General features: G+C 44.5%; 8 protein-coding genes across 18 annotated transcripts; 2 read left to right on the top strand and 6 right to left on the bottom strand.

The window, feature by feature from the left end:
• Positions 1–4,525: 4,525 nt before the first annotated feature.
• LOC125704795 (carboxypeptidase Z-like) lies at positions 4,526–17,294 on the bottom strand. Of its 3 annotated transcripts, none has more exons than XM_048970821.1 (11): positions 17,190–17,294; positions 15,841–15,870; positions 13,506–13,880; positions 12,006–12,221; positions 11,556–11,785; positions 9,790–9,951; positions 9,432–9,590; positions 9,169–9,304; positions 8,934–9,073; positions 8,565–8,664; positions 4,526–7,172 (listed from the first exon to the last, which is right to left on the bottom strand). In XM_048970821.1, the coding sequence occupies exons 1-11, from the start codon at positions 17,194–17,196 to the stop codon at positions 6,823–6,825; spliced, it is 1,905 nt and encodes a 634-aa protein (XP_048826778.1). In that variant the 5' UTR covers positions 17,197–17,294; the 3' UTR covers positions 4,526–6,822. The 3 variants fall into 3 exon arrangements, with proteins under 3 accessions (XP_048826778.1, XP_048826779.1, XP_048826777.1); XM_048970822.1 differs by lacking the exon at positions 17,190–17,294 and adding an exon at positions 16,667–16,986; XM_048970820.1 differs by lacking the exon at positions 17,190–17,294 and adding an exon at positions 16,773–16,986.
• A 556-nt stretch (positions 17,295–17,850) lies between these two features.
• gpr78b (G protein-coupled receptor 78b) lies at positions 17,851–21,342 on the bottom strand. The gene is made up of 3 exons (XM_048970823.1): positions 20,261–21,342; positions 19,842–19,955; positions 17,851–19,217 (listed from the first exon to the last, which is right to left on the bottom strand). Exons 1-3 carry the CDS (start codon positions 20,926–20,928, stop codon positions 18,980–18,982), a joined length of 1,020 nt encoding a protein of 339 aa, XP_048826780.1. The 5' UTR covers positions 20,929–21,342; the 3' UTR covers positions 17,851–18,979.
• A 32,794-nt stretch (positions 21,343–54,136) lies between these two features.
• Positions 54,137–67,388, bottom strand: trmt44 (tRNA methyltransferase 44 homolog). 4 transcript variants are annotated; one of them, XM_048970312.1, is made up of 12 exons: positions 66,759–67,388; positions 66,439–66,556; positions 65,784–66,003; positions 64,372–64,440; positions 63,342–63,449; positions 62,936–63,007; positions 61,226–61,332; positions 60,720–60,903; positions 59,751–60,069; positions 55,799–55,915; positions 54,880–55,140; positions 54,137–54,412 (listed from the first exon to the last, which is right to left on the bottom strand). In XM_048970312.1, the coding sequence occupies exons 1-11, from the start codon at positions 67,114–67,116 to the stop codon at positions 54,905–54,907; spliced, it is 1,908 nt and encodes a 635-aa protein (XP_048826269.1). In that variant the 5' UTR covers positions 67,117–67,388; the 3' UTR covers positions 54,137–54,412; positions 54,880–54,904. The 4 variants fall into 4 exon arrangements, 3 of the variants coding, with proteins under 3 accessions (XP_048826269.1, XP_048826268.1, XP_048826271.1); XM_048970311.1 differs by having other exon boundaries at positions 54,137–55,140; XR_007381185.1 differs by lacking the exons at positions 54,137–54,412; positions 54,880–55,140 and having other exon boundaries at positions 59,186–60,069.
• acox3 (acyl-CoA oxidase 3, pristanoyl) lies at positions 67,214–82,537 on the top strand. Of its 4 annotated transcripts, none has more exons than XM_048970310.1 (18): positions 67,214–67,340; positions 67,919–68,100; positions 68,220–68,453; positions 69,022–69,096; positions 69,686–69,775; positions 70,493–70,636; positions 71,093–71,181; positions 73,144–73,240; positions 73,737–73,919; positions 74,373–74,495; positions 75,518–75,638; positions 76,315–76,437; positions 76,657–76,770; positions 77,977–78,092; positions 78,984–79,158; positions 79,853–79,920; positions 80,210–80,296; positions 81,131–82,537. In XM_048970310.1, exons 2-18 carry the CDS (start codon positions 67,981–67,983, stop codon positions 81,248–81,250), a joined length of 2,079 nt encoding a protein of 692 aa, XP_048826267.1. In that variant the 5' UTR covers positions 67,214–67,340; positions 67,919–67,980; the 3' UTR covers positions 81,251–82,537. The 4 variants fall into 4 exon arrangements, with proteins under 4 accessions (XP_048826267.1, XP_048826266.1, XP_048826265.1 ...); XM_048970309.1 differs by having other exon boundaries at positions 67,286–67,322; XM_048970308.1 differs by having other exon boundaries at positions 67,308–67,351.
• Positions 82,538–85,680: 3,143 nt separating this feature from the next.
• On the bottom strand, positions 85,681–94,964 carry LOC125704889 (serine protease HTRA3-like). Of its 2 annotated transcripts, none has more exons than XM_048971028.1 (9): positions 94,550–94,964; positions 91,517–91,616; positions 91,128–91,345; positions 88,563–88,762; positions 88,276–88,308; positions 88,051–88,165; positions 87,210–87,267; positions 86,890–86,985; positions 85,681–86,277 (listed from the first exon to the last, which is right to left on the bottom strand). In XM_048971028.1, the coding sequence occupies exons 1-9, from the start codon at positions 94,962–94,964 to the stop codon at positions 86,109–86,111; spliced, it is 1,404 nt and encodes a 467-aa protein (XP_048826985.1). In that variant the 3' UTR covers positions 85,681–86,108. The 2 variants fall into 2 exon arrangements, with proteins under 2 accessions (XP_048826985.1, XP_048826986.1); XM_048971029.1 differs by having other exon boundaries at positions 91,517–91,621; positions 94,550–94,710.
• A 1,431-nt stretch (positions 94,965–96,395) lies between these two features.
• LOC125704888 (SH3 domain and tetratricopeptide repeat-containing protein 1) lies at positions 96,396–107,770 on the bottom strand. Of its 2 annotated transcripts, none has more exons than XM_048971025.1 (18): positions 107,489–107,770; positions 107,176–107,391; positions 106,379–106,450; positions 105,408–105,535; positions 104,747–104,852; positions 104,507–104,650; positions 103,869–104,067; positions 103,193–103,269; positions 102,750–102,945; positions 101,825–101,955; positions 101,685–101,726; positions 99,863–101,530; positions 98,833–99,013; positions 98,434–98,588; positions 98,215–98,333; positions 97,615–97,765; positions 97,054–97,250; positions 96,396–96,895 (listed from the first exon to the last, which is right to left on the bottom strand). In XM_048971025.1, the coding sequence occupies exons 2-18, from the start codon at positions 107,330–107,332 to the stop codon at positions 96,641–96,643; spliced, it is 3,978 nt and encodes a 1,325-aa protein (XP_048826982.1). In that variant the 5' UTR covers positions 107,333–107,391; positions 107,489–107,770; the 3' UTR covers positions 96,396–96,640. The 2 variants fall into 2 exon arrangements, with proteins under 2 accessions (XP_048826982.1, XP_048826984.1); XM_048971027.1 differs by having other exon boundaries at positions 107,176–107,352.
• Positions 107,771–110,201: 2,431 nt separating this feature from the next.
• Positions 110,202–116,895, top strand: LOC125704958 (general transcription factor IIE subunit 2-like). The gene is made up of 8 exons (XM_048971142.1): positions 110,202–110,374; positions 110,846–111,019; positions 112,900–112,991; positions 113,460–113,567; positions 114,096–114,278; positions 114,759–114,852; positions 115,128–115,243; positions 115,433–116,895. The coding sequence occupies exons 2-8, from the start codon at positions 110,851–110,853 to the stop codon at positions 115,550–115,552; spliced, it is 882 nt and encodes a 293-aa protein (XP_048827099.1). The 5' UTR covers positions 110,202–110,374; positions 110,846–110,850; the 3' UTR covers positions 115,553–116,895.
• On the bottom strand, positions 116,549–136,315 carry LOC125704959 (RNA-binding protein with multiple splicing-like). The gene is made up of 9 exons (XM_048971143.1): positions 135,911–136,315; positions 128,616–128,693; positions 127,490–127,528; positions 125,933–125,995; positions 123,479–123,629; positions 120,964–121,091; positions 120,752–120,821; positions 119,256–119,357; positions 116,549–118,544 (listed from the first exon to the last, which is right to left on the bottom strand). Exons 1-7 carry the CDS (start codon positions 135,956–135,958, stop codon positions 120,759–120,761), a joined length of 570 nt encoding a protein of 189 aa, XP_048827100.1. The 5' UTR covers positions 135,959–136,315; the 3' UTR covers positions 116,549–118,544; positions 119,256–119,357; positions 120,752–120,758.
• Positions 136,316–141,943: the final 5,628 nt, after the last annotated feature.

Genomic DNA, 141,943 nt, shown 5'->3' with positions numbered 1-141,943 from the left:
CAGAAAGATGACGAAGAGATGAACCTGGAACTGAGGCACGGATACATCAATTTTTACATGAACAGCCAAACATGCAAAGCTGGAGAGATCACACAAAAACAAAATTCACTTTTGGTGTTATAATTCAGTGATGGCCAATGAAAATGAAATGACATTTTATTCTGTATGTGTATGAGCATGTCAAAAACCATGGACCATGACTTCACTCAGCTTATGACATTTATATACAAACATGCATTGGAGACTGAAGTGTTAGCATGTTTTCATTTTATTCATTTCATTCTATTAGCAACTTTTCATTCTATTTTCACTCAATTTGTTTTATAAATAACACAGACTTGTGTTTCCATATATTTTGTGAATGTGCGTCTTTCATATTTGCAGGTCAGTCAGCGTGTGGGATATTTGGTATAGATATGGCAGACTTTTGTGAAGGTTTCCATGTCACACACAGAGGTTTAGCCTGCCTTGGATTTGAGCTACTCTGAGTAAAAAATGCAAATGCGCCAGGCCTCACAGGTAATGGGTGTGTTTGCACAACAAAAGCAGGAGGAGGATGGGGCTGAAGACCTGCGAAAATCACAGCAGGGGTGACAAACACCTTGGGACTCTCAGCAGAGAATAAAAACTCGGTAAATCTAGTGTTAACTGGTAAAATGATGGGTTTCAATACCATCTGCACAGTTTTAACAACATTATATAAAGGACCGATACATAATTTGTTGTAATGTTATACAGTAATTAAAATTACATGTATTTTACATTAATTTCCCTTCTTATCCGGCAGTGTTTTACGCCAAGGGTAACAGTTTCACGGCTGGACCGTGTGCGTATAAAGTGTGCAGTCACCCTGCACAGTTTGTTCAGCCTGTTTGGGACTTGTCTTTGCGTTCTTTTGCATTTTTTCCCCTCTGTCTTGGGCCTCCCAGTCCAAACGTTTGCAGTTACACATGTGTACACAAGAAAAGTCTGGCACACAGCAGCTTAACGTTCATTCTTATCTGAGTGATTTTAAATGAATCTACTTTTCACATTTTCGGTGCTAAGTGCTGAGCGCTACAACATAGGACTCTCGTTGAGTTTCCTGGTGAAAAGCCAGACCTGACTGTGATTGTGATTGATAACTTTTCAGCCCCGCTGTCCGTCATTAGTTTCCCAGCAACCCAAGAGAATTGTAGCAAGACTGAACCAAGTTAGTGTGCAAGGATTTATTACAAAAAGAATCTAATTTCAGCCATATGTGCTTCCTACATTTAGTGCAGTAGTGCAGTATTTTGTTCTATGTTGTATTTTAGAAAAAGTTAAAATTTTGTCGAAAAAAATAATAATAACAAAGGGGGCGGGGATGAATTATTTCCTGTTATCTTTAATATTTTGTGATGCCTTGTAAAATTAGCAAGAGTTTTGTTGCTGATTGTATACATTCTGCGAACCCAACCATACCCAATTCTACTGAATGTATACTAGCCCCCCAATTGAGCCTTTATTCGAGCAAGCCCCCCTGTACTCTGACTTGTGCCTAATAAGCTTCAGGCTCCCTTGTGACTTTACTGGAGGAGCATTTGCAAGAAGAATGGATTCATTTTGAATATATTTATTAAATCTTGTAAAAAGAGAAAATATTAAACTACTTGACAGCTTTTTGTTTCTTTGGTTATAAATTTCAGGAACACATTTTATAGTGCGGCCAGGGAAGACCTTGATCCTAATGCGGAGGCCGTTCTTTGTTGGTGCTGTTGACAGGGAAATGGCCATGGAGGGATTTAAGCAATGGAGAGAAAAGCAGCGCACCACAATCCATCCAGAGAGTACGTCAGGATTTCATGAGCGTGCGGAAAGCTTTAAGCCAAGTGACCAATCAGAGCTCATGCTTTCAGGGCTTAGCCAATCACCCCCCTCCTCTGCTGGACTGTTTCTATAAAGCCAGCCGGCCGCCCCCCGCGCAGCATGAAGCTCTGCACAGTCTGTAGGTCGGAAATGCTGTTCCGTCACTATGTTTCAATATGTCGAAGCACACAAGTAAATCGTTGGTGAGCATATTTCTGCGAGGTGGGAGACGAAAAGATGGCCACAATCGTAGCCCTGCCTTGCTTGTCTTTGCCGATTATAGGGCTGCCGACGCGAAGTCAGTCTAACAAGCTGTCACACGCTCCTGCACGCAGCAGAGGTCGGGAAGGCAGGGAAACTGTGTCGTTCAATGGCACACTTACGGTTCATAAAGCACAGCGAATGGATCCAGAGGAACGCGACATCAGACCCTCCAGGTATGCATTAGCAGATGCTGGGCAGGCAAAATAAATAAAACAAACGGGATTTTTTCGGCTAAAAGGTTTTTTTCTTTCTCTCTTTCTTTTTTTAATTCAAGCGGTAGCACCCTTTAGAGTGGAATAATATCTGTTTTTTATGACTTAATTTTGCTTTTATTCACACTTTATATAACATGCAGTGTATTTAAATAAGTTAAATTTAAAATATAACATTAATAAAATTGACTCGAACCGAGTAAATCAAATGAAGAAAGAGGTTAATTATTATAACTGGTAACAGTGGAACCTTCTTTAAAAGTTGTAATATGGCTATAACAGGGGAGTTTGTTGCCATTTCTTGCTAAGATCTGGGGCTAAGTCTTGTTTACCTGGGGCTTGGCTTTTTATTGAAGAAAGGAATATTGGCATCAGGGCTAAAATACTCGGGACTTGGCTTAAAATGCCCGGGGCTATAGCTCCGAGTGATCGGACCTAACGACGCCCACGGTCTAGAACACATCTCCAAATGGATCTTTTCTTGTTATAAAAATGCATTAGAAACATTGAATGTCTTGCCCTGGTCAAACAAAGGGTATGGTATTGGCCCTGTCTGACAAACGAACATTTTCATGTTGCTATCCTTTTTTTTATACTAATCTTTATTACCTAGTAGGCAAGTTTGGCACAGTCGCCCCTTTGCAAATGCTGAAGACTTTAGACTCTGAGACTCAAAATAAGACGATCTCACACCACTAATAAGGAAAGGCTGTCAACATTGCTTTTGTTGGATTAATCCATCACTGCCTCCTCTCCACGTGGCTCTCTGGAGACCCCTATGCCCCATACATCTCCTCCTCTTCTCCCTCTTGCTATCACACACAAAAAAACGTTACATCACCCCACGATCCGTCAACAAGGGCTTCTCAGCGATTCCACCCAGATTACAAGCACATGTAGGCCAATTTGAATAGAGATCTGCCTACGGATAAATGTTTGTTCCTTTATGGTTGACATTTTACTGACAGTGTAGCCATGATCGCGCAAACCTTCCTACCCAGACAAAGGAGAGAAAAAAAAGCCTGCGTTTTGTTTCTGAAAGCGTTTCATGAAATTTCTGACTAATAAACATTGACTGGGGGGACAATTAAAATCATAATTACTTTAAGGAATAATAATTTTCTACATAGTTGGGAATTGATGATTATTAAACGGTACCGGGCAATTAAGTTAGTTTAAGAAAATGTCCGAATATGCACCTTTTAAACTAAGGTATGACATTTATGTTGCTTTCAGGAAGCGGATAGCAGTTAGGCAGGATTTTTATGTTAATGGGATTATGGCTCCACCTTCTGGTTATTTAGAGTAAGTTCCAGAGCATAATTTTTAATGATTCATGGAGCCTATAGTGTTTGAAAGAGGTGAAGCTCAAACACATTATACTAATGTCATTCAGATACTTATTAATTTTCTTAGCAAATTTGCAAGAAGTTTCTTGATGCAGACTATAGCTGTACAGCGCAGTCCAAACGTTTCTTGAGAGTCCAGTAGATTATTTTTCAATGAAAATTGAAATCTGTGTGACAAAAAGATGTTAACTTTCAGTTTTCATTTTAAGGTGTTTATGTTTGTATTAGGTAAATACTAAATAGTGTAGGAATTCTGGTCCTTTTAATGCCTGAACCCCCCAATTCCAGAGCAGCGTTTCCCTGTCCTTGGGATCACTGGGAAACCTGTCCTTGGGAACCGCAAGACAGTCCACATTTTTGCTCCATACCGGGACCTGGGAGGGAGCAGAAATGTGGATTGTCTGGGAGTCCCCAAGGGGAACCAGAAGTAATTGAACAATTAGTTAGTTTTATTACACAGGTATGTTGTGTAATAAATGTCATTACTTCTAGAATAAAGAACTAGCCAAGATCTGAAGATTCTAGGTCCAATATTTGCAGTTGGAGTTTTTGTGTCTCGTCACGAGGAGCAAAGAAGTGACAGTACAAATGGAGTAGGCCCCCATGCGACTGAAGGATCAGAACAAAATGGTCAGAGACTAATCAAAATATTATAGTATGTTGAAATCAACTGTTATTCGGTACATTGTTAAGTGCTGTGATGACATGGGAACTCTCAAATAATCTGTGCTTTATCAAGTATAGCGAATGAAAGAATAAATGTGTGTAATTCTACTATCAAGAAAAGATTATACCATGAACTGATAGAGTAAACCACAACATGCAAAACCCTCGTTAGCCTTGAGAATTGAAAAGAAAGAGATTTGCAAAAAGTATTGAATGAAAAAGTATTGAAGGATGAAGCACAGAAACATCTCATCAAAGCACATCAAAGAGATTGCAAACAAAACTCATTGGACAAAACTTCTCTCAGCAGGACAATGACCCTAAGTATACAACCAAAAAGTGAAATGTTCTGACTGGCAATCAGCTGACCTCGGTCCAATTGAGAATGAATTTAATATTGCAAATCCGGACTGAGAAAAAACAACCATTAAAGTGGTGGCAGTTCAGGGATGGCAAAGCATCGTCATGGAAATGACCAAACGTCTGGTGACCTCTACAGGTCATGAACTCCTGGACGTCATTGGCTGCTAAGGATTTGCAACCAATTAAAAATAACAACTTAATTTCAGCTCATGTTAATTTATCCAAATATAACACCTTAAATTTTATAGTCATACTGTATAATCAACGCTACAGATGTCAACTGCTGATAATGCTTAAAATGGTAAACTGAAATTGAAACAAATTTTGTCATAATGCAACCGAGGCCTCTATTTAAAATCTCCCTTTATACAGGAAGCATATAAATTATACATTAACTTTAAAAAAATTAATCTCAGATTTGTTTAATGATTAACGAATATTTATTATCGAAAAGCATATTTCTATACACTCTAAAGTTTTAATATTGCTGGGGAACAGTGACCTCTTGTGTTCATTTTAGGACTTTCACTAGTGTGCAGCAATTAAGTCGAATTGATGGTAGGTATTTGTGTGGGTCGTTAAACAAAAGGCTTCTCCGATGTTTGGTAGTTACTCTGTTTATTGATTGGATGGAGAGATGTTATGTCATCAATATATTGCATCTTTTTTCACCTTGAATATTAATCAGGAGCAATGTGGCTTAAAGGCCGTATTGGTTCAGGAAGATAAAAAACGATGCATTTACAAAAATCCATGTTGCTCAGCTGTGGTTGGTTTTACTAACCCAGCCCTGAGTCACACTTCACATGCACTTCGACCAAATGATGCACTAATTGTGGCATCGCTGACGATGCTGACTCCCATGATTTCAGCACACTAGAGTAACACTTAATATGCTTCTTGACAGTTTGTCTCCATTAAAATCCGAAAGGCCAGGTAAAAGCTTTTCTCCTCTGAGTATTTCCCTGGGGGAAGCAGAGGATTACAGTGGCAGGACCCGAGGACAAGCTAGTGCAACGTAGCTGCTCACCAGGCTAATTCCATTATGGCAGAAATCAGATATTGGTGTGACAGGCAGAAAAACCCTTGTTAGCTGAAAACGGAAGTGTGTCATTTTGTGTTAATCGCGTACACTAACTGTTATTAATGCAGTATAGTTATTAGTAAGATTAATTGTAATGTAATAGAAACTTAAACGTTGTTAAAACAACTTTTATGGAATGCCGAGTGGTATCATTTCCTGCATCTTCAGCAAAAGAGAAACATCAGTTTCGTTCTTCAGATCCACACCTTCGTCAGCGTGTTTTAATTACACCATAGTTACTGTGTTCTGAGGCATTTTGGGTAAAAGGTGCAAAAGGCTCAGATTGCTATGGTTTGCTTTGAAACATAAGGGCAGTCAGCAGTACTTACTCAGCGTGAATCTCTCTCATCAATGACACCTGTTTGCCAGACGATGACAGCACAGTAACTTTGGTTAACCACAGAATAAAAACACACTGACACGGACTGGCCAGTCCAATGGGGGAAGACAAAAGATGTTTTCTGGGCTGCATGTGATACACTGGGAATGCAAGGGAACATGTGATTGGTACATGGGTCAGCAATGCAATGGCATCAGTTTTACTTCGTATACATTCTAAGCTTGTGATTGGTGGAGCTTGTTGGTTCTGGCTTGAGGCAGTATGACTCAATCCATTTAACAGGAGGGTGGGAGCGCTTCTGGGGGATGGGGGGGGGGGGGGTCACGTCCTTCGGAGTCACGGTGACTGTAGATAGCGGCTGTTTCTAAATACCAAGAAGAATGCTAAGATCATACTTGGGCTCTCGGCAAGAAAGGTCTTGCTAACTTGCCTTTCAAGAATGAACTTGAGGCGCAGTGAATCATGGGATTGGTCTCGTTCGGCGAGGATGCAACCGATGTGTCCTCGATATATGGGGCGTGGCAGGAATGACATCAGGGGATTCATACCATCCTCTCCACTTCCGATCTTAGTATTGGAACTGGTCTACGGCAATGGAAGATGATGCAAAATGGGTACAAGAGAACACAAGTACGGTCAAGTACGCATATTGAGAAACACTTAGTGACACCAGGTATGGTGGATGCAAAGCTTATGTTATACGGTCCCTCGGGAGGCTTAGTTGTTCCTCAGCAGCCAGTTTGGGGTAGCGCCACCAGTCTGGCTAAAGTAAGACCACCACCACGGCTTCTCGGACCCTCCCTCTCCGCTCTGGTGCGTCTCCGACAGGGTGTAGCGCTCGAACTGGTTGTATGGGTCGAAGCGGTCGTAGGTGTCCGTTAGGGGGATGTCGAGGTCCTCCATGCCCGGCTCCAGGACCACGGGCTTCAGCTGGAAGTCGACGCGGCCAGCCTGCTGCATGCGTGAGGGCAGGAAAACCTTCTTGGTGACCCTGGTGTACCCGGGGGCGTGGGCCGACACAATGTGCACGCCGGGGGCCAGCAGACGCCAGTAGTCACCTTCCTCAGCTGGGTGCAAGCAAAACAACAGGAAGTCCGGCTCACTTCAGGAGGAAGCAGAAGGAAGCCCCAACCTGATATTCAGAAGTGATTCTGCATGAGTTTGAAGTTTATTGACTCAGTTTAACTTATTATAAGTATTTCGTTCTCTCTGGCTGTACACACACTATTCACATTATCCATGCACACACACACACACACACACATTCACACACATAAACACACACATACACACACGCACACACACACAGTCGCGTAATCAAATCTTTTTGGGGACCGCTCATTCATTTCTATGGGAAAAATGCTAACGCTAACTATGACAACCTTAACCCCTACCTTGCCCTAACCATAACCATAAGTATCCAACCAAAAAAAACGAGCTTTTGCATTTTAGTTTTTTCATTGCAGTCACGTATTTTTATAAAATAGAGTTTTCCCAAGGTAAAAAAACAAAAACAAAAAAAAACTGGTATTCATCACATTGTGGGGACATTTGGTCCTCACAAGGTAAGGCATACCTGAACCACACACACACTGCACACACAAACACACACACACACACACATACCGTACTATGCAAAAGTCTTAAGCAGTCGAAGAAAATAATGTTTAAATGATCGTTACATTGGTGTTAATCTATTATAATATGCCTGTCAAAAATGTGTCAGCTCAGCCATTTCAAAACCTCAGCTAAAATCACCCCGGGATTTACAGCAACCACACAAAACACCCAGGAAACTTTGACTCAACCACTAAAACACGTCCTACAGCCATTCAGTCGCTCATTGACTTTTTAAACTACTTCAGTTAAGCAGTTTTCTTTGAGCCATCCAGCAAGGTATCAGTCACTTTTTGGAAACAAGAATAAATTCTTGTTAGTTTTCATTGTGTTATTCTTAATTTGCATCTATTCTAATGTTGAATTGTGTTTTTTCTTTTTTTCGTTCTGAGCAAACAGTTACTACCCAGATAAATAACTTTAAAGATTTCCTGTGAATATCTTAGACTTTTGCAAAGCGCTGTATATTTCATATGTATATTTGACGTAATGTATTATTTGTTATGTATTTTAGCGTGCATTGTGTTTTATGTGAATCTGTAAATTCATTTTCTATGTCCATGAATAAGTGTGAGAGCACTGATAAAGTAAATTCTGCCGGCGATCATTATCTATCATAGACTGAATTAAATCTGGGGGTGACTTTCCGCTGTGTCTGGGAAAGAGCCTGTTGGCCACAAACAGCCCTCAAAGAGAATCGGTTTGTTTTCAGAAACCAAAGCATCTTGGCACAGGTAGAGTCTGAGGCAACACAGAGCTTGGCGTGTCTGGTGGAGAGCACAGCATTCTGTTCCAAACACCCAGGAAATTGTGGACTCGGCTCAGTCACAGTTGGCTCCTACCTGTCGTGATGTCGCGTCTGATTCCTCTCACTGACACTCTGGCTCCTTTGATCCCCTTACCCTTTTGGTCTTTAACTATCCCTTTTATCCCGCGGTGCACCTATGAAATGCAGACAGTTACACGCAGTAGAATCCCTTAGTTGCCTTCAGATCCAAATGCAGTAACAAAAAAAGTAATATATAATTCTTAAAAGATGACTCAAGTTCACTAGAAGCAGTAAGCTTCAGATGGATCACGCCTACCTCATCTATGAAGCAGAACTGGACTCCATATTCACTGAGATGTGACTGAAGTAATGGACCATTCTACTCCATGGAGCTCTGGACAGTTTGCTTTTTCTGGGAAATCAGTGAAAAAAGTAAGCTCACCGACTCCATGAAGCTCAGAAGAGCTTCCTTATTCCGCTTCCACTCATTGTAGAGCTCTTCCTCAGCTGGGAATTTATCGCAGCCCAGCTCCACAGTGATCTCCAAGCAGTTTGTGTGAAGGTAGTTAAAGTCAGACATTCCTGAGGAACAATAACATTTAACAGTTAAAGAAAACACAGAGATGACAAGTTCGAAGGTCTTTGTCGCCCCACAGTCATGGACTAAATCTGCTCACCTCCTGGAAAGCTGTACCACTGGGCACCATTAATGATGCCCCCATTGCTGGCAAAGGTACCCCCACACCTGTCAGTGTTTTTATCGGCCATGTCAGCATGGGCATCAGCGTAAGTTCTGGCCAACTGCTTGAAAACCTGCTCGGAAACAACCGTGCAAACCAATAAATTAAGTTCCAGAACCTTCCACAAACAGCCGAAGTTCTTTAAGACAGTGTTCATTTGTGATTGTCCCATTTTATGACACATCTCTCTCTTAGGTCACCTGCTCATCTGGGGTTGGTGAAAACATCTTTCCCTCCGAAGGGTGTCTAGATAAGTCGAATGGATAGGTGACGACCAGGTCCCCACTGTGGAAACTGGCTGAGATCACAAAGGGGACAGTCCTGATCCATTTCATCACTGCATATGTCTCGGGAGCCACCTGGGATGCACAGCATAAACACAGAAGGTAATTTAGGTCAACCACTGGAACACCGACCACTGGGGTATTAACATGCTTGGAACACTGTACAGTCAGTGAATGTCAACTACTGACGTTCATAACCGGCTACTGGGAAGTATATCCTGCTTGCTCAAGATGTGAAGGGTCACAACACATAAACAGAGATCCCAGTCCGTACCTTACCAAACCAGTAGGAATCTGGAATGGGAATGTGATTACTGCGATATCGGCGGTTTCTCCGGCGACTATAGGCGATGGATGTCAGGTCAGGGAAGTTCCGGTTTAGGTCGATGTTCTGTGCGTTGGTTCGGCCACTGGTCCATCCATCGTACCTCGGGCCCTTTGGGTCACATGGGGGGAGGTATAAAGGTTCACTGTGGTGTATGGCGGGATGCAGGGAGCGGCTGTGATACAGATGAAGGTACATCGAGCACAGAAGGAGATCCACTGATTCCAATTAAGAGATGCTCAAGAATGATCTCCAACACCAGAAAATGCCCTAGGGGTACCTTCGTTGGTCAAGTAGTTAATGCTGGTCACCTTCTATGTCTAGATCTTCCTTTATTGGGCAAGAGTTCCTTAATTACACATACAGCAGACCTACATGACATCTTGCTCCGACATGCTCACAGAAATGGACTTCGCCTTTTTTCATTCTCCTACACTGCATTCACTCTAGCTGCCAGCATGTGCACTGCATTCACTCTAGCTGCCAGCATGTGCACTGCATTCACTCTAGCTGCCAGCATGTGCACTGCATTCACCCTAGCTGCATCGCAGATTCCTGCAGGATTTATTTTTTTTCCCCCAACTGCCAATTTTGGGTAGTTGGGCATTTTCCAAGCACGTGCAGTGACTTGCTGTTGGTCAGTTCTAGAACACGCAATTTCATGTTCTCAAATGCATTCACATAACATTTTAGAATCCAATCTGATTCGTTTTGTTTTCTTGGCGTTACAAAATCTGAATATATGAGGTAGGATCCATCCCATCCACGCACACCTGCGGTTGTACGATTAAATGCTGTCACACTTTGTGCAAACTTGTGCTTAAAGAGACACAGTTCCTCAGAAATGTGTCCAGCCATGTGCTTTGTACGACTTAAATGGATTCTTCAGCTAACTGGGGGGTTTTGCAAGTCATGCTGTTTGTTTGAGCATTTGAATAAATATGGAATCAATTCAAACTGTGCTTTTCTAATGCCGACATCTGAAATGGATGCTCTGGGTCTGAGGGTTTAATAACAGTGTTTAAATCATTGCTCTCAGGCTACATATAAGCTGTGTTTAGTTTTTGGTTTTATGTTAATTTGCAACCGTCCTTTCACGCACAAGACACCTGTTATCTATTTGCCGTCATTGAGCAACAGCTGCTTCAGTGCTATGAGGAAGCGGAAGATGGTGGTTAGTCATATGACGAGGCCAACAGCTTTCCCACTGCCAAATGTACTAGCGGAACGGCACTCTTCATCTTAAACTCCATGAATGTTTAGTATCAGAGGTGGATAGTTCAGGTACAGAAAGTAAAAATCCAGACCAAGATTTTGTTTCAACCAACCAGTTAAGTACTCTATGACTGTCCTTGTCCAGTCTATACAGACCTTTAATCTATTTTTTTTGATCTACAGGTATATTCTAAGTTAATAATGACATTTGTTGGTTAATCAGTTTCTATTTCAGTTACTTAACCAATACTCGACTCAGGTATTAGATCTGCGAATAGCTTAACTGGTTCTCCACTGGATGGCGCCATACGCTTCAAATAAGCGAGGACACAGTCTGGAAATATTAATAATGATAACTGATACTTTGTTGATCTCCTTGGGGAAATTGTCTTTACGCCTCCCTGTGTTGCTCTTTTTCGTAGAGTAAGTTGTCTGCGAAACGGGTGACCAGGCACTGTTAGGGAGCAACCAGAGCAGATTTATGAAAAACGGATATTTACTTCCTGATTTTCTGGATCATTGCTATCCTCTACTTCTGCGGCAGCCAGCTCATAGCCGTCGGGGTTCATGGAGGGCAGGATGTGGATGCGGGTGGTGTTGATGAGCGTCTGGATACGCTCATTGCCCAGCAGGTACTCAGAACACAGGTACTGAGCAAGGTAGATGAGCAGCTCTCTGCCCAGCACCTCGTTCCCATGCATGTTGCCGATGTACTTCACCTCAGGTTCCACTAGGGGGCAGAAATGATGTGGCTGTCAAGGTGAGCGATCAGAAAGTCAGGGACTACAGTTGCAGATGAGACTGAGACAATGTGTCTTAGAATGACAAGGAGACAACTTGCTTATAAATGAATGGAAAGAAGAATGTGTTCAGAAAGCGTGCATGTAACAGCAGTCGCTTACCATAAAAAGGCTTGTACTACAAAGCTGTGGGAATTAAGGGTTACTCACATAGGTCGTGGCCACCTGGGTTTTCTGAAAATTCGATGACCAGAAGGTCCTTTCCCTCGAGGCTTCTTCCGATGCTGTAGGTCCTGGAGATGTGGGAGCACCGTGAGGCCGTCTTCTTCAGCATGTTCACCATCTGGGTGTTGGAGTGGTAGATGAACTGGATGATTGTCGACGGCTCCTCCGGGGCGATATCGGCCAGAGCTACCTCTTGTGTGGCTGTAGGTGATGCCGCAACACATCAGGAGACAAAAAAACCATCCTTAATTGTCTTGCAGAGCTCTGGTTTGGACTCTTATAGGCGACCCATCGGAATGACCAAGATCGAAACTTTTTTCATTTATCCAGCATTTATCCAAGACTACCAAAACTTGCTCAATGCATTTTTTTTTTGTTTTAAGATGAGAACAGCAGTGACCTAAAGTCAGGCTTCCTCATCATATATCACGATACTGAGAACCAAAACTCACTCATCCTCAGGTGATCCATTCCAAATCGAATTTATAAAAACTCACTAAGTCCACAGAAATGGTGTCTGGTTGCAAAACTGCACTGAGCAAGTTTTGGAAATTCGCTCTTCAGTTCCTCCCCATGTTGTGCCTAGCAACCTTGTCACGGACTGAAGTCTTATTTTGAGATAAATAGCTCAAGTCACGAGGAGAGAGGTACAAGGAATGGGAATCAACATTTAGTGTCTGCACCTCCACATTCCAGGGAGCTGCTCTCTCATTAATGTGACAGAGATATATGAGAGCATATGAGAAGTAAACCAGAAGCAGCTGACAACAGACCTCATTAGACCAAAACGTGAGTCACCATGAAACTACTTCAAAGATGGAAATAATTAAAGAGCTGAGGGGCAGCACCAAACATCTGCTCGCTTTTTTCCGCCGTTGCTTTGGGGCCGACTTTGTAATCCTGTTAAAAGTCATCGAACCTGGGCAACGAGCTTATTGGTCATTAATGAGCACAGTTCCGCAAATGGTGGAAATGACATTACGGCTTAAACAAACTTCTCATTTCTGAGAGCAGCGTTGCAGTCGGCCCATGAGCTGCAGCACAGCTGTGATAATAAATAACAGGGCCCAGGAGAGAATCAGATCCTAGTCCACACAAATAATGCCTCTTTAGAATTAAAATGTCCACGGGTGAGGCCCATCTGTGGCTGCTCGGTCTACTTTAAAAAATCGAGAAATACATTCTCCATATGGACGGCGTATGCAATTCAACTCCTGTTATACTGAACAAGTGCAGAAGTCCAATATAATCAACGTGACGTGCCGATTGTAAGATTTCTACTTTTCACATAATACCCAAGCATATTTACATTTTACAAGCTTTTATATGACCCATGTGGAATGTTCATTGGATCATAGCATATCCAATGGTTTTTGTTCGTTAGAAGTCTATCAATGATACCTTAGTCAGTCAACAGCTCCAGAGAGAGAACCCTCAGGTATCATCTAACCCCTGGATGACTCTTCCACACATCGGGCCCCGTACCTCTCAGACCTTCCAGGGGGTCGTAGCACCCTTCCTCATCACTGACGAAAAAGCGGTCGCAGTCCAGGAAATAGGGCCAGGCCATCTGGATGCCTTCGAAGGCGTGGATGCAAGACTTGCGCACTTGCTCGCAGGTGGAGCGGCAGGGCTTGACAGCTCGGTCGTGGTCACAGCGTGGTACCACCACCGAACACGACAGCAGGCGCAGGTCTGGGTTACACTCCCCGCCCAACAGCGAGTTAAACACACTCAGCAGCAGGTACTCTATGCTCGTCTCCACCTCCTGCCGTGAGCGCTGGTCCAGCAGGTTGGGGAAGATGGACTGGGAGTAGGGCATGTCGTCGCAGTATCCCAGCACCATTTCTGCACACCTGGCTTTTTGGGCAAGTGGGCAAACAGAAAGCCGGTTTCAGGTAGTGGGGAAATGCACCCAGGACCAGCTGCAGATACAACAGTATCCGAGCAAGGCCAGCTTCAGATACAGAGGGCAACCACAGCCAGCTTCAGATAGAGAAGGCAACCACAGACAGCTTCAGATAGAGAGGGCAACTGCAGCCAGCTTCAGATAGAGAGGGCAACTACAACCAGCTTCAGATAGAGAGGGCATGCAACTGCAGTCAGCTTCAGATAGAGAAGGCAACCACAGCTTGCTTCAGATAGAGAGGGCAACCACAACCAGCTTCAGATAGAGAGGGCATGCAACTGCAGTCAGCTTCAGATAGAGAGGGCAACCACAGCTTGCTTCAGATAGAGAAGGCAACCACAGCCAGCTTCAGATAGAGAGGGCAACTGCAGCCAGCTTCAGATAGAGAGGGAAACCACAGTCAGCTTCAGATAGACTGTCAGAAAAAAGTGTACAGCCCTGGTACAGTTTTGTTCCCCAAGGTACATACAATATGCGTGTATCCCCAATGGTACAAAAAATGTTCCTCAGAGTCCATTCTTGTACCTTAAATTAGACTAAAATGAACATTTACCTACAGCTTGGGTACAATTTGCAGACCCTTAAAGGTACAAACCCAATGACAAGAAACTAACTCCTCAAAGGAACAGATGGGTACTTTTTCATGAGAGTTTATAGAGACATGCAACCAGAACCATCTTCAGGCAGAGAGGGCAACCAGAGCCAGATTCATGCCCAGGGGAACACACCCAGAGCCAGCTTCAGAGATAGCAACATCCAACCCGAGCCAGCCGCAGATTTAGCAACATCCAACCAGAGCCAGCTTCAGATATAGCAACGTCTAACCAGAGCCAGCTGCTGATTTAGCAACGTCCAACCAGATCCAGCTGCAGATATAGCAACGTCCAACCGGAGCCAGCTTCAGACTCAGGAACATGCTACCTGACATTTTTACTACGAGCATCAGGCCATTCTGTTATTGTTCTAGTGATAAATTCTACTTAATCTTACATAAATTATAATGTTGCAGGTTTGCACTGCAGCCCCCCGTAAGCAGAACAAAATAATAAATTGTGCTTGGCAAAATGTAACTCATTTAAAATTCATAGAAATACTTTGGAAAATTGATACTTAAGCTAAACCATTGCAATTATCCAAAGCATAACTTAAAGAGAGAAAATATATGCTACAATGGCACGCCCCCCCCCCCCCCCCCCACCCCATCCTGCCAGAATCTAGTGGTTCTAGGCCAGTGCTACATGCCCAAGACATAACTGGGACACTCTCTTGGGCTGGAAAGGAGAGGAAGATATTTACTCAAAGACGCCCTGTACTCTTCAGAATCTCCCCCCTTAACAGCGACATCCGCTGAGACAGATCCGGAGGCCTTTAACACGTAGTCTGGCTCAGCTCAGAGGATGATGCAGCAACCAGAGGATCAGTTAGACTGTTAACCAAAAGGCTTTAGTGGATGATTTTCACCCAACCCACTGTCCAGAGAAGCCTTTCTGGTTGTTAGTGATGAGCTGATGCCTGTCTGGAAATTAGCATTTCATATTCACAGAGGTAAGTTTTTCTCTCAGAAAAAAGGGTATAGACGTGTACCTTTGCTTGTTGAAGTACATTTCTGTATCATTGATGGTACATTAATTCTGTTTGTACCTTTGGGATGTTCCTCAGAGTCCCTTTCTGTACCTTTTTACAAAGGTACAGCCCAGTGGCAAGCAAAGGTACACATATTTACCCTGCAGCGGTAGACACTTGCATGCCTGATGAGTGACAGGTAGAAAGTTAAATTAAGAAGTATGTTTAAACTTATGATTCAGAACCTAATTAGATACAAAGCGTATGGAATGTGACAGTCACAGTTCGAACAACAGAAAAAGTGCTATACGGTTCAGTTCGGGGAAAGACAGCAGAAAGAGCACCTACGTTTCTCTTCGGCTGATTCCCTGCATCTCCCTGCAAGACACATCATACACGTTGTTACATTATTACCGTAACTGAGTAAACGCTACATTCAACACTAGATGGCAGCAGTATGATTGCTGTCCTGCTGCTTCATATACAAACACGTGAGCAGCAAGTCGATTTTCAAATCATCAAAGCAATATACTCTGATACAGGGGAAAGGAAACAAAGTAAAAACATTAGAAACTCTTAAAGATTTCTAACGCTCGTTTAGACCTTATGTTTCTAAAATGTATAAAATTCATTAAACACAATGTTCGTCTTTGGCAGCTCATTTTCCACTGTATAACCACTTTGGTTATACATATCTTCCCCTCATGTTTCTTTAGATTAGTTAATACACTCCCTCCCCATTCCTTTCCCACTCCTCAGTTTAGAATATTCCGGTCTTCTGTGAACGAAAATTGTTTCAATATGCAACTAACCGCGTCCTTTCTTTCACAGGAAACAATCCTTGCCCCCAAAGGCTTAATTATTTTCGTTAATGTTATATTCGTCTCAAACTTTGTTGTTATTACAGAATTCAGCAGAACTGCATTTCCTCCCTGCATGTAAATGTAACGTCAAAGTAATACAGTCTGCAGTTAACTAATCAAAAAGTTGTTCAACTAATAAACGTTTATTTATACTACGATTAAAAGGTTAATACAACTGAATGTAACACTGTAAATGTTCACCATATCATAATAACTGTAACGAAAATAACATGTGAACATGCGTCAGTGCAATTCTGTCGTACGTCATGGAAGATTAAATCACGACAATATGTCCTTTAGCTTTGTCTTACCAAAACACTGTAAACATTTGTTGCAATCAGTTCTGGTATTTCAGTCATGAAGTACAACTGCATCCAGAAGACTGTAGTATCCGGCTTAGAATAAATCATACATTACCTAAAATTTCGTCTCCCGGTTCGCACCGTGGAGGAGCGGACCAGACGGATATAGCGAATATATTAAACATGAAAATAATAGAGTTCATTGTGATCCATTTGTATTCCATTTGGATTGTGATGTGGCACGTCTGCGCTCCCCTCGCTTTAATTACAAAGGGAACGCTCCGCTCGCTCTGTTCCTCCAGAAAAGTTACTTTATTACGCGTATTACGGTCACCGATCAAATTACAAAAGAAATTGCTGTACAGGAGAAAAGCAGAACGACAGCGTATTGGCTTATTGCCTATGTATGTATGCATTTAAAAACGGTATATTAGTTAAGCGTTATTCTAATAGTAGGTTACTTGTAAAGCTGTTGGTAAGAAAATTAGAACATATTCTTTTTATTTGATGTACGTTCGCACATTTTGCTTACCTTCCATATTTTATAGGAAAGCATATTAAACAGTTCGTAAACATTTAAGTTTTGCATTCGCGCAAAATATGTGGTTGCGCAGATTAGATTTAGTCCATTTCAGAGCCCCCCCCCCCCCTTTGTTTCCGTGGGATATAGAAACAGTTAATCCAGGCAAGTTATATTAATACTTGTTTTTCGGCGTTCGTAATATTTCTGGTCATGTTGCACCTCACTTTAGAATAAATGACCTTTGGTTTTCAAACTAGTGGCCTATAATTAGCATTTTCCTTTCCCGTTTATGTAAAATGTTTACTTGACATATGCGGGAAATGAATATGCTAATTACACTAAAACCGTCAATGTTAAACATCTAGGAAATTGCATAGATGTTGAGTGATGCATGTAATGTTTAGCGTTTTCTGAAGTGCAGGGTCTGTTTAAAAGGCGCAGTAAGTTCTCCGTAGTAAACCGTGCTACTCTCTCATAATAACCTTCCCAAGAATGAGGAAACGTGGCTCATGTGTTGTTCTGTCTAAAGTAATAGCCACCGACTTCTCAAGTGTCCTCTGGTAGGGGTGCTTCGTCAGAGACAATAAAATAAACACAAATATGTAGGACAAACAATAATTCCAGAACAATGACCACAAAAGAGTGGCCAAAGAATTAAACAGGGTTCACCAAACATCTCTGCCAACTTTATTGCACTAATTTCACAAATGGTTTCACTCACACAAGAGAAAACAGCAGGTACCTTGCAGCGAAATTAACATTCAGTGTTTACTTCTGAACCATCTGCTCCTAAGTTTTTGCTGGGTACGTACAGAAATAAAGCGAATATTTTGGGCATGAAAACATCGACTGTCCGACAGTTATTTATAAACATAATCTGGCACAAGCACAATATAATTTAAAGCACTTAAACAGTATAACTTTCTCCACACAGAGGTTTATTTCTCCCTAATAAAATAATAATTTCAACAAATACGTGATTTTAATGCAGCAAAATAAATTGCCTGGAAGTTTAGTATAAATATTTTATAAACCATTTCTGCAAAATAAACGAGAAGTACAAATGTGTTTGAGATCTGGCAGTGCATTCAGTTTAACACGTAAGCATTATAGTTGTAATAAAAAAAAATGGATTTTGCCTTTGGCCTTTTTTTTGGAACAATTAGCTCTGAAATAATGACAAAGTGCTTTAAGAGCCAGTGAGTGACATACCAGAGTGAACAGCTGCGGAGTCTGCAGAGTCCACAACGGGGGTAGTGGGGGGGGGGGGGGGTAAACTAATTGTTGTAGACATGGGGTTTCCTGCAACACCCCCCCCCCCCCCCCAGTAGAACTTAATGCATCTCTCCATTCCCGTCCCTGGCACCACACTCTTGAAGTCTGCCAAAAAGCTTCGGGCTCTGCCAGCTGTTACCTATGGTGCCACCTAGTGGCGGGCTTCCGTTCGACTCAAGCCAGACCACCACTGACACAGACTCGGTTGAAGAGGAAAATGGGCATCTCCATGTCAATGCTCAGTGCCAGACTAACAGCACAGCTGTGTTTGAGTGGAGTACCAAGGCCATTAGGTATATATACGGTCCTCAAGTTTCTGTATCCATAAAGGCGACGGCAAATTACTCGTACAAATCCACTAGCTGATCCAGTTTGGTCCCTGTGTTTGGCACGGTCTATGGGTCCCAGAGCTGCGCTGACTTTCTCTGTCTGTCGTCATGGTCCCAGGAGGACAGGCACCCCCCCTCCCCTAGCAGCTGCACTTATGTCTGCTTACAGCGTGGCTTTGGACCACACCAGTGAGCTTAGCTGATCCTCTGAAGACAGGAGTCATTCTCTGTATCCAGGGAGCTGTTGTGTCCGGAAGAAGGGTAGAGGTCCCTCTTCAGCACGCGGTTTACGATGTGGATCAGGACCTTCTTGTATTGCTGCCGCAGCAACGAGTATGCAAAGGGGTCCGAGGCAGCTTTGCTGTAAGTCAGGCACTTACTCACGATGCCCCAGTGCCTGTTTATGCCTACAAAGGGCAGCAGCTCTGCCAACCTGAGGGCAAGTGAAGAGAAGGTTGTCAATAGTGATAGTAATAGTTGTAGTGATGGGCATATGAAGCTCCATGAACCATTAGCTATATTTTCTGAGTCCTCTAGATGGTGCTCACTATTCATAAAAGGGCACATAGCATGCCCCAAAGCAAAGCAAGAGCACCATCTAGTGGGGGGCAGAAAATACAGCAAATGGTTCATGAAGCTTCATCTGTCCAGTACTAATGAAATGGACACGGAATGGAGTACTCTTCACGCATTTATCCTGGTGTTACCCTTGTGAGCATCAACATTCATATTTAACATTGCTAGTTTACAAATTTTTACTTGACCTGTGAAAAGCATCACAAGAATGATCTGCGCTCTACCTCTGCCTCGTGAACGCGACTGATACAAGTGATCGTATAGACCTAAGGGGGTTGACTTTCACCTGATGAAAAACTTTACGCATACACAAGAATCTTATTGAACCGGCGTTGTCACTGATATTAATAAATATTCATTATTAGTTTTTTTCAGATTTCAGAGTGATTTTTTTTCTGATCTCTGTGCCTTTCCTTATTTCAATTATGTAACCGTATTAGCAGGTATATGTGAGAGATTAAATATTTCAAAGCACACTTACCTGGTTACGACATAAGGGGCAAAGCAGATGATGAATGACCCAATAAAAATGCTGATCTTCTTTGTTGCCCGCTGTTTCCTCTTCTTCTGCTCCACAAGACAACGTTGTTTGACACTGGAGAGGTTAGGGCACACACATACGCCATTGTAAAGAACAGGTTGCATGATAAATAAATAAATATACAAACAGTTCTGTCAAATCTAAAACGATGACTAATCTTTGATGCTGCTGGCAATTTAACATCTTAAAATATAATTGCGCAAATATTACCGGCAGAGCTATATAATCTCACACAGGGGTTTACCGTACCGACCTTAGTTACATTCCTTCAATATCTGTTTTATGGTAGTTTAGTTTAAAACTACCACCGTGCGTTGGGTATTTTATTCGCGGCAAAATAAGCAAATCAGCATAAATACCTTGGGTGAATATCTACCAGCAAGAAGAGCGTCTGCATGGTTATCACGTCAATCCTTTTGCAGTGAAAGCGTGCCACTTTTAAGACCTTTAGGTATGTGAAGCACAGGGTTAGGAGGGAGAGCATGAAGCTCGTGGCATGGAACACGACGGTGAAGACTGTAAACTTTATCCGCTCGCTTTCTACATTGAGGTGCAAGGTGCAGGAGGCATATACGTGGTGATAATCAAACCAAGAAAAAATCACTGGGATGAGGGAAAAGGTGAGCGAGTGAAGCCACGAGTAGCAGACCATGACTATTGCGTCCTTGTATCGCATTTTACTGGAGTAACTCAGTGGGAAAACCACCGCTATCCACCTGTCTATGCTTAGCGCTGCCATGCTCAGCATGGTGTTCGCAGTCAAAAAAGTCTCCAGAAAGCTCACTGCCTGACAAATACAGTCTCCAAAGGGCTTTTGGTTTCTGATAATCCCCAGTAACGTCGCTGGCATGTTCAAAATCGTGATTAGTATGTTGCAGAAAGACAAATTCATTGTGAAAATGCCCGGCACCTGCCTTCGTATCTCGGTGCTGTACATAAAACATAGCAACACCAGTAAGTTCGACAACAAAGAAACGAGCGCAACCACAAAGATGAATAACACTAAGAGGATTTCTGCCAAGTCCATTTCTCAAGCCAGGATGTCACCAACGTATTATCTGCAGCTGTCGAAATATCCCCATGATCTCCAGCGTGACCCTCCGTCGCTCATCCTCAACACATCTCATTGCTTGCGGGGAAATTTAACTCCTCCAACTCTCGCCTTCGAAGCCGGAGCTGTCCAGCGTGCTGAATCCAAAAGTTGAACGACGACCCGACCATTTCCCCTTCAGACTCAGCGCAGTCTCTTCCACATTTGTTCCCTCTAATTCGCCGGAATCGATTTCATTTTTGAAGGAACTTTTGGTCGTTAGAAATTATGATGATGCACAATATTTTCGCGTCCGCTGCTGCTGTGATTCCTTCTATGTGAAAATCCGAGGTAGAGAACAGATCATGCGCACAAAACACAGCCCGTCTGATACGTGTTCACGAGTGATGGTACAGGACTTGGGGGGAGGGGGAGGGGGTGTCCTTCACCTGATGAAAAACTTTAGCCATGCAGAGCCTGAATAAGTGCAATCATTATTATTATACATTTATTTATATATTTTTTTATTTATTCTTTTGGCCTTCTCTAGCTATCTAGGGTGTAATTAGAGGATGTAACTAAGAATTTACAGAGCAGACGTATCTTGGCATGTCTGCACATCAAGCTGATCTCACTGAAACGGGCGGATCGCCAGGTTTAATCAAGAAAAAAAAATGATAAAAATATCTTTATGCCACATCAAGACACATTCATACTTTGCAAATAACATCGCCTATAATTTAATTTTAAAACAATTAAATTAATACAGTAGTTCAAATAATTTTTCAATTATTATTTCAAATGTTTTCTTGTTCAAAATCTATCTGAGTTGAGCAGGTCTCTTCGTATTTTTGATGAACCCGTCCTGCAAGTGCCCTGCAGTCTGTTTTACTCATGTACAGTAACTGCAGCCATCTGCTTAACTGACAAGGGTGTCCCTCGCGGAACCATAAATCCATTAAACATGTCTGAAATAAACCGTGTAAACACAGAGAAAAAGAACGGCACAGAAAGAGGAAACGGATAAATTTACGGATTCTGAGAACTGAAATACAAGCAGTAAAATACTTATCGGTAATACTTCAGGGCTCCAATATTGTTTATTATTTGCTTATTTATTTATTTCCTCCTCTTTTCAGGTATAAACCATCACGCGCAAATGTTTCACGATGTTCTTGTTGATTCACGTTAGGCCTACATTAAAATATGATTTACCTAATTGCCTTACTCCGATGGTCCACTGGGACAGGCTTGATAATTACAAATGCATTCGATTCTCTCGTTGCCCTGACACTGGGACTTAGGCAGATAGGTTCATTTCCCGAAATTAATTATTCATTGCAGACCCAGAATAACCGGGAATAAAGACGGCTACATGTTTCAGCGCGGTGTTCAAAAGGATGTGGAGAACGGCAATATTCTGGCGACTAAAAGCATCTGACACAGGAAATTAAACTAAATGGAACAGCATTTTCAGCCAAGCCGTGCCAGGCCGTTGAATACAGTACAAAGGCATAAATATTATATGATTAGTAAACAGAAATTTTAGTGAGGGTATGTATCGAAAAACATTAGGGTCCTTGGAGCAGTACGTGACATAGTGATTAAAAACCTGAACACATGAAAAGTTATTTAATGTTACGGAGAAGTTGCGGTGGTCAGTATTTTTGATTTGCTTGGTGACATATCTCAAATACGACCTGATAGATACTACTGGGAATACTTCCTAGGGTAACTAATTACTACTGACAATTAAACACTGCTTTTAGTTTCCTTATTCATTGTTTTAAAGAGCCATCTTTAATAAATAGTATAGATTAACAACCCGCTGTTTCGGGTAAGACTTCTGTTCCCCGTATGGGACTCTCTGTTTTGCATGACTGTTGCATTTACATCGCACCCTGCTGGGACCAGTTCTCCGGCTGGATAAAAGCGAGTATCTTTGTCAGATATTAGCAACCAAGGAAGCCGATCCTCTCGTGCCATCCATCCGTCGCCTGCCTGCATAAATCAGGCAGTCTATTACATGGACTGTCTAACGTATCTTACATATTTTATTAAACAGAAGAGGTTGGGTTGGGGGGGGGGGGGGGGTGCTCTCAGACTGACAAATTTCGTGACAATCCTGTTCTATATTTAGACCATTAAACAGCCTAACGTGAATCTGATCCCAGCTCGTGCCTTGACGAATGGCATATCTCAGCAATAACATTCTGAAGGAGCTGCTAAATCGAGAGCCACACAACCACTGACACGGTCAGCACGTTCCTGTATTGTGTACTTTTTTTTGAATGCGAAAAAAGTGATTTGTGGATTAGCATTTGGCAAAGAACACTTAAATACGGCGTAAAGTAGACCTGTGGCTTTCTCTTAGCATGTCCGCCATTGCTGGCTGTTTTCCTGTATTTACAGTGGCCAGAGTTCAGATCAGCTCAATAGGAAGTTTTCCCTGTTGATTTTGCTTTGTTGTTAGCAGACCAGCTAGTGAAACATTTTGATCTGACTCAGAATGAGTCAATACGTTAATTCCTTCAGCATTGCCCTGTGAGGTTCGGTAACCGCCTCATTGTCCTACAAAATCTCCAATGATTCCTTCAAGAAGTTTCAGACATCCAGTTTTTTTTCTCCGCAAGGTCAGATCAAAGGCTGCTATGGTTACGGTTTCATCCAAAAACTCGCCTTACTGGAAAAAGCTTCGGCTCGTCACTTGAAAGCCTGCCTGTTGAGGCTATAGGGCACCTCTTTAATTTACATGGAGGGAACCGTATCTGATTTATTGTCATCCAGCGAGTCAGGCCGTGTTTGCATGCAGCAGTGCGTGGCTCTGTATTTACACACTGGAGACAGGGCAAGGTCTGTTGATTGGCCCAGAATGTGCTCGCGTTAGGTAAGACTTCACAGCCCCCGCCGCTCCGTAATGAACATGGTAATGAGGCGACTCGGGCCGCGCCTAAGTTTAGGGCTCCCCGGGGTCTGGTGACTCACAGTCTCAGCGAAGATGTCAGCTCTCGGAAGTGGCTGCTCATCACAACACCCTGAGACATCACTGTCTGTTCTGTGTTCCCCTGTTTCATTTCATTATCATGATCAGCTGTATTAAAATGATATGATAGATTAACATTTTATGTATATATTTATATATATATATAACTATATATATAACTATATATATAACTATATATATAACTATATATATATATATATACACACACACACACATGGAAAAAATTAAGAGACCACAGGACAGTTTTTTGTTTTACATGCTAATATAAGGCTCATATGACGGGAATAGAAGTAATCCTGCACACTATAGACCAATCAGTTTAACTTGCATAACTGGAAAAGTAATGGAAGCTATAATCCAAGAGAAAATGGTAGATTACCTGGATTCAAATAGCATTCTGAGGGATAGCCGACATGGATTTAGGAGAGGTAGATCCTGTTTGACTAATTCACTTGAGTTCTTTGAGGAAACTATAAGAGAAATTGATCACAAAAAGGCCTACGATGTGATCTGCTTAGATTTCCAGAAGGCCTTTGATGTTGTCCCCCGCAAACGGCTCTTGCTTAAGTTCAAAGCTGCAGGGATTTTAGGAACTGTAGCAACTTAGATAGAAAACAGATGGGAAGCAGAGAGTAGTTATTAGAGGCACAATGTCACAGTGGGCCTGTGTTCATAGTGGGGTACCGCAGGGTTCAATTTTAGGACCACTATTGTTCCTAATTTACATTAACGATATTGACACAAATACATACAGTAAACTGGTTAAATTTGCAGACGACACCAAGGTGAGTGTTGTAACAAATACTAAAGTAGCAGCACAGAGACTACAACTGGATCTTCATTTAATTAGCGACTGGGCTGATACCTGGCAGATGAAATATGTAAAATAATCCATGCAGGGAGCAGAAATATAAAGAACAGATATTTTATGGGTTCCACTGAAATAAATGTAGCTGATTATGAGACCTCTGAGTGTATGTTGATGCTTCCATGTCCCACTCTCGCCAGTGTGGGGAAGCAATAAAAAAGGCCAATAGGATGTTGGGTTACATCTCTAGGTGTGTGGAGCTTAAGTCAAGGGAAGTGATACTACGATTATATAATTCCTTGGTAAGACCCCACCTAGAATATTGTGTGCAGGTTTAGTCATCATACCTTAAGAAGGACATTGCTGCCTTGGAAAGGGTCCAACATAGGGGTACGAGAATGATTCCTGGTCTTAGAGGAATGTCTTATGAGGACAGGTTAGCTGAGCTGAATCTGTTCAGCCTCGAGCAAAGGAGACTAAGGGGGGACATGATCCAGGTATATAAGATTCTCACAGGTCTGGATGCTGTTCAGCCAAATGGCTGCTTCAATATTAGTTTAAGTACTAGAACTTGTGGCCGTAAGTGGAAATTAGCAGGAGGACATTTTAAAACGAATTTGAGGAAGCACTTCTTTACATAGCGTGTAGTTAGAGTATGGAATAGTCTTCCTGTTGTAGCACAAGCTAAAACCCTGGGTTCCTTTAAATCAGAGCTATATAAGATTTTAACAACTCTGAGTTATTAGTTAAGTTCTCCCCAAACGAACTTGATGGTCCGAATGGCCTCCTCTCGTTTGTACATTTCTTATGTTCTTATGTTCATTTCTCAATTTCTGGTTGTGTGTCTGAGAATAATATATATTTTTCTGCAAACTGCAGCCTGGTTCTTCTCTGTTTCTCATTGATGAAGGGCTTCATCCTTGTTTCATCGGACTTCAGTCCTACTTCCAGGAGCCTGACATGAACTGTCACAGTGCACTTCACACCTGCACTTAATGTTTCCCGTTTCTTTTGAAGGTCACTTGATGTCATCCTACAATTCATGAGAAACTGTCAGATAAGTTAACAGTCATCTCTGGCATTAGAAAGTCACTTCCGCCCTTTACCTGGCTGGTTTCTGGTCATTCTCAGTGTCTCCAGCTTCAGTTTCTTCTTGTGTACCACTGTGTTGGAAATTTGGAACCTAGAAACAAAGCGCTGCTCAGCTTCACCTTCTGCCAGCAGAACTATGATTAAACCAGGATTTAAAAACGCAGATTTATTTAAAAATACAGAGCGGCCTTTAGATTTTTTCCACAGCTGTATATATATATTGGTAACAAGAGGTAACAAGGAGAAATGGATCAATACCAGAATATTAAAAATATCATAATTTTCTCTAATACGTTTAAATATAGATTCAAGTATCAGTATACTATTACCACTATTAGTGGGCACTGCATTAGGTACGTCTGCTTATTGATGCAAACAGCCTGCTACCCCAAAGAGTCAATCCCGGGTGGCCAACTTTGGTCAGCTGGCTGGGGTGAGTTTTTCAAGTCGAGACTTGTCTGCACACGCCTTTACATGTATGTAAGAGTTTAATTATGTTGTGAATAGTCTGTAGGATTTGAAAACTACCCCAGTGCTTTTGTAGCTAATGTTAGATTTATATTGGAATAACATAGATTTGCCGTAAGATTTCTTGCGTGAGAGTAAGTCTGAAAGTGTCACAGCAGATGCATGAGAGCTGGCAACCCTGGTGAATCATGTGACTGCAACCGAATATATACAGTTTGGAGATAGTAGGGATTGACTTTACCACTCGGCGATGTCGCGTTCAGCTCGATGTCGACTAGTCACCGATCATGTGATTTTGACAACAAGGACGCCTCGGAGAATACCAGTTACGAAACATAATAAAATAACTAAACACGAGCTCCACTTCACCTTTATTCACCTTCCCTTTATTATTTTTTCCTCTCGCTTTTCTCTCCTTTCCCCCAAAAAAGATATTCCCTCCTTACGGCAACTCGGAAGGGACACAGCCCACAAGAACCACCAGCACTCTATACAACAACGTTTGTTACAGACTTATTTTTGTACCTCAGTTACATTTAATGCATTTAACCCTTTTACTCCATATTTTTGCCTCGGAAAATACAATCGATAACTTATATGCTTTTGTCACACACAGGAGCGTACCTGGAAATTTTGGGCCCCCTGATGAAATGTCCCCTGATTTTATGTATTTAAGAGTCCCTGTGAAGTGCTCCACCGCTTGAATGTGTCAGGGTGTCTATGTCCCTCCGATACTCCTGGTGTAATATCACCAGTACCTGTGGTTACATCATTTCTCATTCGGTGGAACACGAAAGATCTGTCTGCTGGCCAGATTTAATAATTAATTATATACATTCCACGAGTCGTATAAATAAAATATTATTAAAAGGCTGTGTCCTGTTTTGATCGCGATCGATTCCCCCAGTAGCCAACAAATAATTAACAAAACGACTTGTTTTGGGGTGGCGGTGTAGTTTTGTATGTAACTATGTGCTTATATATCATTAAGGTCACAGTTTCTGCTGTGCAGTGACACAGCAAAGTGGCCAAAAGCTACTACAGGTCCCGCACGAGACGGCTCAAGGACTTGGAACCAGGAATAGGTTCCTGAACTTCGGTAGGAAGGTGCCTTATGTCAGGGAGGAGTAGGCTTACAAGCTAGAGTTTTGTTTTCCGTGTTATACTGTCATTTCGATATTTCTTCTTTCACACTTAAAGGGAAGTTGTAGCATACATGTGTTATTGTTGCATAAATTTTTGCTGCTGATTTGCAGCCTCTTACTGTTTCTATGTGTTTCTGCTACGCATAAACGATTTGTGTGTGAGCTGTCTGTCATCAGCATATGCATTACGTTTTGCTCATGTAGATTGTTGCTTGTTGCCACGCATTCCCTGCCCTTGTGGGTTCGTTAATGTCCTCATCAGCGATTAGTCGCCTTTGAGTCAACTTTCACGATACAACTGTCAACTTTTAAAAAATTCAAGTCATGCAACCCTGAGTAGACATGGGTAAAATGCTCAGTTACTGAGAAGCTAAGCATTAGAACAATTACGGTGATGTGGTGTGGTTGTTGGTGCTGGATATGATGTTACCAGTATTTCACAAACAGCCATTTTCCTGGAATTTCCTTTCACTACATTGATTTAGCAGGCACTTCTGTCCAAAGTGACATACAAGTGAGAGAGCGGGGTCAGCCGGTCCCTAGAGCAGTTGGGGTTAAGGACCTTGTTTTGCAGCACGCCAGTGAAATCACTCTTGTGGTCATAGGATTTGAAATCCAACCCCCCAGAGTCAAACACTGGCTCACTACAGTGTCCAAAGTTAACAGAGAATGTTGGATGAAGAATACACATCCAGTCAGGGACAGTTCTTTGGCTGTAAACACCATGTTACTGACTGAAGTCAGAGGAGAATGGCCTGACTCGTTACAGATAGCACATGCTTCATGACATTCAGTGAGACAATGCAATGCTGCGTATGAGCTGTGCAGTGGGCTGGTCCCTTTGTGCTGGCTTTCACAGGCACTGGATAGTCAAAATGGCAGCTGTTGACTTCATGATCTCTGGATTGGTCATGATGGTGGACAATCTAGATCATCTCAGACCATCTGGGACCATCAGATACAAGATGACGTGACTCAACAATAGCTGCTATCGATGTGTATTGTGTAGAGTTGGCCATGTGTTGTAAATCCTTCATTGCTATACATTCCCTAATCCTTCCTTCCATCCATCCACCCACCCATCCATCCATCCATCCATCCATCCATCTTCCAACCTCTTATCCAATATTGGGTTGCAGGACATTATATAACATTATTATAACAATATATTAAATAGTGATGCACCAATTAGGATATTTCAGGCCAATACCGATTAAAACAGATGCAATATCAATTTTTTTGGAGGTTCCGCTTAAAGAGATTTAAAGGGACACTCAGCCCAAACAAATTGAAAATTAAATGAATTACATTCCAAAGATATGAGGAAGGATCACCAACTAAACCACTACATTTTATAAATGTATATATCTTGTATATTTATGACATTTATAACACAGAAAAGCTGATCATCAAGTGTGATAAACTCCATAATTTTCGATTATTTCCGAGTATGTTTTGATTTCGCACTGCCTGCACTGAATTTTCTTTTAATATCAAACGCTTGCCTTGCTGACAGACTAACGTTATCCGCCTGCACTGCAACCTTCTTTACTGCGACAGATTTCATTTTTCAGAAACTCTGCATACTCTTCACTCCCTCGCTTAAGGCGATCAATCAAATATGTCGTGTCGAAATGTTTATTAGTAGATTGTCCTTATGAAATTTTAGCAGAGCGATGTTCGCAAAATGCATTTCTAGTGTCGTTTTTCCTAACATTAAAAAAAATTCCACACGGCAGACGTTTCTCTAACTATTTAGTATGCCAGGTGTGCAAAGCAATATGGGTTTCCAGTTTATGGGAAACACCGGCAGTAAATACTGGCTCGTTTTTAACCATCTCCTGACGGCCGACTGTTGCTGTATCGGCCAATACCGATAGTTGGCCTATACGGTTGGTGCATCTCTAATATTAAATATTTATAGACAAAAGGTCTTTGCGATATCTGTCAGCGGGACTGACCTATAGCTATCTCTACTACTCTCTCGATGGAGAGATTTGGGTCTTTCATGCTGCTTTTTTCCTGCTGCTGTGTATGCTGCCTTCAGTTAACTCCTGGTCCCCATTTGGGCCCTTTTGACATCTGGTTCTTCTTGCCACAACACTTATCTGGCATATTTGCATTTCTTCCCAAGGCACATCCCGTTCCTTGGTGTTGTGAGGTTGCATCAATGGTTTTTCTGGAGCGCTGGCTGGTATTTGCCTTCTCAACGCCTCCGTCGATGACCTCACAGGCTGCCCTGTGCTAGCTGTTGGTCAGATGCAGTTCTTCTGGGTTCAGGAGCTGACAGACGTTGTTTTCTTTACATTTCTTTCTGAGGCGGGAGGATCCCTGGAGTGAGACTGTCTACTGAGCCCAGTCTGCCTGGGGTGGCCAGATGTGAGAGCTCATTCTGCGTCGGGGTCTACAAAGTCATGTGCGCCGGTCTGCTGCTTGTTGCCCTGCAGATTTTGACATGACAAATTCAGCTAGACAATATTCAATTCATCCATCCATCCATGCATACATACTGTACACACATCTTCTGGCCAGTGTTGCAGAGTGTCTTCCTCTTTATAATATAGGCCTTAAACTGAAGATTTTGGACACTTTTGCATGCACCTTATCCCTCATATGTTTTATGACAAATGTACACAGTTTATTTTAAACATGGTATTGTTGAACAATGATCCCGTGAGAGTAACTTTTTTACGGTAATGATGATGATTACGGTGATGATGAACGCACAGCTATTGCCCACTGTTAGGTTAAGTGATGCATTCAGTCAGACGCCTTACTGGTGAGTGAAACTGACTGAAATGGATTCGGATATATAAACATTTCCAGCTGGAATGGGTGAGCCATGACAGAATTCTTGTGAGTCACATTTCCGTGGCAACCAAGAAGTCCCATGAGATTTCGGCCATCTTTGTTTGACCTTGCGTAGTAATTACAGACTTGCCATATGACCAGCTGCAACTTCTGCTTGGTGTAAATTAAATAATCCTTGCCTTTGAAAAAAGGCTATACATGTAAAGAAACTGTGTGACACTGTTCCTATGGGATGCAGCCATTCTAAAACTACATTTTTATACAGTAGGAGATCATAAACCATGTTAAGGGATGACATCTTAATTCTGAGCCAAAAATTAGATCAGAAACGTCGTTATACCAGATGCAAAAGGCTTTCCTCGTCTTTGGCTGCCAGTAATACTTTCTTATGTTCACAGTCCTGTGTCCCACTGGGCCAAGATAAACAGCACATTCCATCCTTCAGAAGGTCCTACTCTGGTGCCAAGAATGAGGCAGAAGAAAATGTACAGAAGAAAAACTGGCGTCAAAATGTGGAATGTCGTGGGCGGTTTGTTTACCTTATTTGAACTGCTCTCCCTGACAACACTGTAGCCCCGATTCATCACGCAGCCGCGGGTAGATTTAGATTAACGTGGACTGGAAATAGAACATGCAAGCGAGGCTTTAGAGAATGATTGTGATGGAGAAGTTGCTTTGTAACTCTTATATTCATCACTCACTTAGGTTTCGGTTAATGATGCTACATTAGACAATGTTGGAGATGATAAAAATAATTTATATAGGCCCGCGGGCATGCTCTCGATGGATAGCACTGTTCTCTCATACCTCCAGGAGCAGAGGTTTGTGTCCCACCATTACTGTGGGCATACAAAGCTAGTGTTGGAGTTAGCATATCCCCCCACTGCATTGTGGGCTTTCACCAGGTCCTCCTAGACTTGTCATGCGGTTACATTTTGATGAACCCACTGCAAGTGGAATATGAATATAATATGATAAATGAGGAAATAAATAGCTACTCTCACTGCATATGTAAGTAAATATAAGTAATTATGTTAACTAAATAAATACCAGTAATTGGAAAGTAAATAAATAAATGAAAGTTTATTGAGTTAGACAAAGAAAAAACACACTGTATGGTACGTTGTTGAACACTGCATGAGATATGTTACGCTCGTGACCGCTACAGAAACTGGAAGTGTGGCAGGGTGGATGCTGCCATCACCCGGCATCGGTAGAAAGTATCGTACGGCATATCGCTAGCCAGAGAACTAATAAATACTCAAAGTTGGCTACTGAAGGTGCATCGCTAATCGCGCCATTGCGAAGTCATCGTAAAGCGAATCATTCAGCGTAGTCGTCTATAAACTTCTCAGAGTGTGTGACTGACTGACAGAACGACTGTGGGTATGTGTGCCATGTGATAAACTGGTAACTGTGTGTGGTGTCCCGAGCCCTGTGCATTCTGGGATAGGTATATGGCCTGCTGTATACCTGTCCTGGATATTCATTTGAAAGATGGATGAATAGATGTAAGCCCCCTAGGTCAATATGGCATAGGGCCTGAACTGCTGCAATCATTACTTCACACATCCCACACTGGACCCACTTCCCAAGGCCTCTGACCGCAAGCCCGGCTAAGAGGCTCTTTCATCTGGGCATTGTGGGAGGTGACACTGCGCCAACACTGTCTTTAAAGGTACCTACCCAGGGCTTCGAGCAAAGGCAGGCTTTATGTGCTCTGCGGGGGGGACAACAGACTCCTTACCATGAATGCTGGCCTTTTGTTAATTTATTTATGACCCCGATTCTTTGTGTCGCCTTTCTGCGTATTTATTTATTAATCCGAACATAAAAGCCATCGGCCAGGGATGAGGAACATTCTCCGGAATCGTTTTCGCGAGAGGCTTGGTTTTTCACAGACAAAAGCAACATTAGGTAACACACACAAAGCTTTGTTCTCTACTAGGACAAGGACCGTTTCTAGCGAATGTCACACTCTGTCTTCTCTCCAGTTTGCCAGGGGAACGCACCGAGAGTGTTCTTCAGCAGAGGTCCGCAGACCTATTCCCGGGTGGATATTTTTGCTGCTTTAATTGCTGTTTGCATTCTGTTGAAAGGCTGGTCCGCGAGGATTCCCCGCCGAAAGAGATTAACGGCACAGGAGGGAATAGGGAAAAGTCTATTAAAGGTAACGCGGGGGCGTCTTGCGAATGCAGAATTTCGGAGAATGTCCGTCAAAAGCTTTCCTGCAAGGAAAATATTTACAGTAAGGACCGTGGCTTTTGTTGCAGTGAACAGACATGAATAATTAATGGACAGCAGACGGGGTATTGATAGCCATACCTGTGGCTGGGTCATCTACTCTGCCTGTCAGCTCTCCAGGCATGTCACCATTATTTCATTGTCCTTTTTGAAGTTTTCTACCCTCCCCTGCCCCCCTCCCCCGCTGTCAGCAGGCAGACACATTAAGCAACACCTCTGCAGCTGACTTTCCTCCCTCTCTAGAGGGGTTCTGTAGACTTTTCCGGCAGTTCCCTCCATATCGGCAGACAGGAGTCCAAGGACCATCCGGCCCCACTGGAATCTCTCTGTCCCGTTTGCCAAATGACGGACTGACACTGAAACAATGAAGTCAGACGCCTGAGTCTGCTTTCAAGCGCACTGCATACCACCCACCTATATGTGTAATGACCAGTTTACAGTCATAACCATTTATGCAAATGAGGGTTAAGCCGTGGCTAGCAGCAGGTCAAGGGGGCCTGCACAGGCTGCGAGTCACAGCCAATCAGGATCAGTTGACGTGGTCAGATGATTCAGAAAGTGGTTACAGGAGGTTTCGAATCGTGCCCAGTGTCTCAAAGAAACAGAAGCTGTCTGGAACATAGTCATAAAAACATAAAGTTGAGTAAGGCACTCATCCTGAAGGGTTTCGGGGCGATGCACGGAGGCGTACGCACGGCTGAACTGCGGGCCTGGTAAATTGCTTCAGATTATCGCGAATGCCGAGCAACGGAATACTGTAAACAAAAATGAGAGAAACGGTGCCTGTCTGCTGACTCCACGTCCAGGCTGAAGTCCACAGCCTGCAGGAGTGATGTCACCGCGCAACATCTGCTCGGGCCGAACACTGAAATAGCACGAGTCAGATGTACCCGCTGACTTGCTAAAGGAACTGTGATGTATGCTTTGCTGCTAAAAAAAGGTGGCCCTCCATCTTCTGGTAGCTCTGTTTTATTCAGAATTAATTAAAGTCTAATTCCAGCGCAGCTCATTTTCTACATCTGAGTTTGACAGTTTGCCTTGAGAATGGGTGCCCATAACTGCACGTGTGCGGATCGTAACTCACAAACCACTATCAACTACAGCAACAAAGTCTGCAAATAAATTCCCGACAATTAACTGCACTAATAAACTCCAAAGCCAGTTTATTAATGCCCGTCAAAAGATTTATGTAGTACTCAGAGGCCATTCTGTACACAAAAGCTTATTTAAAGGAAAATGACTGCTCGGACACAAGCGTGAACGTCATTACTTATTTAAGGCTACCCTTCAATGGAATCAAATTGTTAAAATTCTGTAATGTGAATAAATGAGGTACTGTAGCAGAGTTGCGAATTGATGATTCTGACTGAGAGACAAAGGCAAACAAAGCTGTAAAAGCTTTTGTTTTCTGCAGCTATATGCAGTGCCTGACAGTGGGACAGCGACATGCCTAACGATGTTCCAGCACTTCTGTATCAGCGTAAACAGGACGGAATCCCTGAGTTAGCATCAGCGCTGTTCTGAGCGCACCGCACTCCGGTATAAATTAATCATCCTGATAGCATTTCAAAGGGAAATGGGATTCTTTCTTTGCCTCTTCACGCCTAGCTGCTCCCGTAATGCAGATGACGAAAGGTGACCTTAAAGAGACCCTCCCCAACCCCCCGCCCCCCACCATCACCCCCCAATGGTCCATCCCGCCCACCCCAGGAAGGATGCTTTAAAGGTCCAGAGGGCCCAGCCTGCCAGTGAACTTCTTTCAGTGGGAATTCAAGCTGTGCTGGCTGTAGGAGGGCAGACCAACGGTATTATGACGCCCTATTTAAATTCTGCAGTGAGAAAAACACTGCAGTAACAAACTGGAAAAAAGAACCACAGAGTATCCGGGACACGCTGTGATTTAGCTGTACAATCATGGACAAAAAATACAGGGGGGTGAGGGGGCTGTAAGCCTCCCCCCAATAATCAAAACCGGCTAATACAACCTCCCCCCCTGCAATATTCATATGTCCCCCTATATGGGCGAAGTTCTCAACTCCCCCAGTGTTCAAACCAAAGTTACACGTTTGGGTACAATGTATCATTACGATGGCTACAGTTACACCTGTAATTCATGTGTGAAAGAATGATACAGTGTGACTTTGATATACAGTGAATTACACCGATAGTTTGAATTAGTATGTTTCATAAACATGCTAGTTTACGATATAAAGGGAAGGCCCCAAGTAAAGATAGCTATCAGTGCATACTTTTTCCAAACACAGCCTAACTGCACATCATGCGTAGTGCATCCATAAATGTTTTGCAGCAGTTCAGAGTAAAAGGTCACATCTGGAGCGCGTCCTGGGATTAAGACTGGAAGCCCCCCCCCCCACCACAGGCTTGGGGGGGGATAATATATCTTCACCTTTAGCGATAAGAGAGAAACAGCACAGCAACATAATCCTCTGGAATGCAGCGAGAAAGAAATCTTGGACTAATAACACATCGTTGCAGCTTAAAAATACACTAACCCCCCCCCCCCCCCCGCCCCCCCCCTCCATGTGCCACACGTCTAAAAAAAAGAAAAAGAATGAGTCATCTGGGACCAAAGCACAGGAAAACATTGTCATCCTTATCTAAAATCTACGCAATGCATTTTCGGGAAGATATTTTTTGAAAACAAAGCTTGGATTATTCATCTTTCACAATGAGACGATGTTCCGGTGAACTTCTGAAAAGCTGAACACGCTCGCTAACTGTTAAAGTGATACCCTAGGGCCGTGTGTGCTTTTGTTAGGGATACCGACCTGTATGACCTGCCCTGTTTTTACAAACCTTCTCCATAGCTCTCACACACTCTGCTCCAAGCCCTAGACACATACTGTAAACAAATATCTATTTATATTATCCAAAGTCATGACAACGCATTTAAATATTCTTAAGGCAATACGATGGATGGTTCCACTCAAGATATGGTTCTTAAAATTATAAAAAAAAGAATTTCTGAAAGTAATTACGATTCTGCGCATGGTTAAAATGCAGGTTAAAAAGGCCATAATAGTGTATACTGTAGCTGTGTTTATTTCTTTGTAATACTTTGTTACATCATTTGAATTGTCTGACATGTTGTTTTTTGTTAAATTACATCTTGTGTAGGATTTTTTTTTTTTTTTTGAAAAATTGGTGATGCTTTGTTCCATGATGAGTAATTACTGCATAAATAGCCCACCGTAGTAAATTATCTGTAAAAAAAATAAGGGAAAAAACTGGCATTTCGCTTTGAAGATAGATACAGCCCCTCAATATTAGCTCCATGTCAAAGAGCTTTCTGTCATTGTACAAAATACCCATAATGACTAAAACACTAGATTGGGCTGTCTTTCCAGATTGCACATATTTTATGTGGGCTGAACTGTTGGGAAGATAAGAGACAATCTGTGCAACTCCACCAGCTTCTTGCATCTTCATCTGTCTGTCACTAACCCTTTCGAGAGAGAAAGGGAGACAGATTACGCCTGGGCCGCAGCGGGACTAATCCAGCACAACACCGTGTTCATAAAGAAAGGCTATTTTTGGCTAAGGAGGAACAAAGCAGGATCATGACTTCCACAGTCTAACTTGAGCGAGGAAGCAAAATATGGGGGTCAGAGGGCAATTTTTTCTTTTGAACTTCATTCGACTTCCTTTTGAAGCTCATTTATTAAGGTCTCTGCAGTGGTGGCTCATCTCACCGTGACCGTGAGTCTCCTATGTGGTGTGTATGGCACACGTGTTCCACCCCCCACCATTTATCTAGCTACCAGAAACCTGCTTGTGTTTAAAAAGCTACCCTAACTGGATTAGACTATTGAAGCGAACTGACAGAAATGTCAAAACCAGGCACCAATCAGAAACAGGGAAAGTCATAAAAAGTTAGCTCTGGTCCAAGCCTGAGCGATGAGGTCACCGGGCTTGAGAGTGCTATTGGCAAAAACGGCCTGGCTATCATCATCACTATCCACGTAACCATAGTGACCAGCGCTGCCAATGAAAATGCAGGCTCGGTTTACCAAACACCAGCTACATCAGCTTGAACTCAAACATGACACAGCAGGATTAAGCTCAGTTCTGTTCAATGAGCTTTTGATTCGGCTGAAAGGATTCCTGTTATCTGCTTCAATATATGCAGCACTAGTTGGAGACATTACCTTACAGCTCATGAATGATTAAAATGTATAGTGTCACTTTTATAGCTACTTAGTACAGTTGGAAGTTCACCTGAGTAGAGGTTCTCAAAGACAGGAGTGTCAAAAGAATGCTTTTCATCTCCTCGGGAGGATAGTGAGATCACTATCACGTCTGCACAGCAAGGATTGAGCCAGAATCCCCCCCCAGTGGCCTTGTTTTGGCAAAAATGCTGGTGAGAGAAGTGTGAACGGCCCCTGTGAGAAAGCTTTCTCGTCTGCCAGCACCTTGGCAAAGATGGGGCTTCATTAGGAAGTGACAGATTGTGCCTTTTGTTGACTCTGCTTGCATTTTACAGCTGCTGGTGTAAATCATTATTAATAAGAAACTTCTTTTGGTGACCAGTGAAACTCTCTGCTTTGGCCTCAGCTGATGAGGGACCCCTCAAATCAGAGCTGAATCGCTCTCTGCCCTTTGATTATTGGTCATTAGAGGGACGTGATTCGATTGGAGGATGAATCCTCGATGAAACAAAGCAAGCTGTGGGGGTCTGTTATCTGTCGAAAATCCTGATCCTGGGACACAGGATAGCTGACCTTCATCGTCAGTTTCCAGATCCATTCATTTATGGCAAAACAGAAGAGCAGACACCTCCCCAAAAGGGGGGAGGTGGGTGACTTAATAGACATTTATTTCCAGTGACCGACTTCTGTTTTGTTTCCACGTGTTTAAAAGGGCAAATGGGTGAGCATGATTTTTGGGCCTCATTGTGTGAATCTGGGTTTGGAGTTCATGCTCCCTGACAGTACGAAGCAATGGGTCTCTGTGTTTGACCAAAACCTCCAGGCCAGTAGCTAACATACAGATAGGAGATGTAATCCAAAGCTTATCATCTGAATTTTTGATATTCTGGTATTGAAGATGTTGAGGTTTAGCAAATTAACTGAAATATTCAACATTAGAAATCTGTCCTGCTGGATGTTACTATAGATAAAGCGCTAGTTGACACTATTAGTTTAGTAAATGTACAGCTACCCTGCTTTGGGCTGATTAAAGACAGGAGAATCGTTCAATTGATATTTCTGAAAAACACCACAGTTAGTTTTTTTATTGCTGGGGACTCTCCCTGGGATAAAGGTAGCACACCCTCCCTCCCCCCAACCCCCATCGTTTGTTTCTGGTGTGTGGGAACCCTGTTAGTTTTGCTTTGTCTCCCCCAGACCCCGGAGACTGTTACGCAATAGCCAGGAGGCATTCCTATGACCTGCTTACCGTGCTGAGTGCCGGGACGTTACATAAGGAAAACAACGCATGAGTCACATATAAGCCAGCGCCCCCCAATACTAGGGACCACAGTGTGCATTGTCTTTATTGTGTCTCCATGTTAACCGTATTGATGTGTCTCCATGTTAACACATGATGCAGTCGTACTTCTAACATTCAGGCTGCAGTGAAACACATTTCACCGCTCACTCTTTTCTGGGCGGAGCAAAACTTCATCCAGACATCATTGCTTTTTCAGTAGGCATTCGCTATTCACCAGCGTTACATAATTCTAATCAGGCAAGTAAGCGAGGTTCCTATAAACCTTCACAGCCCAGAAGACAGCTCTTTAATCTTTAATTAACCACTATGTGCAGAGTTGATTCATCTGTTCGCGGAGAGAGCTATTTCCAGCTGGCAGCACCTGATCTGATGCTGCTAGGTTAGGGACTGTGGGTCCATTTAAAAGCGAAAATAGTTTTAGTTATTCAAAGAAAAATGTTACAAGAATTTCGAAGCTTTGACAGAAGCTATTTGTACTGGCTTTGCAAAGGTAGGCAAGGAAACGAGAGAAGTTAAAAAATTCAGAAAGACGTCTGAATGCGTACAATAAGTACATGTACATATGATACATATATATATATATATATATATATACACACACACACACACACTGTGGCATAGGAACTTGGGGGGAGCTGTTTCCCCCCCAGTATTTAATTGACCTTTAAGGCCCCCCCAGCCCCCCAATAAATAGACTTTTGCATTTAAATGATTAAGTTACACCCCCCCAATATCAAACTATTTCCTATGCCATTGTCTTTTGTCATTACTCTGTTGCATAGACACAACTGTTTTTATTTACATTGATTCACAAATATTTACATTTCTTCCAAACCAACTGCAGCATATTAATTTTGTTGAATTACTTTATTCTTATTGCGGAATGTTGTCCTGCCTTATTTTTCTGTAGCCATTCAATAGCAACAGCATACATCTTCAGTCCAACATGCATGTGGGGGTTCATGTGTGTGCGACTATCTGGTAGTTTTTGGCCTCTGCCAAGGTGCGAGTTGGACATGAGGAGGCGGAGTTGCACTCTGCCAAGGTGCGAGTTGGACATGAGGAGGCGGAGTTGCACTCTGGCAAGGTGTGATTTGGACATCAGCAGGTGGAGCTGCACTCCAGCAAGGTGCGATTTGGACATGAGGAGGATTATAGTACTGAGGAGCTAACACTGTGTTGGCATAAACCTACACGTGAGGTTTAAATATATATGGAGCCCGGTGGAGCCCAGCTCCACCTGCTGATGTCCAAATCGCACCTTGCCAGAGTGCAGCTCCGCCTCCTCATGTCCAAATCACATGTTCTTGCTGTGTGCTGATTGGTCAGTCTCCTATAATCACGCACGTGTCACTAATGTTAATGTGGAACAGCTGGATGAGTCTGTCAATCAAGGAGCCAAAACCAGCCAAAGCACAAGAAGAACTGAACTGTTTAGCCAAAGTACAGGAGCCTTTCGGTTTGAAAGTAGTTAGTAAAATTTGAAGTAGCACAGAGTGTCCCCTCTGACATGGATTAGGTGGTCACCTTTGTCAGGGGCTTGGAGCCCCAAAAAAGTCTTACACTAGAGTCCATCATAAGAAGCTTACACCACTGATGGAGATACACTGTTTTTTATGGACTAATGTCCCTTCCGTCCATAAAACGATTCGGTGCTCTCTCTCACTGTCAGCAATGTCATTCCCTTCAGTGTCCCGCATCCTCCTGATCTTCTCCCTGGGGGGGCGCCAGTTACCCCGAGCTCTGCATGCTCAGTGACCCAAGCCATGTGGCTGCACCAGTCGGTATGTAAAAACTGTAGCCCAGGCGGCAGTGCCCCTACCAGGCTGGCAGTGGTCTTGACGGTAGCTCAGGTTATAACCGTTACTGAGAGGGTCATGCTAACTGTGCTAGCCTGGTACTAACCTGTAGACTTTAGCCTCTGGTATTACTATTACTATTACTATTACTATTGGTAGTACATCACTAATAGATACTGTGACTAGTACAGCTGCAGATTCAGAGTGTGCTATATGGCTGTGACGGGCTTGGCTGGCTGCTGCTTTGTGTCACAGGTGGCATTTTAAATGGAGGGGTGCATCAGTGAATTTTAACAGAGAACACAGGAGTTCCGCGCAACCGGACAGTATAGGGAAGAGTACAGGCAGGTAGCGTGGGCTGGCCCCCGCTGTGCAGCTGTCAGGACCTGCTGCAGGGCACTTTGATCTAAGGCTGACAGACACCCGCCCCACGCCATGCAGCTACCTCTTTCAGGCTGTTTCAGCTCCATTTGCACATGCACCTTCAAACCTCATAAAGACCCACTATTTCACGCTAATCGGCACTAACTCCACCCAGTGCCACTGAAACCTGACGGGGGTTATGGTAAAGGTGGACTCAGCGAACAGCAGGACACTAGATTTTATCTTGAGTAGAAGAAAAAACAACCAACAGTTTTATTTTGTAGGTTCCCATTCAAGTAAATTACTAGGATTACCGCTCAGCATGTGAATCACCTAACCTTATTAGATAATGACTAATGACCCAGTAAATTGCCGGGAAATTCTACCTAGATTGTTACAACAACGCTTTTTTTTCCATTAGTATTTTCCGTGCATTAGAAAAACAAAACAAACAAAAAAAAAAAAAACGCTCAAGATAAACCTTTCAGAAGGTGGTGAATAACCGATCGTTGTTGTCATGGTAACGGCGATAGCTTCTTCCACGTTTTTGAAAGACTGCTCAGGTGCCGATGACATTTAGAGACGCCGCTTTTGACACCCTGCCGTTATTCATGCCCATCTGAAGAGAAATACCTTTAACTAGGCGTGCGCCCAGACCGCCGGCATTGTTGTTTCACTGACAGCAGGAAGGCAGTAACCGGCACAGCGAGTAAACATCACACCTGGTTGTGCTCAATTCAATTTCTCACTCGTTGTTTGTACAGCTCTAATCTTTATGTCTCCATTTGGATTTGGAGTGGCTGGTGGAGTGACAAGCAAACACGGGCTGTTTGAAAAACCCGAAGGTCCTCGAAGCCTGCGTGTTTGCAAATGCTTGGTATGAGCAAGAATGAACAAGCTGAAATGTACGCATGGATTTATTTATCTAAATCTGTGTACAGTGAAGGTTTGCTTTGGACAGAGGGCGTGCGTGACACTGTTTAAGGCTAGGAGGGCCCCTTCTGTGGCAGTGAACAGATGCCGCCTCAAACTGCTCTGCAAGTTCTAGAAAAGAGGACATGGTGTACCGTGAAATGCCAACTACCCAGTAGAATCAGATTTAATGCTCTGCTGAAGATGACCCTTATGGACTCCATAGATGACCCCTATGGACTGATGGTACAGACGAGCAGGCAAGATAAATTACTGTGGAACCAAAACAGTAACCTCTTGTGTGTGAAGGTTTTAGAGTTATTGCCCTCATTCCGCTGAGGAGTGCTGAGTCAGGCACTGGCCCTATTCTGCGTGCTTCCCTGGGGGGTCACCTTGAGCAGGTGTTGGAGGGTACACCTGGAAAATAGAGAGGGGGGGGATAGAGAAAGAGAGGAATGAGAGAGAGAGAGAGAGAAAGAGAGAGAGAGAGAGAGAGCACTCGTTAACAGGTCGTCCAGAGGACAGGCAGTAATTAAGACCAGCCCAAGTGGCTGTTGAAGAGGAGACACTGAATGTGAGACTGAGAAGAATGTTTTGCTTTTTCTGTTCCTTATGGAGTTCTGACTTTTGTGTGCTGCTCTGCTCTGCTGGCAGGTCAAGCGTTACAGTGCTCAAAAACACACAACAGTTAGAGGATCCACCAGTCACCTGAGGGAATTACCGAGGGATAGTCTTTACCTTTACTTGACCCTAATTTTTACAAAAAAGTTGAACACATTACTTATAACCTTTTATATATAATGAAACATATTTCTTCTGTTGAGTTAGAGTCAGGGGTCAAGGTTAGGTTTCTGTGCTGTAATACACTAATGTTCAGATGAGATTATCTGCACCCCTGGCGTTCGCTCATCTCAGTGGTTCGTGTTCTCAGCCACGTTCCCGCCTCAGCACTGCAGCTAGCGGTACTGCTACCAGACAAGCCCTCTGGTGTCTTTATTGATTGAATGCAGTTATAATTGAGGCCCAGAGCCCTAATCACTCACAGGAATAACACAGAATGACGCTCGTATGTTTCTCTGATTGGGCAGGTGTCCTTATAATGTGCACCCATGAAATGAACATCAAGGTAATTAAAGGGTGCGCTCGTGAATCATTGGTAGTTCTGCCTGTCCGTCAATCCACTTTCCCATTTGTAAGTAACCGCCCATCTGAGCTGTCTGGGTCCCTGAAAGCAGAACCGCGCTCCGCTACCGTATATGGAGCCGATTAGCAGGTCCCTGATCGGCGGTATGATTTATGTTGTGTTTTAGTGCTGAGGGACTGGACCAGAATTAAGGTCCTGAGAACATATGCCCAGTTTATGGAATCAGCCAGCTGGGGTGGGTACACACATGACAAGTCAGACATGGGACGGTTGTTTAAAAGAACTAGAGATGAGCTGATATATGCTAAAATTAAAGCTGTGGGTTTGCTCACAGTACCAAGTAAAGCCCATATCTTTAAGGGTCTTTGTGCATCTGATGTCTTAGAGAACTGGTACCCTGGCTTGACTGTATATTGTAATTATCCAGGATGACATGGAGTTGGTGTAACACCATTGTTCCAAGCAGGCTCACTCTCAGACAGATCGGCAGAGCCATGTTCTGAGGTAGATTCACGCTTTGAGAAGAGGAGTATCTCAAGGTCAGGTGTAAGCATTAATCTGAGCTTCAGCGGAGTCTACAGCTCGACACCTGCAAGCCTAGTCCTATTACTCATTACCCTGTACTCAGATACGCAGCTGCTGCCCGGAGGCAATTCCGATTTTAACGGCTTCAACGAATTCGTCTTCAAAGACGTGCACTGCCGTCACGTACAGGTCTCCAGCAGAACACAGACTCAACTGGAATCCATCTTAATTACCTAAGTATATCTATGCTACAGTCTGAAACATCTACTGTATGTCCTGATCACATGCGAGAAAATGTTTGCACTATATATTACAAGGATATATATTACGTTAAGGTTCTCCTAGAATATCTTCCCAAGTATCATGTCTTTCTAATTAATCTGGAAATCGTGCTTGTGGATGCATTCAGGATTCAAGGATTCAAAAGCTTTAATGTCATTTGTATGTGTGCTTCTCACTTGCACTCCAGATTTAAACAACATAAACAACAACAAACAAACAACAGAATAGTGAGGATGGATAAAAAACAAACTATATATACAGTAAACATATAACATACAGTAACGTACAACCATCATAACATATGAGGCATACAACTTTTGATTCTAGTACATGGCAAAAATAATGAAAAGGGATGTGGGATTTTTGTGCTTTTCAGAGGGCTTTTTTATACAGGATCCACGGAAAGCAGAAAGAGTTTATTTCCGTACAAAATCCCAAGGCAGCCGTTCGCATGAACACAGAACACCCAGATGATGCATTTCACAAACGCGCCTTTGACACCGATGCAGGGCTCTCGTCTGCTCGCAGCACGCCGTTAAGTTAAAATGGAAAGGGGTGACAGAGAGCGTTAAATAGTAACCGCAGAATAGTGGCTGAGGAGTATCGAGCGACCCCTTACATCCCCCCCCGTAAGCACATTCCATTACCGCTCACCTACCCTGACGCTAGCCCTCAGGAAGACATCGGTCTCACCACAAAGGACCCCACAAAAGCAAACAAGAAATATTTTCTAACAACCAATTTCTTCTCTGGTTTAGAGCTCAGTTCCCAGAAACTCTTCAAGTCTTATTCATCAAGACAATGTCTTACAACTTTATTTTTCTTTCCAAGTTCGTCCCTCTTGCAGACAGTGAACTGAAGGCCGGATTCATGAAAAATAATATAAGACATTACAGACTGTATTTCACTAAATGAGGACCTCGGATATGAAGAAAAAAAATAAGGAAAACCATGATCATTTCGAAAAATGTGGTCTTAAAATATCCCATAAAGACAATAAAAACAGCCAACGGCTATTACGCGATTACCTGACCTGTTAAATATATTATTTGAGAGTTACATCACTTATAGTATGAGGTCTCGTATAACAAGTAATTGCAGTTTTTACAAGTACAGTCACCAATTGCTGTGTCGGACTGTACCATGCTGCTGCAATACAAAACCAGATGGAGGCCGGTGACAGGAAGAATATAAAAGAAAAAACATAAAGTACTGGGTGGTTCTGGGTAATTAAACAGTATTCGTGTTTTGGCTGCTCTTTTTCCTAAGCCCCGAGCAACTTGGGGGTTTAAAGGAACCCACAAACCTGCGTGGTTTCGCTTCACGTTCTCACACCGTTCATTCTTCACTCCGTCCAGGCCCAGACCGTGTACAGAAGGTGAGGGGGTCCTCACCCATTGTGGTGTGTGGAGGATACTGGGGTGGGAGTCTCTCTAGGTCATAGTAGGTGCCCCGGCCTTGGACTGAACTGGGAAGGTGAAGAAAGCATGAAGAACATGCAGCGAAATGTAAGGTGGGGCAGAGAGACACCTGAAATGGTAAGGAAAGAGAGAGCAAGGGAGAGTGGGAGCGGTGGAAGGAAGGATAGAACAGGAAACAAGGTGAAATAAAAGGTGAACATCTCCCATTACAGCCTCTCTGGTCCACTTCTACCAGGTTGGTATGGACTATACTGTGGGAAATAATGGAATGGAGCAAGTGTGGACTAGCATGTATACTCACTGACCACTTTATTAGGTACACCATGCTAATACCAGGTTGTACCCCCACTTGCATTCAGAGCTGCCTTAATTCTTCATGCCATAGATTCAACAAGGTGTTTGAAACATTCATCAGAAACTTTGGTTCAGTGAACTCATTGTCATGTTCAAGACACCAGTGTAAGATGATATGAGATTTGTGACACGGCACGTTATCTCTTGGCTGGAAGTAGCCATGAGAAGCTAGGTACACTGTGGTCATAAAGGGATATACATGGTCAGCAACAATATTCTGGTAGACTGTGGCATTTAAACTATGCTCAACTGGTACTAAGGGGCCCACAGTGTGCTGTTAAAATTTCGTCCCCACCATTAAACCACCAGCAGCAGCCTGAATTGTTGATACAGGGAATTATATTTCCATATGAATGTCGCAGTAGAAATCGAGACTCATCTAACCGCGGTTTTTCCAGCCTTCCAATGTCCAATTTCGGTGAACCTGTGTCCACTGTAGCCCCAGTTTCTTGTTCTTAGCTTAGGAGTGGCACCCAGTGTGGTCTTCTGCTGCTGTGGCCCATCTGCTTCAAGGTCTGATGTGATGTGCATCAGAGATTTTCTTCTGCATACCTTGGTTGTAACGAGTGTTTCATGCCGTAAGTTTCGGGTACATACTGTAAGTGCTACGTGCCGTAAGTTCGGAAGGATGCCTTACAATTTCTCCGGAAGTCCTGTCATCCTTCGTCCCCCTTTGTCATCCTTCGACATCCCCTCCTTCAACTCCGCCTCTGGACCTGGCCCGCCTCCCTCGCCTTCGGAGTGGTTTCCGGGTCGCCGAAAGCAAAGATGGCCGTTTCGACACTTCAGTGCTCGCTGCTCACCTGCTGACTCGTCCTTTGTTCGCTTCCCCTTTGTATGATTGCTCATGTATGACTGTTTTGTTCCTGGTTTTCGATTCCCGCCTCATCCGTTTTTGTGCCTTCGCCCTGGTCTTCACTGCTTGCTTGGTTTTGGACCGTTCGCCTGTACTTCGATTTCGCCTCCTTTGATACCCCCTTTGCATACCTTCGCTTTGGCTGCATGTGCTTGTTACCACTAGGTGTGTGTAAGGAGTGACAGGAGTGTGTTACATGGTGATTATTGTTTGTTTGATTAGGGAGTTGAGGATTAGACATTGTTCTGTCATTTCCGCTTTGTTTTTGCTTAGCTTAATTTAGATTGGGGCTGCGTGTTCGGTAGACGTGTTTTTGTTTATTCCTTTGACCTCTGTCACTCGCGAAGTCTGTTACACCTAGTGTTTGTACAGTGTCTGTGAATAAATATAAAAAAAAGACAAAAAAGACTCCCTTTGTGTCCCATATTCCCTTCTCCTAGCCCCTGGTTGTCTTGTCCTTCCCATTGCCTCCTCCCTTCCACGCTGTTAGGCTCAAACCCTAGACTGGAGCGTAACACGAGTGGTTATCTGAGTTACTGTTGCCCTTTTCTATAAGCTTGAACCAGTCTGGTCATTCTTCTCTGACCTCTGCCATCAGCATGACGTTTTTGACCATAGAGTTTCCACTGGGGGTATTTTTGCTATTGCAGACCATTCTCTGAAAACCATAGTGATGGTTTTGTGCGGAAAATCCCAGTAGATCAACAGTTTCTGAAAAACTCATACCAGCTTGACTGGCACTAACAACCAAGGTCACTTAAATCACCTTTCTTCCGCATTCTGGTGTTTGATGTGAACATTAACTGAAGTTCCTGCCCTTTTGTGAGGCCAGTGATTGTACATAACCCTGATATAATATTAGAGATAAATCATTTATTTCTTGATCTCATATGAGGGAAGAGTGAACGTGAATATAGTGATTCCTACAAGACAACACAGTGCAATTACAAGACGTTCAGATTTTCATTGAAGGAAAGAGATCTCTTGGTTGATAAAGGCAGTGAAATAATGACAGGCAAGACCCTCAAACCCAAAGCTGTCAAAATCAGAGCTGACCAGGAACATCCGCCGCTGTACGACTGAAAGAGACATGCTACTTCCCAGTAGTCTTATGTCAGGGGTCTTTGCCAAGGACTCCTACTCTGCGTAGTTCAGCATATCTGGGTCACATGCTTAAAGCTCAGAAAATAGAATGCAATGAATGGAAATCAGACTTTTCTCTCACAACCAGAATGCCTTTCAAAACGGGGTCCAGGTCTCCTAGTTCCTTTCACTTGGCTGGAATAATTGTTTCATTGCTAAAAACAGTAAGCATGGCATTCATTTTACAAGAGTATCCGTTACCATGCTGTATGTGTTACGGGTACAAACAGGACAAAACAAGGGCCCCTAATATTTTCCATTCATGCAGGATTTATATAAACCAGACTTCTTCACATTGAGCCTGATCGAGTGACAGCTTTTCCCAAAATCTCCCCGTTTCAGCATTCCCGGTGAGCCCTGCTGAAATTGGCCCCTAAGGGCGGGGTGTTACATGACTGCCATCTGCCCTGGTTCCTCCAGGAGCGAGGCCCATTAGCCACTGGGCCCGAGCATCTCGGAGTGAAAGATGATTACCTCGATGAAAGATGAATGGCTGCCCTGAATCACGATGCCCGTTCCTGGCTCGGCTCGCCGGGTCTGACTGATTTAAGAGCTCTCTTGGCTCAGCCAAGCCAAAGGGGCGGGCCTTCCTGACATACTTACCGGTGCGGATCGCACACCTGCGTGAAGCCAGATCTCGTCGCATTGGAAACCGTAAGCATTTCCACATTAGCCACAAGGACTGAGGATAGTACCTGGGTTCAGGTGTAAGAAAAAAAAACCCAAAAGAAGGTCAGGCAAAGGAATGTTTTCCACAGGCTCCTGTGCAATGCGACGCTCTCCTTTGCCACAGGTGGTAGCTCTGGCTCTCCGTTGACATCCGTCTTCTGCAGAAGCAGCTCAGCATCTCGCCCAGGCTACACTGCCCATCCCAGGATTAACACAGCTGCTTTATAGAATGGATTACCCCAACAATGTTTGTGCAGGGGGCGGCATGGTGGTGCAGTGGTTAGCACTGTTGCCTCACACCTCTGGGACCCAGGTTCGAGTCTCCGCCTGGGTCACATGCGTGTGGAGTTTGCATGTTCTCCCCATGTCGTTGTGGGGTTTCTTCCGGTTTCTCCCCACAGTCCAAAAACATGCTGAGGCTAATTGGACTTGCTAAATTGCCTGTAGGTGTGCATGTGTGAGTGAATGGTGTGTGACTGTGCCCTGCGATGGGCTGGCCCCCCATCCTGGGTTGTTCCCTGCATCGTGCCCATTGCTTCTGGGATAGGCTCTGGACCCCCCCCGACCCAGTAGGATAAGCAGTTTGGAAAATGGATAGATGGATGGATGTTTGTGTACTCTAGATGAACAATCTCTCAGTGTAGATATTTATATATATGTGCAGACATTCATTTCAGCCACAATCCCTGAGACTGTTCTAGAACAACTCATACATACAAACACAATGTGTGTGTGTGTGTGTGTGTACACAGCCTTGTCCTATTCTATTGGTCTAGGACATTTCAAATAAAAACAATGATGTGCATTCATTGGTCATGCTCCGGGGATGAACTCACAGTCTAACCAGGTCGAAAATGCAGCTGTTTGGCATTTTTGCTCACAAACTAAACTAATCTCATTTCTAAGTTTTTAAACAAAATCCCCTTGTTTGTTTTATATTTAATTTTTAGTATGCATAAGAAAGTAAAATTTTATGGTATTCATTCTGGATCATGTCCTTTTATTGAATCTGTGGGTTTGGGGGTGATTTATGCGTGAGCCTCTTTTATAAACCCATATAAGCATATTATAAAAATATGCATTTTGTTTTTTTTCTCCATTTTCTGTCTACTGGATTTTAGTACTGACATTTAATAAAGTTCGGTCAATGTAATAGCGGCCCGGTCGCCCTCGTAAATTCCATTTGAAATCAGGGGAACAGTTAATCTCAAAAGATGATATGTCAAGAAAACGGTCTGGATAACGCACCAGTAGATCAACAACAGGTTTGCTGGGAATGACACTGTGCATGTTGCAGCTACTGAGCCAATCCAAGAGTTGAGCCATAGAGGACACTGTAAACAGTTTAGAAATGTACTTGGAACGTGTTCTGGAATTTCCAGGGTACTTACAAACCCTCAGGACATAACTCCAGCAATGATCCAGTGCTTTAGAAGACAGGGTGGCACCAGTCCTACAGCATCCTGACAGACAGAAGGCACAATACACTTTTAGAAGTGTTTAGGCTGCCGTAAAAGGTTGAAAGAGCTTTCGTTATAAAGTTTTAAGTGCTTGTGGTAAACACTTAAATAAGAATGAATATTTAATTGGTTATGTATTTCATTGGTCCTGGTTTTCATTCTGGCCTGTTAAGGTTTCACAACATTGCACCACAGACTTTTCGTGGCTGAAATATAAAATCCAGTATTCCAGCTATCCATCCATTTTATATAACCGCTTATCCTATTTTGGGGTTCCGGGGGGCTCCATAGCCTATCCCGGAGGCTACAGGCACAAGGCAAAATCCAGTATTATGAAGAATTAAATGTAAGACATTTTCCAGTAGCCCTAAGCAGATTAGCATTAGCGACAGCCTCTTCGCATGCATTTGCTCAGGTGGAGAAATGCTGCGAAACGGACATGCACAGGCAGCGAGCGCTAAAAAGGCAAGGCCCTGCCCGTGCAGTTCCCGATGCGGCTCCGTCACGCTTCCTTCCCCCGTGGGACGCATAAACAAGCTGTGCTTCCTCTCTGGGACTTGCGGACCAACCGCAGCACACGTGGATCACTGACACAGAGACACACGCTGCAGATACGGGGTGGAGAGCCAGGGAGACAGAATCTCCTTAGTCTACAGCAGCATTTTCAGGGCTGCTGCACCCCTCAGGATAAATTATGCATGGCCGTGCTTCTCTCCCTTAGCAGCACTCTCAGTGCCATCGCCAACCGGAGGGTTAATTATGGCTGGCCGCGTTTCCCTCTATCTCATGTTAACGTTCTCAGTGCCGCCACGCTATCAGGGCAGACAATGGCTGGCCACACTCCTCACCACAAGTCAACAACTTGCAGTTTAACCACAGGGCTAAATTAGAGCCTTTTGGGAGTAAAGTTTCCTGACTCAGCCTGGTATAAACTCTGCATGACTCAAGAGTCATTACCCTAGCTGCTGACCAACATCCTCTACCATGAGACAGACATAAATTGGGCCCTGTTTTGGCGAGAGATGCCCGGGCGTCTTGCCAGGCTGTGTTCTTGTCCATTGGCATCTCGCCCTCTTTCCGACAGACAGTCGGGGTAATGGCTATGTTTTGGGCGTGCTCAAAGAGAAATGGTGAGAAAAATATCCCTACTTTACAAACCACCTGTCTAATGATTGTAACTCAACATGGTAGGGAGGGGCTTCTAATTGAACAAGAAATAGTCCTAGGAACTAAAAGCTTTTATTTGGTGTGGTGATAAATGGAAACAAATGTTGGATTGGAAAATTTGGACGTGCAGAGGAGCTACCATGCAATAAACACTCTTCAGCATGTGCTCTTTTTAAATTAAAAGTTGTTTTACACAGACTACACGGGATGTGGCTGTCAGGAGGTCTCAAGGCCTGGTGAAACATGTCAGCTCACATTACTTACTGCTGAAAAGTTGATTCAAGGATATAAATCTTCAACAGGACACTTAGGCTTCCAACTCTGAGTGTTTGTAAAAGGCTGGAGCTGTAATGCACAAGAGGAATCTGCTGAATTCAGCCCGGTGTGGGTACAAAGTGACTCATACAGGCCATAAAAACACAGGAAGGAGAACGAATGTTTGAGTAGACCTCACTTTGGCAGCGCACACACTGGACATGGGCGTACTCTGTTTATTCATGGTAAGCGACGGCCTCACCCTACTTAATATTATATTACGACAGTCTTAAAACGGGGGCCGTATTAAAAGCACTGGGAAGCCATCTGTGAGACTCAGAGAATCACCAAGAAGAGCCGTTCATTTGGATCAGTTAATCCTTCTTCAACCAAATGTAGTTTTTTTGCAAGTGCAAGAACTATATAAGATAGTTGAATCAGTGTAGCATATTTGAAAGACAGCTGCTATCTGTAAACTGTCAGTCACACTTTAGTTGAGGGGGCAGAAGTAATTAGTAAGTCAGTTACTACTCAAGTACAAGTCATGAACAAATATAGTAACTGCATGAAAGATATGATGACTGATTAATGACGGGGCAGTGTGGTGGTGTGGTGGTTAGCACTGCCGCCTCACAGCAAGGTCCTGTGTCGGTCCCGGGTCCTTTCTGTGTGGCGTGTGCACGCTGTCCCAGTTTTCACTGGGGGCTCCAGTTTCCTCCCACGGTACAAAAGCGTGCAGGATAGGTTGATTGACGAGTCTAAATTGTCCCTGTGAGCGCGTGTGTGCGCCCTGTGATGTGTTGGTAGTTGCCCAGGGTTGGTTCCTGCCTGCGCCCATTGTTCCTGGGATAGGCTCTGGTCCCCCCCACAACGTTGAAAGAACATGGGATGATGAAAGAACATGGGATCAGTATAATTAACACTGAGTTTCTGGTTAATTAATACATTAAGTAAGAGTGTACATTTTATGGTGTCCCCTCAAAGCATTACAAAGCTCCTTTTAACATCTTATCTCAAATGCTAAAACTATTTCTTTTGATTTTGCATCAGCATGTTTTGTATTATGCGGGCAAAATGAGTTTTAAAAGATGGAATCTTGCATCTGCCGAACAGCTAGAAGTATACAAACATACCACGGAAACATTATTATGTGGATATTTTGGAAACAAACCAGAAACAGTCAAACTGGTGATTAATGCGGCCATCACTTATTCAAGCTACTCTCTTGAGGCAGTGACCCCTGAGCAAAGAATTTTCAGATTGTAGGTTTTTAATGGTAACCATACCCGAGTGTGGGTTTGTAGTGATATTCACGCCTGAGTGTGTGTTTACAGGGATAATTATATTGTAGGGTGGGTTTGTGGGGATATTTATGCCCGAGTGTAGATTTCTAGGGATAATCACACCAGAGTGTGAGTTTGTGGGGATCATAATGTCTGTGTGTGAGTTTGTGGGGATCATAATGTGTGTGTGTGTGAGTTTGTGGGGATCATAATGTCTGTGTGAGAGTTTGTGGGGATCATAATGTCTGTGTGTGAGTTTGTGGGGATCATAATGTGTGTGTGTGTGAGTTTGTGGGGATCATAATGTCTGTGTGAGAGTTTGTGGGGATCATAATGTCTGTGTGTGAGTTTGTGGGGATCATAATGTCTGTGTGAGAGTTTGTGGGGATCATACTGTCTGTGTGTGAGTTTGTGGGGATCATAATGTTTGAGTATGGTTTTGTGATGTTAACCCTCCACTAATTGTAGACTTGCACATAACATTGGAACTCCCCATTTACATAAATATGTGGCCAGTACAGAGGGATAGCAATAAGGATATGTGACTGGTATAAGGCTGATTAAAAATGATCTGTGCAACCCCCTATGTGTGACAAGCACTTTCCGTGTCATTAGCAGCTATCACTAGTAGAGACAATGTTCATTTAGATTATTTTACCACAGTGCAGTGCCCTAAAAGCACTCATAAGTGAACTGTGAGTTACTCCAGCCTCCTCAACACTGGAAGCCTTGATCACTCGTCCTTCTGCTCTAAGATTTTCTTCAGATGCTCTCTGGATGGCTTTTGCTTTGACCCACATTATGTGCTTAGCGCATTTTTCTTCTGACGGAATTGTTTTTCATTTCCAGGCTGACGAAAGTGCACTCTTAGCTCCACCGTCGTCCACGGAAGGCGGCCGAAGACTCAGCGGAAAGTGCCGGCTTCTTGAAAGCTTTAGCCGCTGTCTACCCCTCCGGGACACATTCGTCACAACCTCTGCCGTTAGGGGACCTTAGTGGCTGCGTAAGTTTAGCTGGATCCCGGCCTGATTGGATCCTGGCAGGGCAGGCTTCTCGCAGGTTCGCTGAGCTTAATGAGGGGCCTGTGACTGAATGAGGATAAATTTTCTCTTTGTTTTTTTCTGACTCAGGGTCACAAAGAAGGGATCCAGTACCTTGTCTCATGTCAGCTTTGCTTTTACATGCATTGACATGAGGAAAACTCATCTCCACTTTGCTGGTTTAATGCGAAACTCACAAATGAAGTCTGCTACGTCATCCTTTCCTGGATTGGTTGAAGGATTCTCCAGAAATTCCTGACTGAATGTGACATTAACACACTCACGTGGTACCAGTATGGTAGCTCAGAGACAAATTTCAAATTCGAATTTCTACAAGTTTTTTTTTCTAGGTCTTCAAAAATGATTGTGAGCAGTCTTGCCAGCAAAGACTGGGAAGAGCAGGCTGTCAATTTTTAACGTGTTCTGGACTCAGTCCCTGAATGCAGATCCGTCTTTCAGCCATACGGACACAGTTAGGAGACCAGCACACAAAGGCTACACAGACAATTGCTCCAGTGAAAGGCAGAGGTATTCTGAAAGCGATGAAGCAATCCTGCCCACCTCCAGCCCCCCACCAAGGTCTTGTGGCTTTTGAGACACCGGACCATGATTGTGACCGGTGGGGACTGCTGGGATAGCGTCCCCCCACCCCCCACAACGGCCCTCACCAAATTATTCATGGAACTAACATTTCGATGAAAGGCAGCACAGTGGGCCCAGTCTCTCCTAACCCTTTTCATGTACACATGTGGGGGGGGGGGTCCCTTTAATTGGTAATGACCCAAACTGGTTGTGGAGAGAGGGCACATTCATCAGGGTGAATGCCACTACCTGCTTAATCCATGTATAAAATTAGCAAAACTGAATCATATGTGAAAAATGCTTTCTTCAGTCATTTGGGCCTTCGGTCAGTCCTAACAGAGATCATTTTAGAAAAGATGCCTTAGTGTGCAGCTGTGGGTTAGGAATCTGCACTTGCTTCTGGAAGGTTGCTGGTTTATGTCCCATGGCTGGCAAAGAAGTCATATGATCATTGAGCCCTTGAGCAAGGCCCTTAACTCTAAAATATATATATATATAAAAAACTGTTCCCGGGGTAGCACTGACCCCGTGCTTCACTCTCTTCACTCTCACCAGCATGTGCTCGTGGCTTATAGGAGATGCAATACAATGGGATAAGATTGAATTTCCTTGTACTTGCTACCTGTACAATGACAACACAAGCATTCTATTGTGGCTATATTTAGCAAGCTTGATGAACCTCTGTGTGTATCAGGTCAGGTGGAGATGTTGAGTCCCAGACATCTTAAGGAAAAGTGTTTTCCAATCCAGTCCTCAGGGACCCACAGACGGTTCACATTTTTGCTCTCTTCCAGGTCCCTGCTTAGCTGGGAGGGAGCAAAAACGTGGACCGTCTGCGGGTCCCTGATGTCCCGACTGGGAAACACTGCCCTAAGGTGATCAACACAGGCCCTGCAGAGGTCCACATTCCTAGGAATACACAGTTGTGCTTTATTATTTAGAATGTTTACACAGAAAGAGAGCCACGCTCTAATAAAGTCAGGAATGTGCCGTTCAGTATATCGTGACCTCCCCTGGTGAAAGCAACTAAAAATAAACACAGCCCCAGACTCAAAGCACCATTTTTCTTCGGTCCATATGGCACCAGCCTGACCTGTCTTAATAACCTCTGTCATTTCCGGAGGACTCAAAAGGGCCGGTTCCACTTGACGGAAGTGTGTACCTCAGCATCTCGGTGTGGTTCTGTTTGAGGGAGCGTTTGGGGTAGAGTCAGTAGACTTAAAAGCACACGAGTCCCAAAGGATATGGATCAAATGAAAAGCTTCCCTTATTTTGAAAAGCGGGTTACATTTAGCTTAATAAACTGATGGACACAAGCAGCTCATTTATCTTAAGATTCCATTTTTTAACATATAATCTCTCGTCTGATCAGAGGTGGAGATCTCCGGTCCAGAGAGTACAAATCCAGACCAAGATTTTGTTTCAACCAACCAGTTGAATATAAAGAGTTACAGTCACATAGTACTCAATTGGTTGGTTGAAACAAAATCTTGGTCTGGATTTGTACTCTCTGGACCTGAGATCTCCACCTCTGCATATGATCTATACCTGCACACAAACTGTACTTCTTCTATGCATATAATGCGACCAGCTGATTCTCAGCCAATAGAACTCAAGGGATAGTGCAATGATTATTATGCAGTTTGTACCCATGAGCCTTTGCATGTCTACCAGTCACATGTCCCTTTTCCTCCATTGGGGGATGCTGGCAGGATGCAGGTCCATCTCTCCATGGGCGTAGGCACAGTTCTCGGGCTCCAGGGGGCAGCCCTGGGGATGGTGGGCATGAAACCAGCACGGTCGGGTCTTCCGTGCCTCAGTAGCTGTCCGCCTGCTTCCGGGTCCAGGTTTGGACCTCCGTGCTCCAGTAGGTACACGCCAGTCACGCACAGACACCCTGCCGCTCTCCACTGAAAGCAGAATGCTGACATTAACGCTGAAAAACCAGCAGATTCCTGTCTCAAACACAAGTACTGTAACTAATTATTAATATTATGCTATCAGTACCACAATATATTTTATCCACCTGAAAAAAAAATTAAAACATGAAAGCTATGCAGAGGCAGACACTGCTTTCACTGAAAGAGAAGCTCGCAAGAACGGGTCAGTGTGCCAGACTCGGAGGCAAACATGATCAGCAAATAATGCCATTGTGCTATGATATGTGAGTTTTGCATAATGGCTTGACTGCAGCGGGTCATGTGACACAGCAGCGGGTCATGTGACACAGCAGCGGGTCATGTGACACTGCCCAGTCACTTCGTCTTAAGTTGACCAAGTGTAAAGGCAAAACAAGAAACTCTGTCACCTCCTGGGTCTTTCACGGCAGTGTGTAATGCTACATGAGAAAATCAGCCCCTACTTTAGCATGATAAAAATTACTTTGTGACCTAATGGCATACAATGCACAAATAAATAATAACATATACATTTATTGACCTGTAAACCAAATGGATGGCCTGAGACTGACCATCTTGTCAAGCTGACTGCTTGTGACACCCGTTTTAACAAACTGCAGTGATTGCATGCGTTTTAGATAAAGAGCCTGAACATGGGGACCTTCTGCACCTGTAAACACTTGGTGGTTGTTCTTCAGCAGTGTCTGCAGCCCTCCGCATTCCTTCTTCAGGGTGAGGAGTTTGTCCTTGTCCAGGAGCTCAGCTACCTCCCTGAGTGTCAGGCTTCCTGCAGGGCACAGAACTGGCTGATGTCACCAAAGACACAAACTGCCTCGCTCAGTTATTACTCACTGAAATCTGATCTCACACTGTAAGAACTCATACGTAGTTTGTGGTTATGCTACATGCTAACTGCGAAAGATCTCACACAGCTACATGCTCACTGTGAAAGATCTCACAGCTACATGCTCACTGTGAAATATCTCACGCAGCTACATGCTCACTGTGGAAGATCTGACACAACTAAATGCTCACTGTGAAAGATCTCACACAGCTACATCCTCACTGTGAAAGATCTCACACAGCTACATCCTCACTGTGAAAGATCTCACACAGTTACATCCTCTCTCTGTAAAATTTCACTGTGTAAGATCTTACACAGCTATATTCTCACGCTGTAAGATCAAACACAGCTACATCCTCTCTCTGTAAAATGTCTCACAGCTACATTCTGACTGTGTAAGATCCTACATAGCTAAATCCTCACCGTGTAAGATCACACACAGCTAGATCCTCACTCTGTAAGACCTCTGATAGCTATATCCTTTATCTGTAAGATGTCACACAGTTATATCCACACTGTGTAAGATCTAACACAGCTACATTATCTCTCTGCATGATCTCATATTTAATGTTTCACTGGCTTTGTTGTTCGAGTCCCTAAAATGGAGTTCTCCAGTGAGTGTTTTTTTCCTTCTTCACAGTTTGGGGATAAAATTAAATTCCTTTCACAGTTAATTACCACATTGGACGGGAAAGCTCGTTTATCTGGAAATCCAATTCAAGCCCTCTGAAGGTCTCCTCCGCCAAAGCCAGCTGTCCCTGAGGAGCCTGCATTAGCGGGCGCCCAATCGTGAGGAAGACGCCCCCCCTCCCCACACACACACTGCCCCCCCCCGCCAGCGGGACGCGGAGCTGCCCTGCACTCAAGCTACAGCGGTGGGAAATTAATTACCGCTTCAAATGTCTATTTTTGACAAGGCGCGTCTTCTCACCGGATCAGCGTCGGCTGAGCACTTAAGTTCGATCTCTGCGATCGATACCAGTATTCAATTGAAGGACGCGCCCATCTGACAAACGTGATATCTGCATTCAGGCAAGCGGGCGACCATTAGCCGTAGCTCAGATCTGGGACTCATACTCCCCAACTGTTTCCTGCATCTCATGACAGGACTAGGGGGAAACCTGACTAAAGTACAAGAGCTACTGAAATTAGCGTTAGTAGAGAAAAATAAACAGACTCTTCGTTACTGAGGGCTACCACTGTTCTAAATAAAGCAATAAAATTAAAAATTCCAGACTGTAAGAAGGCGGTGCATCGTCGGTGATGCCATGCTTCTCAATCTGTCCTGGCATGTGACCTGTGACTAGCCAATAGCATCGATGAAGCCCCGTCCCCCCTCCTACCCTCCCCCCCGAATTCTGCCCCCAATCCGACAGGCCATTCCTTTTCCATCTGATCACACTGACCTGGAGTTGGTGGGAACATTTGGGCCCTGGCCACGTCACCATGGTGACAAGACCTGGCATCCGCATGGCCAGATGCGCCGCGTGAGTCATCTCATCTGACAGGGGGGCTAACTCTTCCACAATCAGACATGCCCCCCACCTCCCGCTCCCCTCATCAAGGCTTATTAAATGCGAGGCTAAAACGGCATCCCTCCTAGGGTAACTCCGGCTCCTTGGGCATTCCCTCACATCTGTCTCGGCCAGCTGCAAAGAGGCACGATTTTTGGGTGTCACTCAGATTCAGAGTTTGCCCAGATTTAAATTTAGATTGAAACATACTGAGCAGGGCTTAACTTATAAGGTGAAAAAAACCCCTCATTTTCACAACATGCCTGTGAATTAACATCCTTGTGAAGCTCAGTGCGGTTTTACAAAGCTAGACACATCTGTTTTAACAATATTTTGCACGCTGCCTACAAAGGCAGAGCACAGAAACTATGCTGAAACTGCGAAAAAGGGGTTTTCGCCTTGCCATCCGTAGTAGGCAGGTAAATGATTTTGTGTTTGCTTCAAAACCAAGCATAGCTGAACTAAGATATTTTGTCAAGAGATAAAACAATCTAAGAGAAATCAATTCTGATAAAAATATGCAGCAACTGTTTTGCCTTCATGGGGCAGCATAGTTTATCATGGCCAGAGCATTGCTTTAACAGGAGCCCTGCTGCACGTGATGCTTCGTGCACGTACAGACGCGAGCACGTGCACACACGTGCGCCCGGTCACACGGGCCAGCGCACACACGCCGGTCAACGTGTCCCGCAGCCTGCGTCCATAAACACGCCAATCCATTACCTCACCGCAAGTCCGACGACACCGGCTACAGCAAACTGGACTCGCCTGACCTTAAAGGACGACGGGCGGCCGATTGGCCGACAGATGCAGGGGGGAAGATCACGTTGCAGAAAAATTAGATCAGGTTTAATCCTGATTTAGCCTGCCAGATCCTGGCAGAAGGCCTGTTAAACGTAACAGCAGATGCCTGCTTGGCAAACAGGGTAATAACAAAAAGCAAAGATGGCAAGTCTTGTACAGAAGGGTTGAGAGCCTAACGGCTGAGAGAGCACGTCCCCTGACATCTACAAGAAGCTAAAAGACGGATTATCTCCTCTGGCTCCTTCTCGGCCTCTACCCCAGGCTCGGTGCTAATGCACGCCTGGCGACACTTAGGAGAAAAAGCAGTCACGCCAATCCAGATTCGTCAAGTAGAGACAAGGAAACCAAGCTCCTAAGTGGCATTCGGGAAGTTCCGAGGTGCTCCCATGTGATTTTCCGTGGGATAACAGAAAATGCGATGGGGGGGTGCTTGGAGGCGGACGGCCAACCTGGGAACAGGGATCTCTGGATATCCTAGATGCGCCGTTTTACCCGAGTCACTCCGGGTTCGGGAAACACTCCGAAGCTGATTCACCGCTGCAGAAGTGAGATACTGAAAGCATCCGGCATTCCCTGCTCACGATCTCCCCCCCCGGCACTGAGAGTCACCTTCCTTTATGGCCCCTAAGGCTTGGCTGCAGGATCCCCCCCCCCCCAATCCAGCAAAAGACGCAGCCACCTTGACTGGCAGCTGCCACGGATGTTCAGAGGTTAGCTCTGTCAGAAGGCGGCCATGCTGCCGCTGTTCTCACATCCTCTAAAAGAGCGCTTCCCAGACGCAAAAACATGGGTTCCTATGCATAATTCAGAACCGAGTACATAATTCATGCAGCCATCCACATCCAGAATGTCATGGTGCGGCGGTTACATTTCTGCATTCCAGCAGACGGCTCACGTTTATACCGGTGGGTCGTCTGCCCCGCTTAAAACGGCGCGATGCAGCGGAATGGCCTGACGAAACGCAGAGCATCTCGACCTATGGTCGATGGCCGCGCAAGAGAAGCAGTTAAGGAGATTGGCTCGCAACCAGGAGGTTAAAGGTTCAAGTCTCGCTGATTCAAATACAATAAAAATGCTGAATGATTAATAAGGGAATAATTACAGAATGAATATTTAATAAATAGGCCCAGAAATAGAGCTTAAATGGGGCCTACAGATCTCCGGCCAGGGCTGCTGTGTGGTCACAATGCGTTCATATAGCAAATCAGGCAGCTGGCCGCCAAGGGCGTGTTCTTAAGGATTCTCAGCCTGTGTAACATCAGCTGCCGTGGCGTCTGTCCAAACTTCAGTCCGCACTTTGTTTCAGATCAACTTGTAAAGTCGCTAAACGTTCATTAAGCTCTTTAGGCCGAGTACTTCGAGAAACAGAGAGAAACGGATCACTTTCCACCAAATGAAGGATATAAATCATGCTACTGCCTTCATGCAGTGAGCTGTAGGATGGCCAGCGCCTCTCTCACCTCCTCCATTCCACGTGTCTCCCCCACTGCCCTCTACAGAGGTCAACGACAGCAGGGCTAATGCCACCTGCGAGACCACGCGCTCAACCAGGTCCCGGGGGAGGCTGGCGCAATTCCTGATGGCTTCTGTCCGCTGCCTGGGCTGGAAGCCCCGCCCCCAGCCCAGACCTTCTCCGTACTCCCCCGGTTCGGGCTGGTCCACTGCTGGAGCATCATTAGCAGAGACTCCTGCTCTGCTACTGATGAAACACGACCTACGAGCCTCAATCTGGGCCTCCTTGTGCTGCTCGTAGCTCCTGGTTCTCCCGATGAGGCAAACCTGACGGGGAGCAACAAAACACTTAGAATTATCTAGGTTGAAAATGACCGTATTCCACCTAAAATGTGTCTCACATGTTTTTTCTTCCACCCCATATTAATCTCATTGGCCAAAAGAAGGAGTGTCACAGGCAGGGCATAGCCTGCAGGCGGCCTCTCCAGGACATCCTGTGCTCTCCAACATGGCCTTTTAAATGTGGGAGCAGAGAGCACAGATATAAGCATAAGTTTACGCTACTACTTAGCATATGTGCTGATGTCGAAAAAAAAGCAATAAAACATAATACAAAACTAGAAGAGGATGCATTTGGGTTTTTAGAATTCGACTGAACTCGGTAGTTTTTCATACAGTGATTGAGGATGATCCTGAGCTGGAGGAAGTGGATTATAGTTTATTTTTAAAACCAAATAAACATTACTGTGTAACAAAAATTGTTTTTTTGGTAGGAACATTCCAAGTTGCGCTTTTGTGGATTTTGACGCAGCAGAAGTGACTGTACTTAAAGGTCCGCTTTCTGCCCTCGATGCAGTTCGCTACATTGGCCAACAGGGCGGAGACTTGTACCAGATGCCCCCCAAGCACACGTCTTTATACTGCAAAACCCTTGACAAAGGATGAGCTTACTGGTTGTTGACAAAGTGCCCTCTTACCCGCTTCGTGGAGGGGATTCTCAGGCAGTCTTCCTCTACCTGGAACCCACACACGGAACCGACCTCGGAGACAAAGTCAATATACTCCCTGTACTGGGAGACCCGGCACCGGCGTCGCTGGTACTTCCCACTGAAGTCGAAGAAGCAGCACGGAATGACAAAGAACCGACAGGAGTAGGAAGACCTGTGAGACAGAACCATTTCACAACACTACATTCAGAATCCTGGACATATCCAACACTATTATAATATATGATTTAAGTCTGAGATATGTTAACATGAAACAAGACCAGAGAGCGTTCGATAATTGCAGAAATGCAGATGCTGCCACGTCTCAGTTACACATCTGAACTCAGCAGCTCCACCTAGTGTCAGAGAACTGGGATATTCTTAAAAACTAAATTTATTACTCTGGGTGAAAGGGAAGAGGGGGGGGGGGGGGGGGAGCCAAGAGATGGACCGGCAGCTGCAGAGAAGGAGCAGAAATGCAGCCCCTGATTACGTGCCTGGAAGATATGACAGGTATCCATGGAGTCAGCTCGTCCGAGTGGTTGCCAATCAGCCAGTCTGCTTCAGGAAACAGGAAGCCGTCACTCGGAATGATTGCACTTTCCTTTAATAGAAGCAGAGAACATAGGGGCCACAGGTGGCTTTTAGCTCTAGACCGCAGACGCCATCACATGCTGCATTATTTACTACACAATGGGCTGCCCATCACTGAGCCCCATTGTAACAATGATTATTCCCCCCCCAGAGACCCAGGATTTAAAATTTTTCCAATCCAGTATAAATCAATTACCCGCATGCCATTACCAAATGGAACATATGAGAAGTATGATGGAAGACGAAAGGTGATCATGTGCTCCACTCCGAAGAGTTTACATTTACATTTATTTATGAGACGCTTTTGTCCAAAGCGACGGACAAGCGAGGCATTACCAACACGGCCAGTGCAGCTAGGCTGAGCTTCCCCTCCATGACTCTATGACCTTTCACATGAACCTTGCATTTGACTTATATGCATAGCAAACCATCCTAAACTATATGCAGCCCTAAAATGTCTTTATCCCAATTTAGGGTTGACCCGCTTCTGCGACTACCTCAATGCAGAGGAGCCAGCGGTACACTTCCTGCTACTGACGTTTCATGCAGCCCACTGCTATTTTACTTACCCAGACATCCATGGGTTTTCCCACGACCTTCTGGCAGGACAGAGTCCATGTGCCTGTTAATACTACACAGGAAGCCTTACCAGCCGGAAGCACTAAGACGCCGGGGCTATATTTTGATGTGGTTCACTCACTCACTGTTCCCTATATAGGAACACTATGAAGTTCATTACAAAGGGAATTAGGTAACACTGCGTAGTTCACGATAAAGGGAATTAGTCAGTGAAAAATAAGGATAAAGGCACTAAATTCCAAGACGCTATATGCATCCTAGCAAACTTTGACAGCTGAACTATGCAAATAGCAACAACGAGGAAATGCAATGGAGATAGCGAAAAAGGATGTGTAAACCTGCCATTTATTCAAAATTATTTGTTATTTTTATTTGTTACTTCACTTTATTGCTTTTATTCTTATGCAAAACCGATCTGTTAGCTTCAGGCTTTGCAGAGATCATTAGCTGCCCCCTTGCACCGTCTCGTTTATATCATGAGTTGTCAGTTGACAATAGACATCACTCTTCCATTATATTATGCAATACAGGGAGCATTATAGTACATATCAGCGATACAGTGCATTGTGGGTAATTCAAAGTGCACTATATAATGAGTCAGATTATCTAGAAAAAAAAAAATCAAACAGCACTACAAAATGTCAGATGCTCTATATAGCGAACTGTTTACGGAATTGGGACCGATTACAAATATAGGCCGTCGTGTGTGATATTCAGCCTCATTTAACACGGGGTTGGGGGCATGATGGAAGCCACAAGTTGCAGCTCTCTGAACATCTGCTGGAGATGAGGAAGTCACCCCCTCCTCAGGCAGTTCCATCCACAGCACTACGCTGTAAATAATAAATGGCTGGAAATCTTGGGAGGCCCATTGACAATGACAGATGTGAGCTGTTACGACAGTTAGTTGCACCAAATAAGTCACCTTGAGTGAACTTATAAAGAGATAAATTCTATCAGTGCATGAATCTATAAAAAAAAAAAAAAAAAGTTTAGCGGCCTTTCAAGTTTCTGCGGTCGGATTAACGCCTCACCTCCAGTTGTGTCTGGGGACCGTACATATCCCAGATCTTCCGTCTCCGGACATCGAGGCCCCTCCCGGGATGCTGGAGCACAGCACACAGACACTGACATCATTTAACCATGGAAGGCCCTTCGACGGCGAAGGGGAGGGTGTCACAAGCAGTACCACTACTCCTCCCTTCGCCCTGCTTAAATGACCACTGGCCTGTGCTACGATCGCGGATAAGTGAATGACCTTCAGCGAACACAGATGGGAAAAGAGCATTTCTTCTGAGGTGTCGGACACCCCCACTGCAAATTCAGCTAGGCAGCGAATGAAATGTATGTCCCACAACGTCATACCTCAGGGTTTATCCACATATGATGACTAAGTGTTATGTACTGAGCCGATGCTCAATGTAAAAGATTAAAACATACCCCTTCATTGCACAGGATGTGAACCAGGAGACCATTGCCACACCCAAGATCCACAAAAGACTGGTTAGACGTTAGGCCCCTCTCAGCCCGCTCCTCTTCCCACAAGACCTGGGCCACGGCGGGAAACAGAAGCCTTAGGAAAGACACTCATCACATCTGTCCGCTTTCGTTTTTTCCAAGGACGGGCCGCCACACCCCCCTCAGTGACTCTTCAGTTGTGGGAACACCCCCAGTGTCATTATCCAAAGGGATACCCATTCAACATGACCTCACACTTTCGCCAAAAACACTTAGCAAGAGAGGAGTTCCTGCGAATTCATTTGCTTTGCTTCACCCTGGGGAACACTGGGGTACCACTTGATAAGTTGCACACAGCACTAAGTTTATGCATTGAAATGCAAAGCAGAAGTAATGTAGTAAAACACCTTAAATAATGAAACCTTGAGCAGATAAACCAACTGTAATGTTTTTTTTCCCTACACAAATCATTAAAAGAACCTTATTTGTCAACAACTGGGGTTATCTTGTATTGTGAAACATAAATCTGGAATTTATGCAAGGGCTGTTGTGTGGAAACTGCATATATCCAAAGCTACTGCACGAAGATGCATACGTTGGTCTAAAAAGTACAAAACCTAGACTCCTATGTAAAAATGCAATATGGTCTGATGAGTCATCTTTCAGTGCTTTTCCTACATATGTACAGAGAAAGCCAACAAACGCCACAGCCCACAATGTCTGTTGGTATGGTTAGCCGTCTCGTGGAAGTCATTAGGTCCGGTGATTGCTGTGTGATCATATATAAAAAAACCTTATTTGTCAACAACCAGCTGAACTAAGAATTATCTGTTGAGCCAGTATACTACCCTAAATTCACCCTAAGTTCCAGATGTACTCTCATTTGCTAAGACTAATTTAAACCTAAATTACTCAAAGGTGCTTAAGGTATTTTGTCCACCCCCTGCATGTGATAAATTCAGCTGCTCTCTTGGCCACATAAAAATAGTAGACCTCAGTCCTTCAAACGTACCAGCAGATATGTCGCAATGGCAACATCTTCATAAACAAACTTCTCAGGATCCGTCACTTCGGGCCAAACCTTGATAAGAAATGAAATATCATAAATCCATGTCGCACACATCACAAAGGAACCTTCTGTCACAGTGTCTGCCACAGAATGTCTTAATGGAATATAAAGCCACAGGGATTAAAATGGATCATGTGCAAGAACAATCATGACTGCGACCCTCACAAGGAGAAGCACAAGGAGAAAATGAGATGAGAAAAATTAATATATAAAGTAAAAGTTTTAAAAAGAGCTCGGCTGAAAGCAGACAGGGCAACTCTTAGGTCACGATATCCAGAAATGTGTACAATGTGTGGGGTCTTCTTTGATCTGGATGAAGTATTGAAATGCAAGTATGGTCTGTATGCCCTCCACTTATTTGAAGGTACAGAACTGTAAATAAGTCTTAGGCAGCCAAAGATAATATTTAAATATTTATGTTATTGTAATAGTCATTGCAAAACCTCCCCTAAAGCCATCCCCATATCCTCAGCAGCCATCAGATACATCCATGTATTTTGTGATTCGAACACTACCCCACTTTGTTTGGCTAATACCTCACTGAGTAATTCAACTTAATTAAATTAATTAATTGAGCTGGTGGTCAAACTTAATAAATACGTGGAATGGCTAGGGTGACCTGAGGAGAGGTTTGGGAACCAGAGCTGTGTGCTTCTAGCAGTCTAACAAGATTTTGGTGATGTTTTGAAGAATAGAAGAAATTCTTAATTTGCATGTGTTCTAATATTAAATTCTGTTTTATTTCTGAGCAGATATACAGTACTAGTCAAAGGTTTGGACACACCAAGCTGTCTACAAAGGAGACTGATAGTGTTGCATCACATGACCTGGCTACCTGACCCAAACACAGTACAAATGGTTTTGGAGGAGTTTGGAAAGCAGCCAATGAGTGCACAGCATATGGGGGATCTCCTTCCGAACAGGTGGAAAAGCATCCCAGGAGGCCACCCCATGAAACTAGCATAGAGGAGAAAGTAGGGTCAGCCAGTCTCTGGGGCCACTGGACTTAAGGGCCTTGCTCAAGGGCCCATTGGTGAGATCACTCTGCTGACCGAGGGACTTGAACCAACAACCTTCTGAGTCCCAACCCACAGAGCTGCCCCAATCAAATTCTTTTTTTTAAATATATTTTTGGACAGTGCATAATCTGTATGTGTTATTTTATAGTTTTTATGTCTTTATGATTATTCTAAAATGTAAAGAATAGTAAACCTTTTAGTAAACATAAACTTTTCTATGGGTAGGTGTGCCCAGTATGTCCGACTGGTACTATAGACGTACTACCTAGATCAATAGCTTTAAACATTTTCTCCGACTGCCTATGACTTCTGCACAGTGCTGTACATTCTCTTCACCTTGACTATCTCCCTGTACTTCGCCTTCAGCTCTTGGTACAGTGGTCCATATTTCTCAATGGGAAGGAGGGACAAGGTGCTCTTGAACTCGCTCGTCTGACTGTCCATGGCCCAGCGCACCAGTCTGGGCAGCAGATCATCACCCAGCCAGGACAAACGGGGGTAGACCACACCATCTGAGAACCAGTCATTCTCCCCCAGGATGGATACAGAGATGGACCTGGAGTATAAAATGGTGGCAGATGATCCCACAGTTAGAGAAATGTGTAACTGACAGGATAGAATTAGAATTCGGTGATCATTGGTCATCGTTGACACACCACAACACACAGTGCACAACAACGAAATCATAACACAACAACGAAAATATGTCCTCGGCATATATGACAATGTGACATAGCAGGGGGCAGCTAATTCAGCACCTTGGGAGCGGTACCTTGCTCAGTGTACCTCAGTGGTGTCTAGCTGGTCGGGGATTCGCACCAGCAATTTTTAAATTACAAGTGCGCTTCTCTAACCATTGCGCCACCACTGGCCACAAAAAAATAGCGCTAGGTAGAGTTCTACATGTTACTATGCAGAGGTACCTAAGAAAGTGGTTACAGTCCGGGTTCGACTATTGTTTTTTCCCTCAACTTTAAGACTGAAAGCTCACCATTCATCGTTATTTACGTTGTTGAGCTGAATCTGATATACATTAGTTTTCCGGAAGAGACAGTCTCCATCTGCACTTTCTTCGAAGGGCAAAAACATCACACGTTTTCTTGGTAAGTCTAAAAACATAAGCGACAGAAGAGTAAAAGGGGGATTATTGGGTAACCAAAGCATTTAAAAGGAGCGGCATGCACTTCATCTTCATGCGACTATGTGATGTACATGTTTTAATGGAATGCTGCTACAGTAATACTTGCTGTCTGGGCCACATACTTATCAGCTAAATTGAAATTATTCCAAAATAAGATGGAGACGACTCACCTTTTAGTATAATTTCTTTATGCATTTGGGTCCCATATGAGTTGACTTTGGGAATGATTGTTCTAACTTCGTAACACCACTGTCCATTTTCAGTATCCAGGGGCTGACTGTGACATTCATCGTCATTGTTCAAATAAAAGATAATGTCTTTTAACTGCTCGAAAGAAACACCCCATAAAACTGACAAAATGTGTTCAAGTTCTGTGCCATTCACTTCTTTATAATCCTCCTCTTTCACGCCACACAGTCGTTTATTCAAAACATGCGGTTTCTTAATCCACACGTCAACGGCAGACCAAAACCTAACTGGCAAAACACAATCGGTGTCGGTAACAGGCAACTCACGAAGTTTCAGCATTATTAACAAATTGATCAAGCATGGATCCGAATGGAAACATTGCGACGCACACTGATGACAAAAGGCAACAAAGCCAAAGCAACCGGGATTGAAACGACAGAAGCCAATCAGGAGCAGTATAATGTGACAAGACCACACCTCCTACCCATCTAAAGCGACTCCCTCTTTCGTCGCATATTCGTGACGACATTTATTGCCAAACCTTGGTACGTGCAAGGCTTTAAGTATTTCAAAAGTGGGTGTTCGTTTTCTTCATTTAATCATCGTCAGGTTCAAATCGACGTGTACAGTATAACAATTCAATAACAGTATTTAAGAATTAATAACAGAAATTGTGCCTTGTTGCAAGTCTGCAGATGTCATTCTCGTCACAATTTCTCCTGTATACTTATAGCCTACCTTGCTGGATAATAATAGCTTTTACGTGGAAATTTAAATACAGTTATATATTTTTTAACGAATTAACAAGAAAATACTTGCTGGCTAGTTTATAACTCGTAGCTGTATCCATGTTACCGATGTCACCTTGCGTATGGACTTTGTTCAGTGTATTGTGTAATATAACCCTTTAAAACTACTGTGTCAGTTGCCTAGAATAATTAACTAGTCTCTGGTGGCAGGTGTATCTAACAGTACGACTTTATTTCGCATTCTTTAGCGTGGGTGAGAACTGTCATCTTTACGCAAACTACAACCATATTCCGAATTGTGTGATTCGAAAAGCAGTTGGAAGTTTCTAGTTTCAGTCACTTCCCTTCGCCTGTAGGTTTAACTGTCTGCTGTTGTCGCTTTCCACTAACAGGGAAAGGGCAAGAAACCGGCTTATTAAAGAGCACCGCCTCAACTTTTGTCCAACCTGAGAAAATGAACCAAAACCTTCCCGATCTTCCTAGCGGACCCCTGGATGTGTATCGGAAAAAGGCATCCTTCAGTTGGAAGGAAATGGTCACCTTTTTGGAGGGAGAAGAAATCATAGCATTCAAAGTAAGATCTGGCATTTTGCGACGTAACTGATTGCGGATTGTCTGTGGTTTGATGTTGAATTAGTGATGTTCAGTTATCCAGAATGGATGCATTGTGGCGGTGTCGCTCTCTGCCGACAGAAACACGTGTTCTCCGTCCTGGAGAGCGACCCCATCTTCGCCCGACACCCGGGTGAGGACCTCTCCTTGGAGAAAATGCGGGAGATGACTTTCCGGCGCTGCAAGCAGCTTTTCAGATACAATCTTCTCACCCGCGAAGAGGCCATGCAGAACCCATGGAGGACCACCGCGCTCAACGACTGTCTGGGCATGTACGACTGGTCTTTGGCGGCCAAGTATTCCCTCAATAAATGGGTGAGATCTCCGTTTTCCTTGGTCATCTAGAGAGCAGTGGAGTTTTCAGAAATGTATCTCTGGGTGTGATATTGGAAAGCGAGATGTACGACAACTCAAGCGCAATAAAATAACGTGAACGGATAATAATTGTGGCTTTAATATCTTCAAGGTCAAGTCTTTAGCCAATGTCACATTGTAGTTAAGGTTACAAACTATCAGTCTGAAGAAGTAAGTACGGTCGATCGCGCTGTCCCTATTAATTTGTATGGCTCAGACCAGAGTCTGCCTGTTTCTGCAAAAGAGTGGAGAACAGGGGGAAAAAAAACAATGATTTCATTTGGATGAACAAGCTGACATTTGCACAGCCTTGGCCAAACTCCAACTTTTTTTTTTTTTTTTTAAATTGTTAGATCAACAACTGTGGCCACAAAGGTTATTTTTCTTTGTGTTTTCTTTTCTATGTGTTTCAAATATGCAACACCAAATAACATTTCACATTTATGTGAAATTTCAGCATTTTACCGTTATCTGGCTATATGTAAGATTGTGCACAGTACAATGGTTTTTCATCATATTTTCCTTTTAGATGTTTGGTGGTACAGTACTCAATTCGGGCTCCAGTAGACATGAAAAATTTGTCCAGGATATTGAGAATATGATGGTAAGTATTTCCTATTTTTCCTGATGACCCAGTTGTGAGTTTTTCTTTGTGATCCTGGAGTTTGTCTGGCCGTTCATTTGCATGCTGTTGCATATCTCTCCCCCTCAGCAATGTACCGGTAGATAACAGAACACAGTACTACTTAGACTGTGCTTGTATAGTGCAGATTTTGGGTCTTGGGTCTAGAGAACTTTTGCGCGTCGGTACGCGTCAGCTGCACATGCACAAGGAATAACTAGCTGATCTTTTGAAATATTAATGCATAAGTATGCGTACTCTGACAAATTTTGCATGTCCTTGGAAGTCTGTGCATGGATAGTAATGACACTCAGAATAGTGTGAAAGATTCACATTTCCATACAGCCTGACATAACTAAAATAATATTAATCAATTAAATCTTTTATTTCTGTTGTCTAAGATGGAAATCGCATAAAAATCTATTAGCGGATAAGTTTTGATACTGGATTGATACTGATTTTCTGCGGGATGTTTATATTTGAAGTACTTTGTTATGTCCTCTAAGATGTCATGTTCTTATGCAGTATGCATGCCCTGACTCTGTACTAAGAAAATATCTGTCTATTCTAGACCTTTGGATGTTTTGCCTTGACTGAGCTGAGTCATGGCAGCAATACAAGAGCAATGAGGACCACAGCCACGTATGAGCCTAAAACTCAGGTTGGTGTGGAGACACAGACACTTGTGTTAACTTGGAGCTGGTATCAGAAGCTAGTGCATGGTGGGAATACAGGGTGATGTGTAGGAAATTGCTATTGAGACATTAGCCCTGGGGGCAGAGATCACGTTAGATTTAATCTCTGATACAGTAAAACCCAATAAAATCAGCATGCGCAATATTTTTGTAACTGAAAAATAGTGTCCAGATGGCTTCGTACGGTATGTCCATTCTACTGAGCACTTTGGTTATCTTGTCTTGGGCACTTTACTGACCCAGTGGGCTGGGTGAGAATGGCCTGGTTCTGGTTGAAGTGAGGAGGTGGCTTCAACCCCTGTACGAAACCACAGATGGTTCTGTTGCAGGGATGATGTGAATTTTCCTCTAGGTGAAAAAAACAAACAATGAACAAAAAACTGCATTCGTTGTATTGAGTTATGTCACAATAGTACAGTACAAGTTCCCCTAAACTATTCAATGTCAAGCACAATATTCTTGTTGTTAACAAGCCTCTTGACAGCGTGCCTTTTGTACATGGTTGATCCTGAGGGAAAAATTGTCATCGCATGGATTTGTGAGTTTTTCTTCCCCAGATTCAGTTGCCCACAATACGGCTTTATGTTTTTCTGTATGTTTTAAGAGCTCTTCCTCTATATGGGAGCAGATCTTTCCTCAAAATGAGGAAACAATGCAGGTAAATATTTGCTTCTTTATTGCAGGAGTTTGTGATCAACTCCCCAGACTTTGAGGCGGCTAAGTTTTGGGTGGGGAACCTGGGGAAGACGGCCACCCACGCTGTGGTGTTCGCTCAGCTGTTCACGCCCGACGGCCAGTGTCATGGCCTGCATTCGTTTGTCGTACAGGTATCCCAGCTACGAGCTCTGGCGGCCCACAGGACAGCAGCTGTGACGTTCAGGGCGAACCTTTTCCGTGATTGTCATTTTGTGGCTTGTTTAGCACTAGGAAGTCTGGATTTTTGACAGGTACTCAGACATCTGTATTGAACTTATTTCTGAACTCTGTTTTGACTGTATGCAATACAAGATGCACGATTCAAAGGTTTTGTTTTCACTCTGTTGCATGCCACATGATTACGCTGGTGACTTCCAAAGCCGATGCAATACAAATATGGAGAAAACAGTATACAAAAGATCTAAACAATATACAAAAAAAGTAAACTACACTGCGACTGGCTCTCAGAGGTCCTTTCCTGGCTGTACATGTGTGGTTGAAGTCATGCCCACATGACTCGGCTGCAAAGGAATGAATGTTGCCAGCGTGATGAAGCATCGAATGTGTACATCTCTGCCCTGGCACAGGTGAGAGATCCCAAGACACTTCTGGCAATGCCTGGCGTGATGGTCGGAGACATCGGCAAAAAGCTCGGGCAGAACGGACTGGACAACGGGTAAGAAATTGAAACAGTGAAGTCCTTGAAACGTCTGTAGGAAGTAGCTCATCCCTCCCACTAGGTGGCAGTGCATCTTCAGGGCAGCTGACTGCTTCAATTTGGGGAGAAAATGGAACGTTTTTTCCTGATTTTCGCATGTATATTCTTTCTATATCAGGTAGTTAAAGGCTGGTAGTATTCAGAATTATAAAGGGTAGAGTCTCCCAAATATTACATATCTATCCACTTTCTATACCCACTTGTTCCATGCAGGGTTGTATGGTCCAGAGCCTATCCTGGAAGCTGTGGGTGCAAGGCAGGGCATAGCCCAGTTTGGGACATCAAGCCATCGCAGGGCGCCATAAATATATTATATTAAGTTAATTTACTCTATATTGTACGCATGCAAGGGGGCGGCATGGTGGTGCAGTGGTTAGCACTGTCGCCTCACACCTCTGGGACCCGGGTTCGAGTCTCCGCCCGGGTCACATGTGTGCGGAGTTTGCATGTTCTCCCCGTGTCGTCGTGGGGTTTCCTCCGGGTACTCCGGTTTCCCCCCACAGTCCAAAAACATGCTGAGGCTAATTGGAGTTGCTGAATTGCCCGTAGGTGTGCATGTGTGAGTGAATGGTGTGTGAGTGTGCCCTGCGATGGGCTGGCCCCCCATCCTGGGTTGTTCCCTGCCTCGTGCCCATTGATTCTGGGATAGGCTCCGGCCCCCCGCGACCCAATAGGATAAGCGGTTTGGAAAATGGATGGATGGATGGATGTACGCATGCAGGAGAAACTGTCCTCTGCATTGTGGAGAAACGCCCAGTTTGTATTTGAATGTGTGGACTGGAGCATTCCAGCACAGCATCAATGTCCTAAGTGCCTGCTGTTAATCTACATGTTGATATTTGATCATAACCTTTACATCCCTGCCCTGTTGGATTCTAATCCACCACATGCTTGTTGCTGAGCTGAATGGTGGGCAAATGCTTCCTGGAAATTGTATCAAGTCACCCTGTACCGACTGTGGATTGTAAGCCAGGAAGTTCAACCTCAAAAATGTGGAGGATAAGACCTCATTGATTTGCAGGGGGAAGCTTTGAAAAATTACGTGTGTGCAGAGGGTCCTATTGCAGAAAGTGATTCTACACATGGAAATGGTGAAATTCTCCTTTAAGAAGCAACACTGTGTAAATCTGTCCAGCTGGAAAGGGCAGGCTACGGAAGTTCAGCATGGAGTCTGAGGGTGAGAGCAGGTATTGTGACCAGTGACGTAACTGATTGCGGATTGTCTGTGGTTTGATGTTGAATTAGTTATGTTCACTTATCCAGAATGGATGCATTGTGGCCAGTGAGGGAATACAGTCAGTTAGGTTAATTGCCGTCTCTGTATTTGCCTGTAGCGTGTGATTGCATGTGTAAGTGTCTGCCCTGTGATGGACTGGCATCCCACCCACAGTGGCAGATACCTTGCGCTCCATGTTGTCTGGGATAATCTGCAGGGTCCCTGTGACCCTGTAATGAAAATGCGGTAAGGAAAGATGGATGGAGAGAGATCCACATCCTTTGCTACACCTCCACGGTGGGAGCAGGATCTCTGGGAATCGACGGACCCAATTTTCAAGTGTCTTTATTCCTTATTTAGCAGCTGCTTAAATGCGGTTTTAGGTAGTTGATCAGAGATCTAGCTTTTGCACCTCCTGTAGTAAATTTATCAGTTTTCCCTCCATTTTTGTCTGTCCCGAGTCTGACCACATGGCACGATATGTCAGATTAATCCCGTTTCAGTTCCCTTTCCATTTTGTTTCAATTAATGTTTGTATTTTAAAAACAGGACAACTGAGCATTCCAGTGTTCATTTGACCTCTGGCCAGCCTTAAGACCTTTCCTCTTTCCAGTCAATTTAAATATTCTAGCTATTTTTAAGCACTTTTGAGGTATTTTTCTGACTGCCATGTTATTGACTTGCTTCCATGGTGAATCCCACAGGTTTGTGCTTTTTCACAATGTTCGAATTCCTCGGGAGAATCTGCTGAACAAGACAGGGGACGTCACCCCCGACGGCCAATACGTCACACCGTTTAAGGTGAGCGTTGATCCGTCTGCTCAGCTGGGTATTCTTTCCCAGCCTGTTACTCACAGACACTTTACCGTTCCATATACGTAGTGTATCTTTTGTAGGAGAGTCGCTCCCATCTATCTTGGTGAAACAGTCCGTCAGTGACGGCGTTCTGGGGTCTCGCTCCAATGACAGGGTGTCAAACATAAACACGGTGTGAAAACAGGCCTCGTCCAAGCCTGCACGCCTGAGCGGCCTGGGAAAAAGCCCTGCAGTGTTTCCACACGTAGTAGGCAGACCTGGACGTCCCCTCTGTCAGTTTATAAATGTCCAGGGTCAGTTTGGGCTGGGGGGCCACAGCAGACGAGGGGGGGGGGGCTCCCAAGAAAACAAACTCATATGGGAAGTGCCAACTACATCTCATGATGTGCCAGAACTTTCCGGAAACCTCTCCATTTGTTTATTTGATGGTTCTGTGTGTGTTTGTTGGGTTTTTTCTATGATTTTTTTTTTTTAATTCCAGGATCGCAGCAAGCGGTTTGGGGCATCTTTGGGGGCGCTGTCGGGGGGCCGGGTGTCCATAACGCGTATGGCGGTGGTCAACCTGAAGCTGGCCCTGACCGTGGCGCTGCGCTTCTCTGCCACCCGCCGCCAGTTTGGCCCCACAGATGACCAGGAGATACCAGTGCTGGAGTACCAGCTGCAGGTGGGCCCAAGCGCTTGGCTCCCTTTAACCTTATGCATCTTGCTTTTATCTTAAATGACGTTAACTTCAGTTTATTTAGTGTTGTTATCTGCTAGCCTTTGCGTCACATGACTTTATATTATGCTCTTTATCCCCTTATATTATGCAGGTTGATACTACTGATGGACATTATCCTAAAGCAATGTTCTGAATCCGGTCCTCAGTGATCTACAGACAGTCCACGTTTTTGCTCCCTCCCGAGCTCGGAGGGAGCAAAAACGTGAACCGACTGTGGGTCCCCGATTGGGAAGCAGTGTCCTAAAGCAATACCATTTAGGCCTCTTCCTTGAAGGGTGAACCGGCTCATTCTTTTAACTTGCAGTTCCGTAATTATTATGCCACCTGCTGGCCAGCCTTAGGAATTGCTTGTATTTCGCTTCATCGGGTGACCTTCTGCTTCTGTTTCTCCTGCAGCAATGGCGCCTCATTCCGTACCTGGCCGCTGTGTATGCGCTGGACCACTTTTCCAAGTCCATCTTCAAGAACATGGTTGAGTTCCAGATTGGTCTCATGATGAAAGATAATAGTGAAAGACAGGTATATGGTGTGGGGGGGTACACACACAGACACACACTTGTATTCACACCTTTGTGGGGACCGTCCATTTATTTCAATGGACCGTAATTCCAACTATGACAACCTTAACCATCATAAGTAACCAAACAAAATACAAGACTTTTGGCATTTTTAGTTATTTGATTGCAGTCATAGATTTTTATTAAATTGATTGAAAAAATGGCCACAACAATGTTAAAATAACAGGTGGGGGGACATTTATATACATGAGACACACACACACACAGAACCCAAATGAATGTTGATTGAATTATTTTAAAATGTTATTGTCATATAGTTTTTACAGGCATATCATGTAATTTTGAAGTAGGTCTGCCGCCACCTCAAACCCCCTACACAATTTAGTTTTCGTTTTTTCCCCTCACCTCCATCCCCCCTGCAATTACTTCACAGCCCACCAGGGGGGGCGTGCCCCACAGTTTGAATACCTGTGTATTAAATATAGATACATACATACACACAGATGCACAAACAAAACTGTGTGGGAGTATTGATAAGGAGAATATATGATCAATTATACACACTATGTATAGGAAGATGTAATATATATTTAAAAATCCATGCATGCATGCATCCATCTATGTATCTTCCAACTGCATATCCAGTACCTGGGGGGCTGGAACATGTCTCACACAAGGGATTATCCAGATGGGAAGCTTCAGAACACACACACACTAATGCACTATGGGTAATTTAGCAAGGCCAGGTCGATTTGAGGATCTTTGGCCTACTAGAAGACCTAGAGGATATCACTGCCAGCTTCAGACAAACTGCAGGGGAAGGATTAACAACAAAAAGAATACAAATAAACGTATAATTGAATTATTATAGTGGAAAATGTAGTATCGCATAATGGGCGATTGGTAAATGTTTTGTGGGTGATGTCCTGGTGAATGATGATGTGTTTAAGAACAGAGAGGCGGGAGATCGCCCATAAGCTGCTGATCACCCCGAGCACATCTCTCTGCCCGTCTGTTTTCCAGGCAGAGCTGGGCCGAGAGATTCACGCCATCTCCTGCTCCAGCAAGCCCCTGGCGTCCTGGACAGCCCAGCGAGGCATTCAGGAGTGCCGAGAGGCCTGCGGCGGCCACGGCTACCTGGCCAGTAGGTGGCGTTTCCTCCTCATGTAAAAAAAACGCATATTTCCAAAAAAAATCCATTTTTAGAGTGTGAAAAAGCTCTTTTTTTTTTTCAGAAGCGGCTGTCCAAAATACACCTAAAATGACGCAATGAGATGCGCTTAGCACCACAAATACAAACCTGTCTTTTCATAGCTGTCAGTAAATGGTTTAATGTGCTAAACATAGAAACTAATCTCACTTTATATTCAAGATTAACACCGATATTAGTTAGCTATCAACGTTAAGTTGTTAAATTTAGTAGTATAAAGCAATTCATTCCAATGACCATCACGAGTACAAATATTAACTAGTACAAACATAAGCATAATTGCTAAATAGATGACTAGTAAAACATCTTTTTATTAGTCAATTAGATGTCAAACGGTATCAGTAGACAAAGGAGAATGGGCGTATTCCATATATAGTAAAAAGTAATCAAAACAATTGTCAAGCTGCCTGATCTCTCTCTCTCTCTCTTTCTCTCACACACACACAGTTTTGAAATGCGGTGTGTAATGAATAAGAGTGGAACTTGTACCTTTACTGAAGATCATGCAAAGTGACAGGTGTCGGGGTCTCTGGTTTAATTGGGACTGTCACCGAAGGAGAGGTGCTCTCCCGAGGCCCGTTGGCTTGACACGGACGCGCTGTGCTTTCAGTAAGTCGTCTCGGGGACATCAGGAGCGACAGTGACCCAAACCTCACCTACGAGGGAGACAACAATGTCCTCCTGCAGCAGACCAGTAACTACCTGCTCAGCTGGGTCAGCGTCGGACATCAGGGTGAGTGTTTCCACCGCGGCAGTCATCACAGCGGTGTAACGGCAGACTCACTGTCAGGTCATCTTTCATCCGCTCAGGATTGGACAGACAGACCGTCAAAGTGATTCTGATTCAGTCACATTTTTGTTCATGAACAATTTTATCGTCGCCTCCTGCTGGTCAGTGTCATTGCTCTCTCTCTTTTTTTTTTTTTTTTTTTTGCATCTCCCCACTGTGCAGAAAAACGGAGGATAGAATCCCCTGTACAGTCTGTGGACTTCCTGGAGAGCTTCAACAGCATCTTGCAAGACAGGTTCACTGCCGCTTCGGAGGAGGACTGCATGGACTCGGCAGGTACTCCTCGTTTTTGCGACACAGCTGCCTCTGAACTTTGCCAGCACGCCTGTCAGAGACGGTGGCATTGGCTTTGCTAGGCTTCAATCCTGCTCCCCCAAACTTTTGTCTTTTATCTGCATTGTCATCTTGCTCTCTGGTGTTGATTTAGCATGTCTGGATATGTGTATACGAACAGAGTTTATATGGCAGTTTGATTTTGAGTTGAGGATCATGGTAGTTTGTGGCCCTTTTGTGGTTCAGGTTAAGGGAGGTCAGCTACCTCTGCTTTTCTGGTGGATTCCGTCAGCTGGTGGAACATCTGTCCCCTTTCCCTCCCAAACGGTGCCATGTCTGTGTGGTTTGGAAAAAGCTGGTTGTCAGCATGGTGCTGTTTTGCTTCTTGGTTTATATTTCCTGTATTTCCTTTGGAGTTTTCAGAATGTCACAGTGTTAGGTAGTTTTAGTGCAGTGTTCAAGAAGAAGTTTTGGCTTTCTGAACCATACTTTCGGTTCTGGAACATTCCATAACTCTTTTTTTCACTATAAACCATGTTAACCAACATACTGTCGGTTGAATGTGAGAAAGAAAATATTATCAGAATATCATTAGCCAAGGTAGTAACTCATCTACCAAGTGAAGATAGTCTATAGACTTAAATGCAGGGGATTGACCAGGGTGATTTCATAAAATCGTGTGACAGGAGCATTTTGTAATTTCTGTTTTCCCTGTCGGTAAAAATGCACACAGACCTTTGTTCAGGTTTCTCCACGGATGTAAAACATCTGCTCCCTTTGTCACAGATGGTGACTCACTCCTGTCGCTTAGCAACAGAGGTCAGGCAGCCCGCCTGCGTTCTGTTATGGCCGTTGCATGGTTCTGCAGTGGCCCCTGCCCACCCCCCCTACCTCACTGGTCACCCGCTGGCTCTGAAAGTAATGCATTGTAGGTCTGACGGGCTGCGCGCTGTGGAATTCTGTGTTTCGGTATGAATGCTGAAAACAAGCTCATTTAAGTGCTGCTCTTTTCATTATAGACTCATTGTAGACATTTTTGTAAATTGTTTACTCTGTAGGTCTTGCCCTCCTTTGGCCAAGCTAACAGGGGTGTAGCTAAGAAACACCCCCATCCAACTTTACCTGCAAGTTTACTTATGCCCCTATAAACTGCCGGGCCCTCTGAATCTGCCAGGGTAATATTACCTCACCCAACTCTTCTTCGCACAGTACCACTGGCGGCCTACAAGTGGCTGGTGTGCTTCCTGCTCAAGGAGAGTCATACCAAGCTGGTCCAGGAGAAGTCATCAGGACTCGGGGACTTTGAGGCGAGGAACAACAGCCAGGTGAATGGAATTAAAAATGTCAACCTCTGGAGCAGAATCCATGCAGTAGCTTTTTGTTATGGTATAACCTTTCCCTCCTCCCAGATGTTCCACCTGTCAGCCTGTCTGCAGTATGTATAGCAGCAAAGCAATATATTTAATCACAAACACATTCGTTTTGCATGTGTGTTTAATAGCTTTAGTAGTTTTAGTCTCTTATTTTTGCCAGTTCAACATGGGCAGAAAGTTGAGGCACAGTACTCCAAGCAGATGGGCCTCCAGGGACCAATCTTGTATACATTGTGGTTTAAGTCCTTCTTGAACTGATGCCTCCTTAGAGCGGCTGAATCTGTGCTGAAACACCATGCTGCACATTAAGGGCAGTAGCTGGGGACCAGACACCTGTGTGTGAACATATCAAAGGCTGAGAGACAGGTCTGCATTTGATCCTCCTCTGGTCCAGCTGCTCCACGAGAGAGGAAACGGTTCCTTTGCTTTTATCTGTGGGATTCCGGGCCCCATCTGGGAATACGGGGAAGGCGGTGGTGCTGGCAGTGGTTCAAAGGTAGCCATGGTGCTTAGCTGAGCCGATTCCCAGGTGTGATGAAAGCCGGCAAGGTCACGCCCACCTGACAGGCCGTGATCCTCCCTCCGCCTCCTCTTTGTGACACATCCCTGTACGTAGGTGCTGCTTTGCCAGCGAAGTCTGCCTTAAACTAGAGTTTTAAGATACAGAGATTTAGTTTGTTTTTTAATTTTTGAAAGTGGTGCCAGCTGGGTTACTGTCTAGTAATTCCATGTGCTTGTGGAACAACCCTCCCCCGACCAGAACGAAAACAACCCAATGTCCACTGCGATGTCTAGTTCCCAGTTTTGAGCCTCATGCCTCATTTGACATCCCTGTTAACGCAGGTGTACTTCTGCCGCTCGTTAGCCCTGGCCTATGTCGAGCACACGGTCCTGCAGCGGTTCCATGACTTCACCCGTGATGCGGAGACTCCGCTCAGCCTTCAGCCCGTGCTGCAGCGCCTGGCCGCGCTCTATGGCCTGTGGAGCCTCATCAACCACATGGGCACTCTGTACCAAGGTACTCTCCTGTCCCTACACTCTGTGCCGAGGTACTCTCCTGTCCCTACACTCTGTGCCGAGGTACTCTCCTGTCCCTACACTCTGTGCCGAGGTACTCTCCTGTCCCTACACTCTGTGCCGAGGTACTCTCCTGTCCCTACACTCTGTGCCGAAGTACTCTCCTATTCCAACCCTCTGTACCGAGGTATTCTCCTATCCCTACACTCTGTGCCGAGGTACTCTCCTGTCCCTACACTCTGTGCCGAGGTACTCTCCTGTCCCTACACTCTGTGCCGAGGTACTCTCCTGTCCCTACACTCTGTGCCGAGGTACTCTCCTGTCCCTACACTCTGTGCCGAGGTACTCTCCTGTCCCTACACTCTGTGCCGAGGTACTCTCCTGTCCCTATACTCTGTGCTGAGGTACTGTCTGCCTATCCCTGCATTCTGCACTGTCCTGCTGTCCATTTATCCCACAATAGTGCCCAAGAATGTCAAAATGAATACCTGCTAATATTCAGAAACTGAACAGATATTTAACAAAATTTAACATGCTCAAAAAAAAAAAATTAACAAAATCAATGGCCTTCATCATATTTTAGGCACCCTAAACATTTTAGTGAGCCAGTTTTGCTTTCAGTGGACTGGAACCTCTTTCTAATAGTATAATTCCATTCTTTTGTTAATTGGCATGCTTTGTGTATGTCTTAACAGGTGGCTACTTATCTGGGAAACAATCGGCTGACTTCATCCAAAATGCCATTCTCAGATTGTGTGCACAGGTTTGAACTCTCCCTCTGTTTGATTTCAGTAATTTTTCTGTGTTGTTGTACATGTTGTGTAAGAAAGTTATTTTGTCTCAAGGTTATGCCTGGCTGTGTGCAGATGTGTTGAATTATTAGTTGTTTTTTCCTTAAATGTTATACGTCCTGTCCTCTCCACCTGGTGGTGCAGCTGTCTCTGGTTATTGAGCATGTATGGGCCCCTGCATTGCCTTCATGTTCATTCGCACATGTTAGCCCAGTTAAAGACTCATACACACCCTATTCTCCTGCTTTTGGTCTCCAACAGTTGAAGGACGATGCTGTTGCTCTAGTGGACGTCATAGCTCCCCCTGACTTCATACTTAACTCGCCTCTCGGGCGTGCCGATGGCGAGGTAAGCATCAGGCCGCCAGGAAATTTGGGGTCAAACGTACAAAAAAAAAAAAGAATGTAAATATACACAAGTACACAAGTATAGTCAAGTGCATGTACTTAATAAAAATCAGCATTTTGGTGCAAAATTCTAGTTATTTTGAATTTGTAGACATTCTTACTGGGAAAACACAAAGCTGAACTCTTCGGATGACTGAAATGGAATTCATGATCAAGGCTGCATCTATTGTAACTAAGTGATAGGCCTTCATATTTATAAGGATTTGAACTGTCCTTATTGTGGAAGAAATTTCACATCACTCCCTGATAGTGCTGAGATCCTGCTGATTGATTTAATGAAAACCACATTCCTTATCTGTTTATTACTATGTACTAAGATGAGCTCCTCTCACAGAAAGATATGTCCTTTTTAAACCATTGTTCCCCAAGCCGGTCCTCAGACAGTCCATGTTTTTGCTCCCTCCCAGCTCCCTGTTGTCATTATAAGGTATTTGTTTGTATTAGGTAAATAGTATTTAAAATTGCAGTCCTTTGCATGTATGACCCCCCCCCCCCAATTCCAGAGCAGTGTTTCTCAATCCTATCCTTGGGGACCCCCAGACAGTCCATGTTTTTGCTTCCTACTGGGAGATGGGAAGGAGCAAAAATGTGGAGTGTGGGAAATGCTGTCTTAGGCAGTAAAGATGGTTATTTCTGGTTCTGTCATTCATGTCAAATATATGATAGGTCTGCTCATGCTTTAGGTGATCATGGAGGATGAAGCTTGTTGCGTACTAATACCACACAATGTGCTGAACTGTATGTCAAGACCTCTATGTTTGCTGTGTGTTTCCAGCTTTACAAGAACCTGTGGTCAACAGTCCTCCAGGGAAATGGGGTCCTAGAACGTCCATCCTGGTGGTCCGAGTTCTGCACCAATAAACCAGTTGTGGGGTCCCTCCATCCCAAGCTGTAAGGGTTGTGGACCCATAACCCTGCAAGTGAAGTCAAATCAACTTCATTTTCAGCAGGTCTACAGATGGGCTTTGATAACAAACCTCACCTCTCCCATACAAGAAGATCTATTTTCATTTCTTCATGAGGCATCAGAGGAACATCATCGCAATGATATATTTAGTTGTTTTCCATTTTGACGCTAATCCTGAGTACTGGGAGCATTGCACCTCCTGAACATAACTGATACCAGCTTCTGGATGTACCCTAAAATCATTTTTATTTACAGTTGCAATGACAGCAATGAAGGTGCCAATATTACCCACTGAATTTATGTTCTATTATTTTGTAATGTAAATATTAATAAATTGTAATGACTATAAAACAGTAGTTTTGCAGAAATACACATTCTGATGTGATTCTATAATTGGTCTTTTTAACATTAAAATAGTTTTAACTTTAACATGAAATTCTGGGCTTATTTTAGTAGCGAGGCTCCTGTAATACTTGAATTGCTGTCAGAGCCTGTCAAAAATTTGACTTTGCAGTTCAAAACAAGTCTGCTAATCATTCCCACTTTACATTATGGTTTCAGCAGGAGGAACGGCACAAATATGGTGAATGTCATTCTCACATTACATCCTTATGACTTACATCCTAATGTAGATGTTTCGTTATAGTTTAGTGTTGTAGTTTGGTCTGTTTGGGTACAGTTTGAACTTGAGATAAATCCTAGAGAACAAAGACCTTTCAAAACTAGATGGCTTCCTGGAAGGATCAACACTCAACCAACTTTTGATGTCAAATTATTTCTTTTAGTCTTTTTTGTACTTGGCTTTGTTCCCTGCATCGTGTTTACGGGGTTATTGCCGCGTGTGTCACCTGTGTGGCACTGGGATAGTCCTGTGTCTGTAGCCTTCGCAGTACTTAGTGGATTCTTTGTCCGCAGCCCTGAGTTTAACAGAGTATTCTCTCTTTTCTGCTGCTGGTAATGTCTCCTCGAAAGAATCGGGGAAACAATTCTGAGTTCGCATTCCAGACATTCATGAGACCCCTGGGGACAGTAAGAAAGTCGGTGTGTTCGTTGGACCAGAATTCTGATGGGGAGGGCGAGGGATTAGTGATCATCTATGTCAATGGCCACTTTTCTCTTAGTGTATATATATGGGGTGCTTGTTTCTGGTGTCAGTATACAGTGTTTAAGCATTTAACCCCTTGGACCCCCTTTATCTTGTAGTGTTACAGTGTGAATTCAGTGATTTTAATTGTAATTATGTCAGAAATCTATATAAAATGTTATATAATGTCACATTGAGGGAAAAATCTTCTTAAATTTCTTTACATATGAAAAACAGGTTGCATAAGGTTGTGCTCCTTTTGCTGTGAAACCTGTAAATAAGCTCTGGTGAAACTTATTGCCTTCAGAAATCACATAATTAGTTTAAGTGTGAAATTAATGTGGCAGAGGAACCCCAAAAATACACCTGTTTCTGGAAATCCCACGGGGAACTTATCTAAAGAAACAGCATCATTAAAATTAAAGAGCTGTCCAAACTTGTCTGGGATACAGTTCTGGAGAAACACCAGTCAGGCTTGGGTTATAAAAAACACAAACTTTTAACATTCCCCTGGGTCATCATTAAATCATTAGGCGTTATTTAAAAATGGGAAGAATATGGCTCAATTATGACTTTCTAGAGACAAACGTCTGCCAAAACTCAGTGACTGGGTAAGGAGGGCATTAATCAGTGAAGCAACCAAGAGGCCAATGGTACGTTTAAGGAAGATGGTGAAATCCACAGCTGACACAGGAGCAACCTTCAGTATGAAATCTTGCTTGGCGTTCACCAAAGGACATGTGGGAGAAACGGCAATCATGTGGAAAGAGGCTCTCTGGCTTGTTGAAACCATAACCGTTGGTGCAAAATGGTACTTGTGGTGGAAAGGCAGCAATGTCCAGAGTAATTATACTGGAAACAAACCTGAGACTGGAGTTGAAGTATATGAACGCTGAATACAGCCAAATCTACCTTGGAGTGGTTTAAACATGTCTTAACATGACTCAGTCAAAGCAAGGACTTCAATATGATCTACAATGTGTAGAAAGACTTGAAAATTAAAGTTCTTCAATGGTCCAACCTGACAGAGTTTGAACAGTTTATCCAAGTATGGTAGCAAAATAACATACAGAAGGAGGAAGAGACTCACCTCAGTGGACTAGTTGCAGCCAAAGGTTTTCGTAATTAGTACGGGAGTGAATACAAATGCAACAAACAAATGTCTGCTTTTTTGTTTAACTTTTGTGTCAAAATAACACCATGATGCCAAAATATTTTTATGTTGTTTATATCAATTGGAAAATTCCTAATTTAATCCAGCTTAATTACAGGTAATAATGCAACAGAATGTGGTCTGGGGTTTGTACAACCATAGCACCATGCCAGCTCCACCTCATGCTTTGCTGAGTGCCCTCATGCCCTGCTGTCAGGTGGGGCTAAATGCTGGAAATGACGGCTCGAGTCAAAAGGCGCGTGGTAATAATGGTTCCTCTGTTTCTGCTTAATTCGGCATGGAACCAGCGGACACTCGCTCAGACAGACGTGGCATATTTCCGGAATTAGAATGGAGGATTTTGTTTGCGGCTGGGACGTAGCCTCGGGAGAGTGCACCCTCTGCTCTCCTAGCCAAAAAAGGACAAGCTAGAATGAGAAGGGATTGTATCTATCACCAGACTCAGCCACTCCCAGGTTAATTCCTTTCACGCTGGTTCCTGCTAGAGGATTCCTTAGGATCAGACGATCAACCTGCTTCACCTCCCCAGCTGTAATGAAACCGACCACCAAGTAACATCGAAAATAACAAAACCGGGAACATTTCTTTAGAGAGCTTGGGTCCCTACAAGCCAGCAGAGCAACATAAAGGCACTGGAGCATAAATCCCACACGTCTGGACCTCTACTAGGGGCATCTGGTGCGATTTTTCCATGAGAAATTACATCATTTGGTGTTTCATTGGTGGTCTTGGAAAAACTCATTCAGGCGCTGATCCAGAATCTCCCATAGCAGTTCTCATACATTGAGATGTAGTGACATATGGAGTACATCGTTTTCACGCCCCTCAAATCATTTAGTGACCATTTCCACGGCTGGGGGAGGGGGTCAGCTGAGCCTGGAAAGTCCCAATCCCTTAGGGGCAGACATGCTTCACCACGGTATAAACATGACGGCAACTTCTCTTTGAGTCTCAATTACCTTGCCCTCTGACTGGACGATCCCATAAACCTCACACCTTAGAGAGACGACCGTTCACTGGGGGAGAAGCAAACGTTAGTCTTTTGGCTTCATTGTGCATATGTCACACCCACTTGCCTGCTTATTGAGAACACTCTGCCCATATGCCTTTTTTTACCACCACTTTTCTAGCTGTAAAGGGAGACATATGTGTAAACTTGCAGTGTGGTAATCATTTTCAGTCATAATGTACAGTACTGTGCAAAGGTCTTAGGCAGTCAAAGGAAACGTTTCAAGCTAGTTATCTGGGTAATAAGTGTATATTTGCTCTGAACAAAAAAACAATTTAATACTTGAAAATTAAGAGTTACACAAAAAAACTATCAAGAATTTCTTCCGTTCTTTAAAAAGTCTCTGATACCTTGTTGGATGGCTAGATGAACGTCGCTTCAGTTCCCAAACCTCTACATTTACATTTCAGATCACTCAATTTGATTAGTCAAAAAAGTCAGTGAGGTATTGATTAGCCGTACGAGGTGAGGTAGTGGTTGAGTCAAAATATACATGGGTGTGTAGGATGTTGGCAGCGAATACCGTGGTGACGCTAGGAGAGGTTTTAAAATGCTTAAGCTGACACACTCCGCCGACGTCATAGTTGTACACCAACATGAAGATCATTCAAACATCATTTTCCTTGTCTAGCCAGGACAGTACAATATATTTGAGAAAAGAGCACTGGCGATAATTCTGCAGACTTTGCAGCGGAAATAGGAATAAGAGTCTGTAAAGGAAGCGATTTGAGTGCATGTCAGACTGTTTAATTTCATGTGGGGGGGAAACCCAGACGTTAATTTATTCATAGATTGTTCCTGGGATTTTACTCTTCTTCCTCCCAGCTGTTTGCTGAAGTTCACGAAGCCAAACTTCTGTCTATAGAGGCCGTATTTCCCTCTGCTGTGGGAAACTGTCAGCTCAGCTTTTAAAGGCTTCATTATGCGTCTTGGCCAATGGGATTAACTCTTAAACTCAAGCTGAACTACAGCCCAGTGCATCTACTGGTTAAACTATTATTTCTGAACCTAACTAATAATAATTTTGAGTTAGAATGCAAGGTATTGAATTTGTATTTTGTCCTATAACCTGCTTTAAAGCAGATTTTTTTTTTGTAGGTAAGCATATGCTCATTGATGTGGGGAGAGTGAACCACAACGATGATCTCAAGTTTATGAGAAAAATCACAACTTTACTTCGTTGTCACATTGTGGGTCATTTTTTTTTCAATTGCAGAGGAAAAGAACATTGTTGGAGTCCTCAATCTGCCTGGCAGAATGTCATTCACATATAAAGCAGCACTTACTGTTTCTGCATCTACAAGGCACTTGTTCATGAATACAAACAGGTGTAAACATTTCCTTTGGATACGTACTATTCTCATGAATAAATATCAAGTTTAATGGCTAGTTTTGCATAACTGGTATAAGTCATATTTTGATGAAAGATGGCAAACATCTACTGTGTACTCTAATGGCTCTCACAGGTGATGGGGGTCGAGCGCTTTTTTGTCGACTTCCTTGACAGTAACTGGGGTGAGCAGTGGGACCGTCAGTGTCTTGCTTTTGCCAATACCGCCAGCCCAAAGCTTCCTGCAGGTCACTGCATTATGACGTCGGGCTCAATGTGGAAGAGCAGGTCGTCGTTGCCACGGCGAACCTCCAGCAGCAGGGCTGTGTTCTCCAGCAGCGCTTCCTGTAAGTCGACGGTGCTCTCCAGCATGCGGCCGTTCAGCTTCACGATGATGTCGCCGTCTTTGATGCCGCCCCTGCGGTAAGTGGGGGAGGGAAAATGATCACCAAACACCCTGTCATCGCCTGTTAGTCTTACCTCCATACCAAAGTACAGATGCTCCCTAGGTTATGATGGTCCGTGTCACGATATTTCAACTTAACCCTGGGTATGATTGTTCAATAAATTACACGAGATATTCAACACTTTATCATAAAATAGGCCTTGGGGTAACTCTCATAACCCTATCGTAACCCAGGTGACACCTGTAGTTTCATAGGGGTTACTGGATTCCTGCAGTCTGTTACATCTATTTAACAGTCAGGGTTATAATTAGTAGCTATAGTATTCCTGTAGCTGTGGAAGGGAGGTTTATTAGGTCTAGGGTGTCAAGCAGGCTTATTGAAGCCACTTTGCTTGGTTATGACTGAACCAACCTGCCAGTTGGTTTTCTCTCCAATGTTGTTCACATGACCTTATATGTGTCCATGCAACAGCATTAATGGACACTAACTTGACTCCTGCTTGGCATCAACTCTGAGTAGATTCAGCACGCTCTGCAAAATGTTACAAGGAGGAAATCTCAAAGGTCGAGAGGAAATCTCAGACCCTGAAGCCCGTCTGATGCTAGACAGCACTCTGCACATACTTCTGAGCCGGGGAATTGGCTACGACTTCATGCACGTAGATGCCACTGCTGATGTCGGGGAAGTCTGTGTTCTGCTGCTTCAGCTCCTCCACCAACCTGCGTGAATCATGGAGAAGAACCGCAGGAGTCACTGCTGACCCAACAAAACCCAAACGTACTCGTGTCCCAATCGACAGACATCCTGTACAGCGGGCTGCACTTACAGTAATTTATCTTTTCAAGAAGGAATGGAAACAAGCTTTTCTTTCTCCACTTCTGCGTGGAAGCTTAGTTCAGCTCCCAAATGAGTAAACCGTTAATATTAATGTCCTTCCACTTACGCTTGGGTGATTGTAAGCATCCGAATCCCAATAAAACGTTTCTTGACCGATCTCACCTCTGCAAAAAAAACAAAAAAACAAATTCACACTTGCCACAGTGAAGAGGCACCACGCCGGTCTCAAACATGAAATACACAGTGGGCAAAGTAAGAGGCTTAGTACAAACCCAGTTCAGACCTAATTACCCAAGAGCCTTACAGTATATTACGTACAGATGCGCATGTCTCAGAGTTTCAGAGAAAGGGCATCTGGGCTGTTGCGTTGGAATATGGGCTTGGTGATTTTTTCTTCTCCTGCTTCTTTCCGTTGGACTGATCCCTGCTAGTCTTTGTTTCCAGGGATCTCGCTAGTGCTGTTTATTTTCCCAATGTTTTTCAGCGCCCCGAAGAAATATACACTAATTAGTTTAAACTGCATGTTCCCATTCATTTTCATTAAAATCAGACTCCTCCCCCCTTCCTGCAAAGGCTTAGTTTCCCTTTTCATAAATCTCTAGAGACACTCCTGCTTGTTTCTCGGTGTAAACAAGAATGCTTGATGTGATTGTGGCCAGTCCACATCAAAGGGAACTTCCGCGGCCTTTATTTAGAGCAGTGTTTCCCAAATCAGTCCTCAGGGACTCCCAGGCGGTCTGCATTTTTGCTCCCTCCCAACTCCCAGGGAACTGGGAGGAAGCAAAAAATGTGGACCATCTGGGGGTCCCCGAGGACCGGTTTGTGAAACACTGATTTAGAGTGTCTGTAATCAGGAATTAGAAGGTTCATCCAGTTGCAAACTGATTTGCAATTGTTATTGTATTGCATTTGATCATTTTAATTGGGCAATTAGAAATCCTGCTTACCTTTGCTGTGTTTGTCGAGTGACTCGTTAAGAAAACGAGTGATTCTATCTGAGGGAATGGCAAATGAGATTCCTGCCGCGACCTTCAAAGTGTTGATCCCAATCACTTCCCCATCCTGAGACAGACGAGGTTTGCTTCGTTAACCGTCACAGTCATTATTTCCCCATGTGGTAGCAGTTAAAAAAAATACATGTGACTGGAGAGAAATGAGAATGTAAAGCTTACCAAATTTACAAGGGGCCCTCCAGAATTCCCATACTGGATGGAAGAACAACAATTGGTCAAAAAAAAATCTACAATCTACAAAGTCACTGATATATGTGCATTTCAGATTTCAGTCAGGGGAGGCATACAGGCAGTTTTTAAATCGTGAACCAAGTGAGGATTGTAAACCTTGTGCACTCCCTAAACTACTATATTTCAGAACTATATTTCAAATCGGTCTGTTACTTAAGTGAAATAAACATTCAGACTATGCCTGTTGCAGGTGCATGAAGACAGGACATGCTTACATTGATAATGGCGTCCGTCTGTATGTAGTCCATGTCCGAGTCCCGGAGGCCCAGCTCCTTGCCGTCCCGCTGCGCGGTGCTGACGATACCGGTGGTGACGGTGTTCTGCAGGGCGAAGGGGCTTCCGATGGCCACCACGAACTCCCCGGGACGCAGGTCCGCCGAGTGACCCAGCAGGAGAACAGGCAACTTTTTCTGAGGTGGAAACAGACCAGAACATACAAGTTTGGTTCCTGCTTAGGACTGAACATAAGGACTGGGCCAAAAAGGACTAATTCACTTCAATTAGAGAAATAATCTTTTCAAGCAGATGCTTAAGCACTAAAATAGAATAAAAACCTTCATATAGATATTTTAGAAAGCAGGGAACATTTCACATCTGCCTTCCCTATTTACAGAGATCTTCCTAATTACAGAAAACCTGATTATTATTATTATTTTTAATCTGAAGTAACAGAATTTTTATCTTTAAAAACTACATTTTGAAAGCTATGGAAATAAAAGCTGGCCTTTTTGGTCTCTATTTAAGGGTGACTTTTTGAGCATTATTTTGCCTCCTGCTTGTACTAACACCTAGCACCCCCAAACACTTCATCCTGATGAATTGTCTCACACGGGGAGACTCTATGAAGCTCCCCAGGGAGACAGGGGCCAGCCTCTGGCTCACGCTGCGCACCCACCGCCAAGTACATCAAATTATAAGGCAGATCGTCAACACCGTGATCACCACAGAATAACAGAACCTGCATCTGCTGAGGATTAGGAAAACGAAATGAAGCGTTCTGATTAATCCCAGCGGTTTTCTTGGCCCAAGCAGAAACTGCCCTGTGCTTTTGCCGGACAACAAAACCAAAGGAAAAAACACCTCTTAAAATTCGTTAAGTGTAATAAACATCGCAGGCACTGATTTTACAGAGATCTGGCTGGTCTACTGCTCCACGTAATCACTTGGAAGCTATGAATGGTGAAAAAGGAGTTTAAATATAAATAATGGTTTTCTTTGTCACGCATACGTCCATACCACTGGGAGTTAGGACCCAGGTTGCGAAACAGCAAACAAATTATGTTTCTAATACACAATTGTACTGTCTGCTTGAGCAGAGCGTGTAAGTTTGGGAGATTCGATGCCTGGAGAGTGTTCCTCTGTGGGCGAGTGAGTCACGCAGTTGTCTCATGTGAGCCTGACTTCAAGAGCTATTGTTCAGCATCAAAATTTCTCCAGCAGCCAGTCAACCCTTGGAGTACCAACGAAACAGTGCAACTGTCTGATTGTGGATTTGTGGACAGTAAGGACCCGGCTGACTAAGAAAGTGTGCTGAGGTTTACGCTTTGATGTGGGACGGCATAATAGATAAAGAAATAGATCAAGTTCAGTTCATACCAGCTATAATGATGATTTAAAAAAAAAATAGATTTACAAGTTTAATTACTTTAGGGCTGAAAAGGAAACATTATTAACCTTCAAATGAGTGATCAAGCACCCGCCAACTCCCCTATTCACCCTGTATTTCCTGCTTTATCTCTTATCTTGGGTAAGTTCTGCCTATTTTGCAGCTTATGATGGCACAGATACTAACATCCGACACCAGCACCCCCTCCTCTGAAAATGAAACAAAAACTCCAAGGCTTCAGCAGTATCTTTTATCTGTAAGTACTCAGATCTCTAAACATAAGTTCCTCTTGTAGTTTTTCTAGTTTGAAAAAAAAAATGTATGTTCAGCACTTGAAACTCTACAAAGACGCTTCATCAAACACGCTGCCGCTGTCACGTTGCTAGGTGGCGGGAAGCAAAAAGACCTTCTTCCGTTTGATAAACTACAAATGAAGGGGCTGAAACGTCGGTGGCGTTGTTGGGCCATATGGACGATCAAACGGCGCTTCCGGGAAAAGGGCAAAGTTCACCTCCCTCCTTTTCCATCTCTTGCCGGCTCAAAGGGAGACAGCCTCCGTGGCCACCATGTTACTGGCCTCTGTCCAAAGCACTGTGTGCCGCAGGCCGGGTTTAACAGCTACACAAGGAGTTCCTTAATGAGACTATGAGTTTACAGTTTAGGTCAACGTCACGTCAGTCATTCGGTGGAGCTCTTGTTAGCACGTCGGCATTGACGGCGAGCAGCATTAGAGTTTAATTTTTGCCTCATCGCAGCGTTTTCGGCCAGTTTGACTAAGTTAGCAGACGGCCCGATAAATCTCTCTTCTAGACCACCCCCCCCAGCGGGATTGGTAAGGCCCACACAAGCTGCATCTGAAACTCTCCGCCACACAGGACGCTAGAGTTACGGTGGAGCAAAATCCTCCACAACGAAGGTGCGTTATCAGATGGATGCTGAATGTAGACCAACTCCACATGAAAAAAAATACGAAAGATGGATTGCGAGATGGATGGATGTGGAATGTATCAAATGCCACCAGAGGAGAAGAACGTACTTCTTGACCTCTTCGTGACAGCAAAAGTGTTTGGCTAAGAATTGCTCAAGGAGGGCGGCTCTACAACAGCACCCAACAGACCCGTATGGCCGGGCTACTTAAAGCAATGGGGTAACTGAGAAGTGATGCTTACCTGAGGGGTCACCTTGATGGTGGCAATGTCCAATTTCTTGTCGATATCCTTGATGTTGGCCTCGTGCACCTCGCCATCCTGGGTCTGCACGCGGAGCTGCTGCTGGCCGGACACGGGCGCCGCGCTGGATACCACGTGGGCGTTAGTGACGATGAGGCCAGTATCTGACACGATGAAACCCGACCCGCTGGACAGAGGCACGTTGCGGCCGAAAAGAGGGTGTCTGGGATCAAAGCAGTGATTAGCAAGACGTTAAAATTATGAGATGTTTCTCCTCAGGCATGATAAGGGCTTTTTACCTAAAGAGATAATGACAAGTTACGAGAAAAGCTAATGCTAAATCGTATGGCCTTGCGTACCTCTAACCCAGAACCAAAAATACCTTGAGACAAACCTGAGGAAGAGCTCGATGTGGACCACAGCAGGAGCGATCTTTTCCACAACGTCCGCGATGAAGTTAAACTTGAACCTCGGACTGTTGGGCTCGGAGGAACCTATACTAACAGAAAGAATGAGTCATGTTAACAAGTAACAATCTCACCCTTCCACCACCTACACATTCTGACCTTTGGCTTCGGAGGAATAATGTCAGCGGTGAAGGATTTGCAAGCATTTTGGATGCAGTGCGTCATGTTTGACGAGGAGTCCGAAAAAATGAAAATGCAAAAAAATGGTCACGTGCAACGTTTAGTACCTTTACGTTGATTTCACTCCTCATAATTGCATAATAGCTTCTGAACCTCTGAGTGCTTTTTTCAGAGTCTAAAAAGCTTGTACTATTTCAGCAACTTGGAAATTATCCTTAAGCCATTTGTCTAAAAATAATAAGAATGGTTCGAAATTGCTCCCTTCGCTTGCTTAGGTCATGGAGGACTTGTGTTCTAACCTGTGATTAGGATATTCCTGGCATTTCATTCCAGCAGGGCTAGCTTTGGAGACTTCCATTTGTGACCAGGGCTTCCTGCGACTCTGGCGAGATTTACACTGTAATTAAACATCCCGAAGGTTGCCGTTTGGGTTTTGGCAGCTGCTCGGTATCTACAGGTCAGACCTTTTAACTTAAAACCAAGAAGGGCAGAGTCATCCAGCACATCACCTCCGTCACTGTATGTACTCCTCAGTTTGCAGATTTAACCCAAGCCGTTTACGTAGTAAAAAATTTTTCTACTTATCCATGTGTTTAGTTCAGTATTTTACTGTAATATTTGAGTTAACAAGGTCAACGTACAATAACTGGATTCCATCTTAGGTCTTGCAAAATAATTTAACAGGCGCAGAAGGGTCTTCGGGGGATAGGCATTAACATTTCAGGAAATGTGCAGTACATTTACAGGGAAGGGTTCAGCCGGTACTCTGGCGCCATGAGTAGATCTCCATCTCAGCTATCCTTAAATGCGTAAGCACCCTTACATTGGTGACCCTGCTCACAAAGCAGGAGTCCATAAGCTGCCTTTGCCTTCAGTGTTACAGATGCAGACACATAAGCTATTGGGTTTTCTCTACTTCCAAGGCTCTTAGAAGATATACAAACAATATTCCCACATTTAGTGTTTATTCAAGCCAAACTGTTAATCTATATCCTGCCCCTTCTCCATCTTAGCTGCTGTGTGGTGAGCGTACTGGTGCAGAATGGCTGCTGCCACATCATCCAGGTTCCACACAGTGGTGGCGGATAAAGTGGCTCCTGCTTGGATCGGTAAAATGCTTTGGGTGTCTTGAAAAGTACTTTATAAATGCAGCTTTTCTTCATTCATTCGTCCCTGTGTGGGAACCATAATTACAATATCAGCACAGTAGTTAGTAATGTAGTCTCATAACTTCAGGGCTGAGGGTCTGAGTCCAGCCCTTAGTTCTGACTGTCGTTTCTGCACGTGCCCCGTGTGTATGTGCAGACTAGGTGACGGGTAGGTGTTACGGTGTCTGCAATGGGCTTGCATCCCATCCCTAGGTGCCTCCTGACTAGTGCCCACTTCTTCCATAACCAGTTACCCAGCATAAAAGGATGGATGTCAGTTAGGTACTAGCAGTTGAGCACTTAGAGAAGGTAAAGAGATGTTTTGGTTGCTTTACGTCGACCTGAACAGATGCGACGACCTCATTTGAATGGGTGTGGTGAGACGCAAGACTGAGACCAGACACTAACTCTCTGTCAGTGCAGGATGCGACACGCTGCTGCTCTCCCAGCAGACCGGCACAGAAAGGTCCCCTTTGTTATTTTGTCCTACTTAACACTGTTGATTTTGCCCTTAGACTAATACATCCACTGAGGAATTATAACTGCGATTATTATGGGTCAGTCACTTTATTTTTCTATCTATTTTTTGATTTAGGGACTTAGACCAGTGTTTCCACTAAACCTAACGCAAGGCCTTCAAAGTTAATGTGGAAAAAATGTTTCAGACTACATTTCTATATTATACCCTTTAATCTCAACATCTTTAAATTTAATGTTAACACCGAGGGGCTTAAGATGCCGTTATTAGAGATCTACTGCAGTCTCAAAGTCAGTGAGGTCAACAAATAAGTAGAAAATAAGGCTTTCCAAGACGACAGGAGCATTCTGAGAATCCAAGCTTTATATTTATGGTCCAAGGCTGATTGTGGCCCTGCTATGGAGAGGCAATGAGGACCAAAGGGATCTGATTAGCCCCCCCCCCCCCTCTCATTTTGTCTGTCTGGCTCTTAATTATCCAGAATTGATATAAGGCCAGATGTCAGACAAGGCTGGGTTTTAATTTCAGTCACTCGTGTCCCTCGGCCTTTTCCGGGTTAAATGGGCCCCAAGGAGCCTCAAAAGCCCCAAACCCACATCCGACTTGCCCTCTCGCCCTCTCGCCCTCTCGCCCTGGTGCTTCCGCTTCCTGTGGGGTCTCGGGGGAAGCCCTGTCTGTATCCTGCAGCCCCTCACACCGGGGATCTCCCCCTTCACCCTCTCTCATCATCTGTTATATCTCCGGATTGACCGGAGGGGTGCATTCTCTCTTCACCACCCTGGTTTATCAGAGCTGGGGAAGGGGGAGGGGGGGCAGCAATAAACATGACATTGGCAAGGGTGGGGACCGGGGGTGGGGGCATTAGGAAATCTGTGGCAGGGTGACTGTAGATGATAACAAGTGGGGCCTGACTGCCCCACCCCCCAAAAGCATGAATTACCATCAGACCACCAACTCCGGCTCCAAGATTTGCCCACAGTGAACTGTTTCAGTGACCGAAAATACTGAACTTTACACTCAACAAACAATCGTTTCTAAATGGGGTACATTAAACAAAAAGACACTGAGTGGCAAAGGCATGTGACACATTCATTGCAGTGAACACTTTTCCAATTAAATAAAAACACTAACACTGTCACTGCTTATCTGCTTTTACTCCAGTGTCCCCAGAATTACACGATATAACGACTGTTATCGAAACGCCAGTAACCTACCTGCGGCGGACTGGCATTGCCCCTGATGAGCCTGGCTCGGGGCAGCCTCTCCCAGCTGCTGAGCCCTGCGGTTAGCGGCCTTCAGCTGGCAGACGTTGGCGTACGTTTTGCCGTCGCTGCCGCACACCGTCTGGCTGTGCTTGCACTGGCACACGCCCTTGGAGAGCCGTCTCCCGGCGGGATGCTTGCATTCCAGCCCGTCTCCGCACGGCAGGTCGTCCTTAAGGCCGCAGGGCTCCCCCTCGCCCTGGGCGCACACCAGACAGCAGTTGCAGCGGTCGGGCACGTAACCGCTGGGGCAGATGGGGCTCGGACACAGGCTGACATCGCAGCGAGCCTGGCACTTGGCCCGGGGCTCCGCACCGATCAGCCGATGGACGTGAAACACGATCGCGACAAAGAAAAACGCATGCATGGTCCGCCAAGAACTGGGATGCGATCCGCACGCAGTGCTACGGGGGTTTAAAGAAAGTCTTTTAATTCCCAGTGTAGGTAAATCCTTACTCCGCTTGCATCGTCCAAATCGGTTGTTTTTACGCGTTAACTTTTCAAAGTAATTGAAGAAAGCAGTACTGTATTTTACACCGCATCTCCCTACGACAATAAGCAAAATACAACCTGCAGAGGTAATGAACAGCAGCTCGTCCAAATTAAAAAAACACAAAGTTGTTTAGTTAGAGCAAACAGATTTTAAAACGCTACATTGTTTTCGATGCTTAAGCATGAAGTGAATCGGTTTGTGTGAAAGAGAAGCGCAGTTTGGTCCGTGTGTCTGTGCGCGGGGTCCCGCTGTCACCGGGGGGCTGGCGCACCGTCCAGCTCGGGGGAGGGGAGTGCATGTCCGACAAAAACTGCCTCTCATGCCGCATCGGTGCTTCGATTATATATAACCGCCATATACACGGTATTTTTTTTTCAATTAACGAGTTTTAAAGCGCTGTCGGAAATCTGTCAAACCTGGGACCCAAGATGCTTTTGCTTGTATCTGCCTCACTCGTGCGTTACTTTGGGGAAAATCGCCTGCTAAATAAATCATTGAAGTTTTAGTGTGGGATATTTTGAAAATATTAAACCGCTTTATTTGTAAAAAAAATAAATAAATAAACAAAATAAATGTTTTCTAATACTAAGTGCATTTCTCTAAACGGGATAACTCTTTTCTCGTAAAGCAGACACGACGCAACGTGTAAATTTGGCTGCTCGCCTTGGATGTTTCTTTCTTAGTGAAGGGAAGGAAATTTCCATAACGCGGATAACGGACTTTTTCTTAAGCGCTGGCATATTTTGTAGAACAGCATAGTGTTTATTTTCAGTTTGTCGTCGTCATATAATAATAATAATAATAATAATAATAATAATGTGGATAGGCATCTTTCAGTAAGTCTACGTATATAAATCCTATATTCCCATATGTAGGGATCACATTACTATCCGTCTGGGTTGAACTGTTGCACCTATAAATAAAGGATTTTTCGATGACAACTGGCAGGAGAGAATATTCTTCTTCCTATGAGAGGCAGGAGAAATATATATGTCCTTGGAAAAGTGTGGCTGCTGTGTCTTGTTCCAGTTCCTACATACTGGATCTCGGTAAAAGCCCATGGCTTCGTTTCGTAGCAGAGTTTCTTATACAAAACCGCTAAGTATAGATTACTGCTTTACTTTACTTATTTTTAGACCTGGGGACGTGTAAAGACATCTTATATTAAGTTTCCGATATTCTGCCTTGTTTTAAGCTAAATATCTGAGACTTACTGTAAACAAGAATTACTAAACCGCATGCGTCTATATAGACAGCAATTATTCCATCATGGCAAAAACCCAAAAAAGAAACCAAAAACCTGACTGCTGATAGATTAATTGTTTGTAATTACATACTCCTGCTGCAGTTAATATACGTGATGTCAGATCAAACCTTAAAATAGTATGAAATTATGACAGAATTTCACATTGCTGGATTTTTCAGCGTATTCTGAGGACCCACCGAGAGAGTGAGTCACACTGTTACACCACAATAGGTCCAATTCAGTAAAGCACGCGTGCGTGCCAGTGCGTTTCCACGGCGTGCTGACTGTGGCGCCTGTGCCGCCGCTAGGTGGCGCCGGTCCTGTACCGAGACGTGCTGCAGAAGTGCTGCTCGGGCGACAGGTTAATCCGCCGCAGGTTAAGTTCGGTGGCGAAGCCTCGCGCCCTCTGGTAGAAGAAGAGCGAGAGCTCGCGGTCCACCAGGAAGTTGTGGTAGATGGTGGCCAGGCGCGTGCAAAGCTTCAGCTGGGCTCTTTTATTCCCCAAGTCCATGGCGGCAGCCAAGGCCAGGTGGTAATACCCAGCCGCATCATAGGGGTCCTAAGGCACCCAGATAACAGCACCAAGTGAGTAAGTCAGTGTCATTTCTTATGTTCTATGTTCCTTGCCTCAAGGCAGTTTAATCCCAAAAATGTCATTTATAAATTTACAGCTGAATTAAATTAGTGATCATTAGTATTATAACACATTCCGTTTACCTTGAGGTCATAGAAGATGATGTCCCCAAGCGTGAGGTAAACCCTGACATAGTACAGGGTCTCCTCATCGAACTGCAGGGGTGACGGGCAGAGTGACAGGGCTTTCAGGTAGTAGTGTTCGGCTAGTTCAAACTGGCCCAGTTGGTGATACAGTGTACCGAGTCTATGGAAAGCCACACGTTCGTTCAGATGCTCTCCTAGGCAACAGACAGAACAGAGAGGGTATTTTAACTTACTGATACATTCAGATAAATATATTTAAAAAAGCATATTCAAATCTATGTACAATTACGAGTCTAGATTTTGAGGCTAATATACAGTAACCTGGAGAATGGCGCCCTCTGGTGAATACAGAAGGCTATAACTGTATTTTTCTGAAATGCTCACAGAAAATGTGGTCTTTGCTGCTGGATTAATACTAAACGTGTTATTTAGTACTGACATGAATAAACGTAAGTATAAAAATCCTCATGACTAATAAATCACTCTGTGTGTATATATGTGTTTGAGTCTGGTCACATGATGCTGTTTGGCCAATATGGAAAGTACTGACGTGGGTACCTAAGGTGATGCTGAGGTCCAGGGAGGCCTGGGCGAACTCCACTGCATCTCTGTGCAGCTGCATGTGCATCAGCAGTTCTGTCAGCTTGTTGCAGAGCCGCAGTTGGGATTGAGTTTCACCCGTCCGGATCGCAATGGGTAGAGCCCGGTCCTGAAGGGAACAGAGCCACAGATCATCTCAGAGTCCCCCCCCCCCCCGGGCCTGGACTAACAGGAGTCCATATGCATAGTATGTAAATTGGTCAAAATACAAAGTGGTCCAAACTCATTCAGTGTGACAATGTTTCAGTGCAAACAAGACTGGTGCAGTGCAGAATGGATGGAATACACTTATCCATCCAGGTTATTTCAGAACGATGTGGATGGAATATTTTGTGGTCACCCAGAGTGACTGGATTCTGTGGCTGTCCTGATTGCATAGCTGGAACATTCTTCAGTCACCAGCATGTCTGCTGCATGACCGAATGGATATTTCCGGCGCGGACGCTCCCGCACTATCTACAGAATACCAAAACCGAACGTTCCCGGAAATGAGACCAGGAAAACACGTGTGACGTGATGCGCGGATGCTGGGGAGTTTGCCCTCTCTCCACCTCCTACCCTGTAGAAAGACAGAGCCTTGTCTCTGTCCCGTGTGCTGTTGAAGAACAAGTCCCCAGCCACCTCCAGCAGCCCCAGAAGGAAGGCCGTGTTCCCTGTGCTTAGACCGGAGTCCTGGGCTACCTGGAGGCAGACGAGGATGGGCCTTCGTTCAGTACTGCCTACGACTGACCAGCACAAACACCATAACTGGAAACTACTTTGGCTTGTTGACAAGACTGGCCTGTAGGTAGAGGTCCACCAATTCGTCTTGCCCCAGGATGTGGTAGATCTTTCCTGCCTTCAGCCAGGCAAATGCCTCCTTCTCCTTCCTGTGCAGGTCGATAAAGAGACCCAGGCTGCTTTTGGTGTGGTCCAGGGCGGCTCGGTAGGCCCTGACAGGAGAGAAGGGAGCACGAGTTAGATCCAAGCCAGGACAAGGCCGTGTGCCGCTTTCTGAAGGTTCAGGGAGGAACCACACTGAGGTGCACGCAGGTTCTACTGTAGCATGACATAGTCAAGGGCACAGCTGTCATCTTGGCAAACTGCTGCCCAGTAAGGGATAAATCACCCCCCCCCCCCGTGTGCCTCACTGGGGTCGAGAACAGCCTCACTGCTAAACGGCCTTGGATCTGTTACCTGTCTGTGCCCAAGCCCATGTAAAGCTCGCTGATGGTTTCCAGGACGTCACCCTCGTGGCTCCGGAGGCCCATGCGGCGCAGCAGGACCAGCTGCCGCTCGTTGTAGATGATGCTCTGGGCGGCATCAGGGCACAGCGTGCGGTAGAAGTGGCACAGGCAGCGGCACGCCTGCAGCTGGCCTGCGAGGCGAGCACCAAATGGGCCGTCAAACTCACTCACACGGCGCTTTGCCACCTCGTACGTCCAGGTAACATGTTTAATTAGTAAGCAGTAAGTACTGGCTCAGCGGCAACCGAATACTATTAAAAGCTTAGAAAATGAAACTCTTTAGCCATCACTATGAATACTGGCCCTAAACGTTTCTTGCCTGAACTGTGAGTTGAATGGTTTCACGGAACAGTTCAAAAGGAGAAGCCATTCATTTAGTTTGACAGACATGTTTTTTATTGTTTAGGTTGGCCTTATAACCAGTGGCAGAACCTAAACAGGGCAAAATGGGCAACTGGCCAGGGTGGCATCTTCTGAGGGGGCGCCGACATAGCAAATTATGGGTGCCAAACTGCCCCCCCCCCCCGCCAACCAATAACTTTAACTGGGTGAAATCAGCAGGGGGGGCTGTGGTTTTGCCAGGGAGCCAAGAATGCCAGACCCACTGTTTGTAGCAGAAACTCATATACTGTAAGAAGTTTACAGAGATTTATATCTCTGGATTACAGGCCACTTTGATGCTGACACTGGTAGAGGTGATGGGTTCCGCAGAACGGTCCTGTTTGATGCCTTACAGGTAGCCTGACATGAAGCAGAGGCTTATGGGTAAAAGTAGAGCATGCCACTGCTTGTGGGAAACAGTGAATCCCAGAAGAACAGGAAGCCTGACATGATGCTTCCACAGCTCTGATTCATTTTACCTGACTTTAGCTAAAAATACTGTTTCTATTCTATGCCCCTGTTCCTCTATATCGAATCTCCCACAATCCCTTAGTGCTCCTCAGGATGTGGACACATGAAGGCAGGGGAACGGGACGTACAGTGCAGGTTGCCAGAGTTGATGGCAGTAAGAAGTGCCCACTCGTAGTACAGCTTTCCTTTCTCCAGTCCCAGCTGCCCCCGGCTCACGTAGAAGTGGCCGAGCTCCAGGAGCACGCAGAAGAAGTCCCCTTCATGGCCCTCATCCTTCAACTGCGAGAACGTCTCCACTGCGCGAAGCAGGCTGGCCTCGCCCAGAGTCTCCGCCCCCACGTGCCAGTACAGCAGCCCACGATTGGCCAGTGCCACGGCCGAGTTGCGTAGGGAGCCAATCTCCTCGCCGGCGTCCAGCGCGGAACGGTAGCTGGCAGCGGCCCGCTTGGCGTCACCCACGTGACGGAGCGCTATGGCGCGCATGTTCTGGACGACGCCCTGAATGTGCTGGATGTCCAGGAGGCCTTCCAGCACATGCAGGGCATGCAGTGGCTGCCGGTTGCGGATGTACAGCCACGCCAGAAATAGAAGCATATCCGTGGCATCCCCAGGGGTTTTGCTCAGTCCGCCGTCCAGCAGAGTGCCCATGCAGTGGAGTGCATCGTCCAGGAGACCCTGCCCCTGCAGTAGGTAGGACAGGCACATGGAGGCAGTCTGGCGAAGGGATCGCTCCGCCGTGTTTTCTGTGAGCGCCAGCGCCCTCCGCAGGTAGGGTGCCGCCTGTGGCGGGATGCACTCAGCCTGCTTCTCCAGAACAAAGCTGATCGCACTCAGGTGGGTCTCCAGGGAGGCAGATGGGTGGAGCGAGGCCCGTCTCAGGGAGCTGGTAGCCAGGTGTGGGAGGCCGCCTTCAGAGTACAGCCTGCCCAACGCCAAGTAACCATGGCTGGGTGGAAGCTTACCAGCCCCTGCAAGTTCCTCCATCAGGACCTGGAGCCTCTCGACAAAGGGCACGGCGCTCCAGCTCTCCCCAAGCGTGCAGTGAAGCTTAGCCAGGAGGAAGCAGAGCCTGGCCTCGGCGGCCTTGCTCCCCGCCAGCACGGCCTTCTTCAGGGCGTAGCGCAGAACCTGCGGCTCCCTCCCCGTACTGCAGACGTGCTCACTGACTCCCATCCGCAGGGCGGCCACTCGCTCCGAAGAGTCGACATACTTCTCCGTGTTCTTCTGCGTGAGGTAGATGACGGCCAGGTTGGCGTGGATGGCGGTCAACAGGTGCCAGTCCGCAAAGTCTTCCCTGGTGATGCCCAGCGCCTCCTCGAAATAGACACGGGCCTGGGAGAGTTTGACCCTACGAGCACAGAGCTTGCCCAGGAGGAAGCAAAGCCGACTCTGGGCCCAGAAGAGCCTCCTCTTGCGGGCTGTTTCTCTGGCTGCGCCTAGATAGGCCACCAGCTCCTCCTCGCCTGAATGGCCCAGGAATAGTGAGCAGACAAACTTCAGGGAGAAGTGGTAGAGGTCAGCAAACTGTGGTTGATAGTGCCTGACGTTAAGGAAGGAGAGCAGGGGCAGGACACCTTCAGGGTCATGCCCGTCCTCGGTGACAGACACGGAGAAGCACACCGAGCCGCCTTCTCCTCCTGCTTCCTGGTCTCCCTCATCATTACCCTCCAGAGAAGTCTCCACCTCCTTGGGCGGTACAGTATCATCTTCTAGCGTGCTCAGTTCTTTCAGAACCCTGTCTACTTTGGTTCTGAGTTCCTCACGTTCTAAAACGATGTCTTCCTCAGAGGATGGATCTGAAGAAAGAAACATTGAACTATGGAACCAAGGACTACAAAAAGCACATCAGAATATTCAAAACATTTAGGTATCATCCATCCAGTTTATTCCGTATAGCACTGTTTCCCAATCCAGTCCTCGTTTATAAAAGTGTAATACAAAAAAACTTACTTTGAGGACTTCCTTTCGGAAAATCAGATACTTCAATCAGATCTGGAATACACAACACAGTAACAGGAAGTGAAGTCGATAGCAGGCACTCAGTGCTTGATGTGGGAACAGCTGAAGTGCTGCAGGTCGCCTCGGCTCACCCAGCCTGTAGATGGCGCCGACGTCATTCCGGCAGGTTTCCTTCAGCAGCGTTAAAGCCTCGGATTTCACACGCTCCGGCGTCACGCTCAAAAGCAGCCCGTCCTCGTCTTCCAAAAATATTTCCAGAGATCTACAAACATAAGACTTTTATAAAAGACTTTCAACAAGGTCTAAAGTTTACAAGTCCATGACCTTGACTAGAGGCAGTCCCCGAACGTCCAACTTACACACGACTCAGACTGTCAGAAAACCGATTATATTGTCATTCCAGCGATAAACAAGGTGTCCTGTAGTTGTGTTCTGGGCATACAGCAACTCTGGATATAACGGACTTGGGATATAAGGAACTGTTTTCCCAGGTGCTTTGAAGTCCACTATAATGGGATTTTATTGTATTAACACTGCTGGCACTGGTCCAGCAAGTTGCTGCCCCCCTGATGGACAGTCCCAGTGCTACACTATTAAAAACTTGAGTGAAGTACAATGATTCTTAATGATGAACGCACACACTACTTTGTGCCACTCGTGAAAACATTGCACTGCTTCAGCGGTTCATCGGTTCAAGGTACAGAACAGTACAGTACAGTAAATACGTACTAGACAAACATTTGACTGACACTAAATAAGGATCAAATCTACCTGTTCCTGCTTAGCTACAAACTTGACTTAAAGACAGACTTAGGGAAGAGATCTTGTTCACCTGTTCTATATAGCAGTGTTTCCCAATCCAGTCCTCAGGGACTCACACCTGGTCCACATTTTTGCTCCCTCCAAGCTACCTGCCAGACAGTCCACATTTTTGCTCCCTCCCAGCTCTAAGAAAAACGTGGACTGTCTCTGTCTCCGAGGACCAGACTAGAAATCACTGCTATATAGCATTCATCAAAAACACCGCCAAGCAGAACCACAGAGGGCAACACTCACTCACGGAGGGAGCTGGCAGACTTGACAAAGCTGGTTCTAACAAGCCCGAGGCTTCCTGTGCCCTCATGTCTCCCCAGGAACCACTGGAGGCAGGACACCAGCAAGCCAACCACATGGATTACATCTCCACGCTCAAAGCTCAGCTCATCTGGGCTGCTGGTGTCCGATTGCCGCACGGCCACACAGGAGCCTGTGGCTGTGGAGCAGTGACAGCAGACAGGTAATCAGCTTTGAGGCAAGACTGGAACAACCTTGTTAAGGGGGCCCAACAGCCCCCAGCAACTTACTCTAAATCCTCATTTCCCACTGCTGAACTGACATAACCCCGTGACATTTCCAGCCTGGTCGAAACATTAGATCTCACCGCAGGACAAGAATAAATTGTGACACAAACCGAACTGGATCTAAGGATTTTGTCCCACAGCAAAATGATCTCGGCTCACCCAACTGACAGGGGGAGTCACAGGTCAGTTTTCCGCGGCCGACCAGGATGTGTTCACAGCATGATTTCAGGAACCATCTGGAAAGATTGCCGAAAAAAAAAACATGCTCCCAGCATTACATCAGTTGTCATACAAAATATTTGTTTAAAAGAGGAAGATACCTTGTATTTTTTTGTACAAATACTCCAAAAAACCATAAATGATTCCGGTTTCCACAGGATTTCAGTTGGTGGCTGTGAAGCACTGGGACAGTATGGATACTCTGGGGGAGACACGAGCTCAGGGGCCAAGCCCTCCAGTATTAACTGACTGTATTGAGAGCATAAAGCCAATTTGCTGTGTTGTGTTAGAAAGGAGAGGACTGAGAAAAATCTTGGCTTCAGATCTATCTATATTTAAGGGTGTGGCTTGAGTGACCTGCCCAAATTCTCCCTAGGGCACCTGTAAAATCACCCTGCTCTGTCCTCCGGTACCTATCTCCAGTGGATCTGTTTGCTGTCATGAAGAACCTTGTTTTTTCCAGTCGCTCAGTAACATAAGAAAGCATCTTATAAATGTGCTTATAAATAGCTGCATGAGGAGATAGTTATGTACTGTAATTAATTTTGGATTAAAAAACATCTGGTACGCTAATAATAGATATGAAGTTGCTGTAGCACCAGGCAGATCCACTCACTGGTGAAATGGGATGATGGGTTCCACAGCTGGTCTGCACTTGGTGCCTCTGGATCCATCTACTAGGGACTGTACAGTCCAGTCAGAGCCCATGAAAGGTGGCTCGAAGATGCCAACGTCACCCTGTTCCAGGTACAGGTCCCTGCCTGAGGTGGAGCTGTCAAACATCTGGTTGGCAGTACAGCGCCCAAAAAATGACCCTGGGGAACATACGAGTTTAGGTGGGATCTTGGGGTAAGTTGATGGACAAGGTGTTAGACCAGGTATTAAGGATGCTGTACCACGATTTGGAAAGCTGTTGAGTGCGTCGTCGGGCTAAGGTGTAGAGCAACTTGGGGTACACAGCGATGAGCAAAGACATGGGGTTTTGGAAATGTTTTTGGAAATGGGAGTAAAACTAACATGTCAGAAAAGGTTATGGACCAGAGGTTGAAAGTTCAAGTATAAATCCAGACCAAGATTTTGTTTCAACCAACCTACTGAGTACAAAGAGTCACAGTCACAGAGGACTCAACTGGTTGGTTGAAACAAAACCTTGGTCTGGATTTGTGTTTTCTTGACCTGAACTTTCCACCTCTGTTACGGACTGAGTGTTGGAGTCTATTGGACCATGATAGTTTAGTGATATAGATCTGTTACCTTCCTGTATAAGAATCCCTTTGTACAAACGATTTAGCATTTCTTCTTGGACTACAGCCTGTATTCCAGCATTTTCCTGCTCCAAGGAGCTCAGCCAGAAATCTTGGTCTAGAAGTAGGTTTTCCATACAGTGGCCAAGGAAGCCTGATGGATATGAAGAGATGTCAGGGTTGATGTGACCACAAGGGCTGGCAGATCTTACAGCGACTGCATTCTGCTTACCAGAAGCTGTCAACCTACCCATTGTGTAATGTGTGTGGAATCTCCATAACTCTTCAAAGGATTTGAAGGTTATAAATACGGTGTCCTCTTCACTGTTGATGGACAACAACTGGGCAGAAAGTTCCTGATACATGAGGCAAAGTAAAAGTTATGTGACAACTTAATTCACAGGATTACATAACTGCATCCAACAGGGAAATGTACTTCTGGTATAGTCTGAGAAAGTACACTTTGAAAAGTTAGAATGCAGGCAAATTAGCTGTTTCATTTTTATTATTATTATTATTATTATTAGTAGTAGTAGTAGTAGTAGTAGTATAGGAAAAGTAGTGGTAGTATGTATGAATGTATGTATGTTTGTGTTTTTGTATGTAAAGAGTTTCAGACCTTCGAAACTACTAAATTAAGTACCGAAAGCTTAAAAAACAGGGGCTTCGATTAACAAAGGTGAAATAAGTAAGCTAGTATTTGTATTTTCACTTGCTCAAACACACCTACTAAACGTGGTAATTGGCTGGTTAACATATGTTTGAGCAGGGAAATCTGCAAACTGTGTGTTGGATTATACAATAGCCCTCCAGGACCGAAATTGGGGAACCCGGCGCTAAAGTGAGCGAGGCAGTAAGCCTGACCCAGACGCGCCCTGAACCACTCCACAGGCGCTGTGGGGGTGCCTCACCGAGAAGAGGGTTCTGATCCCTCTGCTGTCAGCCTCCAGGACGCAGAGTTTTGCCCGGAGCACTTCCTGTAGCTCCTCATCAGGCTGCCTGTCGGACCCTCGTACTGCATACAGCCGTATGGCGAGTGCTGTGGATAAATGATGTCAGCTGTTTGTGTGAGAGCTCCCCAGTCACTACTACATCACTGCTCAGCTGGTACTCATTCACCGCTCGCTTGCGACTTATAGCTACTCACCCACTACTCAGTCATCACTAATCAGTCAATGCAAAGTTATTACTTAACTGAAGCTCATTTTCTATTGAGTCGCTACTCAGAAGCTACTGAGTACCTGGTAACTACTGACTAGTTGCTAACGGGTTTCTTTTCACTGCACGTTGGTTGGCATTTTTTCTATCACTGTTTTGTTGTCACTCAATCACTACTTTATTTGCCACAGAGTAGCTACTCATTCACTGCTACTCCATTGTTGTACAATCATTGCATTGTTATATCCATTCCAACTACACATTTCAGTTGTTTATTCATCTCTTCACTAATGAAGGTAAACTGTCATAAGGTCTTACACTTTAAACTACCATTTTGGATCAGCTTCCAGTTGTAATCTATAGCCATTCTAAGAGTTTCCAAGCAGTGATTGGGATAAAGTCACAGTTGGACCCTTTAGTGATGAATTGTCATTGTTGACACACCACAGCGTTTAACCCATATGTGACAATGTGGCATAGCAGGGGGCAGCTAATTCAGCACCCGGGGAGCAGTGCCTTGCTCAGGGTACCTCAGTGCTGGTCGGGGATTTGAACCAGCAATCTTTCCATTACAAGGGCACTTCCCTAACCATCAAGCCACCACTGAATGAATGAATGAACTGAGTTCATCGCTAATAGCATGAGCAACTGGAGATGAAAATGGGTCAGCTTTCCTTCCAAAGGAGGGTGAGATATTCCTGACACACCATTACTTATCTATTACCGGAAGGGTGAGAGATTTCTGGGATAACCAAGGATCCTTTGGAAGCAGTGGTTCCTCTTTGTGAATCATAATCTGCAACAGAAAGACATGCACATCGCTGTGGGATCCAGTCTGCTGCTAATCTCCGTCATTAGACAGATACGAAACGCCAGTTTGATAAGATGAGCATTGAATATGTTTTGTATCAGTATATTTCTAACACGAACATCAGATGAGGGAAAATTCATTCTTACAGACTAATAGCCTCAGTCGAACACACCCTTGTGCAAATTAATTGTAGCAAGTTCTTGTGTCTATATGCACACAGACTGACCACAGTTAAGACGGACATCATAGTCACATTAATTCATACGTATCACCTTAGGTCTGGATTTAGGACATGGTGGATTGATAAAAGATTGTATGGGGATAACCCAAGATGGGGCAACTCCGATTAACCTCAGCATGTTTTTGGACTGTGAGGGAAAACCGGGGAACCCTTCAAGTGAATATTTTGGATATTATCCTTCCATTTATGGTGGAGCAGACTTGAATGTTCTGCCATCATCAGCACACACCCTCAGAAACACACACGCTGATCCTCTCACATGCTTGGCTTTTATTGAACTCTGTCCTTAAGTCGCATTAGGAATTGTGCGTATTTATTTTCCCTATATTCAATTTCGCTTGATTGACATAAATAAATAAAGGTGTGAGTGTGTGTTTTTGCTTTTGTGCAAGAAGTCACGTTTGCTGTCTATTTCACTTAACAAATAAAGTTCTAATACTGTCACGAAGTTGATAGTGTCAGGTCTCACCTCTTTCCCTATAGTCGGTTCCGTTACCGCTGATCTGCGAAACGTCGTCCCGTTCTTCAGTCTGCGTGTCTTTCGTATTTAGAAGATCTCGAAAATCGGCTTGAAGTCCATTTCCAACCTGGACCGAATCGCGGATCTTGCTGCTAGTCATCTTCATGGGGTTTAACTTTTGTTCTTCTGGGTGTGGTAAAGCAGCTTTGATGCATCACGCGCTATCTACATCATCCATGTATATCGTAAAAAAATATATATATTATAGCAAGAAAAAATAGCTGCCAATCTAGGAATACATGAAAAGAAATTTGCTTTTTACCTCGCTTTTTACCCGGCTCCTAACGTAGTGGAAGTGTAGACAAACTCAAATGCGAATATGCACATAGATCGAAGCAGCTTTGACGCTCAAGTTTAGTAAGAAAGCGAAACGAAGATTTTCCGTCACCCGCGGTGTCGCAGCGTTCCGTGGATCATGCCCTTCCAGTTCACGTGGGCTTGGAACAATTTGCTGGCTCTGTACGCGTCTTTAAAAAGTTAATAATCTCCCGGTCAACAAATAAAGTTTTACTTGCAGCTGGTGGCCAAGCACGTCATGGAGATGCTGTTTATACTTTTTCATGTTCTGTTGCTTTCACAGGTCACGCCCACAGTCAAAGGTTTTGGAGGATAACACCAATCCCGAGAAATGTGTCAACCAACAAGAGGTTTTAAAAGGTGGTTAGACACATTATTTACGATTATTTACAAAATTAAAAACGTATGTTTTTGGCCCAATTTTCTTTTAGAAAAATAAATTAATTGATTCAAGTAAATTTGGTTATTCAAAATATTTCAGGATACAGTTTATGCAAAAATGTCTTTATTTAGACATTGCATAAAATAAAAGAATGCATTTGATTTGTTCTGGCTGTCTGAGTAAAATGCGTAATTAATCCGTTTTTTTTCTTCTAACATAGGAGGGGGTGGTAGCTGCAGGCCTGCATATCAGCTACATTAATGCATCAAAAAGGAATATTTTTACGGACATTTGCTATTGTAGTGGACATTTTCAAGAAATTCAGAGAAAACATTTCAAAATGATTCAAAATGAAAGCAGATCTCTGTTGCTGTGTCAAACAGAAGAGGAATACTGCTATTGGGATACTTTCCAAACCCATGGAATCCCAAATATTTCTTTAATGGCTATTACCGCTATCCCTTTCACAAAATTCTGTTCCATATTAATCTAAGAAAATCCATCACAATTTCATCCGGTCAAGAAAAAAGTGCAAAAGTTCAGAACTATAGAACCACAGATGACTATTTATTCCTGTATGGGCCTACACTAGAATGAGTGTGCTATTCTCTGACAATAGTGCACAAATAGTTTGTTTTTAAAGTGAAATAGATACATATGCAGAAGTGAAGACAAATTCATTCAACTTGTTTCAGTTTTCCATATTGAGAGCTGCAAGGCAGCACATTTTTATCGCCTATCCATCCATCCATGCATCCATTTACTAACTTATTTAATACAGGGGCACCCAGGGCACAAGGCTGGGGTACACCCCACACAGACAATGACACGCCGGGGGCAATTCAGAGACACCGATTTGGGGACAAATATACTGCCACTCACATGTTTTGTATTTTATTAATTTAATTAATAGTTTTTGTTTCATTTGTGTTTGCCAATTGTACCCTTAGCTGTAGGCAAATGTACCTTTTAAGGTACAGAAATGGACTCTGAGGAACATTTCTGTACCATTGATGGCATATTAATGCTACTTGTACCATTGGGATGTTCCTCAGAGTCCATTTCTGTACCTTAAAAGGTACAATTACAAGCGTACTATCCAGTGACAAGCAAAGGTACATTTTTTACCCTTTCCTTTGAGAGCGTAGCATTGTAGACTACTTATTTTTTGTTCAAATTGGTGCTGTAATCCATTTATATTTATATCCACAATAATCTATAATTGTAACCACTTACATTGCTTGAAAAGGTCATTCTCAGGGTACAGCATTGTTTCCTTGACCACTATCTGCTTTTGGACATAAAGGAATGAATGGATGAAAGGATACATGTTTTTTAATAAAAGCCCTTAGTCAGTCCTACTTCCTAGGAAAAGTGTCAGCACTTCCCTTTCCTGTCTGTGATCTGTGCTGTTTCAGGGAATGTGTGACAGGATTAGCAGGCCTTACATACCCCACTGCTTCATCCCATCATATTATTGGAAGTCAATATCATTTAGTCGTACTTGTGTGTGTATCACTGTCGTCAATGGTATCTGTGCACAAAGCAAACATACTATGGCTAATCCAGCCTGATGCAATTACAGTTTAACCGCCATTGTGAGCATACATAGTATTAACACTGAATCCATGTACCTCGTATATTATAGCGCTGTAATTAATATTTTAACATAGAGTTATGTTAATTATGCTTTATTTTGAACTCGCACCTAATTTATTACTTACGGATTTTCTCAAATATGCCACTAGAGGGCATATATTACCGAGAAAATCATGATGTAATTTAGTGCACATTCGAAACCATTGTGTGCTTATGAAAGTAGATTCTATACACAGTGTCCCCTACTCAATACCACATGTGTGCAAGCAGTATAGTACTGCCAAGGCCGCAGACCCCTGTAGGTTTCTGGAAAGCTATTGTGTACATTTTTGTTACCATTTCACGTCGGCAGGCTTTCAAATGAAAAAAATCAATAACTTTGTGCATAGTGGGTCGCAATATCACTAAAGGAAAAGATAACGTACAGCGATGATTTCTGAAGGAAAACCGGGACAAGACGTTTACAGTCATTCTTATGACCTAATTACTGAATGAACAAAGATTACGTCCATAGATACATTTAAATAATAAAGCAAAAAGTGGCGTATCCAAAGATACAAAACATGTTCACCTCTTTAGGGTAGCATTAACAAATTACTTTGAAGTAAGAGACTCAGAGTCTATATTTTCAAAGCATAACAGAAACTTGTAACATCCTAAATGGAAGCCCGACTAGTCAATTGTCGAGAAATCGAACACGCGGCGGAAGTCGCATCACAGAAGGAGACGAGCTACGGCGTGCAGAGAAGCAGCGATGTGAGAGTCAGAGGGACCGGTGAAAAACCATAAAAAGCATAGTCTTACGATTACAGCCCAGGCACACTGAAGGCAATCTAGTGTTTATCAGGAAAAGTCACGATTGGCCTTAAGGTAGGTAGTGTATGTTACGTTTATCACATCATTGCACGATTCTTTGTTGTTTGGTTAAATAGCCTAAGCAGCCTGTTCCACGTAGCCTATATGTATGTGCAGTAACCATCACTTTCATTAAGAGTCACACTATGTAATTAAAGCTTGACAGATGCTATAATTCAGCTAATCAGCCGGATACTTTTACAGCTGCATAATTACATGGATTTGTACATTTCGGGTACCTAGGGTGGTTTCGATACGGTATTAAACAGAGGACATCGGTTTTACTAGTTGGCATATCGTAAGGTGACCTACAAGTTCAATCTGAATTCGTTCACTGCGATGAGCTATGATGCAGACGGTGATACGACTGGAAATCTGGATAACTGTACACCTGCTTTAGATTAATACTGTCTTGGCCTTGTTGTCCAAAGAATGACAGTGAGGTGTAGGTGTTTGTGCTAATTCGTCTGTGTATTTGTTCTATAGAAAGGATGGATCCGGCACTGCTCCGTGAGAGGGAGCTCTTCAAGAAGAGAGCTATCTCCACGCCGGCAGTGGAGAAGAGGCCAGCCCCTTCTGAGTCCACTTCCGCTTCCTCATCCAAGAAGAAGAAGCCCAAGCTGGACCGGGAGGGATCCACAGGGTCCAAGCATGGAGCAGGTCAGCTTGTGTGGGCCCCACCCTGGTGTCAAATTATTTATTTGACTGTGTAGGTTCTCATAACGCACTTATAACTGTGTTGGGAAAATGCAGAGAAAGATCAACCAGCAATTACTGATTCCTGGTGGAAGTTTTCTTGCTGAGGTGCTAGTGAGGGGTGGTCACTCTTATCCTCTGTAGGCCAGTATGCATGCAGGTTACTGGGGTAACCTTTAGGTCAGCTGCTCAAACCCAGGTGTGAGGACTCTTCAGCCAATCAGTCCTCTTATTAGTAATCTAAATTCTGGAGTTGCAGTGAAAACCCGGATACACAGCGGGCCTCTCTGGGTAAGATTGGCCACCCCTGGGCTACTGCAAGGCTCACGGTTTCCCAAAGGACACTCAGCATCGCTTCTGCTGGTTCGGGTGTCCTGCCTACTCCTCTGATGCACCCTGATCCACTGGGTGGGTGATGTCACTTTGATATTATATCACGCATGCACAATAATCAGCAGGGCTCCAGATGATGGCTGAAACTTTTGGCCAGACTCCAGCTTTTCAGTTCTGCATGGACGATTATTTACGCCCAAAATTTCCTAAACAGATCAGTTAATGCGTCTAAAATATTGAGGCATTTTATTGGCTGCTGAGCTGTTCCATTCTTCACTGCCACTTCAGTGCATATTGCAATGACGTAAACCAAACCGTAGTACAGTAAGTCCTCATCAAACATTAGTTTTTTTTGTTTAAAGGTAATGTATTAAGCTAACTTTTAAATGAGTGTTTGGGAGCATAACTGGGGTCATATTTAGAGTTTAAACTGTAGAAATAAGTTCAAATTACCATTTTTAGTGACTCTACCAAACATCCGCGAATCCTCCTCATTCGCAACGGGTTCTGGAACGTCACCTTGCGAATGTTCGAGGTTTGACTGTATACCAAAACAGTATTATATGGTGTGCTTTGCTACAGTGCATATGCCCTGCTACAGTGCATATCGCACTGAAGTATACCAAACCATAGTATACCAGAACAGTACTATGTGGTGTGCCCTGCTACAGTGCATATCGCACTGAAGTATACCAAACCATAGTATACCAGAACAGTACTATGTGGTGTGCCCTGCTACAGTGCATATCGCACTGAAGTATACCAAACCATAGTATACCAGAACAGTATTATGTGGTGTGTCGATAACTGAATTTAATAAACATAAAGGCATGCCAAATTTATGCAGATTGCTAACTTTTTGGTATCACAAAACGCATGTCATTATTTTTTTGTAGGAGCAAATAAACATCCGGATAGTACCCAATAGCTGGCATCCGGCCAAATGTCTCGGCTATCGTCTGAAGCCCTGGTGATTGTTGCACATGCGCCATATAATGTCCATGTGGTGTCACCCAGCCCTAGGATCATTTCATGCCCCATTTCCTAAAACCCTTAAAGCAGTCTGATGCATCAAGTGCAAGGAAGTGTAATAAAACTGGCCAATACTGAGTGACTAAAAACTGACATATTGAGTGCTTGTGGTGTCACTGGCTTGCATTTATTATGGCCAATCACCTGGATGGACTACGAGCGGCATGGAAACGATGCTCACATTGACACAAGCTGCAGCTGAATGAAGGGAAGCGTATAAGTTCACCGTGGTTCAGCGGCTGTCAACGTCTCAGATCTGACTCTCGGTAGTGATGCTAATCGGATTCCGGCGTGACACTAACTGACATATCGAGGGCATCGTTTGAAGCTGCTTCACATTTCACTCCTCAGCTCAGACTTTTCTGTTTTCCTGCTTGATATATCTGCTGCTTGGGACATTCTCTGTACTTTAATAAATGTAAAAAAAGCCATTTTTCCACTACTACCGAGTGCAACTTCATCCTGTTCTTTAATTTCAGACTCAAGCAACGGTTCCTTTAACCTGAAAGCACTGACTGGAAGCACGGGATATAAGTTTGGTGTTCTAGCAAAGATTGTGAACTACATGAAAGTGAGTTGTCACCCTACGTCGCGGTTTCAGCAGATAATTCATTGTTTTGGGAAGATTACCCAGAATCCCTCACTTCACTCAGTACTGACAGAACTTTGGGATATTTTTGTAGTCAAGTCAAATACACAGTAGATAGAAGTTAGGGTTAAATTAAATGCCGTCATTCGAACCCCAGGCGCAGAGAGAAGGAATAAAAAGCACTCATACTTTAGGCAACCAAAATAGAAACTTCCATCCCCTTTGTAATCAGAAGCCAATCCTCCATATCTGTGTTTGGATCTTATTTTCTATCTGGTGGGGAGCTGTGTAATGGTATCTGCTGAACGGAGTTGGGGAATGAAGTCAGGGCATAGAAGGAGTGTGATGCACCTTGAGTTCTCCTGCGAAGGATTATTTGGTTCCCTGCTTATTGTTTGCTTATCTCATCGTCAATAACTGTTTCCTCTTTTCACCTCGGGTTTGGGTAAGACCCGGCACCAGCGTGGTGACACCTTCCACCTGACCCTGGAGGAGATCCTGGATGAGACGAAGCTCCTAGACATTGGCATGAAGCAGAAGATGTGGTTGATGAATGAGGTAACTGATCCGCAGCCAGTTCCTGCCCTCTGGGAGACCTCCCAGACATCAAGCGACTGCAGCGTGACACTCGCTCTCCTTTACTATTATGGTGCCCGTCCAACTTGAACAGAAACTCTTTACGTTTTATAATCATTATTCTCCGAAGCTCCTCAGATCCTGTGAGACTAGTCCAAGTCCACTATGCTGACTGTATTTCGGCACATGTGGTTATTTATTTGAAGTTTTGTTGAAACAAAATTTTAAAATATGAAACGAGGTTGCTAGCGTTTTGGTTCAGTTTGAGTAAAAATTGCTTAATTTTAAAAATATCAGCTGAGATACTTTAATTGCTTTCTCTGTCCACTAAGGGGAAGCAGGTGCTGGGATTGTTTTACTTGCAGGGCCAGCTAGATGACTTGGTGCAGCCCCGACGTTAGAGTGCTAGTTATCCCTGCATGCGTTTAGTGCCGCACCCAGCTCACCAAAGCGCTGCTATTCTGTGTTCATTGCCCACCCCCCACCCCCCTGTCTGTCTCTCCCCTCCAGGCCCTGGCCAGCAACCCCAAGATCGAGGTGCGTGACGGGAAGTACGCCTTCAAGCCCAAACACCCGCTGAAGGACAAAAAGGCACTGCTGCGTCTGCTGGACAAGCACGACCAGCTGGGCCTGGGGGGGGTGCTGCTGGAGGACGTGGAGGAGGGGCTGCCCAACGCGCACAAGGCCATCAAGGTGCATCTGCATGTGTCTGCACGTATGTGCATCTGCGTCTGCATGCATCTGCACGTATGCATCGTTGTCCGTGTGCGTCTGCACATATCTACATGTGTGTGTCTGCGTCTGTGTGCATGTGTCTGTTCATCATGTAATAATGTATGCATTTGGGCTGTGAATCAATTAAAACAAATTAACAAATTAATTGCCCGGTTTTCTCTGTATCATACAGTTCTCCGATTTTTGCCGTGAAACTGCTGCATATCTTAATTTGGTCAAAGAAATAATATGTTTTGAATTTTAAATTAGCACTATCCCTTAATGCGATAAATATCCCAGCCGTAGGATGCATGTGATTGCACAAAGTTATGCAAATGATTTTCATATAAAACATTTGTATGTATTTATGTACACTCTGAGGCTAGTTTATTAGGTACACCTGCTTGCTAATGTAGACCGAACCTCTCTGTGCTTTTGTTTCTGCCCCCCCCTCCGCAGGCCTTAGGGGATCAGATCATCTTTGTGACCCGGCCCGACAAGAAGAAGATCCTGTTTTATAATGACAAACACTGCCAGTTTACAGTGGATGAAGGTGAGGAGAGTAAGAGAGCACAGGTTTCACTGCGCTGAGTTTTAGCTGGAGGTCTGTGAGGATAATAGGGTTAAATCTGTAAAAAGACTGAATTCCAAGTACAGACTTACCCCAGACTCGGCTTTATTCTTAATTCAGATTCAGATTTAGCAGTGAAACTACAGTGAATCCTTCAATCAGACATGAACATATTTAATCGTTCAGTTGAATTTTTCATACTATTTCAGTTTCAGCATGCATAATTTAACTGTAAGGGGGGGGGGTGGTGGTTGTAGAGTTCCAGAAGTTGTGGCGTAGCGTGCCTGTGGACTCGATGGATGAGGAGAAGATCGAGGAGTATCTGAAGAGGCAGGGCATCTCCTCCATGCAGGACACAGGACCTAAGAAACCGGTATGTCCCGAGAGCCCAGCCATTTTGCCTGGCTCATTCACACACCAGCTGCTGCCAAGCCCAAGTGCCCAAACCTGCCCACCCCCACCTTGTTGACCTGCCCACATCTAATCTCCACCTTGCACTCCCACATACTGTTCCAGGACTCCGCTTTTCAAATCGATGTTGTTGAACTTGAATGTCCCACAGGCTCCCATCCAGAAGAAGAAAAAGCCAGCATCTCAGAAGAAGAGGCGTTTCAAGACGCACAACGACCACCTGGCCGATGTCCTGGAAGACTACTCCCAAGGGATGTCCGCTAGGAAGTGACACTGCAATGTGTCTTCCCGCCAGTAGAGGGAGTACTGCATCAGAACTATACTTTGAAACAGAATGAAAATGCAACAACTCCCCTGTCCAGTGGCCTGCGCTCTCTGGAGTCCTGCATAAATAAATCGCTAAAGGAGTATGCAGTGTTTATACTCCATACTACTCACTGGATTTACTTGTCAGACAAAGGTACACTGGACAGTTTATTTGAACATGCTTTTTATTATTTTTTTTAAATTAAATGGTGCGAAACGAAATATGACTCCAGAGATCTTGGACCTCCACTGCCGATATCAGCACCTACTTTCCCCCAGCTGCCGGCTTGCATCTGTGACTTTAGCTTCAGTCTGACAGCAAGGATGGAGGTAAACACTCTGAAAACTGTCTGTTCCAAAAAAAAAACTGGAGAGAAAAATAACTTGTGCTATAATTGTTTGTCTACTGTAAATTGCTTTAGATAATTCCATCATTAGCGATCACTTTTCATTCAAATGGAATAATTATGAGCTAATAGCAATTAGTGAAATATTAAGTGGAACAAAACAGCAATGACAGGAGCAGCGGTAAAACCATAGTAACAGTGACAGTAGGAATTCCTCAGTAGTGGTTGCTAAGTGACGAGTCAGTGGGCTCTCTCTGGGGTGCCTCAGTCCTACTGGAGTGGGGGCAGGTGCTTCTGTAGTTCTGGTTGCAGCTCCCTCGCTCCATAGCATAATGAAGTTGGCCTGAGAGCATCACGGGCAGGAACTTCTGATCTGACTGAGTTTGAGTCTGAGGAGGGCTGAAATGCGGCTGTTTTGCCGTTCACCAGGGTGTTTCAACAGTACAGCTGTAGTTTGATACCCAGCTGTATACATGGCTTCTGCTGAACCTCACCTCTGCAAATGCTATGATGTAAACTCGGTGGTCAGTGGCGGATTGTTAGCCTGCCGTCTAGCACCTGTATGAGGTGAGGAAGCCTTTCACACATAAATCAGCAGTCTAAGACCCCGCAGAAACTGCTTATGGTTGATCCAATCACTTTATTTCTTCTTATACAAAAAACCTTTTTTTTTAATAAAAACATTATGTGAATAAGACCACTATAATTCATGGAAATGCACTTTCTCCTTACAGTGGCTAGATACACACACACATCTATATAATAAACATGCATTGAATACACAAAGACACAAAGTCAGATCCATACAAACTCGTACATTCTGTTCTTTAATCGCTGCCATCTTACTTGTGGTCAATTTTCGTCGGATTAAAACTGTCGGTTGGACTGCCTTCCTCACGGACCACCTTACCCTCATTTATTTCCTGAACAATACAAATTATTGCTGCAGCTGGAAAGAAAAGCTCGTGTGGCACCTCATTATTCCTTGTGGTGGTTTGATACCCCGTGGCGCGGATACCATGTGACTCTGTCATCGGGCGTTTAAGCTGACTCTCACCTGTAGGGGCACCTAACGTATTCATCCGCCGCACTGCTGAAATCACACTCCGCACGTCACCACTGGTGCGTCCGCATGTAGGCCCTCAGTTCGGCAACGCCAAGGCGCGACCTGCCGTGTCCCCTCTTGCCAACTTGACACAATTCGCGAACCTCGATCTACCCGTGGTCCGATGATATTTGAGCATCACGGTAGCGAGAGAGATACAAAAAGGGTTACGCGTTTCTGCAGGTCGTGTGGCACTGGGTGGGCGGGTGGGGTATTTCTGGAGTCATTTTTCTGTTTAGTGCTCAATTAGCATTCAAGCTTCAGGCTTAGCTCAGTCCCATTATGGAAACTTAAGCCTTTTTCCTCCAGGGTGCTATTTTTAGGTACTCCGAAGCGGATTCGAGAGGCCACTTGAAAAGGAAATCAGAAAACAAAGGCACTCGCCATGAAAGCAATAGAAAAATATGTAGTGCAGACATAAGTAGAGAACTTACAAAGTACTCTGGCCCATTTTCTTTGTCAACGTAATACTCACCAGCACAAAGTGGAAGATGAAACCTACGGGTTGTAAATGACTTGCTCCTGCTCTTGTAAAGCAAGTGTGTTTGTGTGGGACAGAATTTCTTTCTGATGCATAAGCCTGACACACTGATCCCTCCTTTGTGTCTCAGCCCGCACGTGATGACTCATTACTTCACTCGAATTTTTGTGGAACACCATCACGTTGAGATGATGAGCTTCTGGGCCTCCGGTTCCCCTTAGAGACTTGGCATGATCAGAGTCATGTTCTGCAGAATGCTCAGAATGACCGCGGCTGAATTTATGTTGCACTGCACGTTCAAAAAAAAATGAAAAAGAGTAAGGCCGGTCCAAGATCTTGAATGAAAGACATAGTTCTTGTTTCTGAGGGACGATCTCTTGCTTTGGTCCACAAATAGGTCCAATCTCACAAGGCTAAGAAAGCTATAGTCCTTGAAGATATGGCTACATCAGTAAGGCAAACAGGCAAGACATCTTCAATGAAAAGAGTTCATGGCACCAAGGCTGTTAATAATGCCTCACTTGGCTTCTTTGTTTCACAGTAATCATACACATTTCTGCAATGGCCCGAGTACTTTAAAAAAATGGGGCAGTTTTCAAAGTACTCAAATTACACCGAATCCCATTCCATGGTACAGTGCCTTTTGCCCCAATGGACATAGCAAACAGACTCTACGGTTTGTGTACACTTCATTCACTGCAGTACCATGTCAGAGAAGAGTAATTTTAATAAAGATCCTCGCAAATATTAAGCACCACACAACAGAATAAAACATTCAGAACAATTACTTAATATAAAAATACCTGTGATTCTTCTTAGCGCATCTAAAACTGTACAACATTGCTTTGGCAAAGTCGTACTCAAATATGTCATATGTAATGAGGATGGCAATAATAATAATTATTATATTAAGAATGATTACTAGCACAGTTCTTTGGGGAGTAACAGCTATGAGAGCACATGGGGTCGATGTGTGATGGGACAGGGGTCTTGAAGGTCTTGAGGCCCAGGGAGAGGCAGTGGCCTGCAAGAGTCATGGATAGACATGTCACCATCGACCCCCCCCCTACTATGCCCATATCAATATACTGGGAGGGAGCTGGAGGGCTTGAACAATCATATATTCACAGGGAGCATGAACTAATATCTGCTATAAAGCATAATGAATAGGAGTGTAAACACTGATGAACTAATCTCCTGTATGGTCAAAACCAGTGCTTGAAGTGGGCTGGTACTCACCAGTATGCGGTACCAGCACCTATTTGTTTTTCTCTACAAAGTACCTGCTTTTCTTAGTATCTGCTGGTGCTGAGTAAGAAGGGGAGCACCGGCACCTGGTGCCGAGTAAGAAGGGGAGTACCGGCACCTGGTGCCGAGTAAGAAGGGGAGCACCGGCACCTGGTGCCGAGTAAGAAGGGGAGCACCGGCACCTGGTGCCGAGTAAGAAGAGGAGCACCGGCACCTGGTGCCAAGTAACAAGGGGAGCACCGGCACCTGGTGCCGAGTAAGAAGGGGAGCACCGGCACCTGGTGCAGAGTAAGAAGGGGAGCACCGGCACCTGGTGCCGAGTAAGAAGGGGAGCACCGGCTTCTTCAAGCATTGGTCAAACCTTCCATTTATAAACTGATTTTCATACCAACAAATAGAGCAGAAAGACTCCAGGAAACTTATCTGACACATTTAATCTAAATAACTTTTAAAATGGACATTACTGATATATAAGACTGAAACTCACCAATAAGTCCACGCCATCGTTAATTGGGTCAGGTATGTACCCAGTCGGACATCAGATCGACACCATCAAGACCAACTGTGGACGCCATCACACAACAGAAACCTGAAAGAAGTGACTCCTTTAGATTTTCTCCACATCACAGCAGAAACATAAAATACACGAGTGAAACGCAGTTCACCACTCAGCAAAGTGTTCTGTCCTTCCTGGTACCCTAAGGGCAGAAGATAGTGTAGCATTCGTCTGTGAATACTGAGGGCAGGATCATAGGAAACTGAAGGATTTTGGTTACATGTATTTGATGATAAAAGAATAGTGGACAGCATAACAAAACCTTTTTTTTGATTCATGCTAACATGTTTAATGCATAATGCTCTGGCAACCCTTTATGGTTAATCACATGCCAACAACCTAGAAAACCTCAACTTGCTGCAGGTCCTTGGGCTGAATAGGCTCTGGTGTGAACATCAGTTTTGGCAACCCTAACACGCCTCACACAAGCCAGCTTCTACTACGTGCAAGTGTTCAGGACAGGAAAGATTAGGTGTGCGAATAGGGTAATAGGTCTTTTGAGAAATGGGCGAAATGTCCCATCGTTCTCTGAGGGGCAAATATATTCACGAGGAGCGATAAGGAGATCACTTCTTAAGCTGTCTTCAGTTTTCATTCCTCTTTCTTCTACCCCACCGAGGATGGACAGCACATGATCTAGCACACCACAGAGCTCACACCAATTAACACCCCTTCCTTCCCAGGCACCCTGCTTTCTCCCGTCACCCCCTGGGAATCCAAGGAGCATGTCTTATCTTGCAGACACTCCACCAGGCCAGAAGGGTCTTGAGATCTGACAGATCAGTAGTATTGACAGTGACAATGTCATTGTGAACTATTTTATTCAATAACTGGCCTAACATTGACCCTGGCAGTACGGTAATATGGGTTCGGTTACAGGGAAGTAAAGAGGACTTGAATGACATGTAGTTTACCAGGCATTTTCCTTGAAGGTGCATGGTCTGGCCTAGTTTACGGTCCGCATGGACATTTGGGCACGTCCTGGGGCTCCACACCCTCGGGGGGGCACCGAGCACTGAACCCCCCTCCCCCCAAAATCACTGAATAGCATGTTAACCCTGCGTTTAATGCATTTCTTAATTTTGCAAGCCATCGATCAGCTCGGTTTTCTTCCTGATTTGACATCATGTGTAAGAGAAATGAGCACCTTGCTAGATAGATGTCAACTACTTAGTGGGTAAAGAAAAAGAAAATCACTCTGCTGACCATGGATTTGAACCAATGACTTTCTGATGACAGGTACAGCATTATAACCCACTGAGCCACGCACTGCCTCTGACGCCGATCGTTTTTACCAGGCTGACTAGGGCCCGGATAGTGATGAGAGAAACAAGCACTGTCAGGTCTTGCAGAGCCTCGATTAGCCTGGCAGGACAATAGATAGAAACTAAAGCTAAGTCGTGTGGACGGTGCGTACAGCTGCTCACCCAGATATCAGCAGAACTGCCTGGACTTCCATCCCTGAGGGACTCCATCCGCAGGCGGGAGCCAGGGAATCTGCAGGCAGATGTATATTTTGGAGTACAGGTCATCAGGCAGTTATTGCATTATGGAGGGGAGGGTTTCGGTGGGTGACGGAGTGGGGCGGTGAGTCTGGCAGTGGTCTCATTGTGGAGCAAGGCTGGAGTGATGCGCTCACCTGAGCGTGCAGGCCGGAGGGGTACGTGAGAGCGGCAGGAAGGCCGGGCGACAGCTCCGCGGGGTACAGGGGGTAGGGTGCCCACACGTCTACGCCGCCAGGGTAGAGAGCGGGCACTGTCAGCTCATCTTGGAAACAAGAAGGAACATGGGTGTGTGTGTGTGGGTGGGAGGGGGTCAGCACTGAGCATGGAGACAAGCAGGAGGAACCAGAAGCTGCTGTCGACCTCTTCATTCATCCAATCAGAGAGGACTGCAGCATGGGATCTTCCAATAAAACTTCTTCTTTTCAGGCCTGCTACATAAACACACTATCCCACAGGTTTACATTTTGTCTTTTCCCTCAACCACACCACAGAGCTGTGTTACGTCTCCATAGTCTGGGATTTAGCACAGGCTTCACTCAGCTCAGGCTCAGCTCAGCTTCAGTAAATGAGGGCCAATATTTGAGTAGGGGGGGCTTGGGGAGAGGGCTGAAACAATATTGCAGGGTTGGGCAAGTGTGTGGTATGTCAGCCCCAAAACACACAATCACGCTCGATGTCGCGCACGCACACATTCCGTGTTTTCCTAATGGAAGGCAACACTGCACGTCAATGCAGGGCAAATGTTCGCTTGGACTCACTCCAGACACTCCCGCCCAAAAGGGTGCACAATCGGAAAACGACATCCATCTCACCTGCTAGCTAGGCTATTATGTCATGGTTGTGGCTAATTGTTTCCTTTCCGTGAATCTCTTGGAGGAACCGAGGATGGTGGTCGCAGACTTAATGTGAGAGTGACGCTCGAGGCACGATCATTTGGCAAAAATGCAGTGCGCTCAAGAGGATGCCTGAACGCAGCTGTGGATGCCAGCTACAGGCTGTTTACGAAATGCCTAAATATTTATTTGGAGGCTGCTAAAGTGCAGGACAATTTGGTATGACAGCGCGGATGCTTTGGTCCTTCAAAAATACAGACACTTGCTTAACATTTGTTTGTATGGTAAATTCAAAGTGTCTTAGCAACACAGCTAATAGCAATTAGCCAGTTATGCTATTAAGTGCACTGGAGCTATTTAAGTTAAACATTAACAAACTGTCTTCCCATCCTGGGACTCAGTAACTGGAAGACCAGCTGCAGCCCCAGTACATTGTTAAGTCTGGAAAGTTTACTGACAGACGAACTCCAGGAGTAATGAGCGTCACATCATGACCTGTGAAATTCATCCATGCATTTTCCATGATCATTTATCCAGTACAGAGTCATGGAGAGCCTGGAGCCTATCCCAGGAAGCTCTGAGCAGGGGGCACTCTGAACAGGATGCCAGTATGTCACAGTGCGCACACACACACTCACACACACACGTTGGGTATACCTATCCAAGAAACCGGTCCCCATAAGGAAAAAAACGGATATTTATCACGTTATGGGGACATTGTGTCCCCATAAGGTAAGATATACCCACTCACACACACACACACACACACGCGACTCCACATGCGAACCTGGGGCTCTCAGCCACCTTTGTCACCTGAAATATGCGATACAATAATTCCCATGCACCGCTGTGCTTTACACTACCACTGCAGCGAAGGCTGTCTGTTCTGCTTACTGATGCAGGCAGGGATGCACAGAACTGGTCACCTTTAAAAGCAATGCGTGCTGCAATAGATTGTTGTAACAGCAGAATTGTGCACGTATTTTATGTGCATTTGCACTGATACAACAAAGAATTATCGTGCATTTTAACCTTTATATGGCAATTCGTACTTCCTCTGCGGTATAAAGCTTAAAATGCACATAATTTCTTGTCATAGCAGCGAAAATGCACATTAAATGCATACACATTTGCACTGTTACAACAATCGATTGTCTCACGTATCATATCAGTAACAGAATGTGTACTTGCGTACCAGTTATGTGTATCCCTGCAAACAGATAGCACAACATATGACAAATTCTATATCAAAAATCATGCAAATCAACTCTTTCACTGAATATTTGACACATATGGTTGCAACAATAGGAAATTATCTTCACAACTGCTTAATTTTAAATGCATGTATAAAATAATATATCTTGTACATTATGTTCTGAACAGCTCAGGCAAAATTGAAACTGGAAACCGAATCAAAACAGGAAATATTCATACATTATCTTAAAACTGGCTATTTAAATAAACAAAAGCTATGAACCGATAAACCGACATTTGTTGAAGAGGAATCAGTTGTAAAATGTCTTACATAAATACCCATTGGAACCAAAACGCACAAACTGACAGCATCATTTTTTAGGTCTAGAGGACCTAGAGAAACTGAAGAACAACAGACACTCAGTAATAAACATAGTTCTCTTGTATAAAACTATACCACACATTCAATGGATATGTACACTGTACTGTATCACCCAAAGAACAACATTATACACTATAAACACACACATATACAGTGATACTCATGTGGTCTGCTCCATTGTTATTGTGGGCTTTTAGCAGCAAGGGGGGTTCCCACACCAGCAACGACAAGGTTACTCACAGGGGTCCCTGCTGATGAACTGAGGGCCGGGGCTCTGCCGGGAGGCGGGGGGATTGGGAGTGCCCACTAGCTTGCTCTTGGCCATCTTGGTGTTGGCTTTCGCGAACTCCAGGCGCAAGGTCTGCGGGATCTCGGGATCAAAGCGGATTCCCTGAAAGAAGCACAACTTTGACGTCAAAACTGAAGGTGGGAAGTCTGAATCGGGGGTCTTTCCTATTCACCGCCATTAACGAAGACCCCATTGTTTCCATACGAAGACCCACGCTCGTAAAATCTCAGAACGACAGATGCACGCATACGCTGGCTGTCTCAAACTGCGAGGAGCTGAGTCTAGAGTCAAACCACCAACACGTACAATTAGAAAGAAAACCCATCTGCTTTTCATTGCCTGATTAACTTGGTGATGTCCTGAAAATGCCTGGTGATGCAAGAGCCACTGTGGTGTTTACAAGCATGGAGGTCTGCATATGAGCTGAACACTCATGTTGCCTCTAAAGAGCAAATAATCTAGCGAAGACCATCCCGCTCAAAGGGGGATGTCATGCTTAAACACGCAAACCGTTGTGAGCTCAGATTGCCAGGCATTTAGTTACAGTCACAGTCCAAACCTTTCCTTGTCCCTCAATGTAAACAAACAACAAGCAGACCTTAACAGGCTATTAAATTTAGCACATAAATAATGACTACAATGATATCCTGCAAATGAGCTACCCCCTGTTTTTGCCCACTGACTCCGAACAGCTGCTTTACAGGTAAGGTAGACTTTCCGCTGAGAATTCTCTGGAAGTATCTCTACGCACAAATAACTCCAGTAAAAACCTTTTAACTCTGCTCAGAAAACCATGGCCAATCTAAACACACCGTATTACAAATGACTGTAAATATCCTTACACACCGAGTCGCATGATGACATCACCAGCAACAATCGTAACTCATCATAGTCCTTCATACATCACTGTAAAATGATGTCATAGCATGTGAAACACCGCATCAGTTGAACTCTTATGGACGTACTGCAACATGGCAGAATTTGCTAGTTTCCTTATGTTTTCTGGAGCCTACAACCCCAGACCAAAAACACTGCTATTCTAGTTAACGAATCGCCTTTAACTTGTATGGTGTGAGAGTGCCCCGAAATGGAATGTCTGTCTGACTTATGTCCTACGCTGCCTGCAATAGGCTGCAGACGCCCCCTGCACCCCTGACCAGGATAAGTGGGTGGGAGATGGACCTGACTTCCCGTTCAGGGTGAATGGATAGAATGATGGTGTACATGAAGTCTGCACACAGCACAGTCTGATGAAATCTGCGCCTTGCGTTGCAACCTTGAAGGACTACATACATGATCTACTTCAATCAAAATGGGTCTGGACACATGCAGCACTACGCAAAGGTCTTAGGCAGTCAAAGAAAGTGTTTTAAGCTATTTATCTGGGTAGTAAGTGCATATGTGCTCCGAATGAAAAAGCAATGCAACATTAAAACAAATACAAATTAAAAGTAATCCAATAAAAACTATCAAGGATTTCTTCCGGTCTCCAAAAAGGAACTGATATCTTGTTGGATGGCTAGATGAACGTCGCTTCAGTTCCCAAACCTCTGCTCAGGGGCACCACAGCCATTCCATGTATTTGTTAAATTTCATGAACAGCTTAATAGTGAATGGAAGATATAGGATGTTCATAGATCTGATTTGAAATAATTGTCTTTTTGCCGATTATATCTTGCTCTCCGTGAGACACACAAACACATATACACTATATATAATATATAATTCACTGATGAAGTAATTTGTTAAATTTGCTTATCTAAACATGGTTTGCTAGTGGTCGAATCAAAAAATGTATTTGATTACTAAGCTGACACACTTTGGCTCTTTGGCCGATGTAATGTCACAGCTTTGCACCAATATGAAGATCATTTAAACAGTATTGTAGTCTAAAATAAATCAAGACATGCAGGACACTTTAGGCATGAATTCCTGCCACACAACTACATACATCTGACCAGTTAAGTGGGATCTTAACAGCTTGTGAGAGCTGAGAATAGTTCCGCCGAAATCATATAATAATAATCCACTTGATCCATAATCGTGGGAGACTGTTTGCCGTAATCGTTTTCTTTGCTCACCTCAGGCATGTTTTCTCTGCTCTCTGTTTTACTCCCATAAAGGTGTAAGTGTTACCTCGGTGCCTGACACTACACTGCATCGTGCTCATGCAGTTCTGCAACACTGAAGGGTTTAAGTGATTCTTTGCAACCTTCCTTTGCTAACACCGCAAAATAAAAGAAGAACCCACATTCTGTCTTTCTTGGAGGCTGTCAGAGATAGGGGTCCTTCCCGCATTATTTGACACACTTTATGGACATAGCCCATTGTCTTGATGGTCAGGTGACACACAGGCATGCACACACACACACACACATACATACACACACACACAAAGGCCTTACATTTAGTGCGTTCTTTGCTGCTTCTGCCTCCGATCGACTGTCAAAACTGACAAATCCCACAGGCTGAAAACAGAACGAGAAAGAAAAGACCATAAGGTTTGACAGAACAAATGAAACTGAAGAGCAAGTTTCCAAAACTGACTCGACAGGAAACATCTTTGAGAAAACGATGAACTTGGGAGATGAACAAGTAGGCCTTTGTTGGATTACATGAGTACTGAGTGAGTTTTGGATCCCGGTACCGTAACATCTCAAAAACAACACAAAAGAAGGTCTGCGTGAGTTTTGGAAAATTGCTCCTCAACTGTCACCACGGGGGGGGGGGGGGGCTGGGAGGGTGCATGAAGCACCTGACAAAGGGGGGGGTCTGCGGTTATATACACCCAGGTTTCACTTTCAGGTGGATGAAGGAGGACTGGAAGAATGGGATCCTGGAAGTATCCAGAACCGCAGACTACAGCCTCCCCCCTACCCCAGCAACCCAGAACCAGCAGTGGAGGAAGGGGGAGGGGCAAAGAAAACAAGGGCCTGTCATCACACCCTGCTGGGGGCTCCACTGCTGGGTGGGAGTATACAATGAGGGTAAAAATAGAAGACCGGAGACATACCACTATATATGGAGAAGGCAGCACTGCGGAGCTGAGCCCGGGAACTGGGCTGTTTGCTATGCTTTGTGGGAATGGAGGCAGCAGGAATGCCTCAGAAGAATGGACGCTAAAACATAGCGATGAAGTGTCCGTGACGTCACCTTAGCAACGTCGAATTCTCTCGCTTAAGCCATCCCCAACTCCGGTCTCTGTATCACGTCGAGGAGCCGAAAGGGACTTTCCGTCTCACGCTCGCTCCTCGTCTGCTCAATTCAGCGTCCTGTTTATTTTTAATTTCTTGAGTTACATCTCTTGCGCGTTCCGCTGAAATTCCACCCAAAGAAACTCTTCTGATGACACGGACACTCGTGGATGAACCAGATCCGTGGCCCCTCAGTGAACCCTATTGAAAGACACCCCCCACCCCCCCATTCCCGACGGCTTCCTCCAGAAAGTGCCGCCAACGTCGCCGAGCAGCTAACACCTATCACCAAATCTTATACAAGGCATAAAATATTTTCGAAAAAGAATATTTGGTAACCCTGCATTTTATGACACATTTATGATGCAATATCAATACATTACCGCATGGCAACCAAATAACTAACCAAGTATACATGCTATATTCTGAATACTCTGTAAGCTGCCACACTTTGTTGAACGTAACCTTCAGCGATCACATCTTAGTACTTATTTACTATTTACTGTTCGGTCCAATGGCTGCCCTGTAGCTCCTCACAGAACTCCCAGCTGATGAGGAAGCCACCATAATGACAGCAACCTTTGCCTCCCGGCCCGAAAAATAGGCCCGTGTTCACCTCCCGCCTCAGCCCTACCTGGCCCGATGTTTTGCTTAAGGTTCACTAACAAAAGCCTCAGATTATCTGTGATAAATGATACTTCTGTAGTGGCCAAGGGCAGCCGCGGGGCCGTCCTGAACCTCCCTGCCACCCAATTACAGCACACTTACCTGCTTGGAGGTGAGCTTTATCAGGGAGCCCTCGTAACCCTGAGAGGAAATGAAAAAGTGTGCTGTAAATCTGTAAAGCCTGAATAGTTATTTAAAAAGAGCAGACACAGCAGGACCGGCCCAGGGGCGCGGATACGGGGTGGGGAAGTGGGGGGGGGGGGGGGGGGGGTCAGCTTGCGGAGATCGACCAAGTCGTCTGGGGCCGGCTCTCATATTAAGGCCCCCTGCAGCACCGTGAGGGTGAGCGCCCCCTGCTGTCAGTGGACGGTGCTTTACCTGAAGTGTGGCATGCAGATGTGAGGTTTGGAGGTGAAGCACAGGTGTGCACACACACACATACACACACACACACACACACTCACACACACCTATCCTTATGGGGCCCGCTCATTCACTTCTATGGGAAAAATGTTAACGCTAACTATGACAACCTTAACCCCTACCCTGCCCTAACCGTAACCATAAGTATCCAAGCAACATACAAGAGTTTTTGCATTTTTAGTTTTTTCATAGCAGTCACTGATTTTTATAAAATACAGTTTTCCCTTATAGGGACAACTGTGTGTGTGTGTGTGTGGGTTTGAATAGATCACATTTGGGGACCAAAATGTCCCCAAATTGCGGTAAAACCTAAAACTTCCTTACTTTTGGGGACACTTATTCAGGTCCCCACTTGGATAACCTCAATTTTATAGAAATCTGTGAATGCGATCAAAACAGTAAAAGTGTCGTGTTGTATTTTGGTTGGTTACTTATGATTAAGGTTAGGGCTGAGTAGGGGTTAAGGGTGTCGTGACTGGGATTAGGGTTTTTCCCATAGAAATGAATGGACGGCCCCCATTTAGATACGAAGACCAACTTGCGTGTGTGTGTGTCTGTGTGCATGCGTGTGTGTGCCTGTGCTCTCTCTCACTCAGGGTCAATTTTTGACACTAAAGTCGAATGGGGTTACATCTACATTCTGATATTTGAAGTCCCTAATCCAAGCATGCAGCTTGAGAATCAGGGGAGGAAGACAAGAGGAACAGATGTTCAGCATGAAAAACAGCATCTGCTCAAAAAATAAATAAATAAATATATTATACAAAAGCACAGACAATAGCACAATCCTGGGGACAAAATTTACCTTAAATGGCCTGAATAACAGGTAGAGCTCCCGAGGCTTGATGTCCAGAGGCAGGCCGCTGACGAACAGCGTTCGCACCTAAAGGCGGAGAGAGGTGCTGAGTGGCAGGGCTGCAAAGATTTTATCATTTCAGGACAAACGTTTTCCCTTTAAAAAGACGCCAATGTGCACAAGTGTCCTTTAACAGAACCTCCTCCCCGCTGACGACCATTTACGCCCCTCACAAAAACTACGTCCTGGGAATCTTTATCACTGCCACCCCCTCCCCCCCATCTCCCCCCCCACTTCTCTTATCAGCTCAAACAAACCAACCATCAATCACCAAAGGCATCACAAGGCCCCTAATGAACCCAAACAAGCCCCAAAGCATTAGTTTAGATGTTTTAAGAATCATGTTTACAGTTTATGATCCAAGGATGTCTGAAGATCTTAGCAGCACAACCTTCAGTCCCAAAAATGGACAAAAATATATACAGGTATGGTAAGGAACTTAAGCGTGCATTTCAAAGCCAACCCAGGGGATATTGCTAACTTATTGGTAAGACAAATTTATGGGGAAAACCACATCTGATTTCTCTTTGTAGCGATATAGTGGGTGGTACACAATTGTTGTCTCACACCTCCAGGGTGCTTATGGTGCGTTTGATTATTTCTCTCCGACTCGGAACTCGGAAGAAAACGTCACAAAACATTATGAAAAACGTCACTTCCCGTCGGAAACACGCCTCTTTTATGACGCTGATGTCGGACACAATTTTCTTGTCCGAGTTGCCCCTGTGACGTAATTTCAACATGGCGGCTTACATACTCAACAGTAATTCAATTTTACAAATCTTTAAAAATGTTTATTTTGTTAAACGTATTAATAGTTATAAATATAATTGCACGTGTTCGATTTAGAGAATAGCATACCGTGACCGTAAACGATTTTTACCAGACTTTTTTGTGTCTTTGGTTTGTTTGTAGTTTGTTTGCCTCTCGAGAAAAGAATATCGCTATGAATGGACTAAAATATTTGATAAAGCTTTTAATGTGGTTAGACTAGTTCATGTTTCTTGTTTGTTTGTCTCTCGGAAAAAATAATCTCACTCCAAAACTGCTCAAATTATAAAGCAGCAACACAGCAGCGTGTTCATGGAGGCAGCCATGTTTGTTCGTGACTAAGGGTCAGCCCCCTCAAAGCTGGGAGTTAAGGGTCTTGCTCAAGGGCCCGCAGACATGCAACTATTCTGCTCAGGCCAAGCTTGAACCTATGACCTCCTGATCACAGGGAGAGAGGCTAAGCCTACTGAGTCACACACTGTCTTTGCTCTGGGTGTTTCCTCCAATTTTCTTCTGTACCATTGCAGTCCAAATACATGGGGTTAAGTAAACTGGCATTTGGGTCTGTGCGTGGTTCTTCCCATGATCAGAAGGTTGCTAGTTTGAATCCCGTGGTTTTCGGTTTTGGGCCCTTGAGCAAGACCCTTAACCTTATCCTGCTTTTGCAAATGCATGACTCTTTGCGTGTCTGCTAAATAAATGTAAAATCACCCTACAATGTGTTACATGTGTGTACCCAGGATGTGCCCACACCTCTGGGATAGGCTCCAGGCCCCTTGCAATCGTACATTGGGTAAGCAACCAGATGACAGATTAATGGATTAAGACTGGAGGATAAATTTGTATTTCCAATCACATTCGACTAAGAAGAATACCTGACCACTTCTGCTAAATGGTGTGTTACTTTCATAAATATTAAAAAATGCTATGACTTCATAAAATAAAACACAAGAATAAAAATCCCATAATAGTCAGTGTATTAAGAAAGGTAGGACACATCTGCAAAACAACATGCGTGACTCAACAGGGGTTATATTTTACAGGTCAGACAAATGTATCAAAATTTGGGGGGTGGGGGGCTTTTAAACAAGCATGTCAGAGTTAACAAAGAGGCTCCCAAGGGGCCTGCATAAATAAAACGTTAACGCTGAGTTTAACTTTTAACTCCTCTTCACTTGAGTTGATTTGCCAGCCCTCCGGGGCACTCTGGGGGTGAATGAATCATTTACCATTTATGGAGATCCCACACGTACACGCTCACCGGGCAGCACGGGCGTGCAAGAAACCGCGCGGTGGTTACCAGGCAACGCTTCGCTGAACTCGCCGTGCCTCGACCCGCAGACGTCACATCCCATTACGGAGACCGATTCGGGAGTCTGGCTGCCGTCGTAGCGTAGCGTGATGCTATGGCTGTCATCGGGCCATCGGCTGCCTCAACTGTGACATCTCCTCCGTCTCCGTCGTCTGTGACGCCATCCGAGCCGAGCGAACCCGGCCGCGAGTTTGAGGGGTGATCGCAGGGTCAGAATTTCACTCTGACAGGCTATTTGTCATCCAGGGGTGCAGGCCAGGCAAAAATTAACTCACCGCTTAAACAGAGGAGTGATGCATGCACATTTAATGCCTTAAAAAGGGGAAAGCAGCCATGATTATATGTGGTTTGTACCAGAAACTCCAGCGCAGACCAGGTGGACCAGAACAAGGCCTAATTACCGGCTTAAATCGGAGAGATTACGGGTCCGCTGTCCCTTCAGCCGAGTCCAATTACAAACAGAACCATGACCATAAAACCATCACTCTACATCTAATTTAGCAATAAGCCTACAGAAGATTGTGTCCTCTTTGCTCTGCAGAGGTCTGCAGCAATGAGGAATGGGCACTGGGTGACCTTACAGCCATTATTCACTGCATACCGGCCAAGCTCAGCTATAATGCCCGTTCTGCTCTTCTAGACCCAGACAATAGTGGACAGCAGGTGGTAACATATGCAGTCACAGTATACGGCAGTGTGGGTCTGACAATAACATTCGCCTTTTTTTTGGTGATAGCCACAACCTTAACTAACCCGAAATCTGTCATGATATGATACAATTGTATGACAGTGTAGTGTTTTCTTCTATAAACAGAACCGTCCACATCTGTCCACCTTCTTGCTCCTCATCCTGTGTCAGCTGTGGAGGTGGGGGACTGGAGCAGGGAACAAGGCCGATACACCCTGGATAACATGCCGGTTATAAACAGCTGTTAGCTGGTTTCAGAGCCACTGTAAGAGTCCTTGGGAGGTTAGCTGAGGTCAGGTGACCTCTGTAATTTACCCATTGTGTGTGATCAGATATGCATTATATTGCAGGGACAAAACCTGTTATTTTGACTTTGTGGGGATGATACTTTTCAGGATGTGTATGCGTGTGTGTGTGTGTGTGTGTCTTGTGATGGACAAGCATCCCATCCAGGAGTTGTCTGGCCTTGTGAATGAGTTTCCTAAGAATGATTGTAGGCTCGCAATGATCCTCAATAGACGAGCGGTTATGGATGGATGTACCTGACTGCTAAAATGAGTTTTTGGTGATACATTTTGTTAATAACTTTAATGTGCTCAGTTTGTATAATCTATCTATAGTCTTCCTGCATGAATTTACACACCTTCGTTTAAATGATATCCCACAATATATATATATATGAAAGTAATTTGATAAAAAAATAAATCACTGGCAAACCCAGACTATCGGTTAGTCTAGTTACTCAGCAGAAACTTTACCTGCCCTCTGATTTTCAAGATCAGGTTACATATTTACCAGGTGGCGCTGTGTCTCCATCCAATGGTTGTGTTAAACTTTAACTGAACATTAATAAAACATACTTTAACACACAGCATAAAACGTTTGACTCCGGGCTCAACACAGCAGCCTCAGTGACTACTGGTAAACAAGCCTCCCTGACCCGCTGTGAACACAAACATCACCTGAGGAGGGCGTGCCCATGGCAGGTCATTGACATAGTTTACCCGGCTCACTGCAGGCACCACTACACAGCCGCTACACCTTCCTGATACACACTGGGAACCTGGTCAGGACACATCACTTCCTGGTCAGGAATCTAACTCGGCACAAGAGGAGACATTCAACCCAAGAATTACGCAATGCGTGTACTTTTCGAAGAACTAACAGTAACCAGTTACTACAACCATAATGTTTTGAATGTTTAGGCTTACTCTGAAATGACAGAAAGTTACAATGTAAAGTAGGCCTGGGACAGGCACCAGGCCCCCCAAGACCCCGAGTAGGAGAAGCGGTTAGAGGATGGATGGATGGATGGATGGAGGGATGGATGGAGGGATGGATGGATGGTTAAATTTCCACCACGATTTTGTTTCATTCAACCAGTTGAGTATAAAGAGTCACAGTGATATAGTACTCAACTAGTTAGCTGAAAAAATCCTGGTCTGCATTTTCACTTTCTGGACCTGAACTATCCATTTCTGGTTTTGGGTGATCTTTTACATGGCATGTCATTGGTCTGCGAACCTATGGTAAGTCAACCACAGTCACAGGTAACACAGTGTAACCCAGACTGCAAAGAATTCCTATGTAGGGTCAGCTGGACAGATGAAGAAGGGCAGAGAACAAAATATGAGAGAAGGTGAGAGTAAGACTCTCCGATATGCGTGTAGAAAGCATGTGCGTTTGTTCATGTTATGTGTTGCTTTGTGTTGTGGGACTTTTCAGTTAGCCTTTATATACTCTCTTGAGTTTGCCTTTGGTGAGGTCTTAGCCTGACCAACAGGAGGCTCCTATTGGCAGACCTTCTCAGTGAAGATATTCCAGACCTAGTGACTTCTACCTGGGTCCCTTCGCAGTATACTGACCACAGTCACGTTCACATTCCGCGACTGCACTGGTTGGCTCTCTTGGCCTATTTGTAAAGACAGATATTCGAGTCCAACGACATGGCGCCAAACGTGAAGCGTGGCACACCCGGATGAGCTGGCAACGTCCTGCCATCCGACAGGGTCACGTTCAGTACGTGTCAGAGATGTCTCAGCGCTCATGGGAACATAATCCTGTCCTATCCCGCTGCGGAAGTCACAGGTACCTAGCAACCGTGGAATGCAAAACAGTAGCAACTTTCGGAATTACGAAATGCCAGAATCTAAACTAAAACTAAATTAAGATGGAATGGAAAGACAGCTGAAGTGCACTAGGGTTAGAAAGCATATTATGCGGCACTGTATTGTAACAAGGCTCATGTGATCCACCTTTCCGTCACTGTAAACTATTCCTTTTTCCACTGCACTCAGCCTGACAGGCTCCCATGCCAAGCCGTGTTGACTTTTAAAATACTTTACATGGTGTGGTCACCAGTGGCTGAGATATGGTGACAATCCCCCTGGCTGTTTTATAAATAAACCCGACGAAGTGTGTGTGAGCTGATGCCACTTTACTTCAAACCCAAGTTTTCAGGCGGTCTTCAGTAAGCATTGCTGTCTTTGGGTGGACAATTAGAGAAACGGCTGACTAGCACAGCTAGGCTGTTAATCCTTCATTCAAATATGATAAACTGGGAAACTGGAGGAAGAATCTAACCGGTAGCTAAAGAAAACCCATAAATCCCCCCAGAGGACCTGGTTCAGTTAAGCTTCCTTGGTTGTTTAGAGATTATTTAAGGGAAAGCTTTCTTAGAATTGACCGTAGGCACAGATGGGATCGGAAGATGGGTGGATCTTCATGTGGTCTTATGCTGAATATCCAAACTGGAGTAACTCTTGAAGTTTTTCTTTCTGCTTAGAACACTGTCCATATGAGAACAAAAACAGGACCCGAGGCTCTGTGCAGTGTGCATCATGTGGAAACTTTGATGGAACCATCTGTAGGGTAGATGAGTCTGCCCTTATCTGGTGTCATTTATGTGGATGAGATAAGACACTGACTGTACCAGCAAGCCCAGTTCGGCACTACAACACTGCAAAAGTCTATTACAAGTCTATCAGAAACCATGGTGAATGATACAGTGTAGTGTGACCTAAAGCCATAAAACTTTCTGAAATCTGATCCTTTTGGCAGCTGAATCACATAGAGGAGAAAATGGGATTTAGAAATATTGTGATTGATGTATTCTGAATGAAAGTTTCTTTTTCTTTGTTTAAGAAATAGATCAGACGAATGTGACTTCATTTCCCTTATATATTCTGGCAGAGCTGATGAGAAACGTTTGAAAGGCTTGGATGGACCTAATTAAACATGAAAATGAGCAATCGGTCTTGTTCATGGACTCAGGGTAGGAGATGACTATGAGAAGCCTCCAACACCCCCTAACTGGAGAGGCCTGGCTCTCTTCCCTGCCCCCTAGTACACTGTAGAGGAGATGAAAGGTCACAGCTGGACTGATCTCAGCTCAGTGAGGAATGCTGGAGTATTACTAATTAACCGCACCTGCGCTCCCATGAAGGTAGGAAACAATCGATACGTTCAGCGCGGAGCAGGTGACCTACCGCTGAACAGACCGTAACATAGACCGTAATCGAAGGCGGTCAGTCTAGTTTTCCATTGATGCGCTTTGACTCCCACTCAAAGGTGTAACCTCGTCATTTTAATCTTTGTAAAAAAAAACACATGTGAGCCCTTGATTACTGAATAATCTTACATATACGAGTAAAATCATCCAAAACAACTCGCAGTTTTTACACTTCGCATCAACAGGAAAACTGAAAAGAGTTCATCTATCCATCCTACTCCAAGGAAACGAATTAGCACAAAACCTATTCACGTAGAGTCTAGGAAATAAGACACCCCCATTACGCAACCTAACACTCAGAAATGTTTAGCAGTACTACTTTCCTTGTTCTACCTTTTCAAACTGGTGGCTTCATTCTGCGTTAAAATGCGGTTTCCGCCGCCTCTGAGTCGTATCAATGCGGTGCAGGAACAATAGTGACAGTGACATCTCCAATTGCCATGAAATCGATGCTGCTCTTTACCAGCGCAGGACCTGGACGCTTTTCAGAAGTAACATTGAACTACCGATGCTGCTCTCCCTGCCATGTGTCTGACAAGTAATCTTACATTTTAAATTAAATCTTGCAGTCCATTCTTTTCTGGTACAAACGGATACTACCAACTGGTAGCATTAACTCTTAACATTCCACGTGGCGACAATAATTTGTAGCAAAAAAAAAACCAAAACAGTAATGCACTGTAGCCTACATTTATATTCAAACAACAACATAATAATTATTATAATAATTATAATAATAATGAACAATAATAACGCAGGTGTATATAGTCTGCGCTCTGTGTGTAAAAAGTCCGATCATTTTAATTTATTCAGGCAGGGATGTAAGAAGTTAAAACAGAGAAACGAGTCCTACTATTTGAAATCAGTGAATTCAATCGCTTATGACTTTCCAACCAATCTCCTTATGAAATGTGAACCAGAAACAACAGCAGTCAAAAGAAAAGCAAAAATAATCGCATTACCTCCTCTTCTTGGTTGCTGAATTCATTAGATCCAGCCTCTTTATCCATTATGTTGCCGGTCCCTTTGTACAGGATGGATTCTTGTAAATGGTACTTCTTTGGGCCGTGTTCTTTTAAAACAAATCTGTTACGAGTCAATAACCTAACAACAGCGTGTCTTTTCTTAAGTCGTAATAATTAATGAAAACGGCAAACTCCAAGCGGAAAAAGGAACCCAACAAGCGGATCAGAGCGATATCGGGCATCCAGCGGCGGCCAGCCCCCTCCGACCAGCGTTACTGCCGTAAGAGTGAAGTTGTGGCCGCTCCCCTGCGCCGCGGTCCCCGGAGTGCCTCCCCACGCTGACTGCCCGGCTCAGCCTGCTATGTTATCATTTCTCGATCGCTACATCAGCGTCGGGCTGTGAGTGAAACGGGGGGGGGGGGGCTTTCGGCGTCTCTCTCCCGGGGAGGCTGACTGTGGGGCGGTGGCGCTGTTTTTCAAAGCGTTTTTGGGAACTCACCTTTGGAACAATAGCAAGGAAGTGAAGACCACACCCCGATACCAGGGACACTTACTTTCACCATCTTCTTCGTGGGGGTCTGCGCTGTCTAGCGAAGCTAGATGAAAAGCATGCGTCTTTTTATCCCGCGTATTTATGGTCTGACATTTATTATAAAGACAAAGAAGCAAAGATATACATAACTGGCAATTTAGAACATGTATTGACAGGCCTATTATTCTAATTCTGGCATAGTCTTGGTCTGGATGGAGCCTTTTAACATATTACATATAAACGCTGGACATTTATAGCATCTTAAAGGGTTTCTGCAAATCCAATCTGCATCTACAATACCTTTAAGTGAACTGAAGCGATTTATTGTCATTGTTGACACACTACAGCACGCAGTGCACAACAATGAAATGTGTCCTTTGCATTTAACCCATACTGTTTGTGACAATATGACATAGCAAGGGGCAGCTAATTGAGCACGCGGGGAGCAGTGCTTGGGGGCAGTACCTTGGTCAGGGTACCTCAGTGGTGCCTTTCTGGTTGGGGATTCGAACCAGCAACTTTCCAATCACAAACACACCATATTCTTGCCAAAAGGCAATAACTGAGAAATATGTACACTTTTTGTCACCCACGTCTCTCCTCACTGCAATCAGCTGGGAAACGCTCTGCCAGTTTAAACCATTTTGCTGGTTACTGTTCAATCAGGGGGTGCTTTTGTGAATCGTTAGTGTGGGATTGCGCAGTAACCAAAACAATCAGACCACCACTCCAACATCCTTGGCATGCAAGGCTAGAGGCAAAAGATAACATAGTGTTTGCTCATTAGAACATCAATTCTCTCTTTATTACGCTTATGTACTTAACTGTGACTAACAGACTCAACTGTTTCTGGCCATGCTGACCTGGACTAAGTACTGGAACAGGCAGAAATGTGGGAATGTGATGTCATGCATTCTTACTCACTCATATTATATATTCCCTGTTCTGATTTGTTGCTGTCTTGGGGGTCGCTATCTGTTGCATGTATACTTTACCTCATTTTTTCGTCATGTTCCATACCTAATTTCACTGAGGCTTTTCCATATAATAGTTGCTATTATCTAAACGATCACCGTAGCTCAATTCGCATGCCCAATCTTTTTGCCAGTATGATACTTAGCCATAATTTCTGCATTCGCTTCCAAAGCCGTATGATGGACAGCTAAAAGATCGTCATCTGCCGGACCCAGACATGTGTCTTGGGGTGTTGGTCTGGCTTGCGGGTCAGTGTGTTTGGTGTGACAGAGTGTATCAATACAGCTGTTTGCAATCCACAGTCAGTCCTCTTCCCCCAAGGCCTGCATCACCGGACCTCGATCAGGGACCCCTTTTTGATGTCACGTACGGCCGTCATTGAAACATATTTATCACAATAGTCTTTGTTTTTATTCTTCGGCACTCTGTGCACTACTCAGTGACCCTCTTTGGAGGGGTCAGGGTATAATGTTCAATCGTGTGGTAAAATAATTACTAAATGTTTAAAATTAAAAAGTGAGACATTCTAGAAAGTAATAAAGTTGGCCTATGTGAGATGGCAGAAGCTGCGAACTTATTTTTACGTGTAAAAACTGGAACTTCCTTTTTAACTCTGAACATGGGTATTGAGTTTGTCCTTCGCAGTTCTATACCACGACTGTGTAATCGTGTTTGCCAGTTTAACGGATGGGATTATGGCCTAATTAAGCAATTTTAAAATGTCCCATAAAACTATCAGTTTGCAGTCATGGTCACCGGACGCCTGTGGTCCGGGCAGGTGGGTAAAGGCCTTCTTTGTGACTTTCCCCACCCATTTGTGCTCCCAGCTGACCGATCAGCTGGCAGCCAAGCGAAGTGCCGCGCTTCTATATATAGCGGCTTCACTGTAGGCCATGTCAATTCCTCGCCAGGCCTGGTTGATCTCACCTGCCGCCTGAGAAGCCTGCGGGTTCAGCTGCTGTTTCGCCGAACATCACCATCCGCCCACTGAAAGATGTGATCCAGAGTCGATGCAAAGCGAATTAAGACGAGGGAGCAAAGTCTGAGCGGCGACCAAAGGGTTGATTGAGGAGATAGTCTTTACGGGTCACATGACACTAATTTTACATCAGATTCCCGTTGCTAGGGTGAGCTGATGGCCAGTTCTCTAAGGCTGAGAGCAGCAGTCTTCCTGCAAACTCCATCAGTGCTACAGGTTTCATAGTTTCCACTACAGACACGTAACCAGTCAACGAGAAGAATTTACATTCATATTCCTCTCTCCCGAGTGTTTTTCTATCGCTTCTCCTGGGTTAATCTGGGAGTCTGCTCGCAGTAGGAGCTGACACGGGAATAAAAACAGACAAGGTCTGCGTGGGTCCCTGGAGGCCTGGAGAAGGCGGAAGAGGCAGGCCCCTGGTGGCCACTCCCTCGGGCCAGGTGGGGGGGGGAATAAAAGACAGATGCTGTCAGCCGGTTTAGTCGCTACATTTGTTGTTATGGTAACTGGCAGGCACAGAGATTTTGTCATAAGACCATGTGCCGGGTCAGAACTGCTCAAGGCTGTGTTCAGGAGATCACTATTCAGCATTCAGTACATGACGTTTTATTTATTTAGGAAAACTTGATAAATGTAAAAGATAATTTTGGAATTTGCTGGTTGGAGCTATGAATGATTGTTAAAATGTCTTTTCACTGGTCTGGTTTGCTGTATCTGCACAGTGGGAAATGTTAGTTTTTCGGTTACACTTTACTTGAAGCAGTTATCATGATGCATTATAATGTATTCATAAAGCATTATAAACCCGGCTACAACTATAAAAAGGCATACCACATTATAGCCATGTTTATTGTGCATTATGAATGCTCTATGAAGCTCTCATTTATAATGCAGCATAGAGACCTTAATAATGCATTATGATAGTCAGCATAAGAATTAATGATGATTTGTAATGCATTATGCAGGTATTTATAGAGCATTCATAATGCCTAATAGATATGGCTACAATGTATTATGCCTTTCAAGCAAAACACATGCTCAGTAAGGTGGTGAAGGAGACCAAACACCTGTATTCTGAGAGACTGAGCAACAATTTGCAACCAACAACTTGACTTCTGTCTGGTAAGGACTTTAGCAAATCACTAGTCACAAACCAACTCTCCCCCTCCCCAATCCATCAATAACCAGAGCCTTGTCAACAAACTAAACAGATTCTACTGAAAAACATAGGGACATTCCTGACCCCACCCCCAGTGTGCACAGTCATCATGGAGCCCACCAGCATCACCACTCTACCACCCATCACCCCAATGGAGGCTGGGGCCACTAAACATCCACTGGCTCCAAACAGCCCCCAAGCCTCCCTCCACCACAACGACCCTCATTCTTTCTGAGTGGGACATTAAAAAGATGCTCAAGCGTCAGGACCTCCTCAAAGGAGCGGCCCACATTCTGTCCCCCCCGCCACACTGAAGCATGGTGTTGACCTACCGTCTCACCGACATCCTCAACACCTCCTTGGAGACATGTCATGTGCCAGACTGCTTCAGAACCTCCACCATCGTTCCCATCCCCAAAAAGCCCAGGATCACAAGACTGAACGACCTCAGACCCAATGCCGTGACCTCAGTTGTAATGAAGTCATTTGAGCATCTTGTACGGTTTCTTCTCAGATCTATGAACGAGTCTCTCCCGGACCCAGTGCAGTTCGCTGTCACCATGGCTCTTGGGTTCATCCTCCAGCACTTGGATTCTCCTGGATCCTACGGCAGAATCCTTTTTGCGGACGTCAGTTCTGCATTCAATACAATCATCCCAGCTCTGCTCCAGGACAACCTCTCCCAGCTGGGTGTGCAGGTGAATCACCAACTTCCTGTCCAACAGGAAGCAGTATGTTAAGGTGGGGTAGCACATCTCTGCCCCCCTGATCATAAGCACTGGTTCCTCTCAAGGCTGCATCCTGTCACCCCTGTTGTTCTCCCTATATACCAACAGCTGCATCTCCAGCCATGATTCTGTCAAGTTACAACACCACCCTCATTGGATTCATCTCTGGTGGGGATGAATCCATCTACAGGGGGGAAACCTTCTGGTGACGTGGTGCAGCCAGAATAATCTGGAGCTCAGTGCTCTAAAGACAGTGGAGATGATAATGGACTCAGGCACAACCCAGTTCCACCCCCATGACCCTTCATGAATCTTCCGTCTTCACAGTGGAGTCCCTCTTACTCCATGGAGCATCATCATCTCCCAGGACCTCAGATGGGAGCTGAACATCAGCTCCCTCATCAACAAATCCCAACAAAGGATGTACTTTCTACAGCAGCGGAAGAAGTTCAGTCTGCCAAGATCAACGATGGTGCACTTTTACACAGCCATCATTGAGTCCATCCTTACCTGCTCCATCACGCAGGCAGGAAAGATCATGGCTGACCCCTCCCACCCTGGACATGGACTATTGCGGAAAACTACCCTCCGGTAAGAGACTCAGAACTACCAAGACCAGAACTACGTGCCACAAAAACAGCTTCTTCTCTTCAGCAGTTGAACTCATCAACAAGCCCCCCGACCCCCACTGATACAGTCCCTGCCTCTGCCACTCCCCCACTCATTCTGCACCCATCTTTCTCAATCTTTTTTTCAACTACGGGCTCATAATATTTTTTCATATTTTTATGCTCTATATTCAATACCTCAGTTCCCTTACCATCTTTGTAATTATCGTTAGTATATTCTACAGATTGCACTGTCCACAATTTATTTTATTCATTTATTCTTTTGTTTAATTTCAACTTATCTGTATTGCTTAATTTATGCTCTGTTCTTATATGTTGTCTGTGAATGTAAGCACCAACACTGGCAAAACAAATTCCTAGTACATGCAGTTGTACCTGGCCAACAAAGTGAATTCTGAATCTGATTTTATAAATAGTTACAGCCATGTGAAGTATCAGTAATACATTTGTTAGTAGTAATAATGCAAGTGTTTTGTTTGTGGGAAGGTTCAGCTGGCCTTCACATCTTGAAGCCTGATGCCACATACGGATGGTGCTGGAGCCAGCTTTCGGGACAGTCAGCAGCTAACGGTGGAGCCGCTGTTAGCCACTCTCTGCCTATTATTTGCAGACGTCCACACTCCCACATACTCCAGTAAAATAGCCAAGCTTGTCATTCCATCATGCATAGAAAATGCAGGCCTGCAGACCACTGACACAGGGCTAGAGCCTCCACCCAGGCACACTTGGTCAGCGTGTGATGGGCCTGTCAGACTGAAAAGTCTCTGCAATGGCGATTCGGACCGGGAAAGCATGTGGGGGGGGTTTCTGAGCAGTTGCAAACCATTGACTGATGACTGTCAAATCTGAGTAAGGGAAAACAGCTGCTAGTCCCTGACAGATAAATGGTTAAGACTGAGAATCCCCCACCAAATTCATTTAACCTTGAGCTCCAGGCCATTGACACATTCTCATGGTGAACTATAATTCAATCTTATAATAAATGCATTGACCCCTGAATATCACAGATTGAGCTAGGAAGGACACAG

This window comes from Brienomyrus brachyistius, chromosome 12 (assembly GCF_023856365.1).
Source record: "Brienomyrus brachyistius isolate T26 chromosome 12, BBRACH_0.4, whole genome shotgun sequence".
In the NCBI taxonomy this organism is placed as follows: Eukaryota; Metazoa; Chordata; class Actinopteri; order Osteoglossiformes; family Mormyridae; genus Brienomyrus; species Brienomyrus brachyistius.
The sequence above is the reverse complement of the archived record's forward strand: the minus strand, read 5'-3'. Positions and strand labels throughout refer to the sequence as shown.

Bases quoted from the DNA above. Each gene is read 5' to 3' on its own strand.
- trmt44 (XM_048970311.1), bottom strand. From the start codon at position 67,116: ATGCTGAAACTTCGTGAGTTGCCTGTTACCGACACCGATTGTGTTTTG. The intron at 66,004-66,438 runs GTGAGCTTTCAG...TTTATACTCCAG, and splicing joins AACGTAAATAACGATGAATG to GTCCATCTCTGTATCCATCC. The intron at 60,904-61,225 runs GCACGTAATCAG...TCTGTCTCACAG, and splicing joins ATACCTGTCATATCTTCCAG to GTCTTCCTACTCCTGTCGGT.
- LOC125704959 (XM_048971143.1), bottom strand. From the start codon at position 135,958: ATGGATAAAGAGGCTGGATCTAATGAATTCAGCAACCAAGAAGAGGAG. The intron at 127,529-128,615 runs GTAAATTTTGTC...ATTTCCTCTCAG, and splicing joins TGTTATTCAGGCCATTTAAG to GGTTACGAGGGCTCCCTGAT. The intron at 120,822-120,963 runs GTGAGCGCATCA...ATCTGCCTGCAG, and splicing joins CCTCCGGCCTGCACGCTCAG to ATTCCCTGGCTCCCGCCTGC.
- LOC125704795 (XM_048970820.1), bottom strand. From the start codon at position 16,881: ATGGAATACAAATGGATCACAATGAACTCTATTATTTTCATGTTTAAT. The intron at 13,881-15,840 runs GTAGGTGCTCTT...TTGCCCAAAAAG, and splicing joins GGAATCAGCCGAAGAGAAAC to CCAGGTGTGCAGAAATGGTG. The intron at 8,665-8,933 runs GTGAGCTTACTT...TGCATTTCATAG, and splicing joins TTCTGAGCTTCATGGAGTCG to GTGCACCGCGGGATAAAAGG.
- LOC125704889 (XM_048971028.1), bottom strand. From the start codon at position 94,964: ATGCATGCGTTTTTCTTTGTCGCGATCGTGTTTCACGTCCATCGGCTG. The intron at 86,986-87,209 runs GTAAGTGGAAGG...TGATTCACGCAG, and splicing joins ATGCTTACAATCACCCAAGC to GTTGGTGGAGGAGCTGAAGC. The intron at 86,278-86,889 runs GTATGTGCAGAG...CACTTACCGCAG, and splicing joins GCCAATTCCCCGGCTCAGAA to GGGCGGCATCAAAGACGGCG.
- gpr78b (XM_048970823.1), bottom strand. From the start codon at position 20,928: ATGGACTTGGCAGAAATCCTCTTAGTGTTATTCATCTTTGTGGTTGCG. The intron at 19,956-20,260 runs GTATTTATGCTG...TAACCTCTCCAG, and splicing joins CTGGTAGATATTCACCCAAG to TGTCAAACAACGTTGTCTTG. The intron at 19,218-19,841 runs GTAAGTGTGCTT...ACTTGCCCTCAG, and splicing joins GCCCCTTATGTCGTAACCAG to GTTGGCAGAGCTGCTGCCCT.
- LOC125704958 (XM_048971142.1), top strand. From the start codon at position 110,851: ATGGATCCGGCACTGCTCCGTGAGAGGGAGCTCTTCAAGAAGAGAGCT. The intron at 112,992-113,459 runs GTGAGTTGTCAC...GGTTTGGGTAAG, and splicing joins AGATTGTGAACTACATGAAA to ACCCGGCACCAGCGTGGTGA. The intron at 115,244-115,432 runs GTATGTCCCGAG...AATGTCCCACAG, and splicing joins ACACAGGACCTAAGAAACCG to GCTCCCATCCAGAAGAAGAA.
- acox3 (XM_048970310.1), top strand. From the start codon at position 67,981: ATGAACCAAAACCTTCCCGATCTTCCTAGCGGACCCCTGGATGTGTAT. The intron at 68,101-68,219 runs GTAAGATCTGGC...CTCTGCCGACAG, and splicing joins AAGAAATCATAGCATTCAAA to AAACACGTGTTCTCCGTCCT. The intron at 73,920-74,372 runs GTGGGCCCAAGC...TTTCTCCTGCAG, and splicing joins TGCTGGAGTACCAGCTGCAG to CAATGGCGCCTCATTCCGTA.
- LOC125704888 (XM_048971025.1), bottom strand. From the start codon at position 107,332: ATGAAGATGACTAGCAGCAAGATCCGCGATTCGGTCCAGGTTGGAAAT. The intron at 104,853-105,407 runs GTGAGGCACCCC...CTCATGTATCAG, and splicing joins GGATCAGAACCCTCTTCTCG to GAACTTTCTGCCCAGTTGTT. The intron at 102,946-103,192 runs GTGAGCCGAGAT...ACTGCTCCACAG, and splicing joins TGACTCCCCCTGTCAGTTGG to CCACAGGCTCCTGTGTGGCC.